The sequence below is a fragment of the Melanerpes formicivorus genome, unplaced genomic scaffold (assembly GCF_026170545.1).
Source record: "Melanerpes formicivorus ecotype bairdi unplaced genomic scaffold, bMelFor1.0.p_v2 SCAF_46, whole genome shotgun sequence".
NCBI lineage: Eukaryota > Metazoa > Chordata > Aves > Piciformes > Picidae > Melanerpes > Melanerpes formicivorus.
The window spans coordinates 3,814,827-3,952,206 of NW_027142398.1; the positions used below are offsets into that span (position 1 = coordinate 3,814,827).

General features: G+C 58.0%; 1 protein-coding gene across 27 annotated transcripts; it reads right to left on the minus strand.

Annotated features, from left to right (window-relative positions):
- Window positions 1–1,122: 1,122 nt before the first annotated feature.
- NFASC (neurofascin) lies at window positions 1,123–119,927 on the minus strand. 27 transcript variants are annotated; one of them, XM_068159670.1, is made up of 32 exons: window positions 119,847–119,927; window positions 73,924–74,097; window positions 71,770–71,787; window positions 70,718–70,823; window positions 70,356–70,552; window positions 68,704–68,826; window positions 68,407–68,577; window positions 64,998–65,048; window positions 60,279–60,390; window positions 59,483–59,667; window positions 57,775–57,906; window positions 56,714–56,857; window positions 55,272–55,383; window positions 55,004–55,170; window positions 53,174–53,321; window positions 51,895–52,019; window positions 50,948–50,983; window positions 48,073–48,174; window positions 47,766–47,963; window positions 46,028–46,098; window positions 44,191–44,413; window positions 42,547–42,662; window positions 40,658–40,862; window positions 36,820–36,942; window positions 35,974–36,147; window positions 33,109–33,144; window positions 24,072–24,305; window positions 20,840–20,956; window positions 18,429–18,584; window positions 12,750–12,881; window positions 11,878–11,947; window positions 1,123–5,050 (listed from the first exon to the last, which is right to left on the minus strand). In XM_068159670.1, exons 2-32 carry the CDS (start codon window positions 74,012–74,014, stop codon window positions 4,819–4,821), a joined length of 4,107 nt encoding a protein of 1,368 aa, XP_068015771.1. In that variant the 5' UTR covers window positions 74,015–74,097; window positions 119,847–119,927; the 3' UTR covers window positions 1,123–4,818. The 27 variants fall into 27 exon arrangements, with proteins under 27 accessions (XP_068015771.1, XP_068015773.1, XP_068015770.1 ...); XM_068159672.1 differs by lacking the exon at window positions 119,847–119,927 and adding an exon at window positions 119,203–119,447 and having other exon boundaries at window positions 33,130–33,144; XM_068159669.1 differs by lacking the exon at window positions 119,847–119,927 and adding an exon at window positions 119,203–119,447.
- Between the last annotated feature and the right edge of the window lie 17,453 nt (window positions 119,928–137,380).

Here is a 137,380-nt window from a genome sequence, read left to right on the forward strand (position 1 = left end):
GGGCTCCAAACAGCAAAAGGCTGAGCATCCAGGAGGGGCAGGATGAGTCCTGGGCTTGGCTGCAGCCAGCAGGGGCTGGATCCTTCTGCAGAGGGCACAGGCAGGGTCCTGCCCTTGGGGGCTGGATCCTTCTGCAGAGGGCACAGGCAGGGTCCTGCCCTTGGGGGCTGGATCCTTCTGCAGAGGGCACAGGCAGGGTCCTGCCCTTGGGGGCTGGATCCTTCTGCAGAGGGCACAGGCAGGGTCCTGCCCTTGGGGGCTGGATCCTTCTGCAGAGGGCACAGGCAGTGTCCTGCCCTTGGGGGCTGGATCCCTCTCCAGGACATGGATGAGGTTTTGGCTCAGACTCTTTTAGACACAGGCTCAAATTAGCAAGTTGGGACTTGGACCCAAAGTGCTTTTTCCAGCTTCTGGGAGTGCCTGGGTTTGGCTCTGGGTCTCCTTTCCCTTGGTATTTATTTCTCCCTTGTGTTGGTCTCTAATTTAAACCTTTAATCAAGGTCTACCTCCTGGAAAAGGTGAAGGTGTGCCCTGCTGCAGAGAGCCTGTGCAGATCCCAGTGGGAATGGTCACCCCCTCAGATGGAGACCAAGCAGGGCTCCTGCCCTCTGAGCAGAGGGTGACTGATCTGGGGCCCTTCTGAGCAGCTCCTGATGCTGGGGGTTATGCTGCAGGCAGTGGGAGATGAGGTGAGGAGGAGGAGGGTGCTCTGCCCCCTCCAGGGAGGGACAGCTGGGGATGGAGAAGCAAAGCAGCTCCTGCAGGGTGACCCTGGGGACAGGCAGACACAACCTCCAGCCCCTCAACAGGCAGAGAAGGGTGGGCAAGAGCCCACAGCACCCCTCCCCTCACCTCCATCCATCTCCTGGGGCTCAGGGGATGCTTGCCCAGCAGAAGCATGGCCGTGGGGCCCATGGGGGTGAAGCCACTCTGGGGGTGGCAGGAGGTGACCCCTTCAGGGCCGTGGTGGCTCTGGTGGTCAGAGCTGTGGTGGCTTTGCTCCCCATATCCAAGCAGCTACTCAGCCTTTACTAAAGGGAGTAAAACTGCTGAGCTCAGGAGGAGGTTTGGACCTGGAGAGGACTCCCTTTGGGCTCCAACACTCCCAGGAAGGTTGCCAAGAAAGGTTGCCATTTTTAATAGAGCTTTATCATTTGTGAGTCATTTTTACACCCAGTTAATACAAGGCTACAAGGAACTTACACCAAGCCAGCTGCCCACTGGGCCCCCTGCAGACATCTCCTTCCTCTTCTGGTTGCTTCAAGTAACCTGGTGGTAGGACTCTAAATGTTGCTAGAAGACTTTTATGGGGGGGGAGGAGGGCTGTGGGGCAAGGACAGACCTGGCTGGGTTGAGGCCAGCTCCTTCCCTCCCTGCTTGCACACACTGCAGAGCTCCAGGGTGAAGATATTTTCCCCTTTCCAGGTGGATGCTGAGAGGTTTGCTCAGTGAACTGCTGCTTAATGACAGGGGAGAGACTACAGCAGGGGAGATCTGGATGGGACAGCTGGAAGAAGCTCTTTGCTATGAGGGTGGTGGAGCACTGGGACAGGGAGGTGGTGGAGGCCTCATCCCTGGAGACATTCAAGGTCAGGCTTGATGGGGCTGTGAGCAGCCTGATCTGGTTGGAGATGTCCCTGCTCACTGCAGGGGCTTGGGCTGGGTGAGCTTTCAAGGTCCCTTCCCAACCTGATGCATTCAATGAGTCTATGAAGGCAGCCTCTGACGTGGGTGGCACACAGGCTGCCCTGCTCCCACCTCTGCCTGCCCAGCTGCCTCGGGCTTTGGGGGTGCTGTGTGGCAGCCAAGGGCCTTGTGGTCCCCATCAGTGGTGGGGGCACAAAGCAGAGAGGATCTGGTGTGCTGGGGGCGAGTGAAGGTGCCCAGCTCTGGTGGCAGAGGCACAGCAGAGGCTGTTGCTGCTTCCTCTCCTCACTTCCACCACTGCTTGGGCAAACTAAGCAAGCTCAGTGTTGGAAGGGCAGCTGGAGGCTTGGGAAGTGATTATCCCTGAAGGGGCTGGGAGATGCCCTCCATAAAGCAGCTCAGTGGAGGGTGGCAGCAGCAGAAACAGGCTTGTGGCATGAATGTGTTTGCTGTGATGGTCCCAGAGCTCCTGCTCTGGGGGGGTGGCATGGGTGGAGGACCTCAGCAGGTGGATTCCTGTGTGGTGGAGAGGGAACATCCCTGCACTGCCCTGGGGCCCCAGCAGCTCCCCCAGCTCTAGGGTGGGGCTCACCCCATTAACAGCAGCCCAGAGCTTGGCTCATGTGGTGCACAGAGCTCCTTTGCCCGTGACCCCTCCATGAGGAGGAACTCCTCTAATGTGAGGGTGATGGAGCCCTGGGACAGGCTGCCCAGAGAGATGGTGGAGTCTCCATCTCTGGAGACCTTCAAAACCTGCCTGGCCATGTTTCTGTGTGGCCTTCTTCAGGTGAGCCTGCCTTGGCAGGGGGCTTGGACTCCATGCTCTCCAGAGGTCCCTTCCAACCCCTCGCATTCTGTGTTTGCCTCCAGCTCTGTCCCATTTTCCTCTGTGTGACGCAGCAGGGGGTGCTGAGCAGGTGCTGAGCAGGCCCAGGCTCACCTCCCAAGCACAGGAGAGCTGTGCCATTAGCAGCTTGACAGAATGTGGCCGAGTCCACCTGAGCAATCCCTGTTAGTCGAAGCGTTCCGGTTAGCAACTCCTCTTCGCAGCCAGCCCCGCTTGGAAAGCTGACAGGGAGACTGCATTTAGTCCTACTGCCTTTGTTCTGCTGAACAAAACCATCCTCCTCAGAGTGGAACAGAAAAGGGAAAAGGATAAGGAATGGAAAGAAAAGAAAGGGGGAAAAGAAGAGAATCCATCCCAACGGCGGCGGAAGGGTCCGGAGCCATCCCGAGCCTCTCAGCGAAGGTACCTTTGGTTTCAAAAGTGCAGGAAGTGGGAGAGTACAACATGGCCTTGGCCACTAAGTATGGTCTGTTAGACATCTCTACCTTCTACAGTGATCCATGCTGGCTCTCCCCTGGGAGAGCCACCCAAGCATCCTACTCCTACTGGTCTGGGTGGGTCGGAAGAGACCGCGGCGGCGGTCGGGGCGCGGAAGCGGTGGGAGGAGGAGAGGAGGAGGAGGAGGTGGGGAGAGGGGGGAGGAATAACATCAGTTTGTTAAACTTCACGGGAAGTTCCAAGCTGTGTAAGGCATGTGAAGGAGCACTCCTAGCTGAGATGCTGTGTTCCAGCCTGGGAAGGGGGTGGGCTGAAGTCGCTGTGTCCTGATATGTGGAGGAGGAGAGCGCAGGGAGCCCCACGGCGCGGGAGGTCGCTGGCGGAAGGGTCTTGCTCAGGCTGGCTGATGGAGAAGGGCTGGAGGGGCAGTGGGAGATGTGTGTGTGTGGGGGGAAAGGCCACTGTCAGAAATGAGGAGGGGAGGTCAGTGGGGAATGCTGTCCAGCTGGCCCATCCCTGCTGCCTGGGGGAGGTGTGGACCTCGGGTCCTGTGCTCCCGCCGTGTGCCTTCCCCCTCAGCTCCTGAGGGATGTGTGCCCCTGAAGCACCCAGGCTGCTGCTGGGACCCTTCCACCCCACCCCAGTGGGTGCCTCTCATCCTCACCTGGTGGCTTTGATTTATTGATTAGGTTTTCCCCCCACCCAGGTCCCCCTCATCCTACATGACCACTGCTCCTGCTTCCACCCCCCCTCTGCTACATAAGATTCAGAGTTGCCTTTCTGAGAGAGCAGGCATGGGCTGGGGGCAGGTCCTCCCCAGCCTCTAACAAAGCCAAGACTGAGCCAAAAGGCTCTGCCTGCAGTTAGCCAGGCAAGCAGTGCTGCTCTCGTGGGCTTGGAGGGTGAGTGGCACCAGGCTGTGTCCTTCCTTAGACCCCACAAACTCTTCTGCAGCCTCTTGAGGATGCTCCAGAGGCCTCTCCGGGTGGTGTGGACTTTGACGTGGTACCAAGGGAGGTGGTGGGGACCTGCTCTTCCCTGCATAGGTGCTGCTTGGCTTGTGGGGGAAGGCTGTTGAGGTGCTGGCTGGCTTGGGAGAGGCTATGGGCAAGGTGCTGCCGTGAGGATGGACCTCCCAGTGCCGTGGTGTCGCTACCCAAAGATCCACCGCTCCCCTCCTTCCGAGCGCTCAGGCTGCTCTCCCCAGCCCTCTTCTCTTCCCCAAGCTCATTCTGTTCCTTCCTTCCTTCCTTCCCCTCCTCCCCCTCTCATCTGAAACCCTCCAGGAAAGATCAAAGAAGAATTTTTGTTTTAACTCCCTCCCAAAAGAACAAAGAAGATCCTGGGGGGGAGCCTGGGGGAGCCTGGATGGCCAAGCCCGAGGCGTGGCTTAGAGCCGGGCTGGGCGCCGGGGCCGGCCCAGAAGTTGGGGTGCAGCTGAAGCCCTCCCAAGCCTCCTGCCAAACCCTTTGGGGGCTCAGCCCAGATCTCAGCTCCAGCTCCAACCCCCCCGGGTGCTCAGCAAGTCCTCGCTGCCGGCTTGCTTGCTATGAGGACAGGACGACAGCAGCAGCCTCTTGCTCTGCCTCGGATTGGGTTCTAGTCAGTAACTTTTTGTTCTTTTTGCCCTTTCTGGGGTTTTTTTTTGCCTTTTTTTTGTTTGGTTTTTTGCCTTTTCTATTATTTCGTGTGTGTGTGTCTCGCTCGTTTCGGTTTTGTCGCTGTTTGTCACCGTCGGTTGCTCTCATCCAGACGCTCGGAGGTAGCGGCTGCAGCGGCGGCTGTGGAACCTCCTCCTCCTTCTGCTCCTCCTCCTCCTCCTCCCTCCCCCCAACCCCCGACCACTCCAAACACCTCAGGCTGGTGGTGGTTTCAGTGCATTTGAGCTATGCCAGCGAGTAGATAGCATTGACTGGGGAGGTGGCCTCTGAGCTCTCGTTGCCTTCTGTCTCCTCCTTGTCCTTCTTCACCGTGTACTGGCCAATGAAGGAGCCGTCCTCGTTGAACTGCCCTTCCCCTCCCTCTCCGTAGTCCACCAAGCTGTCGTCGCTCTCCTGCTGCTTTATTGTGCCGTCCAGGGAGGTCTGGCTGTTGGGCAGGGGTTTGTTGTCTTCATCACTGGGTAGCAGAAGGCAGACAGAGGCAGGGTAAGGGTTGAGAAAGGGGCTCACGACCTCCACCCAAGGTCTGGATATTCACAAGCAAATCCAGTGGGCAACCAGAGCTCTCCCCCTGCCCTGCCAGCCTGGGGATGCTCCTGGCTCAGGGGCAGCAAGTGCCTGACTGGTACCTGAAGGTGGGCAGGCAGCCCCCATGGAGGAGGCCCACAGCTGCCTGTGGTTTTGCTGCAAGCCCAACCTTCATCATGTTTCCATTATTTCATTTACCTTCTCTTTTTGGAACTCAATTTTGGGTTGGATTTGTTGGTTTTTTAACCAACATCAGCCAGGATGCTTCGATCAGCCCAGCTGGATCCACCTTGTAAATATCCTTCCCTTGGCATTGCTTAGAGCCTTTCATTCTCTTAGGCCCTTTGGCCAACCTTGGTGTGAGCTGGTTTAAGGTGAGGTTTGCTCCCCAGCTTTCCTTGCGGGCCCCCAGCTTGGCTGTTTAGGTAGCTGCATGCAGTGAGGAACACTTCCAAAGCACTCCAAGGGGAGTGGGAGGGGGTGGGGGTGGGGGGAAGAGGGCATGGAGAAGATGCCAAGTTCTGTGCAGCTCCCAAAACTCCTGGGGATCGTTTTCTTTACCTCTTCCAGGCTGATTTCTGACCACCTGAGCTTCTTGGCTCAGGTCTTTATCCCTTTCCCCATTATTTCTTTTGCACTGGAAAGATTGAGGCAGGTCACTTGAAAAATAAATAGGCTGACCCAAAGGGGGTAAAAAAAAACCCAAAACAACCAAAAGGAAACCAAAAACAGCCTTGGAAGGAAGCTTTTAGCAACACCAACCCAAAACTAAAAGCAGGGCAAAGCTGTTTGCTCTCTGGAGGGCAAGGGCTGCTATCTCCAGATAACATTGGTGTGGAGGATGAAAGTGGATTGTTCTGCAGGGGAAAAAAGCCCAACCCAATTAGTTTTCCTCTCAATTAATCCTTAATTCATGTTTGAGCTGAGGCCCAGCAAGCAAATTCTGTGCTGTTCCTAAAGGCATCAAGCCTGGACCTTAAATGTTTCTCCTCCCACCTCCATTGCTGTCATCATCTTGGCAGGGGGGGTTTAGCTTGGGACCTTCTCAGGCTCACTCCCCAGCAGGACACAACACTCTGCTCCCTCAGCTTTATTGAGAGCAGTAAAAACAATACTGAGCTTGGATCACAGCCCTCCAAAGTGGGTGTCCAGCAAGGTGTTTGCCTTTGGAGCAAAGAGCAAAACAGCTCTTGATGGTTGGTGTCCATCGGTGTGGATGAGCCAAGGTGTTTGCCCCCCGCCAAGAAATGACCTTTGCTTGGACCAGGGAGCAAACCAGCCCTTGCTGATTGGTGTCCACCAAGGTGTTTGCCTTTGGAGCAAAGAGCAAAACAGCTCTTGATGGTTGGTGTCCACCAAGGTGCTAGCCTTTGGAGCAAAGAGCAAAACAGCTCTTGATGGTTGGTGTCCATCAGTGTGGACAAGCCAAGGTGTTTGCCCCCCGCCAAGAAATGACCTCTGCTTGGACCAGGGAGCAAACCAAACCCTTAATGATTGGTGTCCAGCAAGGTGTTTGCCTTTGGAGCAAAGAGCAAAAGAGGTCTTGCTGGTTGGTGTCCATCAGTGTGGACAAGCCAAGGTGTTTGCCCCCCACCAAGAAATGACCTTTGCTTGGACCAAGGAGCAAACCAAGCCCTTGATGGTTGGTGTCCAGCAAAGTGTTTGTCTTTGAACCAAAGAGCAAAAGAGGTCTTGATGGTTGGTGTCCAGCAAAGTGTTTGTCTTTGGACCAAAGAGCAAAACAGCTCTTGCTGGTTGGTGTCCATCAGTGTGGACAAGCCAAGGTGTTTGCCCCCCACCAAGAAATGACCTCTGCTTGGACCAAGGAGCAAACCAAGCCCTTGCTGGTTGGTGTCCAGCAAGGTGTTTGCCTGCCACAAAGGCATGAGCTCTGTCTGGGCCAAGGAGCACAGTGCTCTCCAGCTGGGGAAGGCTTTGAATCCCCCTCAAGTCACTTCATGAACAGAGCAGCTCCACAGTGGGAGAGGAATTTGGAGTCCCCCAGCACAGCATGCAGCTTCCTGAGGGCTTTCCCTGTCTCAGGGTTTGGTGGTGGAAGTTAACTTGGCATCACACGACTTGTTAGCTTTGAAAGCAGCTTCTTTTGGGGGTGAGGGGGAAGAGAGTTCAGCCTGCAAGCAGGACTTGCTGGTTAGAACACCCAGTAAATGCCAAGGAGAGAGTGGCAAAACCCAGACCTCTGGATTTGTTTCCTTTCCCAAGGTTTGGGCTTTGGTTAAAGCTCAATCCAGAGCCAGATTTGTCCCTAACAGGGGAGGTTTTGCAGCACCAAACCCCCCAGCAGTGCCTTGTTTTTCCCTTCCCCCCCAAGCCTGCCCCTTGGTTTTACCTCTCTCCAGTACCCTTTATGCTGTTAGTGCATTAGGAGGGTGAAGCAGCTACTCATCAGCATCTTGATGCTCTCTAACCCTGTTAAGATGGATTTCTGGGGGCTTTGCTGATGTGTGCATTAGAGAACCACAGCACCCAGATGAAAATCACTTGGGAGGCATTGTCCTGAGTGGCATAAATCATTGAGAAGGAGGGGAGGAGGTTGGAGCCAGAGGGAGGTTTGCTTTTTGTCTTTTCAGGACTGAGACAAAGAGTGGGCAGAGGGTTCAGGATCTCTTGGGTTTTGCTCATGGCCTTCACCACCATCCCAAGAGTGTCCAGCAGCAGGGGGCTGAGCACATCTGGGGCATCCCAGAACTGTTGGGGTTGGAAGAGACCTTTGAGATCCCAGCTCCAACCTTGGGTTGGCCCCCACTGTATTGGGAGGGATCAGCTGCTTGAGCACAGGGCAGGGGGGAGCTTGGTCGATGTTCTAGGTGGGGGTGTGCCTCCAACCCCCAGAGCATTCCCAAGCAAGATACAGCTGGCTGGCTGTGGGGGAGCTGGGGGGAACCCCTGCTGCCAGCAGGAGTTAGAGAGGGATCTGCTTTAATGTGTTAGGTGGAGGCAGGTAGGTGGGAGCAGGGAGGGGAAGGAAGGTGGTGTAGTTTCAGCTCAAAAGAAATCAGTTCTCTAGGGGGAAGGGAAATAAATCAAAGAGACCCCAAAACAGAGAGCTAAACGTGCCGGACTTCTGGCAGCACAGGGTCCTACCTTTCAAGAGACCTTCATGGTCCATGTGGATAGACCAGGTGAAAAGGAGGAGAAGGAATGGGAATAAAAACAGAGAGAAGCAGGGGGGAAAAAAGAAAAGGGGGGGGAAAAAAAAGAGCCTGATCAGAGAGAGGTATGAGGAGGTCTGCATTTAACAGGGGCAGTGCTAGAAACCAAAAGGGAAGGTCTGCATTCCTCGTGGAGCTAATTGATTGCCTCGTTATACCAAATGGAGCCAGGCTAATGGTGCAGGGCTGGGGCAGCCTCCTCGGCTTCCCCCTCCCCAGAAGCTGGCAGAGGATGGGGCAGGTGGGCTGGGGGCTGGCAGCCCTCAGGCTGCTCCCCGAGAAGGGCTCCTGGTGGAAGCAGCTGCAGGGGGCTGGGCGCTGCCGTGCAGCAGGGCAAGGGCCCCGTGAGCAGGTCGCTGGCTTCCCCTCCAGCCTTCTGCTGGCTTTCCATGGCAGTCGTGCACCAGGACCTGTTGGCAAGCCTACAGCTCCCCAGGCTGCTTCCCCAGCCCTCTCCTCCCCTCGCTGGGCTCAGAGGATGGCTCTGTGTCCTCTGCTCTCCACTGTCTGCTGAGACAGACCCCTTGAGGCAAGCTGCCTGAGCCTGCAGTGTGCCTGCGGTGTGCGACCTGTGCCACAGGACACTACCTCCACCCTGAACCTGCCGCCCAGAAGCTAACCCCACTCAACTTCCCCTTCCCAGCGGGCCAGGGATTCCAGCAGGCTTCCCCCCACAAGGTGCAGCTTAAACATTTGGTATAATGAGGCACAGCCACTGGCACAGAACATGGTCCAAGGATAATGGTCTCCTGCTTTGCAAATAAGCTTCCCAGCTTAGCCTCTGCTCAGGCAAACCATTATTCTGTTAGTGGAACAGAGAGAGGTGACAGGAGCTCTTCATTAGAGGCTGGCAGAGATTGGAGAGTGGCATGCACAGGGCACTGAGGACGTGAGAGCTGATGGGAGCACATCAGACACGCGACGCGGAGGGGCGAGCGGTGGGGAACTCGCGTCAGCTCCCTGCCTGGCCTCGCTGGCAGCACTAATTGCTCTCCCCCTCCTTCAGCCCTAAACATCACAATCAGTCTGAATCTCAATCAGCCAGCAGCCTTTGGGGATCAATCCTTCAGCTTCACCTTCCTCTCTGCCTCCTGGAGGGAAGCCTCCTATTACTCCTCCCAGGGAACCTGTTGCTCCTGAGGGAGTTTGTAGGTTGTCAGGGGAATGGTTCTGTTGTTGAGGATTGGTTAGGGATATCTTTTTCCTCCCCCCTCCCTCCCATCTGGGGTCCATGGGTGAGTGACTGTAAATGGAGGAGCATCTTGGAGCTTGCTTGCTGCCCTCCTACTGAGCTCTGCTTTGTAGCTGCAGATGGGTGTTGGGAATGGGGGGGTGCCAATAAAAGGTTGAGCTTCAGCTAAGCAGAAGCTGCTGTGGGGTGGGGGTGAAGGATTTGCCCCACTCCTGCCCATTGCCTGGAGGGCAAAGCCCCTTGGATGGTGCCTGGGCAATAGGGGCAGCATTGCTGACTGGCACAATGCTGCCAAGCCATGCCAAGGGCTTGGTCTTCCTTCTGTGCAAGGCAAGGGGTCCCTGGCAATGTGATTGTCTTGGGAGAGATGGGGATCTTGAGGAGGTCTTGACTGCAACCACCTCAAGGGGCTCTTGAGAAGCAGCTCTTGGGAATCAGTGAGTACTGCCAGAAGCTTGGCTGTGGAGACCTTGGCTGAGGGCTTGGAGATGGAGCCAAGCCTGTGGGGCTGTGTGTGGGCAGCTCCTGGGGGATGAGAGACAAAGCTGGGAACTAGGAGGATTCCTGTCCTGACTCAGAGCATGCCAGGGACTTGGTCAAAGCAGGGACATGAGCTGTGCAGGCTGCAGCTCTGGCTCAGGTCTGTACAAGGAGCCCTGGCTGCGCTTGGGCAGAGATGTGCTTGATCCAAAGTCTGCAACAGGACCTTGCTGAGCTCCCTCCTTCTCTGCTGTTCTGTTCCCAGGCCAGGAGCCTGAAGGGAACATCCTCAGCCTGCAGTCTGTGTGTGGACTTCCTGTGATCGCCCTGATTTGGCTTCTCAGCCCCAGGGGTGAGAGCCAGCTCTTGCAGGGAGGTGAGGGAGGTGGTGTTGGAGGCAGTGGAGAAGGGTGACCTCCTCCCACAGCACTCTGCTTCTCCTGGCTCCTGCTGGGCTCTTTGTTTGTGTGTTGTGGCATGCCACCAGGAGGCTGAGGAGCTTTGGGCTAGCAACAAGCTTTTGGGGAGAGAGAGCTGCTCCTGAACTAGAGTTGCCACCCTGCTAACCACATCAAGGTGATGGTCTCCAGGCCTGGAGTTGTTCTGCTCCCATTTATCAGCTGTGTGCTGGCAGATTTACTCCTATTGCTCCCTCTGAAGTCCTTGGTGGCACTGTGTGTGTCTCTTGTCACATCCCTTACTGAATCAGAACTAAACTTCTCCTGATCTTTGTTACCTCCATTCCTGGGGCTGGCTGCAGTGGGAAGGAGCTGAGGTTTAATTAACCTCTGGTTCTGAAGCCAGGATCAAAAGTTCCTGCTCAGCTGGATCAGGCTTTGGCTCCAGCTCAGCTGGAAAGGTGGATTTGACTTCTTTGAAAGAGTGTTGGTGCTCAGAGGGTGAGCTTGGGCGTGCTGCAATTGCTCCTTGTCACCTGTCAAGTGTGGGCACGGCAATGGGAGCTGACACCGGCTCCTGCTCCTCGGGGGCAACCGCTGGCAGCTGCAGAGCTGTGGCTGCTGCATCGCACGTGAGCAGGCTGGGGACGCTGCCTGTCCCTTCCTGAAACAGCCTGGGACTCTTCCTGGAGTGAGAATGGGGGCTGCTGCTCTCCACCAGGAGGTGTGGAGGGAGCTGAGGGCAGGTGGGGGCTAACCCAAGGGCTTTTAAGCAGGACCTGACTCGGCTAGGCTCTGCTGCAGGCCTGGGAGGCTGTTTGGTAAGGTTTGCCTGGGGACCTCACAGAATCCCAGCATGGTGGAGCTAGGAAGGGAGCTCTGGAGATCATCCTGCCCAAGCAGGGCACCCACAGCAGCTTGCCCAGGAGCACAGTGGCTGGGGGGGGTTGGAAGCTCTGCAGAGAAGGAGACTCCACAACCTCTCCGGGCAGCCTGCCCCAGGGCTCTGATGCCTTCACAGGAAGGACTTTTTCCTTATGAAAAGCCTTTTCCTAACAGAAAAGCTTGGCTGGAATGCAGGCAGATCCCCACAGCAGCAGCTCTGCATGCTCTTGGGGCTGATCCAGACATAGCTTTGGGCACTTCTCCCCTGGATCTCCCTCCCAGCTAGGAGAGAAGCTGAGCTCCGGGGGGATACCCCTGGAAGAGGCTGCTTCAAGGAGTCTAAGGTTGATCTGCGCCTGGTGAGAGCTGAGGCCAGTCCCTAGCCCTGGGCTGATCCTCCAGAGAAAGGAGGAGAGCTCAGCAGCATCCTCCCAGGCTCTCAGGCAGGAAAGGTTTCCTTTGGTGAGGGAACTTGCAGAGGGCAGGGGGGAGAAACCGTTCGGGAGGCTGTGCCGTGCCTCGGATGCACGGAGGGGGGTAGCAGGGAGGGGGCTGTGATGGGGGGGGAGGGGGAGGCTGATGGGGAGCCCTGGAGGCTTGGGTGGGCAGACATGCCGATGGAAGCTACCTGTAGTCGAAGGAGCCATCTTCCACGTTCTTGTCCTCGGGGTTTAGATGCTCATCCTTGTTGTCTCGTACTGCAAACAAGCACAGCCCCAAGGCTCCGCCTTACAAAGCCGCACTGAAGACAAAAGCTTTGCAAGGCAGCAAGGGCAGCTGGTGTGGAGGCTTTGTGACACCCCCTGCAGGGTGAAGTGGAGCTTCCCTTTGGCTTGGGAGGACACATGCACCCGGGAGGCCTCACAGAAGGCTCCCAAAGGTGGTAGGAAAGGCTCCCAAAGGTGGCAGTCCAGCTAGTGAGAGAGGAGGCATCGAGGGAGGAACCTTCATAGGTTCATAGAACAGTTTGGGTTGGAAGGAACCTCAAAGCTCATCCAGTTCCAACCTCCCTGCCATGGGCAGGGACACCTCCCACCAGCCCTGATCAATCAAGGCCTCATCCAGCCTGGCTTTGGGGAGGAGGCATCCCTGACCTCCCTGGGCAACCTGTTGCAGTGCCTCAGTGCCCTCCCTGGAAAGAATTCTCCTTTCAGCCTTCTCTTTGCTTTGCACAAGGAAATTAATGAGATTTCTTGGTTGGGTTTTTTTTTGGCCTGGAAAGAGCCTTTTCCAGACGAGGAGAAGCAAATTTGGACGGTAGAAGTTGGGAGTGTCCAGCTCCACAGCCTGCAGGGCACAGAGCCCTCCTCACCCGACCCTTGAATTAAAGTGAAAAGCCTCCCGCTGAGAAATGTGGTCCCAAAACGGAGGGAGAAAGAAAGGCAAAGCCCTTGGGAAGCTCAAGCACCTCCCTGAGGACAACCGAATGTGATTAGCCCCCACCCCCTCCCCGGAAGCTTGGGGCTCCTCTGAAGCACCGGCACCGACGATTGCTCTCACCTGGGTACTTCCCACCTCGGCTCCTCTTAATGAAGCAAACGATCAGCAGGATGAGGACCAGGAGAGCGATGGCACACATCAGCCCGATGAACCAGCCCTGAGTGGCGATGTCCACCTGGTTCTTGGTGTAAGCTGGGAGGAAAATTGGGGAGGGGGAAACACACACAAAAAAGAAATCATCCTGTAAGGGACAGACCACAGGCAAAGAGGGAAAGAGAGGAATTCAGGCACAGTCCTCCGGCTTAGAGAGTGTTCTTTAGTGCTGTGTTGGTGTGGGGGGGGTTGACCAAGTTCTCCCAGAGCCTAGCACAGGGATCTGTGGCTTTTCTCTCTTTCCTCTTGTGGCTGGGAGGTCAACTCCGCGGTTTAAGCAGGAGCTGCAAACAGCAAAGGGCCACAAGGTAAAGGAAAACCTCCCAGGGAGAAGGGAGAGCTGCAAATAAGGGCAAAAGCAGCTGGGGGACAGATTTACCTTTCACTGACTGCCCTGCAAGGGACAAGGTCCCAAAGAACTCTGCCCAGGTGGCTCCAGCCCCTGCTGTCCTGTGTCCCAGGGAGACTGGGGAGCTCCTCAGGGGCTCATTGAGCTGGGGGAAACCTGACTCCTGGGGGATAACCTTGCCCAAGCTGCAGAGAGGATGGGCAGCAGCTCTGCTGCCACCCTCCCAGGGGCTTCTGCTGCCTTTGGGTGGCCACAGCAGCCTCCAGGGTTGAGAGAAGGGACTTGGGGAAGCCCACCAAGGCTTAGCCAACGCACAAGCGGGGACAGAGGGTTGGGAAGAGCTCTTTGAGGAATGCCAGCTGGGTCCTAGATAGCTGAGATGGCACTGGAAAGGCTTTTCTCCTAGGGCAAGCTGTTCATTCCAGCACCCACACAAGGCTGTGATCAACACTGAGCAAGGAATTGTCCTGGTCCCCAGCCAGCTCCCGCTGCCTGTGTCCTCCCTCACGTCCTCTAACTCCTTGTTTGCTGCTCCCATCCAGGGTCAGACCAAGACAAATCCACATCCTATAAATAGCATCTAGCTGCCATTTTCTGGCTCTCATTGACAGGCTCTTGGTACTCAGCAAGGCAGAGCCAGAGGAGAAAATAACCTTCAGCAAGGCAGGGAAGGGGGGTGGGGGGCTAAATTTAACCAGCCTGCAGTGCAAACACAGAGGTGGCTCCTGGCAGGAGCCTGGCAGATGTGAGCTGACTGGGATTGCACTGGGGTTTAGCAGGGATTTGCCTGGCAGGGGCAGGGCAGCACCAGGAACATCTCTCTTTGGTTTGGTGGTGCCCAGGGGACCAACCCCAAGTTGGTTCTTCCAAAGGAAGCCCTGGAAGCTGCCCCTCTCTACCTGCCTCAGAATGAGAGGCTCTTGGACAAAAAGGGTGGAAAGAGGTTGAATTGGTAAATGTGGTAGTCTCAGGCTGTGCCTTTTCCTGACCCACAGCACTCTGGGGCTCTGAGAATCTACTGTGTCCATCAGCATGGAAGAGAAGAGATGCTGAGGGGCCTGGAATGTCTCTGTGATGAGGAAAGGCTGAAGGGCTTGGGGTTTCTTGGCCTGGAGAAGGCTGAGGGAGGATCTGATCAATGCTGATCAATACTTCAAAAGGTAGGTGGCAGGAGGATGGGGCCAGGCTGTGTTCAGTGGTGCCCAGGGAGAGGACAAGGGGCAATGGGCACAAGCTTGAAGACAGAAAGTTCCATCTGAACACGAGGAGGAACTTCTTTAAGGGTGGTAGAGCCCTGGAGCAGGCTGCCCAGAGAGGCTGTGGAGTCTCTGCAGAGCTTCCAACCCCCCCTGGCCACTGTGCTGCTGGGCAAGCTGCTGTGGGAGCCCTGCTGGAGCAGGGGGCTTGGCCTGGATGATCTCCAGAGGTCCCTCCCAACCCTTATCACTCTGTGAGGTGCTTGCTTTAGGATGAAGCCTAAGCCATGCTGTCAGTAGGTAATTGCAACCAAACCACGAGAAGGAAGCTCAGATGAAAGAGGAGGACAAGAAAAAAGCAGCAGCTGCTGAACAGCTCCTGGGGGACCCTGAATGCTCTGAGTCTGAGCAGCACTGAGGAAACTGCAAGCAGCTTCCTGGTGGTGCCTTGGGTCCCTTTGGATGCTTTTCCCTCTAATGCTGCCACATTTAGTATTTACCTTCAGTACAACCTCAGCTCTGGGGTCCTGCAAGATGCACTTCTTATAATGGGGAGGCTGAGATTAAACCTGAGAGGAGCTGAGAATTCAATTAGCTGAGTGCTGGGGGAGGAAAGGGGGAGAAAGCTTTCCTGGAAGGCTCTGAAACGGGAAAAGGTTGTGTGAGCTGCAGAAATCAGTGCTGAGGGAGGGGGGGAAAGGGGCTCTTCAGAGTGTAAAATGCCAGAGCAGCCTGAAAGCAGTGCTAAGGGGGTCTTGAAAGTATAAAATGCCAGAGCAGCCTCAGAGGTGGGTTGGTGCCCACCACACTGGCAGTGGTGAGTCCAGAAATTAATCCTAAGGGGGTCTCCAAAGTACCAAATGCCAGAGCAGCCTGAAGGGTGGGTTGGTGCCCACCATAGTGACAGTGGTGATGGGGTGGAGGTCCTCCATCAATGAGTGCTAAGGGGGTCTTGAAAGTATAAGGTGCCAGAGCAGCCTGAAACCAGTTCTAAGTCTTCAATGTCCCAAATGCCAGAGCAGCCTCAGAGGTAGGTTGGTGCCCACCACACAGGCAGTGGTGAGTCCAGAAATAAGTCCTAGGGGGGTCTCCAAAGTACCAAATGCCAGAGCAGCCTGAAATCAGTGCTAAGGGATGCACAGGAGGTCTTGAAAGCAGAAAGCACCAGAGCAGCCTGAAGGGTGGGTTGGTGCCCACCATAGTGACAGTGGTGATGGGGTGGAGGTCCTCCAGCAATGAGTGCTAAGGGGGTCTTGAAAGTATAAGGTGCCAGAGCAGCCTGAAACCAGTTCTAAGGTCTTCAATGTCCCAAATGCCAGAGCAGCCTCAGAGGTGGGTTGGTGCCCACCACATTGGCAGTGGTGAGTCCAGAAATGAGCCCTAAGGGGGTCTTGAAAGTACCAAATGCCAGAGTAGTCTGAAATCAGTGTTAAGGGATGTACAGGGGGTCTTGAAAGCAGAAAGCACCAGAGCAGCCTGAAATCAGTGCTAAGGGGGTCTTCAATGTCCCAAATGCCAGAGCAGCCTCAGAGGTGGTTTGGTGCCCACCACATTGGCAGTGGTGAGTCCAGGAATGAGCCCTAGGGGGTCTTCAATGTCCCAAATGCCAGAGCAGCCTCAGAGGTAGGTTGGTGGCCACCATATTGGCAGTGGTGATGGGGTGGAGACCCTTCAGCAATGAGTCCTAAGGGGGTCTTGAAAGTATAAAGCACCAGAGCAGCCTGAAAGCAGTGCTAAGGGGGTCTTGAAAGTGTAAAATGCCAGAGCAGCCTCAGAGGTGGGTTGGGGCCCACCACATTGGCAGTGGTGAGTCCAGGAATGAGCCCTAAGGAGGTCTCCAAAGTACCAAATGCCAGAGCAGCCTGAAATCAGTGTTAAGGGATGTACAGGGGGTCTTGAAAGCAGCAAGCACCAGAGCAGCCTGAAGGGTGGGTTGGTGCCCACCATAGTGACAGTGGTGATGGAGTGGAGGTCCTCCTCCTTAGCATCAATGAGTGCTAAGGGGGTCTTGAAAGTATAAGGTGCCAGAGCAGCCTGAAACCAGTTCTAAGGTCTTCAGTGACCCAAATGCCAGAGCAGCCTCAGAGGTGGGTTGGTGCCTACCACATTGGCAGTGGTGAGTCCAGGAATGAGCCCTAGGGGGGTCTCAAAAGTATAAAATGCCAGAGCAGCCTGAGGGGTGGCTTCGTGCTCACCACTACTAGTGGTGATAGGGTGGAGATCCTGCAGGAATCAGTCCTGAAGGGGAAACCTTCAAAGTACTAAGCCACCAGAGCAGCCTGAAAGGGGAGGTGGATGCCCACCTCAGGCTTGAGCTGAGTCAGGGAGGGAGGGAGGGAGGAATTTGAGCACCAAGGGACCAGGAGATCTTGCAGCAGGAGGGTGGCACTGCCAAGGCAGAGGGGTAACCCTTTCCCCCTATCCCCCCAAGGGATAAAAGGCAACTCCCTGATGACAAAATCAGAGTGGCAGCAATCTGGTGGCTGGAGTAAAGGAGTGAGTGTCAGTGCAGCATGGAGGAGGAGATTGGAGGCGGTGGCTGTCAGGGAGGATGCTTTGATTCCCTTTAGTGCAAGGCAAGGGGAGATGGTGGCAGGCAGCTGGGTCACTGAGCAGCTGCTGAGCTGAAATGCAGCTGCAAGAGGCTGCTTAAAACTAATTACAGCCTTGTGGCAGGGGGGGAAAGAAAGAATAAGGTTCCCTGTGGTCAGAGATGGTCTGGCAGGAGCAGAGCTGACCCTGTGCCACCCACAGGGCTGCTTCAAGCAGACTGTTGGGTCTGCAGAGGCTCCCTGGCTCCAGCCCTGCCTGCTCCTCCTCCTCCCTCTGGCTCCTAAAGGTTGGGAAGTTTGTTGTTGTGTTGAAATTCAGGAGCCCTCTCTTTCTGTGGAGCTGCTGGTTGGAGTTTCCAGGTGTCAGTGCTGGGAGGAGCTCTGTTGGGTGGTGGAGCTGCCAGTTAAGGGGAGGCAGAGGAGGAGGGCAGTGCCCTGCAGGGATTTGTGCAGCCTCCAACTGAAGAAACCTTCCCAAACAGCAACCCCCCCCCCCCCCAAAACAACCCAACCCCTAACCAACCACCCTGGGCTGGGATTTCTTTTGTCCAAAGCATTTCTGGTGGCAGATGATTGTCAGCAGGGGCCAGAGGCTTGTGTCAGCAGGATCCAGCCAGGGATGCTGATAGCTCTCTGCATCCCACAGCGCCAGGGCTCAGGTCCCCAGCTGGCCTCTGCCACAGGGCCAGCAGAAGTGGTCCCATCCTTTAGTCTCAATCAGGAGGAATCCCTCAGCTGCAGCAAATAGATCTGCCCAGGCTGCCAGCATCCAGCTGGCAAGGATTTTGTGCTTTCCCCACCCCCCTCTCCTCTTTCTAATGACTCCCTGCCCCCCCTCTCCCTCCAGATCCCAAAGTGATTGAAAAGCAGGCAAGAAGAGACGGGTCCAGGTGGGGAAACAGTTAACCAGAGAGCCGAGCTGCGTGGTGTGGGGGAGCTGTGGGGATTGCTGAGCCAGGGGAGAGCCCAGGCAGTGAACTGGGGCTGCACCACTGCAGCTGGAGCTCTTCCAGAGGGAGCCTGGGCTGCAAAATCAGCTCAGGCCCTCCTCTGATTCTATGCCACACCTGACTCTGGCCAAGGTCTTCTCCAAGCCCCACATTCCCCATCGCATTCCTGCCCCTCACCAGCAGGAGCATCTCCCCCTCTTGCCCCACTGGCATAACCAGGGGCTGAAGCAACCACCCTGCCCTCCAGCAGCACCACAGCAAACACACCGGGGCAGGGCTTCAGGCAGAGCCACGGGACACCACCAGCAGGTTCTCCACCTTCCCTTCAAAGGCATCTTCCATCCCCTCCTACAACGTGGAGGTGAGGCAGGGGGGGGATGGCAGAAGGGAGCTGCCAGGAGGCGCCGGGGGTAGGATGAGGACGGTTCCATGCAGCCGTGGCCGAAGCCACCTCCCCTCCACCACCCGGATGGCATCGGTGGGGATGGATGTGACATGCTGGGGAAGGGCAGCCCCTGGTGGGGCTGGAGCTGTCTCACCTGAGCTGGTGGTAAAGGTGATGTACGAGTGCTCGCTGGGGCTAGACCATATGGGGAACACCCACAGCTTGTACATCATCCCCGGCGTCAGATCCGCCAGCTGCACAGAGGAAGGGGTCTGGGCTTTGACAGGGATTGATCTCTCTGTCTTGTTACCTGAGAAACAGAAACCGCACATCAAACCCAGCCCAGGGCTCGGGGGGTGGCTCCCACAGCTTTCCCTGCTGCCACCCTGCCTGCTGCTGGCCCTAGGCACCGAGCAGAGAGACCACAGCCTGGCGGCCCAGGAGCGGCTTGGTGGGCAGGGGAAGAGAGGTCAGGCACTGGAAGAGGCTACCCAGGGAGGTGGTGGAGCCACCACCCCTGGAGGTGCCCAAGAAGTGCGCTTGGGGATGTGGTTTAGTGGCCATGGTGGGCTGGTGGTTGGAGTTGGTGGTCTCAGAGAGCTTTGCCAGCCAGAACAGCTCTGTGTGGTTATTGCTTGCTGAGGACAGGAGGAGATGGTTGGAGCTGATGGCCTGAGAGGCCTTTTCCAACCAAAAGGATTCTGCAGCTCTATGAAAAGCAGAGATGCAGGAACACAGGGAGGGCTTTGGCTGCATCCCTGCTTGCCATGCCAGGAGAAGTGCTCACAGCTCTCCAGATCTCTGCCTGCTCTTAAGACCTGCTAGAAAGGTTCTTTATCTGCCCAGCCTCGGGTCTGAGCAGTTGGGTGTTGGCCACAAGAGGTCTGAGCTTTGCCTGGTGCTGCTCAGCCGGATGAAGGTGCTTCAGGAGCCAGCTCTCGTGCTTGTGGTGCTATGGGACTCGGTGGAGGAGCCAATTCTTGTGCTGGGGAGCACCAGTTTTGCTGGTGGGCTAAAGAGGCTCTGAAGGAGCTGGGTGTTGCATGAAGAGTGCTGTGAGGCTGCTTGCCCCAGCCAGCAGCTGGGTTCTGTTGGGGTGAGAGGGGTTCAGCCCTTAAATCAAGGAGGGAAGCTCCTGGGCTGCTCTATCCAAGGCTGCCCTGGTCTCTGCACTGTGCTGGGAAGCATTTGCTGATGAGCTTAATGCTGAGCATTAAATCATTGAGTTGTAAGGAAGGCTCCAGTGGGGGCTTTGATTTGTGGCTCTGGGGGTGCTCAGCTCCCAGCTCAGCAGTGCTGTGGGGAAGGAGAAAAGTCATTTGGAGGCCAAAATTGTGCTGCTTGCTTCAATCACCTCCAGGAAGGGAGGAGGGCCATGGACTGAGGGGGAAGGGTTGAAAGCTGGAGATTTCCTCCCTCTCAGCTGGATCCTGATAATGGGGATCCTGAGGTGCTGCTGATAAGGGGATCCCGAGGTGCTGCTGATCAGGGGATCCCGAGGTGCTGCTGATAAGGGGATCCCGAGGTGTTGGTGATCAGGGGATCCCAAGGTGCTGCCGATGCAGCAAGCACAGCACTTGGGCTTTGTGCTTCCCATTGATGGGGGCAGGGGGGGAAACCCCCCCCCCCAGGGCTGGCAGTGGGTGTTCTGGGAGCTGGGATGCTTGGAAAGCTGCTGCATTACCCTGAGTTGTGGGAAGCAGTTGACAAGGGGAAGGCTGAGCAGAGCCCAGCCCTGCAGGCTGCGGAGCGAGCCCAGGCAGCAGCTCCGCGCTGGAGATTGCGTCGAGGAGAGAGCAAGGTCATCGCTTCAGTGATGTCCTAAACCACCAGGAGGGGCTTGCTGGCAGAGACTGTGCCTAGCTGGTCTGCTTGAAATGCCAGCTGGAGACTTTGCTGGCAGGGATTGGACCTAGCTGGTTTGTTGCTCAAGGCCAGCTGAAGATTAGCAGCCCAGAAGGCTGGGAAATAGTCAGAGGCAAGCAGTAGCCCTCACTGCCTGGCCATAAAGAGACAGAAAACCACCACAACCAAAAGCAACCAACATGTAAAGCTCTTTCTAAGCCAATCTTAAGCCCAGAGGTAGTGGCTTTGAGTTCCCATGCTGAGCCTTGCAGCTTTAAGAGACAAGGCTATCCGATACGAGAGGAGGTTTGGGGTCACAGAGGATTCTGCCAACTCCAGGCTCAAGGAGCCACCTTCAGAGGTGTTCCAAACTGCTCTCCACTTTCTGTAATTGCATTTGGCTTCCCTTTCACGCCTCCCCTCCCCCCTCCTTTCACACACATGTAGGTATTTCAGGCTTGTTCCACACACAGCCCAGCTGGAGGAGCGGCTCCCAGCCCAGTCACAAACACCTCCCGGAGCCGAGGGTGGCAGCCACTTGTCAATCACCAGGGGTAGCTCCCACCAGCCCTGCCCACAGCCTGCTCTCCCAGCCTGCTGGTGGCACCACGCCACACACACCCAGGAGGGCTTCAGGCTAGCAGGTTGCCACCCTGGGAGCTGGCAGGACCTCTAATGGCATCACCACCCTGTAGAGTCCCCACGCGATCTGATGCTTACTGGTGATATACTTAACCACAAAGTCAGTTCCTGCTGAGTAATTGTGGCTCCAGGTGATGTTTGCCCAGTTACTATTAGCCATAGCTCTTATGTCCCATATGGATGATCCATTGGTGGCTGGTGGACAGGTTAGAAGAGGAGTTAGTATTTTTGGCTGACACACCAAGGAGACCTCAGCTAGCATCTGGTGTTGGGGAGGGAGGAGGAGGAGGAGGAGAGGGAAGGGAAATGATGTTAATGGTTTGAGCTTAACCTAAAGTGTGGCTAAGGATGAACTTCTTCCTTTCAAGAGCCTTCATTTCAACCTTTTTTGGGGGAGGAGGGGGAAAGTCCATGGGTGGAGAAGAGGAGGCTGAGGGCAGACCTTGTGTCTGGCAATAGGACAAGGGGGAATGGTTGGAAGCTGATGGAGAGCAGGGTTAGAGTGGAGCTGAGGAAGAAGTTCTTCAGTGGGAGGGGGGTGAGGCTCTGGCACAGGGAGGCTGTGGCTGCCTCCATCCTGGGGGTGCTCAAGGCCAGATTGGATGAGGTTGAGCAGCTGAGTCTAGCTGAGAGCTGTCCCTGCCCGTGGCAGAGAGATTGCAGCAGATGATCTCTCAGGTCCCTCCCAGCCTGAGCCACTCTGTGGTCCTCTACAACTACCTGAACAGAGGTTGCAGTGTGATGTGGGTTGCTCTCTTCTCCCCAGTATCAACTGATAGGGCAAGAGGAAAGGCCTCAAGTTGCAGCAGGGAAGGTTTGGGCTGGAGATTAGGAACAATTTCTTTGCTGCAAGAGTGGTCAGGGATTGGAAGAGGCTGCCCAGGGGGGTGGTGGAGTCCCCAGCCCTGGAGGCATTCAACCATTGCGTGGCCATGGCACCTGGGGCCAGGGTTTAGTGGCCCTGGAGGTGTTGGCTTGCTGCTTGGATTGGATGATTCTGTGCTCAGCCCTATGGTTCCAAGCCTGGGAGCAGAAGCTCTCTGGGTGCTGCTGTTCAAGTCCAGCTGCACTCAGCTTCTCTTTGGGGTCTGAAGGCTTCTGTGGCGAATCCCTGAAGGATTTCAGGCAGCAGGGAACTCTCCTGACTAAGCCAGTGCCCAAGGGAGCACGGGAGACACGTGCCTGAGCGCACAGGGACTCGGTGGCACAACGGAGAAGGGAAGAGTGGGAGGGAAAACCCTCACCCTGCTGGGGCTGCAGCCAGCCAGGGGGGCAATGAAGTCACTCGAGGCTGATTTTGAAGCTAAGGGTTCTCGACGTGGCTCTGGAGAGCAGAACAACTTCATTCCTAGTGGAGCAGAGCTAATCCTCTACCCTGGGGTGTGCTAAGTGCCACCAGAGCAGCTACTCCTCGGGTTCAGCCTTCTGCTGAGGGTGGCTGACCTCAGGGTGCAGCTCAGGTTTGGGGCTGATTCAATGCAGACGGAGGACTGCGCTCCTCTGGATGGCTTTTGGGGAGCTGGAAGGACCTGAAGCTGTGGGGCTGGGGACATGACCTAGAATCCCTGCTCCAAACACAAGCTGTGCTGCCAAGCCATTGCCCTGTCTGCCTGCATTAGGGCTCAGCCTCTTCCCCCATGTCCCCAGGGGGCTTGGGGACACGCCTGGCTCCTCTCCTGGCTCCTCTTCTGCTCTGCAGCACCACAGCCCTCACCCCTGCCTTGCCTCTTGTCAATCAGCAGCCCTTCCCCACCTACTCACTTCTAGCAGCCCTTGCTTCACCTCTGAGACCTTGTGGTCAGGGCTGGAGCTGCAGCCCTGCTCCCTGCAGCACCTTTGAAGCTGCTTTGCTGGGCATGCAGCTCTCTGGGTGCTCCCCAGGGGCTGGGTGACCCCCAAGGGCCCTTCCAACCCAACCTGTTCTATGGATCTGGGGCTTGCACAGCAGGGCTGGGCTGGGCTGGGCTCTGTGTGTGCTGCCTGCCACTGGCAGGGACACAGATTCATGTTTCCCAGCTCAGGTCTGCATCTTTCATCAGTGCAGAGCAGGAACAGTGCTGCTGGTTTAGGGCAGAGCATCATGGGGAGGCAGCCCCCTCCCCCCCTACCTGCCCCAGGATCTCTTTTTGGTGGGGTTTGGAACCATCTTTAGCTGATCTTGTGCCAGAAGTAGGAGGGAAGGAAGGGGTTGGAACAGCTTGGATCCAGCCCCTGGGGTTAGGTGGGATCCAGCCCCTGGGGTGGGGTTAGGTGGGATCCAGCCCCTGGGGTGGGGTTAGGTGGGATCCAGCCCCTGGGGTTGGTTAGGTGGGATCCAGTCCCTGGGCTTAGGTGGGATCCAGCCCCTGGGGTGGGGTTAGGTGGGATCCAGCCCCTGGGGTTGGTTAGGAGGGATCCAGCCCCTGGGCTTAGGTGGGATCCAGCCCCTGGGCTTAGGTGGGATCCAGCCCCTGGGCTTAGGTGGATGCCACCTTTGATATTTCTCATTGCTACTACTCTTCATTGTGACTCCTCTTTCCTTTCTGCCTCCATGAGCAGCTCCACAGCTCCTGCAGCTCCTGCACTGGCCTTTTTGGGGTGCATCCTGGCCAGCCAAGCAACTGAACTCCTCAGGCTGCCCTCCCTTTTGCACTTGGCTTGGTTTATCTCTCACTACCCTGACTACAACTCCCCCTAACTCTGGATTGACTGCAGAGAGCCTGAAGAGCAGCAGCTGAAGGACAAGACACATCCCTCTGGTGGAGAAAGTGCCTCCACCCAGCCAGGAGTCTGAGCCTCCTGCTCCACAGGTGTGTGCTGACCTGAGCAGTGCCTGGCACAAGGCTGTGGGTGGCATCTCAAAGCCCTTCCCAGCTCTCCTGTGGGCAAAGAGCAGCAGCACAAACCCAGAGACCGGGATAGGTGCTGGCAGGGCTCTGGGCTAGCAGCTGAGGTGCTGAATGTGAAGGGACATCCCCTCCAAGGGCCAGAGGACCTCTTGTTCATGGCAAGAAGACACCAGGCAACACTTCTGAGAGCTTCTGCCAGGGCCTTCCAACCTCCTTTCCCAAGCACCAATGCTCCCCTCGAGCATCACAACCCCCCTGGGCAGGGCTGCCTTAGCCCTCAGGCTGGAGAGCAGGAGGGGGGCACAGAGCTGCCCAGACCTCCAGCAGCCACCTCCAGCTCCTCCCAAAGCCCTTCCCCGGGGTGTGGGATGCCTCCAGCTTTGCTTGGGCCCATTCTCAGCCCTCTCTCTTGGGGGAGGTGTTGGGGGGAGGTCCCAGTAGGGTTGGGGGGGGGGGGTTAGAGGTAAAGGAAAGCTCAGTACCCAACTCCTGCTTTGTGGTGGCTGCTGGAGCCCTCTCGGTGGCTGCTGTGGTGCTGGCGACGGTGGTGGCAGCTGGAGTGGTGGTGGTGGTGGTGGTGGTGGTAGTTGTGGTGGCAGGAGGAGGAGGAGGAGGAGGAGTAGTGTCAGTAGTTGTGGTGGTTGTGTCGGTGGTGGTAGTTGGGGTGGTTGTAGTACTGGTTAGAGCGACTGTAGTTGGAGGTGGCTCAGTTGCAGCTGGGAGAGGGAGAGACTGGCTTCTTAGATGAGCTGATGGCTCCTAGGGGGGGTTGCCCTCCCCAGCCCCCAGGCACAGGCACAGGAGGGAGAGCTGAGCAGGGTGGCACAGGGGTGAGGAGCACCGGGGGGGGAGGCAGCGGACGGCACCGGGAAACGCGAGGCTGAGACAACTTCCCCTGCCCCATCCCCCTGGGAGCACAGCCCCAGCCCCAGCCAAGGGCAGGGAGCAATGCTGGGGGCAAAGAGGGCTGGCAAGCAGGGGGCTGCCCCTGGCACACTGCTCCCATGCACCCACTGCATGCACCCAGGGCTGCAGGGCTGAGCGATCTGCTTCTCTTCTGCCTTTGTCTGCTCTTGCTGCCCCCAAGCCCTGGGAGGGCAGGGCAGGAGGAAAGTGAGGGAGGTTTGGGGGGGGTGTCCAGGGTCCTCAAACCATCCTTCCCACCCTGTGCAGAGAGCACTCAGTGCTCCCTGAAAGGAGAAGCAGGACCTGGAATCATCCCACTTGCCATGGGCCCAGCAGCCTCAGCTCTAAGGTTGGAGAGCAGGAGAAATTTCTGTCCTCCAAGAGGGGTCAGGGAGGGGCAGAGGCTGCCCAGGGAGTGGCAGAGGCTGCCCAGGGAGGGGGTGGAGTCCCCATCCCTGGAGGTGCCCAAGAAAGGTGTGGCCATGGCACCTGGGGCCCTGGTTTGGTGGCCATGGTGGGGCTGGGCTGCTGCTTGGACTCAATGACCTTAGAGGTCTCTTCCCACCGAACCAATTCTGTGACTCTCTGAGGTCTGAGCTGCCAGCTCAGCCTGCAGCCTCTTGGCTGTTTCCTTCCTGCTTTGTCTCTGCCCCAACACCACAGCTGGGTGCTGGAGCAGCTTCAGCATGGGCTTGAGCAGGGGGTGAGGGATGGATGAGCCTTTGCCACCGCTGCCCCTCCCCATTTCCATTCAAATGAGGAGAAAGGGCCTGGCTCCCCCCAGGCTCTCCAGGGGGAAAGGCTGAGCAATTTGTCTCCTCAGCAGCCCCAATCCATCCCTTGCCCTGTGCTGTGCTTCCAGAGCCAAGAGGTAAATGTGCACTTCACACACAGCCCCCCCAGCAGGGCTGAGAGGGTCCTGAGCCCCCCCACAGGGCAAAGGGCTTGGCTCTGAGGAGCTGCCAGCAGCAAATGCAGCTGGAAGCAGCTAAGGGAAAGCAGCAGATTTGCTCTGTGCTGCTGGCACTCAGCTGGGTTTGCTTTCCTCTGACTCTAGATCAAGGGATAGCCAAATCCCCTCCCTGCCAGGCAAAGGAAGCCAGCTCTGTAAAACCTCACCCACAAAACAGCAGGGCTTGAGGAAAGCCCTTGAGAAGGTGTCCCAGAAGCAAGCCAGGGCTTTGCTTCCCACCCAAGGGCTGCCCAGCCCCCTAACCCCTCAGCCCTGCCCCTCAGAGATCCAAAAGCAGAGAAGAGCAGTAGGTCACTCAGCTGTAAGAGAACCACAGTTACCAGCACAGCCCCAAGACCCCAGCCCAAGGGGTGCCTGGGCAGCAGCAGCTCCCCTCCAGCACGGCACCAGCACAGCATCACAGCCAACCTCATGCAGCAGTGCAGCCACCCCAAGACAGCAACCACCCCCCCCACGCAGCCCCCAGCCCCCCCACGGCGGGGTGAGGGGCTGGGGGGGCCAGCAGGGATGCTGGTGACAGGGAGGGGACCCCAACCCAGGCAGGAAAGGGCACAGCTTTGTCCTCAGAGGCTTTGCTGGGTGGTGAAGCCCTCTCCAACCTGACCCAGTCCCTGCCAGGGGGGGGTTGGAGGGGGGAGGGGAGGGGGAGTCCCTGATCAAGGCCTTTGCTGGGACAAAAGCTTTTGTTGGGTCGAGAAGGATTACCACCCTCTCTGCTGCTTCAGAGAGGGGGTGTGGAAGGGTAAGAGATGAGTGGCACCAGGTTAATGTCCCCATTAAGCAGATGGAGCTGCAGCTCCTCACTCCAGGCAGAGAGCTCCACAGCCACTTGCTATCAGCTAATGCAGCCTCTGCCTCTCCCCTGGGGATCCCTGGCTCCCCTTTAAGGAAACCAAATAGGATCCCAGAAGCCTCAAAGTCACTTTCAGAAAGGCAGGAGCTGGGGGGAAGCAACCCCACAGCTCCCAGGCCTGTTAGGAGTCCCTGCAGGGTGCTGCTCCCACACAGCACCTTGGAGCACTGCCTGCACCACCTAGCACTGCTCTGGTGGCTTTAGCAGGAGGAGGGATTGGGCCTCAGTGCTCCTCTAGACCCTAGATGGGAAGAGATGAGCTGGGCTAAGTCAGAGCTTGTGCAGGATATCAGCTCTGTGTATTGCATGCAGGCAGAGGGGGAGGCTGCAGTGCCAGGACCCTCCTGGATGCTGCCCTGAGCATGGCTCTGAGCTCTGCAGCTCAGCTCTGGCTGGCAGGGATGCCAGGCAGGATTTGCCCAGCCAGCACCAGCACTCTAGTGGAAGTGATCCCCAAGAGCAGGGCATCACTTTGCATCAGGAGGATGTGGGATCACTCCTGAGCAGGTCCCTGGGTGAGAGCAAGGAGAAGGGAGGTAAAAATGATCCTGGTGGTGAGGAGAGAGTGTTGGCAACAGGGGTAAAATTGATCCTGGGAGGGAGGAGGACACTGGGGCTAAGAAAAGGATCCTGACAGGACTAAGAGCAGGTTAAAAAATGGGAGCCAGTGACTCTGGAAAGCAATAGTTCAGAGAGGGGAGGAGGGGGAAGAGCATCCACAGGCTGCAGGATGGGAGCAGGCAGTGGGAAGGCAGAGCTGCAGCCACGGAGGGGATTTAGCCCTAAGCTGTCCTGGGATTCAAAGCTACAGCCTCATTTGTGTTTAAACATGAGATAGAGGCAGGAGAAAAGCTCAGCTGGGAGATTTGGGGGAGAGAAGATAAGGGGCAGGTTCCAGGCTTTGAAATCCATCCCTAATGAGAGCAGATTTCAGGCAGGGGGAGGAGGCAAAGGAGGCTTTGCCAGAGATCAGAGCACTTCAGCATCCTCAAAGGCAAGGGGGACCCCACCACGGGCTGGGGGAGCAGCCTGGGCCTGGGGGTCCCCTGCTTGCTGCCCACCCTGTCAGGGCTAATGAAGGAGAGACAGATCCCTGCTCCTGGCAGCAAAAGAAAAGGGGAGGATGAGTGGGGGGCTGGAGGGGCCAGGCTGGCACTTTGAGCCTCTACAAGTCACACACACACCCCCCTACAAACCTGGCTGCAATAATTCATCAGCTGGAAGCTTTCTGAGCTCTGGAGAGCAGCTGGGTTTAGTTCCCTGCTTCCAGTTGCCTCAATGTTTAGGTACAGGACCTAAGCCTCTGATGTGTGATGGGGAAGGGGAAAATAATTCCACTTATTCCCCCTCTGAAAGCAGGAGAGAGGGCAGAGGAGGAGCTGCCTCTTCCCCAGCACCCTAAATGTTTCCAGCAGGATTTACTTCCCTGCTTCCAGGGCTCTGCCAACAGTTGCCTCAGTTTTTAGGTACAGGACCAAGCCTCTGATGTTTGTGGGATGGGGAAGGGGGAAATAATTCCTCTTCCTCTCCTCTCTGAAAGCAGGAGACAGGGCAGAGAAGGAGCTGCTGCTTCCTCAGTCCTCTAAACCCACATGGTTGCTTCCAGGGCTCTGTCAAGAGTTGCCTCAGTTTTTAGGTACAGGACCAAGCCTCTGATGTTTGTGTGATGGGGAAGGGGCAAAAAATTCCTCCTCCTTTCTGAAAGCAGGAGAGAGGGCAGAAGAGGAGCTGCCTCTTCCCCAGCACCCCAAATGTTTCCAGCAAGATTTACTTCCCTGCTTCCAGGGCTCTGCCAACAGTTGCCCTCAATGTTTAGGTACAGCACCAAGCCTCTGATGTTTGTGTGATGGGGAAGGGGAAAAAATTCCTCTTCCTCCCCTCTCTGAAAGCAGGAGAGAGGGCAGAGGAGGAGCTGCCTCTTCCCCAGCACCCTAACTGTTTCCAGCAGGCTCTAACTGCTCCCAGCCCAAGCAGGAGAGCCCGGAGTGAAAGGCAGCAGCAGCAGTTCCCCAGTCTGTTGCCCCCGGCCCCACTCTTCCGGGAAGGAGCTAAATGAGCATTCAGCTCATTAGCAGTCCCCCTCCTTGCCAGGCAGCGATTGCTCTGGCTGTCTGCAGGATGCATTATCCTTGCAGGTAATGGAGAGCAAAGGGGCACGGCGGGGAGGAGATAAGGCTGGGCTAATGGAACGGGGATGTGGCCGCCGCAATTAATAGGCTCTGAGTAACGAGCGAGAGGCTTGCAGCAGGCTCCGCTGCGCCCTTGGTGGCAGCCTGGCTCCTGTGAACCATCAAACGGAGCCCAACTCTTCCCCTCCCCCAAAAAAAAGCCCTGTGCGAGGCTCAAATGAGGGCATGAAAGGAATCCTGAGAGGGAGAAGCAGGAAAGCAAGGAAAATAAGAGGAGCTTCTTGAGCTTGGGGCTGGAGCCCTGCGCTGAGCTGAGCAGGGAGCCAGGGAATCCTTGCAGGGCTGTTGGGGCTTTGGGTGAAATCCAGGAAACCAAACACAGCCCTGCTGCTCCTGAATCGTTTAGAGGTGCCTTTCATGGAGCAACAGCTTCCCCCTCGGGGGTGTGTGGCCACCAAAACGATTAGGGCTGGGGGGAAACGTGAGGAGGGTTGGGTTTTTTTTGCATGGCTTGGGATGATCAACCAAATTCCATCTTCAGAGAGTTAGTTCCTCTGATTACTGTTACTGTTATTAATTATCATCATCATTGTCATCATTTTTGGTTGTTGTTTCCCTTTCTGGGCCTCTCTGTGACCAGGGAAGGAAATGGTAAAACCTTTTCCCCCAAAGGCAAAGAGAGAAAGCTGAGAGCTGTAAGGGAGAGAAAGGAAGGGATTGAGCAGCCTCTGAAAGGGGGGGAGGGGGGGTGTGGGTCAGCAGCTCTCTGGTTCTGCTGCTTGCCCCTTTCTCAAATGAACAATGGGATCCTTCTCCTCCCCTCTCTAATGAGGGAGAGACAGGAAGGCAGCAGAGAAAAGTCCTTTCCCCCTCTCACTATTTTTTCCCCCCTTCAAGTCTAAGACCAATCCTCTGATGAATTTCTTCCCTACACAGAGGTAGCCTAAGCCCCAGCTTGGCTTCCCCACTCACAGCACAAAGGAGATGTCCTCCCTTTTCCAGAGCACCTCTCCCTTTGTGCAGGCTTAGGAAAGGTAAAGCCTCTCCTGAGGGGAAGTTCCTGCACTTCACTTTGATTTCATCAAGCTGGTCCAGTCCCTCAGCCACCCACAAACCAGCTCTGACCCTGCCTCTGTCAGGTTAGCCCTGAGGGGGAGGGGAAAGGAAAAAACCCACCACAGAAGCAGAAAAAGGACCTTTTCATTCTGCCTCAGTGCCAGCAGCCCCTGGCCAAGAGCCTCTTCCTGCCACTTCACACAACTTTGGCTGTGAAGCCACAAAACTCCACCAGAATCTGGGGCAGGGAGCGGAGCTGGATCTGCTGAGCCAGGTCAAGCAGGGTTGCACTTGGGCCCTGCACTTGTTAGGAGGAGAAACAGCTCTCAGCACAGCCCCAGCTCCTGCACCCAGCCCCTGGCCTGAGGTGAGCTGGCAGCCAGCTCAAGAGCAAGACAAAGGAGGATCCCTGCTGGAGCTCAGGCACTGGAACAGGCTGCTCAGAGAGGTGGTGGAGTCCCCAGCCCTGGAGGGGTGCAGAAGATGTGTGGCCAAGGCCCTTGGGGGCAGGGCTTAGTGGCCATGGTGGTGCTGGGTGGATGGTTGGGCTGGATGACCTTAGAGGCCTTTTCCAGCTGAAGTGATTCTATGACTCTGCCTTGCTCCACCTTCCACTGCTCTGCTGTCAACTCAGCTTCCTCACCAGGCCAGGAGCCACCTAACAACCTACTGCTCCATCTCTCAGACTTCTTCCAGCTCTGGCATCACCTTGACCTTCTCTCTTTCTCCTAGCAGAAGGTAATAAGGAGGTGGGGGAGCAGTGGGCTCTGGTTTGGTAGAATTGTCCTTTAAGTGGCAAATAATTCATCTGGCTTCCTGCAGAGTGAGAAATTGTGACTGCAAGGATGCTGGAAGCAGAAAGGAGGCTGGAGTCAGGTGGGGGTTGGTCTCTTCTCCCTAGTAAGAAGTGAGAGGACAAGGCTGGGCTCTTCTCCCAGGCAAGCAGCGCCAGAACAAGAGGACACAGTCTCAAGCTGTGCCAGGAGAGATTCAGGCTGGATGTTAGGAAGAAATTCTTCACAGAGTGATTGACCATTGGGATGTGCTGCCCAGGGAGGTGGTGGAGTCACCATCCCTGGAGGTGTTTAGGAAGAGCCTGGATGAGGCACTGGGTGCCATGGTTTAGTTGATCAGATGGTGCTGGGGGAGAGGTTGGACTGGATGATCTCAAAGGTCTTTTCCAACCTGGTTAATTCTATCCTAATTCTAAGAGATGGCCTCCAGCTGAAGCAGGAGAGGTTCAGGTTGGACATTAGAAGAAACTTCTGCCCTGAAAGGATTCTCAAAGCCTGGCACAGGCTGCCCAGGCTGCTCCTCAGGGCTCCCTGGAGGTGTTTCAAAGAGGCAGAGGTGCGGTGCTGAGGGCCATGACTTAGCCCCAGCCTTGGGAGAGCTGGAGAGTGGTTGGACTCAGTGATCTTTCCCAACCAAAACTATTCTGTGATCACAGTGTGCCCTCAAACTTCAGCAATATCCACCTCAAGTGGGAAAGCACTTCAGGAGGCGACCCTGACCCACAAGGAAAAGCTAAACCTTGGCTGAAGCATGAGGCAGAGCAGCACAACAACCCTGCTGGCCTCAGAGGACAGAGATCCTCTCAGCCTCAAGCTTTCCACCCATTTGCCAGGCTCTCCCCAACCCAAAGCAGACCAGTCTGCTACCTTCCTTTTCATTTGTTTAGGAAGAGAAAGAATACAGCAGGGGGGAGGTGGAAAAAAAAGATTGGGATGGATTTAGAAAGGGGAGAAAAAGAAGGAAGCAAACCAACACTGGCTGGGGAGACATCAGTGCAACACAAGGGAAGGAAGAGAAACGTCCATGAGGTAGGGAAGCAAAATAAAACCCTTCCAACAGGTGCAGAGAGCAGATCCTGCACTTGGATAAAGCCTTTCCTAAGGAGCTGTTCCTCCCTGGGAAGCCCCAGCAGCCCTGCCCAGCAAAGGCAAAGCACAGCCTGCTCCCTGTGCCCCCTTGGCACAGGGCAGGGGAGTCCAGGGGCACCAGGCCAGAAGCTTCCCCACAGAGGGTGGGAAAGTCGATCACAGAATCTATTTGGGCTGAGGGTTTGGGCTGGCAGCAGCTCCCTTCAGAGCTTGCTGGGGGGGGGGGTTGAAACTCCCCCCACTTGCTCATGGGGCTGGCCCTGCTGCTGGAAGGTTGGCTGGAAGGTGGGGAAGGGGTTGGGATGGGTGGGGAAGGGTGGGGAAGGGGTTAGGGATGGGGTGGGAATGGGCTTGGGGATGGATGGGGAAGGGATGGAGATGGGTGGGGAAGGGGTGGGGATGGGGTAGGGATGGGGAAGGGATGGGGAAGGGATGGGGAAGGGATGGGGAAGGGATGGGGAAGGGATGGGGAAGGGATGGGGAAGGGATGGAGATGGGTGGGGAAGGGATGGAGATGGGTGGGGAAGGGATGGAGATGGGTGGGGAAGGGATGGAGATGGGTGGGGAAGGGATGGAGATGGGATGGAGATGGGGAAGGGATGGGGATGGGTGGGGAAGGGGTAAGGATGAGGTGGGGAAGGGGTAGGGATGAGGTGGGGAAGGGGTGGGGAAGGGGTGGGTATGGGTGGGAAAGGGTTGGGGATGGGGTGGGGGAAGTCACAGCTGCAGCTTTTGGAGGAGGTGGGTGGCCCCCTGGGCAACCTGAAGTGCTGCTCTGGACTCTGCAAGGCTGAGAGTGGGGATCTGGGGCAGGGGTTCCTCGAAAGCAGGTAAAGATGCTGCTCCCCCCCCACCCCCTGGGCACAACTCTCTGCTTCAACCCTGCTGTGGAGATTTGCAAGTCGAGGGCAAAGCCAGCAGTAGCCTCACATGCAGACATGCACAGCTGGGGCACAAACGTGGTCCTTAACCCTTTCAATGGGCACCTAGGAGCAAAAGGATTCTCCTGACCCAAAGCCCTGGGGGTGGGAGGGGGGTGTGTGTGTGTGTGTGAGGTTGTGGTGCCCAGAGCTGCATGGCCAAAGCAGAGAGCTGCTCCAGCAGCAACAGCAAACCAACCCAAGGCTCCTGGGTGGCAAAATGCAGCTTAAAAGCCACTGGGCAGAGGGGGGGTCTAGGGTGGGCACCACCAAGTTAGGGCTGGCTGGGAGATAGCCTGAGTTTTGCAGGGCAGAGGTTAAAAAGGGAGAGGACTGGGGAGTAAAAAACCTCTCTCCCAAACCTCTCTCTCTCATGGGGGTGAGAAAGGCAAAAAAGGGAGAGGGGGGGAAAAGCCCCAAAGTGCTCAGTGATGACCACGTTTTGAAGTGGCTCTGAGCAGGCTCCTGCTTAAAGGAACCTCTTGGGGCAACCTGAGTCTGGCTTTTGATGCTCCTGGAGTCTGAGGGAGCTGTGGTGGTTGGTGGCTCTCACTGTCATTAGGAGGCTGTGAAGCCTTTCCCAGAGAGGTTTTGATCTTTGCAGCCCCCCCGCTGTGGAGGGGGGCTCCTCCTCCTCCTTCTGCCTTTGGGGGGAGGGGAGGGGGCTTCGTTTCGGCCTCATGTGGCTTCCTGTGCCCAATTTAGACTCCTGCCACTTGCTGCTCCCATTGAAAGGGTTAATGGAGTGCATGCTTAGAGCGAGCAGAGCTGGAGGGAGCCTTTGCCCCATGCCTGTTACCTCCTCCGGCTGGCACGGTACCTGGGGTTGGAGTGGCTTCAGAGGGCAGCACCAGGGAGAGAGAGGGGGGTACGAGGAGAGCAGAGAAGAGAAAGGAAGAGAGAGAGAGAGGGAGAGAAAAGAACAGAGGAATATATAAAACAACCAGAACACACCAACGAGAGACTGGGGACCACTTGCACACAGTCACCAGAGACCAGAGAGAGAGGAAACCAAAGCCTTAGCTCCAGCCCAGCTCCCTCCTGTGCATCAGAGCCTCTTGCACGGGGTGGAGAGAGCAGGGAAGTCACTTTGGGGATGGAGATCTCCAGTTAAACAAGCAGGGAGGTCCCTGTGAGGATGGAGATCCCCCTGGGGATGGAGATCCCCAGTTAAACAAGCAGGGAGGTCCCTGTGAGGATGGAGATCCCCCTGGGGATGGAGATCCCCAGTTAAACAAGCAGGGAGGTCCCCCTGGGGATGGAGATCCCCAGCTAAACAAGCAGGGAGGTCCCTGTGAGGATGGACATCTCCAGTTAAACACACTCCAGAGATGCCAACAATGTTGATTGAATGAAGTGCTCAAGCAGGGGCTTGAGTCTGATCCCAGCAAGGACTGGTTTGGATGCTCTGAATTTCTCCTCAGCCTTCCCAGCCCAGCTCTCATCCTGCCCTGGGAGGGTTGGAGCCCACAGAGACACCACCACAGAGAGGCCTTTTGTGTCAGCTCCTCAGGTGAAGGAGTCTGGCAAGCAGAGATCCCCCCCTGGGTGCATTAATGCCTTCAGCTTCCTTCTTTTGTGGGGTTGGATTCCCAACTCATCTTCCCTGTAGCTTCCCAGCAGGTCCTTTCCCACCCCAGTGGGCAGCAGGAGCTGCTCTGGGGGCCTGGCACCAGCAGAACTCACCTGTGCCAGGCTGTACCTCAGGGCCTGCTGCTCTGAGGGCCAACTTTGCCACACTTCTGTAACCTCAGCCTGTGAGCTGCTTGGGTCCCACAGCTTTCTGACCACTCTTCACAGCTTTGCCAACACTTTGTCCTTCTGCTAAGTGGCAGCAGCTTGGCCCTTTGGTGGGAGCATCCTCCACCCCTCAACGACCTTACCTTGCCCTGCTGCTCTGTGCTGGACCTGCTCCTGCCCGGTGCACATCAGTTAGGCAACACAACAGCAGCAGCTGCTCCTGGCTGGCATTTAGCTGCACTCTGCTCACAGTGGCCATGCCCAGGAACAAACCCAGCTGAGCACATGGACAGCAGACTCTTGACCACCAGCCCCAACCCCAACCCTGAGCACTTTGCTCAGCACATCTCCTGCCTGACATTTCCCCTCTCAGCTTTGCCAGGGTGTAACTCAGCTGACTGGGGGCTTTTGCTTTGGACCCCATTGCATGGGCAGCTCCATCTCCCACCCTCTCCTCTCAATTAGCAAAGCTGGACCCCACCTAAGAGGTGTCAGGAAGCATTTCATTTCCTCTGGGTCGTCAGCAGGAATTGCTTTGTCTACTCAAAGCCATTAGCTGGGGAGGGGGAGAGGGGGGAGGGGGAGGGAAGGAGACAAAACCCCCAATTAAATCCCAGCCCTAACCAAATCAGAGTCCTTTAGCAAACGCTAAGGGAAGGAAAGAGGCAGCTTTTGTCTGCCGGAGTTCCCTCGGGGCTCCTGCACTTTCACTCAGTTTGATGAATGTCCCACAATGAACATTTTATCCTATTATGAGCCTGGGAGCTGGAGCTTCACTTTGGAGGTCAGGCCAGCTGCTGAGGGGGGGCGGCAGGGAGGTGGCATCACAGCCCCTGCCCCGGGTTCGGTGCCTGGAGGATGCCCTGTGAAAAACCACCCAGCCCTGCTCCTCCTTTAGCTCACACAGAGCCTGCAGGGGACAGAGCTTCACCTTCAGCGAGGGGAGGGCAAGAGGCCCTCCTGCTGCAGGGCAGGTGGCCACTGATGGCTTCAGGGGCAGCGAGGGGGTTCCCTGCACCACAGGGCTGTTGCCTTAGGAGCCTGGCTGATGAAGTACTCAGTCTCCCTACCTATCCTCCCTTCCTTCCTTCCCTCCCTCTATTATCTATCTATCTATCTATCTATCTATCTATCTATCTATCTATCCATCTCGTCCTCTATTACCCTTCTATCCATCTGTCCTTCCATCCATCCATCCATCCATCCATCCATCCATCTCCCCATCTCTCCCCAGCCTTCTCTCTCTCTCCCTCTCCATCCTTCTCTCCCTCTCCATCCTTCTCTTCCTCTCCCTCTCCATCCTTCTCTTCCTCTCCCTCTCCATCCTTCTCGCCCTCTCCATCCTTCTCTCCCTCTCTCTCCATCCTTCTCTCTCTCCCTCTCTCTCTCCATCCTTCTCCCTCTCCCTCTCTCTCTCCATCCTTCTCTCTCTCCCTCTCTCTCCATCCTTCTCTCTCTCCCTCTCTCTCCATCCTTCTCTCTCTCCCTCTCCCTCTCTCTCCATCCTTCTCTCTCTCCCTCTCCCTCTCTCTCCATCCTTCTCTCTCTCCCTCTCCCTCTCTCTCCATCCTTCTCTCTCTCCCTCTCTCTCCATCCTTCTCTCTTTCTCTCTCTCCCTCTCTATGCACCCTTCTCTCTCTCCCTCTCTATAAATCCTTCCCTCTCTCCCTCTGTCTTTCCATCCATCCATCCATCTATCCATCCATCCATCTATCCATCCATCCAACTCTCCTTTCATCCCTCCATCCTTCCTCCCTCTCTCCATGCAGCAGATAGCAGCCAAGCACCAGCCAGAGGCTGGCGCCGCTTGCTCTGTGAACCACCTGATTCTCCAACCTGCCTTTCTTCTGTGGCTGATCCCTGCCCTGTACCAGCAGCTCCCCCAGGGCCTCAGCAGAGGCAGGAGCCCTTGCTGCTCACATACCTTCGTTCAGCAGGGCTGGAGACTCCTCCACTATGGTTTCTCCTTCTCCCACCTGGGTCCGGGCACGCAGGAAGAAGCGGTAGCGCGAGATGGGGTCTGTCCTCTGCAGGGTGAACCTTGTCTGATTGGGAGAGAGGTTCTCTACCAGGGTTCTGCCCGTTTTGGATCCATTAACTGGGGAGGAAAGGCAGGTTGTGGTGGCTTCAGCCTTGTTTCAGAAGCAATTTGTGTCCTCTACCTCCTCACCTTGCCCCCAGGACCAGCCTGCGGTCGCCATGGGGCCACAGGGGCTCAGGGCTAGAGCTGCTCCTAAATCCACTTCACTGAGGGGTGGCTGGGGGCATATGAGCCCATGGATCCCACGGGATCTGCCAGCAGGGGCATTCAGGATTGTGAAAGTGGGCAAGGAAGGGCAGAGCACAGGTGCCAGGCTCTCAGAGAAGGTCACACAAGCCCCAGGCAATGTGCTGAGCTCTGCGGAGCGTGCTGCACTGCTACACAGCCAGGAGCTCGGGTTTGAGAGCGCACCTGAGCTCCTCAGACCGTGCTAAATCACAGCTCAAACTCATTCCCCTTCAGTGGCCAAGCCTGGGCAACTGCTGAGCACCCAACCACCCTCCCTGCTTAACTGGAGCTGCCAGGCACCACTCCAGGATCAACCCCAGCGTGCCTCATCTGGTGGTGAAAGCCTCCAGCTCCTCACAGAGAGCTTCCAGTGCTGGGTGACAAAGTAATTAGCAGCAAGGGGGGGGGGGGGGAACCTACACACTTAATGACTTAATTATCATCACTAAGAGGAGAAGGTGACTAATTGTTATCAGTGAGAAGAGAAAGTGTGGCACGTACAGGCTTGGTATCTAAGGTTGTATCCTGTGAGGACTCCGTTGGGATGCTCTGGGTGATCCCACTCCAGATTGATGCTTTCCAGGTTGGGTTGTCGGATTCTTAAATACCTGGGGGAGCTGGGCACTTGGGAGGAGGATGGGGCCAAGGAGGAGAGGGCAAGGAGAGGAGGGGAGGAAGAAAGAAACAGAAACAAAACCAAAAAGACACAAGATAAAGCCCAGCTGCCCACACCCGGTGTGCAGCACAGGCTGGGGGCACACTCGAGGCACTGAGGTCCACCCAGAGAGAACAGAGAGAGAAATAACACACAGAGAGCACACAGCTGACACACACACAGAGCTCACAGAGAGACTGAACAAGACTCTGTGCCACAAACCTTGCACCAGCCCCAGGGCTGGCAGCAGCAGCAGCAGCTCTGCCATGCAGCCAGCCCCCTGCCCACGCTTGTGCTGCCTGGCTGGGTCCCACCGGCCTCACCCACAAGAGATGTGGCAGCCAGGGAGCTGTGACACGCTGCAGGGCCTGGTTCTGTGTGGTGTGCACAGGCTCCACTGGGCTGCTTTCCAGCTCCCCACTCAGACCACTGCTCACAGCTCAGCTAGGGAGCTGCTGGAGCTGTGAAAAACAGCAGAGTGGCTTCCGTTCAGGCACAGCATCTTCGGCTCCTCAGCAGCTCGAGATGGCTAAGGGGCAGCTGCTGCATGCCTGGAGGGCTCCTCGCCCTGAGCAGTGGCTGCTTAGTCAGAGGGAGTACAGGAAGGAGAACTACCCTCAACATGTTGGCACCCTGGTTGCACAGAGCCATCTCAAAGGTATTGGTACCCCAGGTGCCCACAGCCACCCCAAATGCCAATGGGAAATGCATTGGAGTCACCCCAAGTGCACAGAGCTCTCCCAAATGCAAATAGCTACCTCATGTTGATATGGCTAATCCAAATAGCTGTCCCAAAGCTATTGGTACCCCCCAAATGCCCCACAGATACCCCAAATGCCAATGGGAAATGCATTGGAGTCACCCCAAGTGCACAGAGATCCCCCAAATACAAATAGCTACCCCAAAGGTATTGGTACCCCCAGATGCCCACAGCTGCCCCAAATGTATAGACCCCCAAATGCCTACAAGAAATGCATTGGAGTCATCCCAAGTGCACAGAGCTCCCCAGATGCAAGTAGCTACCCCAAAGGTATTGGTACCCCAGATGCCCACAGCTGCCCCAAATGCCAATGGGAAATGCATTGGAGTCACCCCAAAAAGCATAGAGTTCCCCAAAAGGCAGAGCTACCTCATGTTGATATGGCTAATCCAAATAGCTGCCCCAAAGCTATTGGTACCCCCCAGATGCCCACAGCTACCCCAAATGCCTATGGGAAATGCATTGGAGTCACCCCAAGTGCATAGAGCTCCCCCAAATGCAAATAGCTACCCCAAAGGTATTGGTACCCCAGATGCCCACAGCCACCCCAAATGCCAATGGGAAATGCATTGGAGTCACCCCAAGTGCACAGAGCTCCCCCAAATGCAGAGCTACCTCATGTTGATATGGCTAATCCAAATAGCTGCCCCAAAGCTATTGGTACCCCCAAATGCCCCACAGCTACCCCAAATGCCAATGGGAAATGCATGGAAGTCACCCCAAGTGCACAGAGCTCCCCCAAACACTACCTTAAATGCACACAGCTCATCCAAATGCAAATAGCTGCCCCAAAAGTATTGGTACCCCAGATGCCCACAGCCACCCCAAATGCATAGATCCCCAAATGCCAATGGGAAATGCATTGAAGTCACCCCAAGTGCACAGAGCTCCCCCAAATACAGAGCTACCTTATGTTGGTATAGCTAATCCAAATGCAAATAGCTGCCCCAAAGCTGTTGGTACCCCAAATGCCCCACAGCCACCCCAAATGTATAGGTGCCCCCAATGCCTATAGCTGCTCCAAATGTATAGGAACCCCAAGTGCCTACAGTCACCCCCAATGCTCCATGCCTTTAGCACACAGGCAGCAGCAAAATCCCCCCTCCCAACACACACACACACACACCTTGCAGCCCCAGCCCCCTGGAGCAGAGCTTAGCTACAGCTGAGCAACTGAAAATCCTGAGGGAGTGGTGAGAGCATCCAAGGGAATGATCAGGAGGAAGGAGAGAGGCCTGAGGGGTGCTGGGTTTGTTCAGCAGGAAGAGGAAGGGGAAGCTACCCCCTCTCCCCTCCCCCCAGAGTGTTGTGCTGGGAGAGGATTTGCTTCCAGCCTCTTCTCTTTTCTCCTCTTGCCTGTTCCCAAGGCACTGTACCAAAGCCATCTGTGCCCTAGGGAGGTTCGTTGCCAGCCCCTGAAAAGTGCAGCTCCAACAGAAAGGAGAAGTTCTTGGTGTGTCTATAAATAGCTCCTGTGGCAGCAAGGAAATGAGAATCTCAGGTTCATCCTTGACACCAGCTCCTGGAACAAGAAGGAGGAGGAGGAGGAGGAGGAGGTGCTCTTGCCTGAAGAACCTGACAGGGCTGCTGGTGACATCCTTCCAGAACAGGAGCACTTGGATCCCCCCAGAGGCCTTTCCTGCCTCTTGCTGAGCACAGGGAATGTTCTTGCTCCCATTCCACTGACCCCACAGCATGGAGACGTTTGCAGGGCAAGCAGCAAAGGAAGGACACTGGAACAGAGGTGTGGTGGAGCCCCCAGCCCTGGAGGCATTCAAGGTTAAACTTGCTGGGGCCCTGAGCAACCTGATCTGGTTGGAGATGTCTCTGCTGGCTGCAAGGGGCGGGTGGACAAGATGAGCTTTGAGGGTTCCTTCCAGCCTGGGGCACACCTGTGACATGGTGCTGAGCCTCTGGTGGCTTTGCTTCTGTTACTTTTGATCTTTAAGGCCTCTTCCAACCCAAAGCACTCTGTGGTTCTCCTGCTCAGCCTAAGAGCTACTCACTGAGGTGCTCAAAGCACCTGGAGGAGATTTTTAGATGAGACAGAGCCAGGACTTCAGGTGGAGCTGCAGAGATGTCACCTAGGCCCCTGGTGACGAAGGCAGGCAGCAGTGCCTTGTGACAGTGATCCCTTGGCACATCTCCCCAGCAGCATCGTGGCTCTGCCGCAGAGCAGTGCAGCTCCTGGGCTGCCCTGCAGAGCTGAGCCACCCAAACCCCTCCAGCACCTGGAACAGCTCCTGGGCTGCTCTGCAGAGCTGAGCCACCCAAACCCCTCCAGCACCTGGAACAGCTCCTGGGCTGCTCTGCAGAGCTGAGCCACCCAAACCCCTCCAGCACCTGGAACAGCTCCTGGGCTGCTCTGCAGAGCTGAGCCACCCAAGCCTCTCCAGCACCTGAAACAGCTCCTGGGCTGCTCTGCAGAGTAGAACCACTCAAACCTCTCTCACCACAGGATACAGGGCCTGGTCTGGTCCACAGAACTGAGCCACCCAAACCTCTCACATGCCTGGAACAGCTTCTGGGCTGCTCTGCAGAGCTGAACCACTTAAACCTCTCCTGCCACATGGAACAGCTCCTGGCCTGCTCTGCAGAGTAGAACCACTCAAACCTCTCTCACCACAGGATACAGGTCCTGGTCTGGTCCACAGAACTGAGCCACCCAAACCCCTCACACCACCTGGAACAGCTTCTGGTCTGCTCTGCAGAGTTGAACCACTTAAACCTCTCCTACCACATGGAACAGCTCCTGGCCTGCTCTGCAGAACTGAGAACCCAAACCTCTCCCATCACAGGGTACAGCTCCTGGCCTGCTCTGCAGAGCTGAGCCACTCAAACCTCTCCTACCACCACGGGGCTGAGGGCTGAGTGCCTGCACGACGCAGCAGCACCACCACCCCGCCTCCCCAGCAGGAACCTACCTCCTTCTGGTGTGGGGAACTCTTTCACTTCACTTCGGGGCCCATCTCCTCTCCCGTTGGTTACAACCATCTCAAGCTTGTAGTTGCTGTAAGGAAACAGCCGGGACACTATGCCCCGGTTTCGGTCTCCAGGAAAGCTCACATGCTGCCGTTTCTTGGAGACCCACAGGTTCTTCAGCAAACTACTGTCCCTCCAGAAATAGGCCTTCAAGAAACATGCATGGCAAATGAAGCTTTTTTTTTTGGCCCCTTTTTTTCCCCCCCCCCCATCCCCCCCCCGCCCCCGTCGGAGTGCAATGGGGTCGGAGCGGTTGGGGGTTGGGTCGTTAAGGAAGGGCAGCAAAACAAAGAGCAGCTCCGGGCTGCGGCAGAGGTTGGGTGAGTGGGTTGGTTTGTTTGCTTTAAAAGGCGTTAATGAAGCTCCACACCGGCCCCCAGCCGGCGAGGCAGGGCGGTGGTGTTACCCGAGGAAGAGGCTGAGGGGTGGCGTTAAGTAGGTGCTAAGTGGAGGTCAAAGAGCGAAACCGATTAAGCTCAGGTTACAAAGAGCCAGCCCCGGCGGCTGCCGGGCACTGAGTGCAGCTAGAGTTAGAATTAACCGGGTTGGAAAAGACCTTTGAGATCATCGAGTCCAACCTATCATCCAACACCATCTAATCAGCTCAACCATGGCACCAAGCAGCCCATCCAGGCTCTTCCCAAACACCTCCAGGGCTGGGGACTCCACCACCTCCCTGGGCAGCACATCCCAGTGGCCAATCTCTCTTTCTATGAAGAACTTCCTCCTAGCATCCAGCCTAAACCTCCCCTGGCACAGCTTGAGACTGTGTCCTCTTGTTCTGGCGCTGCTTGCCTGGGAGAAGAGCCCAACCCCCACCTGGCTACAGCCTCCCTTCAGGGAGTTGTAGAGGGGCAATAAGATCTCCCCTGAGATCCTCCTCTGGTTCTCCCTTTCTACCCAGAATGAAGCCTGGGAAAGGTGGGAAACATCCAGGCACAAAGCCTCCCCCTTCAAAGCCCTGAGTGGAAATCTCATTTCGTGCAGAAATGAGCTTCATTCAAGAAAAGAGAGCAGAGAATGACAGAGGAGAGAGAAGGGGAGGGGGGGAAAATCCCCTCCAAACCTCCTACAAGCAGTACCCAGGGAGCTCTCTGTGTGCCCAGAGGATTATTGGCTTTGAAATGTTATCAGAGGTGGCAGGACACAGGCTTTTGGGAAGGTTTTCAACGCTGGCAGGAGGAGCTTTGGTGCAGGTTTGTGCTTGTGTTGGACAGAACCTGTCCAAACAGCAGCTCTTTTGTCCAGAAGTGTTAGTGTTGTACCTTAGGAGCAAAGGAACTCAGAGGATCCACTGCTGGCTTTAGTTGCTGGTTAGTACAAACTATCAGGCTTAGGCTTGGCTGTTGGTTACAAGTCGTTGTAGGTACTTTGGGGATGACACAAAAGCTATCAGAGGTCGTTTCCCACCCCCTGGAGCCAGCCAGCCCCATGGGGCTGGGCAGCTCTAGGGTCAGCAGGCAACTCACTGCATGGGCAGGGGCGCCCCAAGCCCTTCTCTGGGTGCACAAGGACAGCCCCAGCTGCTGTGCCTCAGCACCCCAGAGCCTGTAAGGGAGGCACCAAGCCTTGGGAGAGCAACAAGAAATGTCCCCAGCCCCATCCAGGCATCACAAAGAGCAACCCAAAGCTCTTTGAGCCTTGAGCTCGAACACTTTCTGGTGCTGCTCCAAGAGCAGAGCTCAGCCCCTGCGGTCTGCAGAAGGCTCACGACAGCCTGAGGAGGGTTTTCTGTCATCCCCATCGCAGGCAGCTCCATTGCTGGGGCCACCCTGGCTTGTGAGAGGGTTAGCTGGATTAATAGTGCCCAGGGGGCTTGGGTTTGGCTCACTCTGTACTCCTTGAGCTGGCCCTGGATGGTGTCCAGGTGCACTCGTGTCCAGGTCAGAGCAATGGCAGTGCTGTTTAACACTCTGATCCTAACATCCGTGGGTGCAGCCTTGGGATCTGAGCAGCCAGGGATAAAGCAGAGTCTGTTAGGTACCCGCTGGCACCCTGGAGGTCAGACAGACGGACGGACGGACGGACAGCCCTCCGCCCGCTGCCGTCCCGGTTTCCCCCCTCGCAGCCTCGCTGGGCTGCTGCAGCCCTGCGCGCCGGCTCTGCCACCTGCTGTCTGCCGGCAAGGTTTGCACGGGGATGAGCAACTCCTTTTCCCCACCCAGCTCCTCCTCTCCATCCTGAATTCGACTCCTGAGGAGCTCCGGTCTGGGTAGCACAAGGCAGCAGCCACAGGCCAAGCCTCAGCTCCCTGGCTGCCCTCACCTGGGGCCAGCAGACCCTACAGCCGTGCAAACACACTGAAGAGCATCACTTACCTGCAGCCCCCTCACTTTCTCCCTGCTCTCTGCATGCTTTAGAGGTTGACTATTGGGGTTTTGCTTAGCAATTCTTCCACAGGAAGAGGCTCAGAGTCTTGGGTGACACAGGCACAGAAAATGATACCAGAATCCCAGCACGCTGGGGTGGGAAGGGACCTCTGGAGCTCACCCAGTCCAACCCCACCCTGCTCCAGCAGGGCAGCCACAGCAGCTTGCCCAGGAGCACAATGGCCAGGAATGGTTGGAAGCTCTGCACAGAAGGAGACTCCACAGCCTCTCTGGGCAGCCTGCTCCAGGCCTCCAGCAGCCTCACACCAAACAAGTTCCTCCCTCTGTTCAAATGGAACCTCCTAGGTTCCAGTTTGTGCCCACTGCCCCTTGTGCTGTCCCTGGGCACCACTGAGAAGAGTCCAGTCCCAGCCTCCTGCCCCCAACCCTTTAGCTCTTGGTAAGCAATGAGCAGATCCCCTCTGGGGCTGCTCTTCTCCAGGCTCTCAGCCTTTGCTCCTCCCAGAGCTGCTCCAGGCCCCTCAGCAGCTCTGTAGCCTCCCCTGGACTCTCCCCAGCAGCTCCCTGTCCCTCTTGACCTGGGGAGCCCAGAACTGGACACAGCACTGCAGCTGTGGCCTCACCATGGCAGAGCAGAGGAGAAAGAGAACCTCCCAAGCAGAGCCTCCCACACAAGCTGGCCACTGCTCTTGTGTGACCAGGTGGAAAGTGTGGAGACCAGCAAAGAGGAGCCCAGACTGAGGCTTAGTTGGTTGGGGCTTTGTCAGAGAGGCAGAAGGATCCAGTTCAGGATGAGCCAAGGCCCTTTGGGCCACTCATCTGAGCAGAACCTGGTGCTCTGCAGCTGCCAGGGGCAACAGATTGAATGGAGTCTCACTGGAGTCCAGCCAGAGCTCATCTGAAGTGAATCCTGGCTGTGGTCCACACCCAAGGTGTTACTGACCAGGGCATGACCTGGGTCATGCAGCAGAGCCCAGAGCAGCAGCTAAGGGCCAAGCCTCTTTCCTTCTGCCCCTGCAGCTGGATTTTTGTGCCAGACCCAGCGGTGCCAGGAGCACCATGAGCCTGGGCACGGCTGCCAAGGCAAGCCTCTGGCCTCGGGTGGGATCCTGCCCTGAAGCACCCCCTGCTGAGGCAGTACTCACAGTCTTCCCCTGAGTAGCCAATGTAGGTCTCAGGCTCTGGAGCTCTCCCAAAGTCGTTCTCTGCCTGCACTTTGATCTCGTAGGGGACGTAGATTGGGGTGTTCCAGACCACGTGCCTTGGGCTCTTCACTGTCTCGTTGTACCAGCTGCCCCGGGGGTCCCTTCTCCTCCACCTCACAATGTACCTGAGGTTGGGCCCATAAGCTTGAGTTGCATTCAGAGGCTTCATGGACCACAAGGGGGGGGAAGAAAAAAAGCAAGTGAGAAGGAGAAAGGAAAAAAACCAACCCCCAAGCTCCCCCAAACCAACTCCAGTTCTCTGCCATGGAGCTCCCAAAGCTGTTTAGCAGCCTGGCTCTGGCTTCATTCTCCACCAGCAAATCTCAAAGCAGGTCAATGCTTTTGTTCCCAGAGAGAGAGAGAGAGAGACAGACCTTAGCCCTTGCCTCCCAGACCCAAGGCAGGACCAGGAGCTACATCTTTACATCCCAGTCCCTACTCCCAGGGCAGTTTCTAGCCTCCTAGCAGACCTTGGCTGGTTGCTGGATGACACCTGCTGGTCCGTGAAGGGAAGCAAAAGCAGGTCTGCAAGCTGCTGAAGGATTGGACTTGGAGCATCCTCCCTAACCTGGCTCTGTGATCCAGCTGCTTTGCTTTGGCTTAGGTAGCTGCAAGCTGCTGTTGCTGTCACAAACCACCTCCTAGACACTAGCAGCAACCTCTCCCGGGGCTGCATCTTCTGCTTCTCATCTCCTTTATGATCTTTAAGGTTCTGTGGGGTTGTTCAGCCCAGAGAAGGCTCCAGGGAGACCTTACAGCTGCCTTCCAGTACCTGAAGGGGGCTACAGGAGAGCCAGGGAGGAGCTTTTGACAAGGGCTGGGAGTGACAGGACAAGGGGGGAATGGATTTGAGCTGGAAGAAGGGAGATTGAGGCTGGAGATTAGAAGGGAATTCTTCCCAGCGAGGGTGGGGAGACACTGGAACAGGATGCCCAAGGAGGTCATGGATGCCCCCTGCCTGGAGGTGTTCAAGGCCAGGCTGGATGAGGCCTTGAGCAACAGAGCCTAGTGGAAGGTGTCCCTGCCAATGCCAGGGGGTTGGAGCTGGATGGTCTTCAAGGTCCCTTCCAATCCAAACCATTCTATGGATCTATGACCTAAATTAAGGTTCTATGACCCTTAGGCTCTGTGGTCATCAAAGCTCTGTGGCCATCAAGGCTGTGTGGCCATCAAGGCTGTGTGGCCATCAAGGCTGTAGTATCCTGTGTGGTGCATCACACATTGCTACAGACTCTGAGCCCTCTAAATCTCAACATCCATGTTCACAATCACAGGGGCTGGAAGGGAGATCATCCAGTCCAAGCCCCCTGCCAGAACAGGACTACACAATCTAGCCCAGGTCACACAGGAACACATCCAGTTGGGTCCTGAAAGCCTCCAGAGGAGACTCCACAACCTCTCTGGACAGCCTGCTGCAGGGCTCTGTGATCCTCACAGTGCAGAAGCTCCTCCTGGTGTTGAGGTGGAACCTCCTGTGCTGCATCTTACATCCATTGCTCCTTGTCCTCTCCCAGGGAGCAAGAGAGCAGAGCCTGTCCCTGTCCCCTCCCTCCTGACCCCCAGCCCTCAGATAAACATTGATCCAATCCCCTCTCACTCTTCTCTTTCCCAGGCTGAACAGCCCCAGGTCCCTCAGCCTCTCCCCCCCGGGCAGCGCCGCAGCCCCTCCAGCATCCCTGCAGCCCTCCCTCCAACCCTCTCCAGCAGCTCCCTGTCCCCCCTGAGCTGGGTGCCAGCTCAGTGCTGAGCTGCTGGCCGGCTCTGAAGCAGGACTCACCGTCCAGGTGATCTCCATGTTGTTTTTCTGGGTCCCTGCCCCTTGAACTCCTGTTGGGTTGATTTCAGGACCTGAAATTCACAGTGAAAAGAGGAGGGGGGGGGGGGGAATAAAAGGAATAATAAAAGAAGAGGCAGACACAAGGGCAGCTCAGAGGGTTGACAAGTGACCATTTGAGTGGGTTAGAAAACCTCCTTTCCACTGTGCCAGCCCAAGAGAAGAAGTTAATGGCCTGATTTTTCCAGCAGTCCTCATTCAGGTTAATGGAACAGGAGCCCTCAAAAACCAGGGCAAATTATTTAGGAGACTCGGTTTTTTCCTGCTCCCCCCCACCCCTCCTTCTTTCCATCCCAAAATGTCCTAAATCTTTGAAAGGCAACCATTGTGCTGGACCCTTTTGAAAGCTGAAAGGAGAGGAGCAATGTCCGAAGCCAACACTAGATGCCAGCAGATATCTCCGAGGGAGCTGCGATGGGGAAAGGAAGAAAAGGAGGAGGGGGAAAGGAGGAGGGGGGAAGGGGGGGGGGGGAACCCTCCAACAACCAACTGAGCTCCTTGGGAATTCCTCACAGGAGTTGCCCCAAGCGTTCTACAACCTACAAAGCGCTGGGAACACGACCCTGAGGCTTGGGGGGTGAACTGGAGAGCCCTGAGGCTTGGGGGGTGAGCTGGAGCCCTGAGGCTTGGGGGGTGAGCTGAAGCCCTGAGGCTGGGGGGGTGAGCTGGAGCCCCGAAGCCTGGGGGGTGAGCTGGAGCCCTGAGGCTTGGGGGGGTGAGCTGGAGCCCCGAGGCTTGGGGGATGAGCTGGAGAGCCCTGAGGCTTGGGGGGGTGAGCTGGAGCCCTGAGGCCTGGGGAGTGAGATGGAGCCCTGAGGCTTGGGGGTGAGCTGGAGCCCTGAGGCTGGGGGGGTGAGCTGGAGCCCTGAGGCTTGGGGGGTGAGCTGGAGCCCCGAAGCTTTGGGGGTGAGCTGGAGCCCTGAGGCTTGGGGGGTGAGCTGGAGCCCTGAGGCTGGGTGATGAGCTGGAGCCCATTTTCCTCCTCCATCGATCTGGGCTCCTGGCCAGCTCCAGCAGTGGGCAAATGAATTAGCAATCTGGCAACACAATGCCTTCTGCTCCTGGCCAGTCTGCACTTGAGTCTCTCTTTTTCCTCCTTCCCCTCCCCCCCCAGGCTTCTGAGCTTCCTGTGGCCAGGAAGGATGAGAGAGTTGCTTCTGAATGCTGCCCAGTAAGGTGAACCCAGGGCTCTCCCTCCACTGCTGCTGCTGGGGTGACCTTTGCAGAAAGCCTTTCTGCTGGGGTCTCACTGCTCTGCAGAACATCACTCATGGACTTATCACACCCCAGGACAGGACTGCGTGGACCAGGTCATCCCTACACCCTGGGTCAACCTGGCTCTGTGACCACACAGGGGTATGGTTGGGAACTAGAGCAGGGTGGAGATGGAGGTTGGACATGAGGAAGGAGTTCTTCCCTAGGAGGGTGGTGAGGTGCTGGAATGGGTTCCCCGGGGAGGCTGTGGAGGCCTCATCCCTGGAAATGTTTAAGCCCAGGCTGGATGAGGCTTTGAGCAACTTGGGATGGTGGCAGGGGGGATTGGGACTGGGTGACCTTTGGGGTGCCTTCCAAGCTCAAGCCTTGCAGTGATTCATGCAGCAGGAGGAGAGAGCCCTGCCCGGGGAGCGGTGGCCAGGACCCGGGGCCCCGCGGTGAGAGGGAGCGGGCGGAGGGTACTCACGGGCCCCGTTGGTCTGGTACCGCTCCGAGGGCACGCTGGGCAGGCTGCTGCCCACATCATTCACTGCTATCACCCGAAACTGGTAGTTGACATAAGGAGAGAGGCTCAGGACGGCCGAGTTGACGTTCCCAGGGTATCTGGAGTGGTTGTGCCACATGCCGGGCTGGAACCGGTCCTCCTCGAACTGCACGATGTAGTCTGGGGCAGAGGATGGAGAGAGAGAGAGAGAGAGGTGAGCTCCAGGGCTGAGCTGCCAGGCTGAGCATGCAGGGGCCAGCAGGAGGGAGGTGGGGCAGAGGGGGCTGACCTGTGATGGGGCTGTTGTTGTCATCCCCAGGGATCCAGGTCAGCCTCACGCTCCTCTCGGCCAGGTCTGTCAGCTCCAGGTCTCGAGGCCGGTCAGGGCGCTCTGTTGGCCCAGCAACGACACCAATGAGCTTGGGCTGGTCCCAGGAGCTGCAAGCCCCAGTTCCCAGCACAGTTCCTTAGCCCAGCCTCACGGGAGGACACCAGCTCTCCGGCATGGTTCAGCTCCTGGTGGAGCAGGGCAAGGTTTTAATGCAGGTGTGCTCAGGTCCCGACTGTGCCTTGCCTTGGAACCCTCCCTGCTGCCTGCCCAGCTGCTGCTGGCTGCTGGGGAAAGCAGCCCAGAGCGGCTTAGGAGGGAAATATTTGCTCTTCCCACAACCTACAGGCAGCTGTTTATAAAACAGATGCAAACAAACCGACTGGAAAGGACGTGAAGGGAAAGCAGAGGCCTGTGGGAGCACACCTCTGGCTTCTCCCACGGGTCACAGCCCACCTGGCGGCACAGAACCAGCTCAGGCACCTCCTGTGAGCAGCAGCTGAGGGAACTGGGGTGGCTTACTCGGGAGAAAAGGAGGCTGAGACCTTCTGACCCTCTACAACTCCCTGAAAGGAGGCTGGAGACAGCTGGGGGTTGGCCTCTTCTCCCAAGGAACAAGCGATAGGAGAGAGGAAATGGCCTCAAGCTGCAGCAGGGGAGGTTTAGGTTGGACACAGTCTCAAGCTGTGCCAGGGGAAGTGTAGGCTCTAGGTGAGGGGAAAGTTCTTCATAGAAAGAGTAATTGGCCATTAGAATGTGCTGCCCAGGGAGGTGGTGGAGTCCCTGGAGGTGCTCAAGAGGGGACTTGGAGCCATGAGGTGTTGGGTGGCAGGTTGGACTTGATGATCTCTGAGGTCTTTTCCAACCTTATTGATTCTATGACATTAGAAGAAACTTCTTCACTGAAGGGCTTCTTAAACAGGATGCCCAGGGAGGTGGTTGGTTGAATCCCCATCCCTGGAGGTGTTTCAAAGCCACAGAGATGTGGTGCTGAGGGCCATGGGTTAGCAGCAGCCTCGGCAGAGGCAGAGGATGGTTGGACTGGGTGAGCTTGAAGGTCTTTTCCAACCCAAGCTGTGTGATGACTCTGCACTAGCAGCAAGGAAATCTTCCTAGGGAAAGGTCAAAAGCTTCAGTGTTATTTCCCACCCCCCACACCTCTGCTGTGAGGACAGGCTGAGGGAGTTGGGGTTGTGCAGTCTGGAGAAGAAAAGGCTCCCAGCAGACCTCATTGTGGCCTTCCAGGATCTGCAGGGGGCTCCAAGAAAGCTGCGGAGGGACTTTTGAGGGTGTCAGGGAGGGATAGGACTGGGGGGGATGGAGCAGAACTAGAAGTGGGGACATTCAGATTGGCTGTGAGGAAGAAGGGTGGTGAGAGCCTGGCACAGGCTGCCCAGGGAGGTGGTGGAAGCCTCCTGCCTGGAGGTGTTTGCAGCCAGGCTGGATGTGGCTGTGAGCAACCTGCTGTAGTGTGAGGTGTCCCTGGCCGTGGCAGGGGGTTGGAGCTGGCTGAGCCTTGAGCTCCCTTCCAGCCCTGCCAGCTCTGTGATTCTATGGGGAAAAAGAAAAGGGGGAAGGGGGGTGGGGGGGGTGGAAAGAAAGGGGGGAAAGGGGAGGAAAAGAAAAGGGGAAAAGGAGGGGAAAAGACAGGGGGAAAAGGAGGGGAAAAGACAGGGGGAAAAGGAGGGGAAAAGACAGGGGGAAAAGGAGGGAAAGAAAAGGGGAAAAGGAGGGAAAGAAAAGGGGAAAAGGAGGGAAAGAAAAGGGGGAAAGGAGGGAAAGAAAAGGGGAAAAGGAGGGAAAGAAAAGGGGAAAAGGAGGGAAAGAAAAGGGGAAAAGGAGGGAAAGAAAAGGGGAAAAGGAGGGAAAGAAAAGGGGAAAAGGAGGGAAAGAAAAGGGGAAAAGGAGGGAAAGAAAAGGGGAAAAGGAGGGAAAGAAAAGGGGAAAAGGAGGGAAAGAAAAGGGGAAAAGGAGGGAAAGAAAAGGGGAAAAGGAGGGAAAGAAAAGGGGAAAAGGAGGGAAAGAAAAGGGGAAAAGGAGGGAAAGAAAAGGGGAAAAGGAGGGAAAGAAAAGGGGAAAAGGAGGGAAAGAAAAGGGGAAAAGGAGGGAAAGAAAAGGGGAAAAGGAGGGAAAGAAAAGGGGAAAAGGAGGGAAAGAAAAGGGGAAAAGGAGGGAAAGAAAAGGGGAAAAGGAGGGAAAGAAAAGGGGAAAAGGAGAGGGAAAGAAAAGGGGAAAAGGAGAGGGAAAGAAAAGGGGAAAAGGAGAGGAAAAGAAAAGGGGAAAAGGAGAGGAAAAGAAAAGGGGAAAAGGGGGGAAAATAAAGGGGGAAATAAAAGGGGAAAATGGGGGAAAGAAAGGGGAAAAGGGAGGGGAAAAGGAGGGGAAATGAGAGGGGAAAAAGAGGGATAAAGAAAGGGGGGAAAAAAGGAGGGAAAAAGAAAGGGGGAAAAAAGGAGGGAGAAAGAAAGGGGGGAAAAAGGAGGGAGAAAGAAAGGGGGGAAAAAGGAGGGAGAAAGAAAGGGGGGAAAAAGGAGGGAGAAAGAAAGGGGGGGAAAAGGAGGGAGAAAGAAAGGGGGAAAAAAGGAGGGAGAAAGAAAGGGAAAAAGGAGGGAGAAAGAAAGGGAAAAAGGAGGGAGAAAGAAAGGGAAAAAGGAGGGAGAAAGAAAGGGGGGAAAAAGGGAAAGCAAAAAAGGAAAAAAGAGGGGGAAAAGGGAAAAAAGAGGGGGGAAAGGGAAAAAAGGGAAAAAATGGAAAGGGGGGGGAAGGACAAAAAAAGGGGGGGAAAAAAAGGGAAATACAGCCAAGAACAGAACCCAAACGAATTAGTGCTGATTACCTTTGGGTAAGTCTCTCAAACGGTTAGCAGGGACAGCTGCAAGGTAAGAGATGGGTTGTTATCAGGGTGGGTTGTTATCAGGGTTAGTGGAGTCATTAAGCCTGGCTGGCCGCAGCAGCACCTGGCAGGCATCGAGTTACAGCCAGGGCTACAGCCTGCTGAGGATCTGCTCCTGCCTGGGGCCCAGAGCTGCTTCTTCCCTCCCCTCGAGGCCTCCAGGCGTGTGCTGCACACCTTCAGCCATCCTAACACGCAGCCGAGGGGAGCCAGCAGCCTGCTAGAGAGTTAATGAGCCATTAGGGGGAGAGGAAGGGAAGAATCAATCAAGCTCGGTCAAGTCATTAGGGAGACAGCATTGAGGCTGCACTCTGGGCTTTGCAGGGGGCTGTGGGGCTGTGCCAGCAAGCGCTGGCAGGTTGGGGCTCTCCCACCAAGGCAGATCTGAGCTGGCCAAGAGCAGGGATTGATAAATCTTGGGGAGGTTAGGGAGGGAATGGGCTTGGGTTTGTCACTCCCTGTCCTGAAAGGGGACACCCTGCAAGGTTAGGAGAGGCTCCTCCAGCCCTGGCTTTCCAGCACCCTGACATTCACTGAAATCCCCTTGCAAATTTCAGGCTGTCCTCCCAGAGCTTCCAGGCTCACATTGGGATATTTTTAGCTGTGTGTAATAACTCCTCTCCTTGGTTTGTTTTCCCCCCCCTCCTCCCTTGTCTCCAATGGAAGTTTTCTTGGGCTCCAGTTCAATGTCTGAGGCTGAGAGGAGGCAGCTTGTCCTTGCCGAGTCCTGCAGCCGCGGCACAATTGCTCTGCCAGCATCTCCCTCAGCATCTCTGCTTCAGAGGGCAACGAGCACAGCTCACCCTTCCTGCCTGACCTTCCAAGCCAGGCTGGGGGGTGAAAAAGGAAGCTCTCAGCTGTGAGGCAGGGGTGGTGCAGGGCAGCTTTACCTAGCACAGTGAGATAGGCTTTGGCCGAGTCCTTGTCCAGCTCCGTGCTCGCCACGCAGGTGTAATCCCCTTGGTCCTTTTCAGCCACCCCAAATATTGTCAGGCCATCATCTTCCTTCTTCATCCTTAAAAGGGGGGGATGAAGAAGATCATCACACAGCTGTGCCTGAGCACACAGCTGTGCCTAAGCACATCAGGCAGTAGGGTTGAGGGCTAAATACACCCAGAGAAAGGCACTGAGAAATGTCCAGGCACAGGAGAACACTGAAGACAGACACTGAGAAAGCTCCTGAGGAAAGGCTTCTAAAGGAGGACTTTGAGGGGGCTGGAACAGGTCCAGAGGAGGGCAACACAGCTGGGGAAGGGTCTGGAGAACAGGGCTGGGGAGGAGCAGCTGAGGGTGTTCAGCCTGGAGGGGGCTGAGGAAAGATCTCATTGCTCTCTACAGACCCCTGAAAGGAGGCTGGAGCCAGGTGAGGGTTGGGCTCTTCTCCCTAGACTCAGGGGATAGGAGAGGAAATGGCCTCAAATTGTGCCAGGGGAAGGTCAGGTTGGAGATGAGGAAAAATTTCTCTGCTGCAAGAGTGGTCAGGGACTGGCAGAGGCTGCCCAGGGAGGTGGTGGAGTCCCCATGCCCGGGAGGTGTTCAAGAGGAGTGTGGCCATGGCACTTTGGGCCGTGGTCTGGTGGCCATGCTGGGGTTGGGTTGCTGCTTAGAGGCCTTTTACCAGCAGAACAAAATACATCCATGATTCTATCAGAGCCCAAAGAAACCAGGGGTACAGCTCTGGCCTGGAGACTCTCTCCTTAGCTGAGGACATGCTGAGCTATTCTTGGAACCCTCATTTCCTATGAAATGAGTGAATGTGCTCTGCTGTGTGCCTGCAATAATCACCCTTGCAGGGAAACAGCCTGACCTCTGCCTGGCTCCTGTCCTGTGATCAGATCTCACTCCATGAGGAGGGAGTCAGCCAGGGGAAGGAAATTACAGCAGATAAACATTCATTTGGAGGCAGCTTCTTATTACCAGAGTGGGCTTATCAAGATGTCCCAAACCATCTGTAAATAAAACCTGCAGTCCAAGGCTGGGTGTCCTGAGAACTCCACCTGAGCTGCTTGGCAGGGGCTGCTGGAAGGAGCTAGGGACACCGGGAAGCACCAACAGCGTCAAACGGGGCCGGGATGGGAGCGCGATGCTTAGCCACAATGATCCCCTGGCAGCTCCTGAAACCTTCCTGGGAGGGATGGAAAGAGCCAGGAGAGCTCATCCCACACAGACCTGTTCCCAATGTAGAGGGGGGCCTCATCCTTCAGCCAGGTGACCGTGAGCTTCAGCGTGGGGTCGTGCCTCACCCGGCAGTGGAGGCGAGGCATGGAGCCCCTCTTCACCACCTGATCCTCTGGGCCCCTCACGATCCTGGTGGGGTCTGCACAAAGACAGCAGAGGAAGTGTTGGCCACTAAAACTTGGCTCTAGCCAGACCCCACCTCAAATCCTGCCTCCAGTTCTGCTGTCCCCAGCAGGAGAAGGACACAATGCTGCTGGAGAGAGTGCAGAGGAGGCCACAGAGATGCTCCAAGGGCTGCAGCAGCTCTGCTGTGAGCACAGCCTGAGGGAGCTGGGGCTGTGCAGCCTGCAGAGGAGAAGGCTCCAGGGGGACCTCAGAGCTGCCTGCCAGCACCTGAAGGGGGCTACAGGAAGGCTGCAGAGAGACTCTTCCTGAGGGTGTCTGAGCCAGGCCAAGGGGGAATGGTTTGAAGCTGAGGCAGAGCAGGGTGAGAGTGGAGCTGAGGAAGAAGTTCTGCAGTCAAGGGTGGTGAGGCTCTGGCACAGGCTGCCCAGGGAGGCTGTGGCTGCCTCCTGCCTGGGGGTGCTCAAGGCCAGGCTGGGTGAGATTTTAGCTGAGAGGAGTCCCTGCCCATGGTGGGGAGGTTGGAGGAGATGAGCTCTGAGGTCCCTTCCAACCTGAGAGCCACTGTAGGACTCTGTGAATCTGATGGGTCACAGCTCAGGAGCTCAATGAAGAGCAACCTTACTGGGGCAGGACTCCCACAGGTGCCACTGTCTGTCCAGCCTGCTGTAGGAAACTGCCTCTGATACTGAAGCTCTCAAATCAATTAATTTAACAAGCCATTAATTCCTGCTGACCCCTGAAAAAACTCTCCCCAGCCTCCTGTGTCAGCAACCAGTTCTGCTGACCCAGGAGAGCCCCACAGGAGGCTTGACTTGGAAGATGTTTTATTGCATTCAGTTAACCCTGAGGGGCACTTTGTGCTCCTTTCTGCATTGCTAATGGCACCTCACAGCCCAACCTCCCCTCCCAAAGCCTCCCTGCACCCTCACTGCATCCACAGCCTTGGCCTTTTCCCAGCATTGAAAGGGAATTTCTGTCATGGCCAGGGAGGAGGTGGAGTCCCCATCCCTGGAGCTGCTCCATGTGTGGCCATAGCACCTGGGGACATGGTTCAGTGGCCATGGTGGTGGTGGGATGATGGTTGGACTTGATGTGAGAGGTTTTATCCAACTTTGATGGTTCTGTGATTCCCTGCCCAGGACAGACATTCCCTGGGCAGGACACACATTCCCTGGGCAGAAGACACATTCCCCTGGACAGGACACACAATTCCCTGTTCAGTCTGGAGAAGAGAAGGCTCCCAGGTGACCTCATTGTGGCCTTCCAGGATCTGCAGGGGGCTACAGGAAGGCTGGGGAGGGACTGCTCAGGATCTCAGGCAGTGATAGGACTAGGGGGAATGGAATGAAGCTGGAGGTGGGGAGATTCAGGCTGGAGGTGAGGAGGAAGTTCTTCCCCATGAGAGTGGTGAAGCCCTGGAATGGGTTGTCCAGGGAGGTGGTTGGGGCCCTGGACCAGGCTGGCTGAGGCTGTGGCCAGGCTGACCTAGTGTGGGGTGTCCCTGCCCATGGCAGGGGGGCTGGAACTGGCTGATCCTTGTGCTCCCTTCCAACCCTGACTGATTCTATGATGCTATGACACAGCTCCTGTGCTGCAGGCAGGCTGCTGGAACCCACAGCCAACCCTCCCTCAACCTCCTTATTTCTGCCCAGCTCCACAAGATCCCTGAGACCCAGAGCCCTCTGTGGGCCCTACCTTTGACCTCCAGGCGAACCTGGGCCTCTGCCTTGCCCAGGATGTTGGTGGCCACACAGGTGTAGATGCCCTGGTCCTCCTTCCTGGCCATGCTCATCTCCAGGCTGCCGTTCTCGTGGGCTCTGTAGTTGCCTCCGTCCAGAGTGTTCCCCTGGCCGTTCTTAAACCTCACAACACCACCAAGTGCTATGGTAAGGGGATGGAAGAGCTGCAAAGCTCTCCCTCCCCACCCTCCTGGCCCGCCACAGGACCTGCTTGCAGCTCTTACCATCTCAAGGTGGGGATGGGAGAGCCAAAGAAGGGGCAGTCCAGGAGGGTCCTGTTGTTCTGGATCACCTTGATCAGCTGATTGCGGGGGGCCAGGATCCGTGGGGGCACATCTGCAGGCAGCACACCCCACAGGCAGTGAGACAGGGTGCAGACCACCGCTCCCCTGCCAGGCTTCTCACCCACCCTCCCTTCCCTTTCATCAACTCTCCCTTGGAAAGCTCTTTCTGCTCCCAGGGAGGTGGTGGAACAGCCTGGAGGTGCTCACAACAAGCGTGGCCGTGGCACCAGGGGCTGTGGCTCGGTGGCCATGGTGGGGCTGGGTTGAGGGTTGGCCCTGATGATCCCAGAGGGCTTTCCCAACCTTAGTGATCCTGTGATTCCATAGAATCATGGAAGAGACCTCAGAGATCATCTGCTCCAAGCTCCCCACCATGGGCAGGGGCAGCTCTCAGCATGACTCAGCTGCTCAAGGCCTCATCCAGCCAGGGAGGAGGCAGCCACAACCTCAACTAAGCCATGGCACCAGGCTCTTCCTAAACACCTCCAGGGATGGAGACTCCACCACCTCCCTGGGCAGCACATCCCAAGGGCCAATCTCTCTTGCTGTGCAGAATTTCTTCCTAGCATCCAGCCTAAACCTCCCCTGGCACAGCTTGAGACTGTGTCCTCTTGTTCTGGTGTTGGTTGCCTGGGAGAAGAGATCAACCCCCACCTGGCTACAACCCCCACCTGGATGCATTCCTGCGTGGACTACCCTGGCTGACCCTTCTTTGGCAGGGGGATGATCTCTGGAGGTCCCTTCCAAGCTCTGAGGTACTCTGGCAGTGTGCTAAAGCTTGACTGGAGGATGCCCTGAGAGGAGAGGCTGAGGGAGCTGGGAGAAAATCAGTCTGTGGGGTTTGCTTTCATCTGGATTTGAGTCCTGTGGCCAGTTCTGGGCAGCTGACAGAGAAGGACATTGAGACTCCTGAATGTGTCCAGAGAAGGGCAATGAGGCTGGGGAGGGGTCTGGGGCACAGCCCTGGGAGGAGAGGCTGAGGGAGCTGGGGTTGCTTAGCCTGGAGAAGAGGAGGCTCAGGGGAGACCTTCTTGCTCTCTGCAACTCCCTGCAGGGAGGTTGGAGCCAGGTGGGGGTTGGTCTCTTCTCCCAGGCAAGCAGCAGCAGAACAAGAGGACACAGTCTCAAGCTGTGCCAGGGGAAGTTTAGGCTGGAAGTGAGGAGAAAGTTCTTCCCAGAGAGAGTTGTTGGCCACTGGGATGTGCTGCCCAGGGAGGTGGTGGAGTCCCCAGCCCTGGAGGTGTTCCAGAGGGGATCGGATGTGGCACTTGGAGCCACGGTTTTGTTAGCCAGGAGGTGTTGGGTGGCAGCTTGGACTTGATGCTCTCTGAGGTCTTTGCCAAGCTGGTTTATTCTGTGCTGTCCCTGCCAGAGGCTCTCACCCAGGACGCTGACGAAGGCGTTGGCCAGGAGGTAGCCGTGCTCGTTGGAGGCGTTGCACTGGTACACAGCGCTGCTGCCGATCTGCGTGTCCCGGAACACGATGGTGTCCCCAGCCACCTCCCTGCTGGGGTTGGGGGGAGAAGCTTCAAACAGAGAGGGAGGGAGAGAGAGTACTCATTAGATCTGCAATGAAAATCCCCCAGCCTCTCACTGCTCACCTCCCTGCCTCAGCCCAGGCGGCAGTGGACGCTGGGATGCAGCCAGCTTGCGTGCGAGGCTCTCCTGCCCCTCCGCTCTGCCCTGCTCCACAGCTGCAGTACTGGGTCCAGTTCTGGGCTCCCCAGTGCAAAAGCCACAGGGAACTACTGGAGAGAGCCCAGGGGAGGCTGCAAAGATGCTGAGGGGCCTGGAGCAGCTCTGGGAGGAGAGGCTGAGCCCTAGGGGGGTGTTGAGCCTGGAGAAGAGCAGCCCCAGAGGGGAGCTGAGCAATGCTCAGCAAGAGCTGGAAGTGGGGAGCAAGAGCTGGAAGTGGGGGGCAAGAGGATAGGGCCAGACTCTGCTCAGTGGTGCTCAGGGACAGGACAAGGGGCAATGGGCACAAACTGGCACCCAGGAGGTTCCATCTGAAGTTGTTTGGTGTGAGGCTGCTGAAGCCCTGCAGCAGGCTGCCCAGAGAGGTTGTGGAGTCTCTCTGCAGAGCTTCCAACCCCCCCCAGCCATTGTGCTCCTGGGCAAGCTGCTGTGGGTGCCCTGCTGCAGCAGGGGGCTTGGACATCCTCCTCACTCTCCAGCTCTCCTGCCTTTAGCTGGAAAAAGCTCTCCTTGTCCCCACAGATGAGGATGATCCCCAGAGGTCCCTTCCAACCCTCACCATGCTGGGACTCTGAGGCTCAATTAACCCTGCCCCAGAGCTGCAGGGGGTTCATGTGCTGTGATGCTGTGCCTCACACCTCCCCCTCAGCCAGGTGTCAGGCACCCCAGCAGCAGCTCTGGCTCTGCTGCTCAGCCTTCAGACCCTTGGCTAGATGCTTTACACAGGAGGTGCAAGACTCTTACTCACCTTCTATGGGCTCACCATTCACCAGCCACTGGATGGAAGGCTTGGGGTTCCCATTGGCTCGACACACCAGCCTGCCATCCTCCCCAGGGGCCAGAATGAGGTTTTGGGGCTCATCCAACCAGTATGGAGCAGCTTTAAAGACACAGCAATACACCAGTCACAAACACAGCAGCCTGAGCTCATCCAGCCCCTCTCCACAGCTCCCTCCTGAGCTAGGGCAAGGAAAACATTGAGGGGCTGGACTAGATGACCTTTAAAGGTCCCTTCCAACCCAAACCATGCTAGGGAACACCATCCTGCTCTAGTGTGGGTTGTCCCTGCCCATGGCAGAGGGGTTGGAACTGGATGATCTTGAGGGCCCTTCCAACCCTAACAATTCTGTATGATTCTATGATCCTGCAGAGCTACAGCTCAGGGTCTGAAGGGGACCCACAGGAAGGCTGGGGAGGGGCTCATGGAGTGGCAGGATGAGGGAAAATGGTTTGAAACCAGAGCAGGAGAGATTTAGCTTGGACACCAGGAGGAAGCTCTGCACAGGGAGGGTGGTGAGACACTGAGACAGGCAGCCCAGGGATGGGGTTGAGGTTCCACCCCTGGAGACATTCAAGAGCAGACTGGATGTGGCCCTGGGCAGTTGGAGATGTCCCTGCTGACTGCAGGGGGGTTGGACAAGATGACCTTCAAGGGTCACTCCCAACCAAATGCAGCCTCAATCCTCTCAATCAAACCAAATCCTCTCAACCAAACCAAATGAATCCTCTCAGGTGGCCTTCCCTGGGGGGCAGCAAGGGTGGAAAGCCCTCTTCCCCTCATCTTTGGCCACACAAAGCCACAACCATGCCCCCCAGTGAAGCTCTGCTGAGGTCACCTCACGCTGCTTCTAGCTCAGTTTGGACACCAAGGAAGTCTGGCTGGATACAGCCCAGAGGCAGAGCTTGGTGCCCCAGGGCAGAGCATCCACTCCATGGGCATGCCATGAAAGGGGAGATTCAGGTTGGCTGTGAGGAAGAAGTTGTTCCCCAGGAGGGTGGTGAGAGCCTGGCACAGGCTGCCCAGGGAGGTGGTGGAAGCCTCAGCCCTGGAGCACAGCCAGCAGGGCCAGGGAGGGGATTCTGCTCTGCTGAGACCACAGCTGGAGCACTGCATCCAGTTCTCGAGCTTCTGTTCCAGGAAGGATCTGGAGGTGCTGGAAGGTGTCCAGAGCAGGGCCATGAGAATGAGCAGAGGGCTGGAGCTGCTCTGCTGTGAGGACAGACTGAGGGAGTTGGGGTTGTGCAGGCTGGAGAGGAGAAGGCTCTGAGGAGACCTCATTGTGGCCTTCCAGGATCTGAAGGGGGCTCCAAGAAAGCTGGGGAGGGACTCTGTAGGGTGTCAGGGAGGGATAGGACTGGGGGGAGGGGGATGGAACAAAACTAGAAGTGGGGAGATTCAGATTGGCTGTGAGGAAGAAGTTGTTCCCCAGGAGGGTGGTGAGAGCCTGGCACAGGCTGCCCAGGGAGGTGGTGGAAGCCTCCTGCCTGGAGGTGTTTGCAGCCAGGCTGGAGGTGGCTGTGAGCAACCTGCTGTGGGGTGAGGTGTCCCAGGCCGTGGCAGGGGGGTTGGAGCTGGCTGAGCCTCGAGCTCCCTTCCAAGGCTGAGAGCTGTGTGGTTGTGTGCCCTGGGCTGCTGGCTGGGAAGGTAGAAGAGAGGCAAGGCCAAGGTGACGTACCCTTCACTCTCACCGAGATCGTGTGCCGGATGCTGCCCATCTTGTTGGAGGCCAGGCAGAAGTATTCCCCAGAGTCCTCCTCCGAGACGTTGGAGATGCGAAGAGCCTTGTTGAAGTTCTCCAGCTTGGTTTTGCCTGCTGGCAGCTCTCCTCCCTTCTTGTACCACATGATGTCTGGCGCTGGGCTAAGGAGAAGGGGAGGAGCTCAGAGCTGGGGGTTTGCAAGACCGAGCTAAAATGCCTCCTAAAGGAGGAGGGGGGGAGGAGGGGGAGTGATGGTCCTGGCACTTGGAACCACTCAGAACCATGGAGGAGGATTGATCCAACTGCTGGGCCTCCCTCCTTCCTCCCACAGCCCCTAAAACCAGGGCCCTGAGCGTCACCAGGTGATGGAGGAGCAGGCTCCATCTCCACCCTCGTGCCTGGGGATGCAGACTGCAGGCCTGGCACCACCCCTGGGAGTGTGGCCACAAGCCCAGGGATGCTTTGGCCAACACATGCACCACAAAGCTCCCCCCCCAAGAGGAGCACCCAGGAGGCTCACAAACAGCTCTAAGGACAAAGCAGTGGAGGATCATCCTTAGGCAGCAGGAATCTGCTGGGAGCAGGGCTGCAAAACTCAGCCCTCCTGTTTGCCCCAGGCTCTGGGGCTCCAGGCAGGTGATGCTGGGCGATTAACAGCCCTTAAGAGGAGGGGAAGGATCCCTTTGCCTAGGCAGAGCTGCTTCCCCTGGCGACTCAGCACCCTGGGGGCCGCCCCCTCCCCATCTCCAGCAGCTGGGGGGGTGGTACATACACTCCTGAGGCGATGCACTCCAGCAGGAGGTCCACCCCTCTGAGCACCATCTGGCTGCTGGAGGTCCCGTAGGGAAACATGAAGCTGGGAGTTGTCTCTGAGATGCCTCGGGCTGAAATCAGCAGGAGAGAAAACAAGAACAAAAGGAAAAGTGCTTTTAAAGTCTCCTTTGCTGCAGCAGCAGAGGCAGGGCCAGAGGTCCACCTTGGGGGGTTGGGGGTTGGGGGTTTTTTTTTGGGGGGGGGGTAAGGGAGAAGCTGTCAAATTCCTGAGCAGCAGCTTGGGCTGCTGACCTCACCCAGGGATGGACCTGGAAAGTAGAGAAGGGCTCCAGGCAGTTTGTGTTGGAAGTAGAGAGGTTGTTTGGCAGACAGGGAGGGAAAGAAGCAGCACAAGGGCAGAGGGAGCTGAGCCAGGGGGATGGTGCCTGGTGCCACAGCAGCAGCTCCCACCAGGGCAGCACCTTCCCTGCCCAGCCCTGCCCCTGGCACGAAGAGCTGGGCTGAGATCAGGTGAGACATGGAAATATTGATGGACAGAACATGCAGTGAAGGGACAAATGGGCACAGGGAGGGTTTGCTTGGACAGCTGAGCTGCTTTGCCACAGAGACCTCCAAAGCATGGAGCATCCAAGAGCTGCTTGGGGCTTTGGGCAGCACCAAGGAGGTTTCCCACCCTGCCTGGGAGGAGAGAGCCCTTTGGAGAGGAACAACTCAGCCACCAAAAATGACAAAGATGAGGACTGGACAGGACAGCTCAAGAGGAGAATCCAGGGGGAGACACAGGACAGCTCTCTCTAGACACACACAGCAGCAAAGGTCTCTTTGCAGAGGGGGGGGTGAGAGAACTATTAGTGGGATAAATTCCATTGACAAGTGGAACTCCACAAACCAGAGCTGAATCAGTGAGGACAAACCAGGATGAGATGGGCTTGAAAGCAGCAGTAGCAGGGATGGAGGTTATGAGATCAGGGAAGGGCACAGAACGGGGCCAGGGCTGGCACAGGGACACCACAAGTGCTGGAGCCATGGAGGGAAGCCACCCTGGTGGGGGCTGGGGGTGCAGACCAAGCCCCCAGAGCTTTGCTTGCTCAGCAGGAGCAGGAGGCAGAGGCTTGTGGAGATGCCCATGTCTCGTTGGGAAGCCTCCACCTGAGCTCTGGCAGGGCAAAAGGGGCTGGGAAGAGGGATGGGAAGGAGTTCAAGGGCTGTGCATGGAGCTGCCTTCAGCCCTCAGCAGGGAAAGCCTGGGGAAGCTCTCTCCCCAGGGGGAAAGACCCCAGCCCCAGGAGGTGCCCCAGGAGTTACCCCAGCCCCAGGAGGTGCCCCAGGAGGTGCCCCAGCCCCTTGAAACAACTCCACACCTGTAGCATGGTCACCCCACCACCCCCCCAGACCCCACCCCCCACATGCTGGGCACAGGTTAGTCAATTACTTGATTAATTGATTACCAGGGCAGGCAAATCCTGACCTCACCCTGAAGGCTCAGTCCTCCACAGGCTGCTTGCCCACCTCTGGAGAGGACCCAGCCCCTGCTTGCTGAGAGCCCCCAGCCCATGCTGGGGCTCTGCTGGGGGGGCTGGCAGAGCCATTGGTTGGGTTTAAAGCCAATATTGATCAGCAGCTCCCCCAGCTCTGGCCAGGCTCAGGAGCACCTCTCTTCTCCTGGGATTAGGAGGTGGGGTGGGAGACTGGTTTGGAAGCCACCACTGGCTTTTCTTAGCCCCTGCTGGCTAACAGCAGGCTGCAGATCCCTCCCTCACTGAACCCTTTTGCTCAGGGGGGGTAAGAAGGAGAGAGAAGCAGCAGTGCAAGCCAGATTTTACCAGCCACAGGTTAATGATGACAATTAAAACATAAGGGAGAGGGATTAGTGACCTTCCCACTTGGTTCCCAACCCAACAGCAACACTGCAGAGCTGAGAACCTTTTGGCTGCTGTTGGCTTTGCCTTAGCACAGCACTCCTGAGGAAACAGTTTGCTATTTATACCAGGGAGGGGAAAGAGAAAACTCTCTCGAGGCAGAGGTGCTGCTCCAGCAGCTCCAGCTGGAAGCTGTGAGCCCTCCAAGTGTCTTACTCATCCCAGACAGAGCTGGGAAGATAAATCCCATGGCTATTTATTCCCTGCTCAGAAACAGCCTCTGCTTCCAAGGTGCTGGTGTCCCAGCCCCCATGGAACTGGAGCTGTTCAGCTGTGACCAAGGTCAGCCAGGAGCCAACCACCCCTCCAGCCCAGGCCTGAGCTGCTGGCATTCAAACTCCCTGGAGGGCAGCAATGGGAGCAGGGATAACCACACACATCCCCTCCTGCACAGCCTTAAAACATCTTCCCAGGGCTGCCAAAGGAAAAACAAGGGAAAGAAATAGGGAGGTGGGGGGTGGAATAAAACCCAACCAAGCCAACCCAAGCCAGAAAGCCAGACCTCCACTCCTGGCTCAAAACCAAGGTGAGAAACTTCTGCTCTCAAGAGACCAGATGAAGCCTTCCAGACCCATTGAGGTCATTTCCCCTTCACAGCTCCAGACAGCTGGCAAGGAGGCTTTGCAGGGAGGAGACCATGGGATGATGGAGTAGTTTGGGCTGGAAAACCCCTCCAAGGTCAGCAAGGCCAAGCATCAACCCAGCCCCACCATGGCCACCAAACCATGGCCACAGAGGCTTGTGAAGCCCTCCAGGGGTGGTGACTCCACCACCTCCCTGGGCAGCCTGACTCAAACCCTCAGCACTCTTGCAGGGAAGCTCCAGCACTTCTCTGCAGCTGGGGAGGAGAAGAGGTTTTGATTCACCAGTTCAGGAAGGAATTGCTGCCTTGGAGCTTAGATTTGCACAAGAGGGAAGGGTTGCATCCAGTGGCCCCCACAAAGTGTTCCAGGGTGGTGTTAAATGCAAAGAGCCCTTCCAGTGCCAGCAGCAGCTTTATCCTGAGCCCCTCTCAGCAGGGATCTGGAGTAAGCTGTGCAGCCAAGATCTCATTTTCCCAGCCAAGTGACTCCAGCTTCCCTTTCCCCTGACCAAAGGCATGCAGCAGGGGATCCAGAAGCCCAAGACCACCACAGAGACCTTCCTGCTGGACCCAGAGAGGGCTGTGAGCACCAAAGTGGTGCCCAGAGAGCGTGAAGCATCCTCCTGGAGATGCAAACATCCTTTGTGCTGCTGAGGTGCAGGATAACTGTACAGGAGAGCTCACCCCTGGGCTTCTCTTTGGTCCCTGGCCCTGAGAGGGAGGCATCTGCCCTTGCTCACCTCCCAGTGCCACAGGATGCAGCTGATGCCATTCCCAACCAAAGTTCCTTTGCAGGAGATCCCTCTCCCAACCTCTCCTGCACATCCTGTCAGACTACTCCCAGCCCATGTGCTGCCATCAGCCCTTCCTCCAAGGCTTCTTCCTCTGCTGAGCCTTCTCCAGCACCCTCAGAACCCTCCTGCTCCTGGCTGATGGTGAGATGCCAACATCCCAGTGCCCCCAGCAGGGAAGGGATGCCCAGGCTGCCTGCTGGCACGGGGAGGGCTCTGGCCAGGGACACTGAACCCAGTGCCCTTGCCTGGCACAGCCTCCTGTTCTCAAGCTCCAACTCTCCTGCTCTTAGCTGACAGAAGTCCTCCTTGTCCCCAGAAGCCCCCATGGAGGAAGGAAACGTGCCCTGGCTCCTGTGAGGCACAAACCAACCTGTGGCACTGGCTGGGGGAGGATGAGACAATGGCTGAGCAGCATTTTCTGCAGGGCACAGCTGGGGACCAGTACAGGGCATGGCTGGGGCTGTCCCCATCTTGCTGACCCAGCCCTGGTCCCACAGGCAGCAAGAAAGGCAGAGAGCAAATCCTGCCTGGCCATGGGGCAGTGAGGCTGAGTCACATCCCTCAGCACCACAACCCTCTGTCTTTGCAACAGCTCCAGGCATGGGCATTCAACCACCTCCCAGGGCAGCCTGCTGCAGTGTTTGAGAACCCTTGCAGCAAAGAAGTTTCTTCTCATGTCCAACCTAAAGCTCCCCTGGGGCAACCTGAGGCCATTTCCTTTCCTCCTGTCAACCCCCACCCGGCTCCAGCCTCCTCTCAGGGAGCTGCAGAGAGCAATGAGGTCTCCTCTCAGCCTCCTTTCCTCCAGCTCCCTCAGCTGCTCCTCCCCAGCCCTGTTCTCCAGACCCTTCCCCAGCTTTGAGACCTGCTCCATCCCCTCAGTGTCCCTTCTTGGAGTGAGGAGCCCAGAGTGAGCCCAGTCCTCAAGCTGTGGCCTCACCAGCACCAAGCACAGGGGAACAGTCCCTGCCCTGCTCCTGCTGGCCACACCATTGCTGATCCAAGCCAGGCTGCTGGTGGCCTTCTTGGCCACCTGGGCACCCCCTGGCTCCTCTTCAGCCAGCTGTTTCTGCAGACAGAGAGAAGGAGGAGGAGGAAGAGAGTCCTTAGACCACGAGCCTTTGGTGAGGAGCCAGCTGGGCTCCCAGCCCTGCAGCCTGGATCCTATTGACCCAAACACCTCTCTGCATCCCTACTTGATCAGCTCAACCGTTTTAAGCCCCCGGGGGGGGCTCCGTGGCGGCTGTTTGGCTCATCCTGTCCCACCCAGAGTCGAGGCCATGAACCCACAAAGGGGGGAGGGGGACGAGAAGAGGGGGTGGGGGCAGAGGAGCTGCCCAGTTAGCAGAGGAGATCAGTTGGGTTAGGCAGCAGGGGGTTAAGTGGGGAAGGAAGGGCTCCAGGCGCCGGGCTTGACTCACCACTGTACATGGCAGTGTGATTTCGTAAGGACGTTTCGTTATGGGGCTTCTCTGCAATAAACAAAAGACCATGAGCAGATCCAGGGCCACAAAGCAGGCAAAGGGGGGGCGGGGAGGGGGGGGAGGAGGAGGACGACACAGAAAACAAAATAACCTCCTGAAACACAAAAGCAACGAGGACGGGGGACAGCAGGGCTACAAAAGCACTCTGAGCACAGCTGCCTTCCGGGACAAAGAGCACAAAGGGAGAGGGGCGAGAGGGCTGGAGTCCTCCTACGTGATGGGAGGACAGCACAAAGGTCTGAGGAGAGCGTCAGAAATGTTTCCTTGGAGGGGTTTGTCTCGATGGTGGAAGGGCAGGAGGATCTCTGGGGGAAAAGCAGTTCCATCCGGAGGAGAGAAAAGCTCTTCTCTCTGTTTCATAACCAGGAGGGACAAATGGAGCCAGGGAATTGCTTGCCTTGGAAAAGACCTCCAGGATCATCCCAGTCCAAGCAGCAACCCAACCCCACCGTGGCCACCAAACCCTGGCCCCAAGTGCCACAGCCACAGGTTCCTTGAACCCCCTCCAGGGATGGGGACTCCACCACCTCCCTGGGCAGCCTCCTCCAGGCCCTGACCACTCTTGCAGCAAAGAAACTCTTCCTCATCTCCAACCTGACCTTCCCCTGGCACAATTTCAGGGCCATTTCTTCTCCTTCTGTCACCTGACACGGGGAGAAGAGCCCAACCCCCACCTCACCCCAACCTCCTTCCAGGAGCTGTAGAGAGCAAGGAGGCTCTGGCTCCTTTTAGCCAAAGGTGAAGCAGAGAGGCTGGCCACAGCCAGGCAGCAGCAGCAGCAGCGATGCAGAGAGGGATGACAAAGGTGAGCAAATAAAGATAGTCATCATAATGAGGCTCTAGAAGCATAATTGGCTGTAAACCCCCCTGCTAATTACACGGTAATTAAAGCTGATTGTGATAGGTGCGAACCACCAGCTCCTCAGCACCAGCCTGCTCTTGGTTACTGACAACCACCCCCCCCACTCATCCCCTCTGCTAGAAAGAGAAGGGGAATGGCCTCCAGGAGCCCTGGAGGAGGGGGGGATGCTCCATGCTGCCCTCCCCAGCTCACTGCCTGACCCCAAATACTCTCTCGGTGTCTGAGGACACCTGGCTCCCGCCGGGAGGTGGCAAAGAATGGCTCAGGTTGGGAGGGACTCCAGAGGCCATCTGCTCCAACCTGGGCAGGGTCACCTCTCAACCAGCTTTGGTTACCCAAGGCCTCACCCAGCCTGGGCTTGAGCACCCCCAGGCAGCAGGCAGCCACAGCCCCCCCTGGGCAAACCCCTTCCAGAGCCTCACCACCTGCACAGCTTCTTCCTCAGCTCCACTCTAACCCTGCTCTGCCTCAGCTTCAAACCCTTCCCCCTTGGCCTGGCTCCAGACACCCTCAGGAAAAGTCCTTCTGCAGCCTTCCTGGAGGATGCTTTCAGCTGCTGGCAGGCAGCTCTGAGGTCCCCCTGGAGCCTTCTCTTCTCCATGCTGAACACCCCCAGCTCCCTCAGCCTGTGCTCACAGCAGAGGTGCTGCAGCCCGATGCCCAGCTGCTGTCCCCTACCCAACAGGAGATGCAGGAAGCTGAGTTTGCTACCACAGAGTTGCTGCTCTGAGCCTCAGGTCCTCAGCCACACACCAGATCTCTGTGCCCTGGGGCCAAGAGAGCCCAGCAGGCACCCAAGGGCTACCAGAACACCACAGAAGCTCTCTGCAGGGGTGCATCACCCCCTCCAAGCCATCACATCTGTCCCCTCTTGCACCCAGGCCATGGCAGTCCCATGCAGCTGGGGAAGGTCTGTCAGGACAGCCAGGGCTGATGGCTTCAGGCTGAGATGGTTGAACATCCTGAGCCACATCCAAGCTGCTCTCCTCTGAGCACTGCAGGCATGAAGAGTGTTCTGTGTCCTCACAGGGGAGCACTCAGAGCCTGGGCTCTTCAACCAGGAAGGGGCTCTGGGGGCTCATGGGGTGGTGTTTGCCTCTGATGAGCACAGCAGATGCTGCCCAGGAAAGCTTCCAGAGAGGGCCCAGGATGGTGGGGAAGCCCAGGAGCAAGAGGCTGTGGTGGCTGCAAGCTGCCTGCAGCAGGAAGGGACTGCGAGCTACCTGCTGCAGGAGGGGCTGCAGCTACCCGCAGCGGGAGGGGGCTGCAGCTACCCACAGCAGGAGGAGGCTGCAGCTACCCACAGCAGGAGGGGCTGCAGCTACCCGCAGCGGGAGGGGGCTGCAGCTACCCACAGCAGGAGGAGGCTGCAGCTACCCACAGCAGGAGGGGCTGCCGCTGCCTGCAGCGGGAGGGGGCTCAAGCCACCTGCAGTGGGAGGGGGCTCAAGCCACCTGCAGCAGGAGGGGCTGCAGCTGCCTGCAGCAGGAGGGGCTGCAGCTGCCTGCAGCAGGAGGGGGCTGCAGCTGCCCGCAGCAGGAGGGGGCTGCAGCTGCCCGCAGCAGGAGGGGCTGAAGCTGCCCGCAGCAGGAGGGGCTGCAGCTGCCCGCAGCAGGAGGAGGCTGCAGCTACCCGCAGCGGGAGGGGCTGCAGCTACCCGCAGCGGGAGGGGCTGCAAGCTGCCTGCAGCGGGAGGGAGCTGCAGCTGCCTGCAGCGGGAGGGAGCTGCAGCTGCCTGCAGCAGGAGGGAGCTGCAGCTGCCTGCAGCAGGAGGGAGCTGCAGCTGCCTGCAGCAGGAGGGAGCTGCAGCTGCCTGCAGCAGGAGGGAGCTGCAGCTGCCTGCAGCAGGAGGGAGCTGCAGCTGCCTGCAGAGAAATCCTCCAGGATTTCTCCCTTGTTTTCTCTAGAGCTTGACAATCTCCGAGCCACTGAGTCAGCTGGATGGGGAAAGAGCCACCCAGGAGCTCCTCCTCCCCCCCAGGAGGATGCTCTGCCCCGTGGTGGCACCGAGGCTGTTGGCCATCCCAAGCATGTGCCACGTGGACATGCTCAGACCCCAACAGCTCAGGCCCTCCATGTCCCAGAGAGAAGCTAGACAGCAGGCTGGACACCCCCAGCTCCCTCAGCCTGGCCTCACAGCAGAGCTGCTCCAGCCCCTGGATCGTCTTTGTGGCCTTCTCATGCTGGGGACACCAGACCTGGAGGCAGGATTTGAGGTGGGGTCTCAGAGTGAAGGGGCAGAATGCCCTCTCCATGCTGCTGGAGGCAAAGCAGCCACCTCTCCCTGCCAGGGTGGCCATCCAAGGACCACCATTCCTCACCCAAACCGGTCCTTGTGCTGCCCTAAGCACCACGAAGGGAAGCATCCCCTTCTCCCTGGGTGGTCTCGGTGCTGTCAAGGGCAGAAAGAAGATGTCTGGGAGGAAAACCCTGCCCAGGAGAGGCCAGGGGAGACCCCTCCTGAGTGCCCACCGTGACACTTACTGGTTTTCACCTTGAGGGTGTAGGGGTTCTTCTGCTGGATGGTGTGGGTGAAGTGGAAGCGTGCATTGCAGCTGTAGTCGGTCTGAGCGTCCTGCAGGATGACATTGGAGAAGTAGAGGTCCCCATTCTGGCCCTGGGACACACGTTTGTCCTGCTGGATGGGCTCCATGGCTGCAGAGGAGGTCAGACACCCACAGCAGGTCAGACCCTCCCAGGCCACACCTGGCTGCCTCCAAGCTCTGGGCTAGCAGCACCAAGCCCAAACACAGGGAGCTGGAGGAGGTTCCCCTGACTCACAGCTGCTCATCCAGAAGATGACAGGAGGGGGCAGGCCAGGGGGTGGGTTGCACTGGAGGCTGAGAGGAGCACCTTCATCCACCTCAATCACATCCACCTTCTCCTTGGGCCACAGGGGAGACTCTGCCACGAGAAGGAAAGGCACCACGTGAGGGAGGGAGAGGGGGAGGGAGGGTGCTGAGCCCTTCCCGGTGGACCTGGCCTGGTTTCAATGCAGCAGCCTCAAAGCAAACTTCATTTCTATGTGTGCAAGGCTCCCCTACACCCAGGTGGAGAGTTCCCCCCATAGCTACACCCACAACCACCAGGCCTTCCCCTTGGTCCTGTGGCTGGGTACATCCCAACACACAGAGCAGGTCATAGAATGGTTTGGGCTGGAAGGCTCCTTCGAGATCAGCCAGTTCCAAGCCCCCTGCCATGGGCAGGGACACCTCCCACCAGCCCAGGCTGCTCAAGACCCTGTCAAACCTGGCCTTGAACACCTCCAGGGAGGAGACTTCCTGGGCAACCTCTTCCACTGTCTCCCCACCCTCACTGCAAAGAATTTCTTCCTCACCTCCAGTCTCAATCTCCCCTCTCCCACTTTAAACCCACTCCCCTCTGCCCTATCACCTGAAATCCTCCTAAAGAAGTCCCTCCCCACCTTCTGTAGTTGAGTTCCTTTGCACACAGTCCCTCTGCAGCCTTCTTGCAGCCCCCTTCAGCTAGCAGAAGGCAGCTCTAAGGTCTCCTTCTCCAGGGCTGAGCGCCCCCAGCTCCCTCCACCGCTAGCAAGACCTCACTGAGCGCAGTCAGTTCCTCAGCCTGGGGGCTGCTGGGGACTGCTGCTACCGACTGGACAGATGGGCAGAGCCCAACAGGATGGCATTCAACAAGTCCAAGTGCCAGGGGCTGCACTTTGGCTATGGCAATCCCATGCAGAGCTACAGGCTGGGGTCAGAGTGGCTGAGAGCTGCCAAACAGAGAGGGACCTGGGGGTGCTGATCGACAGCCACCTGAATATGAGCCAGCAGTGTGCCCAGGTGGCCAGGAGGGCCAATAGCATCCTGGCCTGCATTAGGAATTGTGTGGCCAGCAGGAGCAGGGAGGTCATAGTACCCCTGGACTCTGCTCTGGTTAGGCCGCACCTTGAGTACTGTGTCCAGTTCTGGGCTCCTCAGTTTAAGAAGGACATTGAGAGACTTGAGTGTGTCCAGAGAAGGGCAACAAGGCTGGGGAGAGGCCTTGAGCACAGCCCTGTGAGGAGAGGCTGAGGGAGCTGGGATTGTTTAGCCTGGAGAAGAGGAGGCTCAGGGGAGACCTCATTGCCCTCTACAACTACGTGAGGGGTGGTTGTAGCCAGGAAGGGGTTGGCCTCTTCTCCCAGGCAACCAGCACCAGAACAAGAGGACACAGCCTCAAGCTGTGCCAGGGGAGGTTCAGACTCGAGGTGAGGAGGAAGTTCTTCACCAAGCGAGTCATTCGGCATTGGAATGTGCTGCCCAGGGAGGTGGTTGAGTCATCGACCCTGGAGGCGTTCAAGGGGAGATTGGACGTGGCACTTGGTGCCATGTTCTAGGCATGGGGTCTGTGTTGATAGGTTGGACTCCATGATCCTCGAGGTCCTTTCCAACCTAAGTGATACTGTGATACTGTGATAGTGTGATACTCACTGGAGACCTGGAGGTGGATCTTGCTGGAGAGGGCGGTGCCGTAGTCGTTGCGGGCGAAGCATTGGTACTCCCCCTCGTAGTCGTCCGGCCGCCCCCCGCTGTGGAAGTCGATGACCAAGGTCCCCGACCGCCGCCGCATCGACACCCTGGGGTCCTTGGCCACGTTGAAGAACTTCCCATTCCGTGTCCAGGAGAAGCTGCGAGCGTGGGGGGGGAGAGGTTGGGTTTGTAGCCGCGGACCGGACCGCACCGCCCCGGCCGGAGCCTTACCTGCGCCGTGCTGGAGCTAAGGGCAGCTCCGCCGCAGCCAGCCCGAAGGAGCAGCACGGCTCCAGGGCAAGGAGGGCTGGGGATGCACTTACGTGGGAACTGGGTTCCCTTTGGCTTCACATTCGATGAAGATGTCATCCCTCGGGTCGACGATGTAGTCCTTCACGGACTGCTTGGTGATTGTGGGGGGCTGAGGCACTGCAAAGCAAAGGGAAAGCCGTGGGGAGGGTGGTGGGAGGAGGGGGAATCCCCTCTCTGCCCTCCTGCAGCAGATCCCGGTGGGATTCCAGCTTCTTCCCCAGGCTGGTTGTGCAGTTTGTGGTTTAAAGCCCTTCAACACCTGAGGAAGGCAGTGTGAGCAGCTGGGGGGGTTGCTGCTCAAGCAGTTCTGGGGGGGTGCTGCTCCAGCAGATGTGGGGGGTTGGGGGGGTGCTGCTCATCACCCCTTGGACCACAGGCAGTGCTCAGACTCCCTTTTGGAGCCAGGCAGCCCTTTCCCCACCCAGCAGCTTGGTCTCAGTAAGAGATGCCACACTTCCATCTCCCTGCTGCTGCAGGTGGGTGGAATGAGTTGGGTCAAAAGCCATCCTGGCTGTGTAGCACCAGGAGACAGGTTGTGGCTGGGACAAGGAGAAAGAGCTGCTGTGAGAGCTTTGCAAGGCACTGCCAGTGCCAGGAAGGGGCTCAAACCCTGCCAGCTTTACCCCAAAGGAGCACAGCTGTGGTGCTGAGGACAGAGCCAGCCCTGCTGCCTGCCTGCCAGCCAGCCCGTGGAGCTGAGCTTGGCACAGAGGCCATGCCAGGCCTGCTCCCCACCCTGAGATGTGGCCTGAGCAGTTACAAACCCCTGCAGAACCAGCATTTGCATCCCAAGGAGACAGCCTGTGTCACTAGAGCCCTTCCAGGGAAAGCAGCACAGCCTCCTCCCAGGCTGCTCCAGCACCTCCTGTACCTCCCTCAGCCATGCAGGAGTGGTTTGTCCTGCCTCTGGCCAGCCCTGGCACTGGAGGGGGTGATGCACCGACCCACACCGTGTGCCAAGGACCACCACCTCCAGCTCCCCCCCATGCTGGCAGAGCCCCCAGCTGAGGATGGAGCCCTGGTGCCCTGTTTGGGCCATGCAGAGGGTGAGGAGCACACTTACATTCACTCTGAATGTTTGCTGTGATTCCCAAAGTGCAAGCATGATGAGGGAAAGAGAAAAGGTTAATTGAGGAGCAAACCAATCCACCTCCACCCAGGCATGCAGAGCCCCCACGGGCCCTGCAGACACCACACACAAACCCTGGCACAAGGCAACCTCTCCTCTGAGCTGCCTCCTGACTGCACACAGGGCAGAAGCTGCTGCTCTGGGGGTCCTGCCAGCTGCCTCTGCAGCAGAAGGGTTTAGGCCCCCCACAAAAGGGAGCAGAGGCTGCCTGGAAGGGCTTTGGTGTGGTGCTGGTGGCCCCCATGGTCCAGGGGGTCACCTGCAGCAGTTAGCAACCTTCCCTTCTTCCCCATGGCCAACCTTACTCTGAGCCCCAGCTGGGCCAGAGGTTAATATGTGCCTGAGAAAGCCCTGAGTGGCTTTTTAAGTGGTGCTCAGACTCAGAGGAGAGCTGAGGAGCTGCTGCAGGCTGCTTGAGCCTTTCTCCAGCAGCTGTCAGCATTTCTCTTCCTTTTCCAAGGCCAGGTCACCCTCAAGGAGCAAAACTGCTTCTCCCCTGCTGCAGGGCTCCAGCAGCAGGCAGCTGTGTGCTGAGCCCTTCCCTTCTCCCCCACCTGCAACCCCACACAACTTCTGGGCTGTTAGAGGTTGCCAACAGAGCATCAGACCCGAAGGAACCACCCAGCTGTGTGCACCAGGGGGAAAATACCCCCACAGCTGGGAGCAGGAGTGCCCCAGGGGGGTGAGGGGGAGGCAGATGTTAGCATCCACAGCTGGGGAAGGAGCTGGGTTTAGACCAGGCATGAGGAAGAAATTCATCCCCACGAGGCTGCTGAGCCACTGGAACAGAGGAATTGTGGAGGCTCCAAGGCTGGAAGGGTTCCAAGTCAGGCTGGATGAGGCTCTGAGGTCTCCCTGCCTTGTCTGCCCTGGAACCAGATCATCTTTGGGACCCCTTTATTCCTGCCCCCTCCCTCAGTGGTTCCCAGCAACAGGACAAGAGGTAATGAGCACAAAGTTGAGCACAGGAAGTTGCATGAGGAGGAACTTCTTCCCTGTGAGGGTGGTGGAGCCCTGGGGCAGGCTGCCCAAGGAGGCTGTGGATCTTTTGCATCCACAAAGCCACCTGGCCACCAGGCTGTGCAGCCTGCTCTCTGTGCCCCTGCTCTGGCAGGGGGCTTGGACTGGATGCTCTCCCCAGGTCCTTTCCACCCTGGGGTGCTGTGATCTTTAAGGTCCCTTCCAACCCAAACCCACTCTGTGCTTCTAAGCTGTGAAATGGAGCAGAGCAGGGACTGCAGCCCTGCCCCAGCTCCCAGTGCTTTCAAGACCCACAGATATTGATTCCCCTCCGTGAATCAGAGCTTTCCCACCCATCCTCCTCACTCCTTTCCAAGATCTATCCTGAATCCACTGCCTCCATCTTTTGTTTCCCTCCTCCCCATGCTGCTGCTCAGAGTCAGGGCTGAGCTGAGGTGCCACAGCTCCAGCCAGCACAGCCCAGAGGGGAGAGGTTTCTGCCCATCAAGAGCTTGGCCTGGCCCTTCACAGCCTGGGTGGAGAGCCCAGCAGAGAGCTGGAGCTTTGGCTGCTCTGCTGTGGAGGATCTCTGTGCCCTGCCCTGTCAGGAGAGATTCCCTGCAGCAACAGACTGATCATTATTAATAGCTGCTCCAGGAGGAAGCTGGGACACAGAGACATTATGAAACTGGTTTCCAGAGCAGTGGCTGAGCAGCTCTCAGTGTGACCTCCCTCCCTCCCTCCCTGCTCTCAAAGTGCATTCAAACAAGTGCTGCATTTCCCATGTGCTGGGCTGCTGCTGCAGCAGGTTGCTCAGAGCCCCAAACCCACCTGAGCTGCAGTGGGGGGCAGCTCCCTCCCCTCTGGGCAGCCTGGGCCAGGCTCTCACCACCCTCAGTGTCAAACATTTCTCCCTGCTCTCCACTCTGAGTCTCCCTCTTTTAGTTTCAAACCATCCCCCCCCTTCCCCCTTGTCCTGCCCCAGCAGGCCCTGCTCCAATGCCTGTCCCCAGCTTCCTTTCAGGCCACCAGAAGGTTTCCCTGGAGCCTTCTCTTCTCCAGGCTGAACAGCTCCAACTCCCTCAGCCTGGCCTCCCAGCAGAGGGGTCCCAGCCCCCCAGTACTTACAATCCAGAGGGACTTCAATGGTGCTGATGAGGTGAAGGCAGAGAGCAAAGGCTATGGCTGCACAGGGGAGCTGGGCTCTGTGCATGACCATTGTGGATGCCCAGGGCAGCAGCAGGACCTCAGTCACGTCCCTCCAGGTGAGCAGAGCAGCAGCACATGCAGGTGGATCCTCAGCTGCAAGACACAACACAAAGCAGTGGTCACTGAGCCCCCCCCAGCCCTGCTGAGGACTGCACAGCCTTCATTTTCCACCCCCTCCCCTTTTGTGTTGCTGTTAATAAACCCAGAGGTTAAGCACAGGTTCAAAGGAGAGCAAAAAGGACAGGGAGGAGGAAATGGCCTCAGGTTGCACCACAGGAGCCTTGAGTTGGACATGAGGAACAATTTCCTTCCCAAAAGGGTTGTCAAGCCCTGGGCCCCCTCTGGGGCTGCTCTTCTCCAGGCTCTCAGCCTTTGCTCCTCACAGAGCTGCTCCAAGCCTCTCAGCAGCTCTGTAGCCTTCCCTGGACCCTCCCCAGCAGTTCTCTGTCCCTCTTGAACTGGGGAGCACAGAACTGGACACAACACTGCAGCTGCAGCCTCACCAGGGCAGAGCAGAGGGGAAGGAGACCCTCCCTAACTCTCCTCCTCATGCCCCCCAGAACCACTGAGACACCTAACTCCACTTCCCCATTGCTCTTATGGGGAGCAAGATGAGCTTCATGCTTCCTCCACCCAGCCCTCCCCTTGCCCAGCTTTGGGGGGGATGAAGCTCTGCAGGTCCTCACTTTGGGGCTGAAGCCCAAAGGAGCTCAGCAGCTCCACCAGATGACAGGGAGCAGGTTGGGGAGGGGCTGGGAGGGCAGAGCTGCTTTGACCTTTGGGTTGGTTGCATGCAGTTTCTTTTGTGCTGGTTCTGAGGCTTTTCCAGTCCAGCTGTTCCACCAGAAACAGCTGAAGGACACAATAATTACAGGCCTGGGCCAGTAATTAAAGTCATGTCCAGGACTCCTGCAGCCCTGTGATCAGGTCATGCTGAACAAAGCTTTCCCAATTGCTCCTTTGGCTTTCTGTCTAAGGGAGGACCTCAGCTTGATCTGTAGCCTGCCTTCCTTCCTTATTCCAAGGGCTTTGTCTCTCCACTTGCAGCTTCAGATGAGTAATGGATCAGCTGCTTCGATGCCTTCCTGTTCCCAAGCACAAGCCTGGCTTGGGAACCCAATCAGCCTCATGCTGCAGGCAGAGATTTAAGGCAGGCTGAAGGTTTGTGGTGCCCTTGCTCTGCTCACACACTGATGCTTCCCAGCCCCATCACAAAAAGCCCTCTAAATCCTCCTCCCTTCGCAGCTGTGGGCTGGGAGGGGAGGTGCCAGACAGAGCACATGGCTCTGTGTGCTGCTGGCAGCCTGGGAAGCACAGAAGCTCTTGGGGCTCTTTACTGTGAAACACTTGGCCCTGACCTGAGGGAGAAGGATCTTGGCACAGGTGCTTGCCTGGGGGGTATTGGCACACACACTTTGTGCCAGAGCAGGGCACCCACAGCAGCTTGCCCAGGATCACAGTGGCCTAGGGGGGGTTGGAATTGCTCTAGAGAATAGGAATGGAGCTGGAGGTGAGGAGATTCAGGCTGGAGGTGAGGAGGAGGTTCTCCACCATGAAAGTGGTGAAGCCCTGGAATGGGCTGTCCAGGGAGGTGGTTGAGGCCCCAGCCCTGGAGGTGTTTAAGGCCAGGCTGGATGAGGCTCTGGCCAGGCTGATCTAGTGTGGGGTGTCCCTGCCCATGGCAGGGGGGTTGGAACTGGCTGATCCTTGTGCTCCCTTCCAACCCTGACTGATTCTATGATACCATGAACCTCCCTCTCTGGGCAGCCTGCTCCAGGGCTCCGGCACCCTCCCACTGAAGCATTTTCTCCTCCTGTTGAGATGGAACCTCCTGGGTGCCAGTTTGTGCCCATTTCCCCTTGCCCTGTCCCTGGGCACCACTGGCAAGGGTCTGGCAGCCTGCTGCAGGCCAGCATGCCAGGCCCTGGGGCTGTAGCAAAGGCTGCTGTGCACAGCAGGGAGAGGGAAAGTTGCAGAGATCCTTTCTGAGCTGCAAAAGGAAGCAGCAAGGACCTTGTGGCTCCGGCCTGAAACCATGAGCTGAGCTGTAGGGGAAGGAGCCCAGGAGCTTCCAGTGCTGCTGGACCAGCCAGGGAGAAGTCTCTATGGCCTCATGTCCATGCTGAGCAGCACCCAGCAGGAGCAAGTAGTAAAAGCCAGGACAGAGGAGACAGAAAATGCTTCCCTGCCCCTGGAAGGGCCAAGGCTGGGCTCCTGCAGGGCCTCTCTGTCCCGGGGCAGATGTGGGTGCAGCTCAGCCAGCCCCAGGAACAATCCAGGGCTGTGCCTGGCTGTGTAGGTGGGTCTGGGACAGGCAGTGCTGGGAGGAACACAGCTCACATTGTCAGGGCTGCTCCTAGCCCAGGGCCATCTCTCCAGCACAGGGCTGGAGCTGCCTTGGGGACACAGAGTCACAGCACCGTGGCATGGCTTGGAGCTTGCAAGCTCACCCAGCCCAACCTCCCTGCAGCCAGCAGGGACAGCCCCAGCTGGAGCAGGCTGCTCAGAGCCTGACCTGCAGTGGGGCCAGGGATGGGGCAGCTCCCAGCTCTCTGGGCAGCCTGGGCCAGGCTCTCCCCACCCTCAGCAGGAAGAATTTCTTCCCTCTTGGAGTGAGAGGCCCAGACCTGGAGCCAGGACTCAAGGTGTGGCCTCTCCAGTGCCGAGTCCAGGAGGACAATCCCTGCCCTGGTGCTGGACACACATCCAAGGCAGGATGCTGGTGGCCTTCTCAGCCACCTGGGCACATGCTGGGCCATGCTGAGCCAGCTGTTGACCAGCACCTCCAGGTCTCTCTCTGCTGGGCAGCTTTCCAGCCACTCTCTCCCACTCCCATCCTACCCTGGGGGAGGTCTGAGCACCCTGAGCCTTGGGGGCACAACTCTCACTGGGGCTGGGCTGAGCTTCATTGCCTTCTCCCCAGCTCCCTGCAGCCAGCAGGGACATCCCCAAGTGGAGCAGGCTGCTCAGAGCCCCAAACAGCCTGACCTGGAGTGGTTCCAGGCGTGGGGCAGCTCCCAGCTCTCCAGGCACACCAGAGAGGCTCTCACCAAGTGGTTCCTAGCACCATAGTATCATAGAATCAGCCAGGGCTGGAAGGGAGCACAAGGATCAGCCAGTTCCAACCCCCCTGCCATGGGCAGGGACACCCCACACTAGATCAGCCTGGCCAGAGCCTCAGCCACCTCCCTGGACAACCCATCCCAGGGCTTCACCACTCTCATGGGGAAGAACTTCCTCCTCCCCTCCAGCCTGAATCTCCCCACCTCCAGCTTCATTCCATTCCCCCTTAGCTCCTGGCTCCAGCACCAACCCCCCCCAGTGCCTCTGGACAAGGCCCTGCTGGAAGCAGATCTTTCAGAGCTGCAGAGTGGAGCAGGACTCTGACTCCTGTCTCAGGCACTGCTGGAGCTCAGCAGCCTCCCAGCTGCTCTGGGTGGGAGCCTCCCTCCCACCCCCTGCCAGGCTGCACTGAGCCTGGGGTGCACAAATATCACTAGGGCTGGGCTGAACTTCCTTTCCTTCTCCACCAGACCTCCTGGAGTGATGATGGAAGCCAATCCCTCCCCTGGAGCCCTGCTGCCACGCAGTGACCGTGGGGCACCGAGGCAGGTGGTGCAGGGGGGGGTGGACAGAGGGCTGCAGAGCAGAGCCAGATGCAGCAAGGGCAAACTCCCCACACCCCCCCAAAAAAAAAAGAGAGGAATTGCTGCTTGGAGTTAAGCAAAATTAAATCATCCCACAATGAAGGATTGTTTTTAATCAGCTCATTAGGTCCAGCAGGATGCTTTCAGCAGCAATTAGGCATTTAGCCTTATTTATGGCTGTGCAAGGAGCAGTAAAACTCCAGCAGCTACTGCTCCTGAGAAGATTCCTACAACACCAATTAATGTGCTTCAGACACTTAATTAATGCTGATGGAGCAGCACAGAGCAACCTTTCCACCGACAGAGATTCCCTTTTAGCTTCCTGTGATGCTAAGTGTGGAGGCTCTCACCTCCAGCCCTGCCTCCAGCTCTGGTGTCCCCCACAACAAGGAGGACTCAGAGAGGTTGGAGTCCAGAGGAGGCCACAAAGCAAGGACAGGCTGAGGGTGTTCAGCCTGGAGAAGACTCTGGGGAGGCCTCAGAGCTGCCTTCCAGTACCTGAAGGGATGCTACAGGAAGGCTGGAGAGGGACTTTCCATGAGGGGGTCACGAAGGAGGAAAGAAATGATCCTGAAGATGGAAGGGAATTGCCCCAAAGGAGGCAAGAAACGATCAAGGAGGCCAAAGATGATCATCTGGCCAGCTCCAGCCCTAGGGAGGGATTGTGCCCTTCCCTGGGGAGGGCAGAGCTTCCCCTTTCCTCTGTTTTGGAGGAGAGAGAAGCTCTTTGTGTCTGTTCCTGAGGCTGGGTCCAGCTTTCACAATTGTTCTGTGGAACAAACTGGCAGAGCAAGCAAACAGCAGCAAATTCATTTGCATCTCCTCTTCTCCCCCTTGAAAGATAAGCAGCCCCATCCCTCCAGCAGCTAACACTCCAGACCTAGGTGCCCTCTGGTCAGGGGCAAGGGGGAAAGGCAGGCTGGTGATGGGGAACAGGCCCCAGGCTAAGACCTTCATGGCCCAGTGCCTGTGAATTGTTTTGGTTGGAAAAGACCTCCAAGGGCATCAAATCCAACCATCAGCCTATGACCACCATGGCCACTGGACCATGTCAGGCCATTTCCTCTCCTTCTATCAGCTGACACTACAGAGAAGAGACCAACCTCAGCCCAGCCTCCTTCCAGGGAGCTGTAGAGAGCAAAGAGGTCTCCCCTCAGCCTCCTCTTCTCCAGCCTCAACCCCCCCAGCTCCCCCAGCTTCTCCTCCCCAGCCCTGCTCTCCAGACCCTTCCCCAGCTTTGTCACCCTTCTAATCATATTCCATACCTGCTCTGACCCCAAAGGAGCTTCCAGGCCCAGCTCTGCCACTGTCCTCTGAACAAAAGGACCTCTGCCTGCAGCAGCAGAGCTTTGCAGAGAGCTGCTTTCACCCCCATCCCTGCCAGCCCCTCCATAACAAGCCCAGGCAGCCCCACTTGTTTGGGATACCTCCCTGTACCCTCCTCCTGCTGTGTTTCCAGCACAGCTTCAAGGAGCACATCTCCAAGGAGCACAGGCAGAGGCCATTTCTCACAGCCCCTTCCCTCCTTGTCTCACTCCTCCCTGGGGTGTTTGCCATATGCTGCATTCTCCTTTCACTGCCTGGAACTCTCCTGCCTCACACGTGGGTGAGGCTCCGAGCCCGAGCCCTGCAGGCTGGCTGTGTGTTAAAGGGACTCAAGAAACAAACAAGCATTGAGAGGAAGACAGCAGCAGGGACAAGGTTGGCTTCCCAAAGTCACCCACCAGCACATGCCAGGAGGACCCAGCAGCATCCCTCAGCTCCACACAGGGATGTGTGTGGGAAGTGGGAAGGAATCCATCAGCCCTCTGCACCTCAGAGCTGCTGCTGGGCACCAGGGAGGTTTGCACTTCAGCTCCTCTAAGAGCTACCAGCCACAGCTCCCCCCACCTGCACACAGCCCCAGCATGCTGGGGTGGGAAGGGAGCTCTGGAGCTCAGCCAGTCCAGGCCCACCCTGCTCCAGCAGGGCACCCCCAGCAGCCTGCCCAGCAGCACAGTGCCCAGGAGGGGTTGGAAGCTCTCCACAGCCTCTCTGGGCAGCCTGCTCCAGGCCTCCAGCAGCCTCACACCAAAGTTTCTCCTCCTGTTCAGATTGAACCTCCTGGGTGCCAGTTTGTGCCCACTGCCCCTTGTCCTGTCCCTGAGCACCACTGAGCGGAGCCTGGCCCCAGCCTTTTGCCCTCCACCCTTCAGCTCTTGCTGAGCATTGCTCAGCTCCCCTCTGGGGCTGCTCTTCTGCAGACTCCACAGCCCCAGGCTCTCAGCCTTTCCTCCTGCAGCATTCTCCAGTTGGGACCAGCTGCCTCCAGGCTCCAATTTGGGGACTATTCAGGGAATGCAGGATGAGAAGGTTCATTGCTCTGTCTGCTTGCAGAGCCTGGCTGCACTCTGCAGGGTCTGAGTGCAGGCAGTGGTTCTGTTTTCAGGGGGTAGCTCACTCCCTTGGAGAGCTGAGAGCAAAGGCAGCTCCAGGGACAGGCTCTTAATCTATCACAGTCATATCTCAGCACTACATAAATGTGAATTAATTTATCATCCTGTCCTGCTGCTAATGTGGAGAACTCTGTCTCATTATATCAGACAGAGAGACTCCAGTCCAGGGAGGTTAAGTGTTACCCCAAGGTCAGACAAAAGATATGGCAGGAGTGGGAAATGAGCTGAGATCACTGAGTGCTCACTCTAATCAGAAAACATCATTTGACCTCTGCAAAGTGGTCACAGCCAGGGGGGAAAGGGGAAGAAAAGAAAATGAGGGGGAGAGAGGAGAGGGGGAAGAGAGGAGAGGGAGAGAGGAGAGGGAGAGAGGAGAGGGGGAGAGAGGAGAGGGGGAGAGAGGAGAGGGGGAGAGAGGAGAGGGGGAGAGAGGAGAGGGGGAGAGAGGAGAGGGGGAGAGAGGAGAGGGGGAGAGAGGAGAGGGGGAGAGAGGAGAGGGGGAGAGAGGAGAGGGGGAGAGAGGAGAGGGGGAGAGAGGGGCGAGAGGGAAGAGGGAGAGAGGGGCGAGAGGGAAGAGGGAGAGAGGAGAGGGGGGAAGAGAGAAGAGAGAGGAGAGGGGGGAAGAGAGAAGAGAGAGGAGAGGGGGGAAGAGAGAAGAGAGAGGAGAGGGGGGAAGAGAGAAGAGAGAGGAGAGGGGGGAAGAGAGAAGAGAGAGGAGAGGGGGGAAGAGAGAAGAGAGAGGAGAGGGGGGAAGAGAGGAGAGAAGGGGAAAGAGAGGAGAGAAGGGGGAAGAGAGGAGAGAAGGGGGAAGAGAGGAGAGAAGGGGGAAGAGAGAGGAGGGTGAGAGGAGGGTGAGAGGAGGGTGGGAAAGAGAGAAAAGAAAAAGAAGAAAAAAAGAGAGAAAAGGGAGGAAAGGAGGGGAAAGGGGGAAGAAAAGGAAGAAAACGAGAAAAGGAGGGAAAAAAACATGATGAAAGGGAAGGAAAGCAAGGAGCAGAGCAGGAAGCTTCCCGGGGAGGCCGGCGCCGCGCTCCGGCAGCCAGCGCTCCGGCAGCCAGCGCTCCGCAGCCGCCTGTGCCGCGGCCCCGCCGCAGCTGAGCCGCAGGCCGCTGGGGACCGGCAGCGCCGGGCTCACACCAGCCTCGCTCATCAGCTTCCCACCCTCCCGCCGAGCCGCTTCGGGGCCTGGGTGGGTTTTTTTTTCCCCCTGCCTCTTTTCCTTTCATCAGGAAGAGTGAGGGGGGAATAAAACCCAACCAAACCCGAACCGAAAGCCCCCACCACAGCTGCCGGGAGCTCTCCGGGGTAGGAAACAGAGGCTCCAGAGCATCGTTTTCTGCAGGGGCTGCACCTTGGCTGTGCTGTGACACCGAAGGGGCCACGGGGTGGGACACAGCCAGGATGAAAAAAGTGAATCATTTCTGTTTGTTATCTCGGGGCCAGGGGTGGGGGTGGGGGGAATAATAATCAATGATTTAACAGCTCTCCTGCTGCTGCAATAGGGACAGAAAGGCCATGGGCTGCGTGAGGATGTTGTTTTAAGAGGGAGAAGGGAGGGAAATATGGATTTAAAAGGGGGAGGGGGAAGATGGAAGTGGGGAAGTTCCTCTGTGAGAAGGTTGAAGGCTCAGTTTTAGGTCACATTGGTGGCCCCCAGGTTAGTGCTTCACAGGACCCTACCTGAGAGCAATTCAGCCAGCAGTGGGGCTGGGCCAGGAGCTTCCCAATCACCAATCCCACAGCAAAGTAGGATCCCAGCAGCCAAAGCCCTGAAGTGGTTGTTTCACAGATTCAGAGAATGGTTTAGGTTGGAAGGGACCTTAAAGATCATCCAGTTCCAACCCCACTGCCATGGGCAGGGATGCCTCCCACTAGACCAAGTTGCTCAAGTCCTCATCCAGCCTGGCCTTGAACACCTCTGCCTGGGAAGGACACTGTGGGCATCTTGATGGAGCTGCCCCCACGCTCAGACCAACCCCAGAAGCATGAGGAGAGCAGAGCTGGGCTGGAGGTGAGGAAGAAATTCTTCCCAGTGAGGGAGGGGAGACTCTGGCCCAGGCTGCCCAGGCAGGTTGTGGATTTCCCCTCCCTGGAGGTGTTCCAGGCCAGGCTGGATGAGGCTTTGAGCAACCTGGGCTGGTGGGAGGTGTCCCTGTTCATGGCAGGGGGGGGTTGGATCTGGATGACCTTCAAGGTCCTTTCTAATCCAAACCATTCCATGGATCTATGGAGAGCAGCACTGCCAACCCCCCACCCCCAGCAGCCCAGGAGGGGCCAGCACCAGGTGGTACCTGCAGGGTCCTGGTCCCCTCCCCTCCCAGCAAAGCTCCTTTCCAAGGCCATCACCCATCCCACGCTGCTCAGGGGGAGCACAGCAGAGCTCAGAGCAAGGGGGGGGATGCTGCTCAGCCTGTGAGTGGTTAATGCCTGCCCCCATTGTGTCCCTCAGCTACCCCTGCCAGGAGCTGCAGCATCTGGCCCCTGGTGATTAGCCAACTGCTAATCATGCAGAGCAAGAGCTATAAACAGCAACTGCAGGACAGCTCTGCAAAAGCTGCCTCTGCCCTCCTGGCTCCTGTGAGAGGCTGCTCTGCTTCCCTCTGGGAGCACAGCCCCAACAAGGACCTCACAGAGCTGGGGCTGGCAGCAAGCTGAGGTGATGGATCAGCACCCAAAGGAAAGCAAGAGCTGAGTGTGCCCAGAGAAGGACAAGGAAGATGGTGAAGGTTCTAGACCATGAGCCAGTGAAGAGCAGCTGGGGGACCTGGGGGGGGTTTAGTCTGGAGTAAAGGAGGCTGAGAGGAGACCTTCTGGCTCCCTCCAGCTCCCTGGAAGGAGGTTGGAGTAAGGGGAGGGTCAAGCAATAGGACCAGAGGAAATGGCCTCAGGTTGTACCAGGGGAGGGTTCCCAAGCCCTGCCCAGGGCAGTGGTTGGATCTCCATCCCCAGAGGGGTTTCAAAGCCACAGAGCTGTGGTGCTGAGGGCCAGGGTTCAGCCCCAGCCTTGGCAGAGCTAGGGAAGGGTTGGACTGGAGCTTAAAGAGCTTCTCCAATCCAAACAGTTCCATGCTCAGCAGAGTGGTTGTGGTGATCAACAGAGCCCTGGGAGAAGCCCCCTGCAAGGTTCCAGGAGCTTGGAGAGCTGCCCTGCCCCTTCCCAGCCTCTGCCCTTCCCACACCAAGGGCTCTCCCAGAGCCCACAGCATCTCTCACACCCTCAAGAGCTAACTCAGTGGTGACCTCTTCAACTGTGCCACCAAAGCTGCCTCCAGTGCCAGGCAGGGCAAGCTGCCCCCAGGGCCACCATGCCACAGATGCACACAGCCTGACACTGCAAGAAGGGTTTCCCCTGGGCACAGAGGGAGGAGATTGATGGAGCAGAAGGCTCTGACCCACAGCATGAGGACACCCAGGGGTTAAAAGGTCCTCGGCTGCCCCTGCACCACTTTGGGAGCTGAATGAATTGGAGTGGTTGTGTTTCTGGCTCACATTACTGAGCTCCTGCATCACCTGTGGCCACTGAAGAGCCTCAGAAAAGGTCATGAACCTTCCATTACCCTTTAGCTCCCTCCCAGGGACCCCCCAGTTCCCTGATGAGTCCTTTAAGTGGGAGGAAAACCTTGCTCTCAGCCCCAGCAGGGCTCATTCTGCAGCCTGGAGTGGTCCCCAGCAGCCCCAAGAGCTGTGCTCAATGCCTCAGGTTTGATGGGCAGGCAGGAGTGGCACTGCCTCCAAGGGGCTCAGGGGCAAGGAAGGGAGCAGTGAGGAAGACTCCCTGAGCAAACACCAGAGAAGAGGGAGCTGGGAGAGCCCTGCTCCTGCCTGCACCTCTGCCAACACCTTTCAGTCCCTGGATTCTTCCTTTCCAGCCCAGCCCCCAGCCTTTTCCTCAGGCAGGTGGAAGGGAACACAGCTGCCTTGGCCCAGACCTCCCTGGGGTTTTGTTCAGCTGAGCACTTCCTCCCTCAGGGACATGCAGCTGCTGCAGAGGCATGGCCAGAAGGCAGGTCCCAAGGCTTGGGTTGCAAAGGACCTTCAAGATCATCCAGTTCCAACCCCCTGCCACGGGCAGGGACAGCTCCCACCAGCCCAGGCTGCTCAGAGCCTCACCCAGCCTGGCCCTGAACACCTCCAGGGAGGAGGCAGCCACAGCCTCCCTGGGCAGCCTGTGCCACCCTCACTGGAAAGAATTCCTCCCTGGGTTTTAGGGGTGGAAGGTTGAAGCCCCTGCTCTGGGGCAGCTGCCCTGGGGCTGTGCAGGCAGCAGGAGCAGGCTGGGGCAGAGCTGTGCTCTCTCAAAGCCTGTTGGCAGCAGTGGGTGATGCTCAGGCTGCAGTTACTCAAGTGCTGAAGTGGGAATTGCAGCATTCAAAGGGGAAGGAGGATTGGAGCACAGAGAGCTTTCATTGCCACAGCGTGGGCTGAGCCCAGAAGACCACCAGAGCTAGGCAGGAGGAGCAAGCCTCCAAGAGCAGGAGGAGCAAATGGCCCTGAGAGCTGTGCTCAGCTGCAAGGAGCTGCTGGGCAGCACCACGAGGCAAGGCCCTTCTGTGCCTCCACAGAGGGCTGAGGGAACAAAGCAGGACTGTGCAGCCACCCCCCCACGCAGGAATGCACCTTCTGAGGAGCTGGAAATGCCACATTCCCAGTGGGGGAGGGGCTGGCCAGGCCTGCTCGGGGTGCTGAGCTCCGTGGGGACCCTCCTGCTGCAGCCCCACACTGCTGCTCCAGCTTGCTCTCAGGAGCAAGGTCCTCAGCACAGGGCTGGGGAGGCTCTGGCCCAGGCTGCCCAGGGAGCCTGCGGCTGCCTCCTGCCTGGGGGTGCTCAGGGCCAGGCTGGATGAGGCCCTGAGCAGCTGAGGCTAGCTGGGAGGTGTCCCTGCCCATGGTGGGGAGCTTGGAGGGGATGAGCTCTGAGATCCCTTCCAGCCTGAGCCACACTCAGCTTCAGAGTCTTCCCCATCCTTTTGGCTGCTTCTGGCAATGCTCTCACCCCCAATCCATCCAAGCATCACACCCTCAGCCACCTCCACCTCCAGCACAGGTCCTCAGCCCCCAGCTCCCCTGGGTGTGTAACAGGATCAAGCAGAGGGGTGTCAGCAACACGGCAGGGACATGCCTGCCGCTGATTAACGCTGCAAGTGAGCTGTAGTTACCGACAGCAGCTCCTCCCCAGGGCCTGGCACAGGGCCCCCGGGCTGCTGTATCACCTTACAGCTGCTCACCACGGGCAGGCAGCTGCCAGGCAGCCTCTCCTCCCTCCCTCCCCCCCTCCATCCATCACCCTCAGACCAGGCTCTCCAGCACCACAGCCTTGCACTGGGGCTCATCCCAAACCCAGACTCTGCCAGGGAGAGTCAATGCAGGTGATGAAGCTTCAGTGCCAAGGTTGCCAGGGAGGCTGTGGCTGCCCCCTCCCTGGAGGTGCTCAAGGCCAGGCTGGATGAGACCTTGAGCAAGCTGTGCTGGTGGGAGGGGTCCCTGCCTGTGGCAGGGGGCTTGGAGCTGGGTGAGCTTTAAGGTCCCTTCCAAGCCAACCCATTTCTGTGAGGCTCTGCTCTTCCCAGGCAGCCTCTGGGAGCACATTTGGTGCCCACATTGTGCCTCTGACATTTAATTCCCCCCCACCCCCAGGCACTCCAGCAGCAGTGACAGGGCACAGCAGCAGCAAACCTGACATTTCATCCCTGAGCCACCTGATGCACAACCTTTGGATGAGGCTGCAGCAGAGCTCTGCCTCACCTCCAGCCTGAACCTCCCCTGGCACAGCTTGAGACTGTGTCCTCTTGTTCTGCTGCTGCTTGCCTGGGAGAAGAGACCAACCCCCACCTGGCTCCAACCTCCCTTCAGGGAGTTGCAGAGAGCAAGAAGGTCTCCCCTGAGCCTCCTCTTCTGCAGGCTAAGCAACCCCAGCTCCCTCAGCCTCTCCTCCCAGGGCTGTGCCCCAGACCCCTCCCCAGCTTTGTTGCCCTTCTCTGGACACCTTCCAGCATCTTTCCTGACCTGAGGAGCCCAGAGCTGGACACAGGACTCCAGGTGTGGCCTCAGCAGTGCTGAGCACAGGGCAGGATGAGCTCCCTGCTCCTGCTGGCCACACTCTTCCTGCTGCAGGCCAGGATGCCCTTGGCCTTCTTGTCCCCCTGGGCACACTGCAGGCTCATGTTCAGCCTACCATCCACCACTACCCCCAGGTCCCTCTCTGCCTGGCTGCTCTCAGCCACTCTGCCCCCAGCCTGTAGCACTGCCTGGGGTTGCTGTGGCCAATGTGCAGCCCCTGGCACTTGGATGTGTTCAGTCTCCTGCCCTTGGCCTCTGCCCATCTGCCCAGCCTGGCCAGGTCCCTCTGCAGAGCTCTCCTACCCTCTAACAGCTCAACTCCTGCCCCCAGCTTGCTGTCATCTGCAAGCTCACTGCTGATGGACTCAATGCCCTCATCCAGATCATTGATAAAGATACTAAAGGGCATGGGGCCCAGCACTGAGCCCTGGGGGCCACCACTTAAACCCAAGCCAGCCCCACAGCCCTGGGGCTCAGCTCAAACCCCCCGGGCTGGGCACCTTCCCTCCCCTTTTCTTCCCTCCAGCCCCACCAGCAGCATTTTAAAGGAGTCTCTCTCCCCCCAGCAGCAGTTGGTGAGCCCAAGTGGATGGTCTCCATCTCCATCACACACATTTCCCATCCCCCCCCCTTCCTTCCCCCATCCTTTTGGTGCCTCCCTGCTCACTGCCTGCCCCTCAGAGATGGAAATTTGACAGCCTTTGATGGCAGCCAGGAGGTTTCAGCCTGGTGTGAAATCACACATCATTGCTTACCCTGAGCCCAGGGCTGGGAGGGAACCCCCACCCTCTGGGTGCTGCTCTGCAAAAGCCTTTCAGGTTACTCTGCATTAGATTCTCACCCTTTGCATCAGCACCACGCAGGCTGCCAGCACAGCCACTCCATCTGCCTGCTGAGCCCCAGCCAGAGCAGCCATCACTTCATTGGGAGCAGAAGCATTTGGCTCCTGCATAATGAAGTTGGCACAAGCCCAGCTTTTAACCTTCAGGATGGAGGGGAAGAGGCAGGAGGGAGGTTTACTAGAGCTGGGCAGGGCAGCCTCCCCTTCCCCAGGGAGGGGAACTGCTCCATCCAAGAGCTGCTGGGAGCATGGGGAGGCAAAAGCAAACGGTTCATGTCCTGGCAAGGTGCAGCTGGGCACAGGAAGAGTGAAAGTGTCACTGGTAAATGAGATCCAGCTGCAGGACCAAGCACTGCCCTGTGGTCTCCAGCTCTGCCAGGCCCAGCCCCAGACACAAGCAGGGTTCAGTGGGGAGGGGCAGCCAGAGCCTGGGGGGTGCACCACCTAAGCATTTCCAGCAGCCCACAGGCTGGAAGGTCTGCAAATAAAGCTGCTGGGGGGAGTGGGGCAGAGGCAGCCTGCCCAGCTGGAGCAGAAGCAGGGTGCCAGGGATGGATGTGTTGGGATGCTCTGGCTGGGCAGTGCTGGGCACCAGCCACCCCTGCACTGCCCCTGTGGCTCCTCTGCCAGAGGTGAGCTCAGGGGCTGCTCAGTGGAACCATTGCTCCTTTCCCTGAGGACTGGCAGGGGGGAGGGGGAAAGGCAGTGGAGCATTCTGCTGGGAAAGCAAAGGCAGATTTCAGCTCAAGCTCTGGCAGAGAGACACCAAGAAAACTGCTGATGGAGCTCCTGCTTCCCAGCTCCTTCCCCCTTGCTCCTGGCAGCTACAGCATTCTAATGGCTTTCACAAAGGCATTTGGCATTTCACATTTGCAGCAGCTCCTCAGCAGCTGGGGCTGGGTGGATGTGAGAGGAGAGGAGAGACAGAGGAGGAGTTCAATATTGAAGTTTCCCTTTCCTTTGTTTGTTGTTGGGCTTTCAACTCCATTATTTATCCAGGGAAGTTTGCCTCTGCTTCCAGCCCTGCCCAGTGAGAGGAGAGTTGGATGTGCCAGGGGTTAGGGAAGCTCAGCATGGTTGGAAGGGAGGTCTGGAGGTGTCCAAGCTCCCTGCTCCAGCAGGGCACCCCCAGCAGCACAGTAGCCTTGGGAGGGTGGGGGTTGGAAGCTCTCTACAGAAGCAGACTCCACAACCTCTCTGGGCAGCCTGCTCCAGGCCTCCAGCAGCCTCACAGCAAAGACTTTGCTCCTCCTCCTGTTCAGATGGAACCTCCTGGTTCCATTTTGTGCCCCTTGCTGAGCACCACTACCAGAGCCCAGCCCCAGCCCCTTGCTCCTCACCCTGCTAAGCATTGCTCAGATCCCCTCTGGGGCTGCTCTTCCCCAGGGCTCTCTCAGCCTTGGCTCCTCACAGGGATGCTCCAGGCCCCTCAGCCTGCCCTCAGGCACCAGCACAGCCTGGCACTGGTACCACTGCTCATGGCTGCCAGGCTTGAAGGCCAAGCCTGGTTTCTTCCCCACACATTCCAACCCCACTGAGAGCCAGCAGCAGCCAGGAGCCTGACCCACTTTAGGCATTCCTCCACTCCAGGAGCTGGCTGGGAATGTTGTTAAGAGAGGCAAATGCTTGAGAGAGAGAGAGCTCCACTACAGACTCATCTCTCCCCAGAGAGATTCCCACAGCTCATTTGTGAAACCCCCTCCCAGAGCAGAAGGGAAGAGGCAGCTCCCATTGTTCCTGAAGCTCTACCAAGCAAGGAAAGAGTTCACTTCTGCCTCCCAGCCTTGCTCCCAGTTCCACTCCTGACAGGGCAATGCACTTAAGCAGCAGCAGCAGCTGCTTTGTCTCAAACCTGGAGTGAACAAAGGCAGAGTCAGCCACAAGCCTGAGCACCTCTGGGCTCAACCTGCATCCCCTCAGCTGCATTTTTAGCCCCAATCCAAGCACCAGGCTCCAAGGGCTCTGCTCTAATTTAAGGATGGGATTTTCATAGTATCATAGAATCAGTCAGGGTTGGAAGGGACCACAAGGATCATCCAGCCCCAACCCCCCTGCCATGGGCAGGGACACCCCACACTAGATCAGCCTGGCCACAGCCTCAGCCAGCCTGGGCTTAAACACCCCCAGGGATGGGGCCTCAACCACCTCCCTGGACAACCCATTCCAGGGCTTCACCATTCTCATGGGGAAGAACTTCCTCCTCACCTCCAGCCTCAATCTCCCCACCTCCAGCTTCATTCCATTCCCCCTAGTCCTATCACTCCCTGAGATCCTGAGCAGTCCCTCCCCAGCCTTCCTGTAGCCCCCTGCAGATCCTGGAAGGCCACAATGAGGTCACCTAGGAGCCTTCTCTTCTGCAGACTGAACAGTCCCAACTCCTTCAGTCTGTCCTCATAGGAGAGGTTCTCCAGCCCTCTGATCATCCTTGTGGCCCTTCTCTGCTCCTTTGGAGAGAGGCTCAGAGTGTTTGCCACCATCTGAGAAGGAAATACTTCTGGAGAGGCTTGAGGGAAGCATTGCTGCAACCAATGCAGCTGGAGGAACCAGGTCTGGACTGTCCTGGATATGGGAAGATCAGAGAGTGGGGTGGGTTGGAAGGGGCCTTCAAGACCATCCAGTTCCAACCCCCTGCCATGGGCAGGGACACCTCCCACCAGCCCAGGCTGCTCAAGGCCCTGAATACCTCCTGGGAGGAGGCATCCACAACCTCCCTGGGCAACCCCTCCCCACCCTCACTGGAAATGCCTAAATCCTCTTCTCCTGAGGACCCCACCCGAGGGTTAGCACTTCCCAAATGAACTTGGGAGCTCACAAGCAGCTGGATAAAGCCAGAAATGGGTTTTTCCCCTCTTTGTGACCTTACAATCACAACCAGCTGCTTGTTTTGCTCCTTTGCTCTCTTCAGTCCTCCTTGCCAGGGAGTAAGGAGAAGCATCAGGCATTTTCCAGGGATTGTAGGAGCAGAGAACAGTTTTGGCACTCAGCTGTGTGAGAATCACCGAGAGGATGCAATTGGCTCCAGAAGCAGCATCTCTCTCCTGGGTGGCGACCTCGGGATCCTTCCTGCGGCATCCCAGCAAGCGCCGTGTGACGAGCGGCCGCCGAGCAGCCTGAGCCTCCCCCCCGCTCCGGCATGCACACAGTCCCCGGAGCCTCTGCCTCCCAGCCTTGCTCCGAGCTCAGGCAGCTGGGCAGAACCTGGAGGCAGCTGCAACCCTTTGCACGCCTGGAGAAAGCCTCAGAGCTTGAGGACGGAGGAGCAAAGCCAGGCGGCTGCGGCAGTTTGGAGAGCTGAGAGCCCCCGGGCGAGGGGGAGGCAGATCCTCCCTGCCCAGCGCCGGAGCCAGGGCTCTCCGCCTCTCCTGCCCGCAGGGCTTTGGACAGCTGGGAGTAGAGGATTCAATTAAATCCAATCAGTTCCCTCCCTCCAGGCCAACTAACAGGTTTCCACCACCCAAATCTCAAGGGATGCAAGAGGAGAGAGCTTTGAGTCTGGGGGGAAAGCCGTGGAGGAGCAACGAAGGCTGCGCATCAAACCCTGCCAGCGCTGCTGAGGCTTTAGAGCATCACCGAAGCGCACCTGAGGAGCGGAGCGGGAGGGTGTGGATCCCAGACAGCCTCGCAGGGCTTCAGACCCTTTTCTGGGGGGGTGCTGAGCCTACCATGCCCTCCGCAGCCCCTGGCTCGCATCCCCGGGGCGCGCAGCCCTTGCGCGTAGCTATAGCAACCTGCGCTCATGCGCAGGAGGAGCGGCGAGGCTGGGTGAGGAGGGAGGGGAACTCTCTCCCCAGCTCAAGGCTGGGTGAGGAGGGAGGGGAACTCTCTCCCCAGCTCAAAAATTATTCATGAGAAATTAGAGCGAGCCACAAGAAGCCCTCGGAAGCCTCCAGCCCCCACACCAGCCCTGCCTGCGAGCTCGCCGGCAGACGACCTCCCCCCTCCCCACTCCCCTCGGCCAAGAGGCTCTTAACTTAACATCACGAAGGGTTAACTTATTTTGGTGCTGGTGTTGGCTCTTAATTCAAAGTAAAACCTTCTTGGAGGGAGTCTCTGAGCAGGTGGCAGAGAGGTTGGGGACCCCCACGGCTGCTTTCAGACCCCCACTCTGAGTTCAGCTCCCGCTGCAGCTTGAGGCAGCAGCGAGCTGCTCACATCAGACATTTCTGACCTCACTGGGATGATAGCAGCAGCACTAGTGTTATTTGTTTACTCCTCTCTTCCCCCCCTTCCCCACTCCTCTCTCCCCCCCCTTCCCCACTCCTCTCTCCCCCCCCTTCCCCACTCCTCTCTCCCCCCCCTTCCCCACTCCTCTCTTCCCCCCCTTCCCCACTCCTCTCTTCCCCTCCCCTTCCCCACTCCTCTCTTCCCCTCCCCTTCCCCACTCCTCTCTCCCCCCCCTTCCCCACTCCTCTCTCCCCCCCCTTCCCCACTCCTCTCTCCCCCCCCTTCCCCACTCCTCTCTCCCCCCCCTTCCCCACTCCTCTCTCCCCCCCTTCCCCACTCCTCTCTTCCCCCCCTTCCCCACTCCTCTCTTCCCCTCCCCTTCCCCACTCCTCTCTTCCCCTCCCCTTCCCCACTCCTCTCTTCACCTCCCTCCCCACTCCTCTCTTATTGTTTTTTCACCCTTCTACTACATTTTCACTCCAAACCTGATCCAGCATCAAAAGGTGACTTGGGGCTGCAGACAGAGACAGGCAGGGGACTGTTAGGGGTCAGAAGGGACCTCTGGAGATCATCCAGTCCAAACTCCCTGCCAGAGCAGGCTCACCCAGTGCAGGTGGCACAGGAATGCAGCCAGGCTGCTCTGAAAGCCTCCAGAAAAGGAGACTCCACAACCTCCCTGGGAGCCCTCTCCAGAGCTCCAGCACCCTCACAACAAAGTTTGTCCTCATGTGGAGGTGGAACCTGCTGGGTTCCAGGTTGTGCCCACTGCCCCTCACCCTATCACAGGACAAAAGCAAGCCTGGCCCCAACTTCTTGCCCCAAACTCTTCCCCTCTCAGGCTGCCCTACAGCCCCAGGGCTCTCAGCCTGTCCTCCCCAGACAGATGTTTCAGTCCCTTCATCATCCTCATAGCCTCTGTTGGACTCTCTCCACTATTTCCCTGTCCCTCTCAAACTGGGGAGCCCACAACTGGACACAAGAGTCCAGATGGGGAGAGGGGCAGCCCTGAGTCCCCCCTTTCCCCATCTCTCTGCCCCCAGACACCCACAGAGACACCACAGAGAGCCCTCTGCTCTGCAGCAGCCAAGAGCAGTGCAGGCAGTGAGGGCCAGAGCAATCCCTTGGGTGCTGCACTGCACGAACTGACATGGAAAAGGAAGCAGCCAGGCAGGGCAGATAAGAAGTGGATTCAATTAAGGGACCATGTTCTGCCACAACAACATGATAGCCTGGAAACCAGAAACCTCCTTGCCCTCATCCCCCAGCAGAGCCCAGTGAGCATTTCCCACTGGGAATCTCAGCTGTAGCTCAGGGACTGCTTCTCCCCTGCCCTCTGGGGTGGGCAGAGGCTTTGTTCAAGCCATGGGCAGGAGGAACCAGCACTGACCACATCCCCCCTGCCCCCTTGGGACTCTATTTCGCACCCAGCAGGCTCAGTTCATCGAATCACAGAAGGGGTTGGGTTGGAAAGGACCTCAAAGCTCATCCAGCTCCAACCCTTTGCCATGCCCAGGGACACCTCCCACCAGCCCAGGCTGCTCAGGGCCTCATCCAGCCTGGCCTTGAGCACCTCTGGGGGGGGTGTCAGCCACAGCCTCCCTGGGCAACCTGTCCCAGTGTCTCCCCAGCCTCACTGGGAAGAATTTCCTCCTCCTCTCCAGTCTCAGTCCCTCCTCTCCCAGCTCAAAGCCATTGTCCCTCACCCTGGCACTCCCAGCCCTTGCCAGAAGTCCCTCCCCAGCTCTCCTGCAGCCCCTTCAGGTACTGGAAGGCTGCTCTGAGGTCTCCCTGGAGCCTTCTCTTCTCCAGGCTGAACAACCCCAACCCTCTCAGCCTGTCCCCCTCCAGCAGTTCCAAATCCTTCTGATGCTGAGGGGGGGAAGGGATCACCAGCACTGGAGGCCATTTCATGCTGCTTCTTTTCTGTACAGCTTGGTGCAAATCCTTCCTGCAGAGCAAGAGGCATGGAAACAGATCTGCCAGGCTCTGAGTGCAATCAGCTTGTCACATCCACCCCCAGACACTCCCCTTGGGGATGTGAGGCCCTCCTGCTGGGCCATTGCTGGGCTACAAGCAAGCCTGACACGGCTCACGCCCCTTCCACCAGCTGGCTGCTAGAGATTCCACAGTGACTAACGGTTCTGGGGGCATCTCCACCACCACAGCCCAGCATGGAGCCCAGTGGGGCACAAGTTGGACCTGCCTGGGGTTGTACCACACGGTTATGGGCATGGGAGGGCAGATGCCAGGGCAGCAGGAGGAGGAAGACAAAAGGCAGCAGCAAGTCTGAGCTCATCCAGAGACTTTGGGTCGTGCTTTCCCAAATCCCCAGCCTAGGAGGAGAGGAAATGGCCTCAGGGTGCTCCACAGGGGAGGTTTAGGTTGGATGTTAGGAGAAACTTCTTCCCTTGAAAGGGTTCTCCAAGCCTGGCCCAGGCTGCCCAGGGAGGGGGTGGGATCCCCAGCCCTGGAGGTGGAATCAATAAGGTTGGAAAAGGCCTCAGAGATCAGCAAGTCCAAGCTGTCACCCAACACCTCCTGACAACCAAACCATGGCTCCAAGGGCCACATCCAATCCCCTCTTGAACCCCTCCAGGGATGGGGACTCCACCACCTCCCTGGGCAGCACATCCCAAAGGCTAACAGCTCTCTCTGGGAAGAACTTTCTCTTCACCTCCAGCCTAAACCTCCCCTGGCACAGACTGAGACTGTGTCCTCTTGTTCTGCTGCTGCTTGCCTGGGAGAAGAGACCAACCCCCACCTGGCTACAACCTCCCTTCAGGGAGTTGCAGAGAGCAATGAGGTCTCCCCTGAGCCTCCTCTTCTCCAGGCTAAGCAACCCCAGCTCCCTCAGCCTCTCCTCCCAGGGCTGTGCTCCAGACCCCTCCCCAGCTTTCTTGCCCTTCTCTGGACACCTTCCAGCATCTCAACCTCTTTCCTGACCTGAGGAGCCCAGAACTGGACACAGGACTCAAGGTGTGGCCTGAGCAGTGCTGAGCACAGGGGCAGAAGGACTTCCCTGCTCCTGCTGGCCTGGGAGAAGAGCCCAACCCCCACCTGGCTCCAACCTCCCTTCAGGGAGCTGTAGGGAGCAAGAAGGTCTCCCCTGAGCCTCCTCTTCCCCATTTCAAAGCTGCAGAGCTGTGGTGCTGAGGGCCAGGATTTAGCCCAAGCCTTGGCAGAGTCAGAGAGAGGTTGGAGTGGATGAGCTCAAAGGGCTCTGCCAACCAAAACCATTCTGTGGTTTCCTGATTCATGGGCAGGAGAGAGGCTGAGCCTTGAGCTGGATCCAAAGGAGAGCAGCCTGCAGGAGCTGTGGGCCCGTGGAAGAGAGTCCTCCCCCAGCAGATGTCTGATGGAGCACACTCAGGGACACTGAAGCACAGTTGCTGCTGTCAGGGCTGCTCAGGCTTGGTTTCCCAGTCAACCTTTTGAGAGGTTTTCATTTTAATCAGCTCAAATGACAGCAGCAGACAGGCAGGGCCAGCATGTGGAGCCTGGCACAGCACCTCCAGGGCAAGGCAGCTGCAGTGCCACCCAAACCACCTGAGCAGGTGGCCCTGGAGCAGCTCAGAGAGCAGCTTGGCTGCCCACAGCCCTGGGGGGAAAGGCTGAGAGTGTGCTGGGAAGCACTGGGAGCAGCAGAGCTGTTCCTCTGCTTGCACCACAGGGCTCCCAAGCCTGGCTGGAGGAGAGCAGGGAGGCAGCTCTCCAGCTCACCTCCTCAGCCACACAGAATTGTCCTGGTGGGAAGAGACCTCTGAGATCACTGAGTCCAACCTGCAGTCTGAGGCCACTGTGGTCCCTGAAGCATGGCCCCAAGTGCCACAGCCACACATTTCTTCAACCCCTCCAGGGCTGGGGACTCCACCACCTCCCTGGGCAGCCTCTGCCAATCCCTGACCACTCTGCCTGCGCTTTTCCTACTGTCCAACCCTCCCAAGCAGGAAGGCAGCCCACTGGGCTGCACCCTCCCCCATGCTCTGAGCTCTCCAGGGCCTCCAGAGCCAAACCCTCTCTGTGCAAGCAGGGTGTGAGCAAGGCAGAGCAGACAAAGCCTTCCATTAAATAGTAATGAAAATGGCCAGCAGAGTTTGCAGGAGGAAGATGACACTAATCAGCTCCCCAGGGAGATCAGCTCCATCATCCTCATCTCCACATGCCCAGAGGTTGGAGCCTGCTCTAATGCTCCTGCCACCTTCTTGGGGGTGCAGACCCCCACCCTGGGCCCTGGCTGATGTCTGCCCTGCTGGGAGGTGGGGAGGCATCTCCAGGTGCTCTGGAATAAGCCTTCCTGTGGGCAGCTTGGATCTACTGAACCCACAGCCCAGCATGGGGGAGCAGGAGGCTACAATCAGCTTACACCCAGACTGCTGCAGAGCCACCAACTCCTCTTGCAAGGAAAAGCTTAGTGGGAGCCCAGGAAGTCAGGAGAGCACTTTTACATCCTGCCCCAACGCTCCCTGGCTGAGAAGAGAAGCATCTGCATGAAAAGAGAAGCAGCTTCATTAAACCACAAGGTGGGAATCCTTCTGAGGAGCTGATCCCATCCCAGCCTTCTGCAGCAGTCCCAAGGGCAGGAAGGAAGGGGTTGGATGCAGACCTCATCCCTGCCTGGCTGGGAAGGGAATGGAAAGCAAGGAAGGCAGAAGGCAGACTGTGACCAGAGAGATCAAACCCAGGCAGCTTGGCCCAAGGCAGCAGCCAGCCAAGGCGAAACCAGGCAGTCCAGGAGCAAAGGAGGGTCCAGGAGCAGGCTGATCCCAGCAGGACAGACACACAGGGCTGGAGCTGCTGGCAGGGCACAGCCCCCAAGTGTCTCAGCCCCATATGCCCTTGGGAAGCCCTCAAGCAGGACAGAGCTCCCTGCCCAGCCTACAGCCTCAGCATCCTGAGGTGCTTCCAGAGAATCCTCTCCACCACCACCTCCCCACGAGTGCCTGCCTTTGCCTTTGCCTTTCCCATGTAATCACAGAATCACTAAGGCTGGAAAAGGCCTCTGAGATCATCCAGTCCAACATCAGCCCAAGCCCAGCGTGGTCACCAAACCCTGGCCCTGAGTGCCATGGCCACAGGGGTGTTGAAGACCCCCAGTGCTGGGGACTCCACCACCTGCCTGGGCAGCCTCTGCCAGTCCCTGACCACTCTTGCAGCAATGAAATTGTTCCTCACCTCCAACCCAACCCCAAACTTCTTTCCCTCACCTCCAACCCAACCCTAACCTTCTTTCCCTCACCTCCAACCCAGCCCCAAACTTCTTTCCCTCACCTCCAACCCAACCCCAAACTTCTTTCCCTCACCTCCAACCCAACCCCAAACTTCTTTCCCTCACCTCCAACCCAGCCCCAAACTTCTTTCCCTCACCTCCAACCCAACCCCAAACTTCTTTCCCTCACCTCCAACCCAGCCCCAAACTTCTTTCCCTCACCTCCAACCCAACCCCAAACTTCTTTCCCTCACCTCCAACCCAGCCCCAAACTTCTTTCCCTCGCCTCCAACCCAACCCCAAACTTCTTTCCCTCACCTCCAACCCAACCCTAATCTTCTTTCCCTCATCCCCAACCCTCCCCTGCTGCAGCTTGAGGCCATTTCCTCTCACTCTATCACCTGATCCTAGGCAGAAGATCCCAACCCCCACCTGGCTCCAGCCAGGGAGCTGTAGAGAGGATTGAGGCCTCCCCTCAGCCTCCTTTTCTGCAGGCTGAGCAATCCAATCCCACTTCCCTCACCCATTCCTCCCAGTCTTCCTCTTGGACCTTGCAGATCCTCAGCAGGGAAAGTGGAGTCTGGGGGGAGGGGGCACATCAGGGCTGGGGCTGCAGGATAAGAGGAAAGGCTTTAATTAAATCCTTCTCCTGCAGATCTGGGACCTGAGCAAGCAGAGAGTTGCTCTGCAGAAGATGAAGCTCCCTGAGCCTCCTCACCCCCACTGCCTGTGACCTCAAACCCACGACACTGCCTCAGCTTCCAGAGCTGTAAAGTGGAGCTGCTGCTGTTGGGGAGGGCAGAAACTGTGCTGAAATGCTGGTGGAAGGCTTGGAGATGCTTCCCTTCGAGGCTCCAGCGTCCTGTGAGACCTCTGCTCTGCCTCCTCGGCAGCCCTGCTGCATGTGTGGGTCTGGCTGAGCAGCAGCGGCAGGGCAGGAACAAAAGGAAGCTGCAGCTGGGAACAAAACCCTCTCGTACTGGCAGTGCTGGTGCCCAGGACACGGGGCCAGGCCCTGGCTGGCACTTGAACCCACTGCCTGCTGGCTCAGGGACTGGCAAGGGACAGAGTGGGTAGTGTCCTGCATCACAGCTCCTGCATTATTCATGAAGGAAAACCCAGCAGGAGCAGGGGGGAGAAAGTCAGAGTTGTCCCCAGCAGCGGTGGGGTCTCCTGCCCTCGCTGCCCCCAGGGGGTGGGTGGGCTGCAGGTAACAGCCTGCTGGCGGGGGGGGGCAGGGGCAGGATGGGGAGAGGGTCTTGGGCAGCAGCTCAGTGGTTTCTGTGAGCCCATGCCGGGGCTGGGGGATGCTGGTGGAGCCGGGGGGATGCTGGTGGAGCCGTGGGGATGCTGGGGGAGCCGTGGGGATGCTGGTGGAGCTGGGGGGATGCTGGTGGAGCCGTGGGGATGCTGGTGGAGCTGGGGGCATGCTGGTGGAGCCGTGAGGCTCCCAGCTCAGCAAAGGGCTCGGTGCACCCTCCCCAGTGCATGGAGACACTTTGTGGCTGGGATAGAGGAGGGGGGCAGCCCTGACCTCAGCTCTGGAGGGGGAAAACTGTGCCTTAAATGTCTTTAAAAGGGAGAAAACCACGTGTAGGATGAGAGGGAAGTGCCTCAAATGGCACCAGGGGAGGTTTAGATTGGACACCAGGAGAAGTCTCTTGACTGCAAGAGTGGTCAGGCAGTGGAACTGGCTGCACTTGGTGGCCTCAGAGGTCTGCTCCAGCTGCAACAATTCCATGGTTCTGGAAGTCTGAGCCACTCCAACTCAAGGCAAAGAAGCTGAGGAGGAGGAGGAGGCTGGCCCAGCTTGGAGAGGAGAAGCCCTGACCTTCCCCCAGCTGGGGGAGAGAACAGCCTGGCAGTGCCCTCTGAGCTGCCAGCCCCTGATCTGGCAGTGCCCTCTGAGCTGCCAGCCCCTGGTCTGGTAGTGCCCTCTGAGCTGCCAGCCCCTGATCTGGCAGTGCCCTCTGAGCTGCCAGCCCCTGGTCTGGCAGTGCCCTCTGAGCTGCCAGCCCCTGGTCTGGCAATGCCTTCTGAGCTGCCAGCCCCTGGTCTGGCAGTGCCCTCTGAGCTGCCAGCCCCTGGTCTGGCAATGCAGGAGGCACAAAGCAAGCTGCAGCCCCCAGCCCCAAGCACCTCCTAGACCCTGCCTGCTCCCAGACTGTCCTTCAGGCTCTGTGCTCAGTGTGCCCCACCTCAGGCTGCTGTGTGCTGGGGAGTTTGTGCTCCCCCCCCAGCACGCTGCCTCCATCCTCTGCCCCCACAAGGGTCCAGCGACCCAGGGGCTCAAATGCAGCGGAGCACAAGGCAAGAGAGCAAAGCAGCTGCCTCCTCCCCAGCCTGCTTCTGCTGAATCACCTACTGCATTGCTGGCAGGGCTGGTGGGACCTGCCCTGAGCCTTGCCAAGCCCACACCCGAGATGCAGCACCCAGCAGCTGTGGCTTTAACTCCTGGAGCATCACAGCCCAGCAAAGGCCCTGGGAGCCAAGCAGAGGATTGCCAGCCCCCTGCAGAGCCTGAGCTGTCCAGCCCTGCCTGTAATTGACTTCCTCTTGAACATGTAAATGCTTCTCTGCCAACCAAACTGGAGCTGCCAGGGCAGAAGCAGAGTCATGGAATGGTAGGGGTGGGAAGGGACCTCTGGAGATCGAGTGCCACCCCCAAGCTAAAGCAGGATCACCCAGGGCAGGACACAGGGATGGGTCCAGAGGGATCTTAAGAGTCTCCAGAGGAGACTCCACAACCTCTCTGGGCAGCCTGCTCCAGGCCTCCAGCAGCCTCACACCAAAGAAGCTTCTCCTCCTGCTCAGATGGAACCTCCTGGGTTCCAGTTTGTGCTCACTGTCCTATCACCAGGCACCACTGACAAGAACCCAGCCCCATTTTCTTGCCCCCCAGCCTTTAGCTCTTGCTGAGCATTGCTCAGCTCCCCTCTGGGGCTGCCCTGCTCCAGGCTCTCAGCCCCAGGGCTCTCAGCCTTTGCTCCTCCCAGAGCTGCTCCAAGCCCCTCAGCAGCTTTGCAGCCTCCCCTGGACTCTCTCCAGCAATTCCCTGTCTCTCTTGACCTGGGGAGCCCTGAACTGGACACAATACTCCAGATGTGGCCTTGCTAGGGTAGGGTAGAGGGAGAGAAGAGTGAGGGCAGGAGGGTGCAGAGGTGCCCTGAGTGACTCCCAGCTTGGGCAGAGGAGGCTCTGCTCCTTCCCAGGCGTCTGCAGCGTGGGCTGAGCAGCCAGACCTGAGCAGGTTTTCCTCACCCTGGCCCCCAGGGTGCAGACAAGATGACTCAGAGCACCGAGGAGGGCAAGGCAGGGTGAAGAAGAGGGCAAGGAAGAGGGCAGAGGCTGGAGGGAGAAGGGGTGAGGATGCCACAAGGAGCTGTCTGCAGCTCTGCAAGGAGAGCCAAAGGCTGCAGCAAACCCTGTGCCAAGTGGGCATCAGGTCCCACACTGACCCTGAGTCCCTGCTGCAGGGCACTGCTCCTCCTCCTCCTCCTCCTCACACCAGTATGGATACCTCAGCACCCCCCTGCAGCATCACCCAGGGCCTGTAGCTGCTTGCAGGAAGGGAGAGCTCCCTGGCACAGCACAGCTCCTGGCAGGGCTCAGGGCACCCCTGGAGCTCTCTGAAGCAAGCAGGAGGGGGCAGGCAGGACAGTGTGGGCAAGGAGAAAGGGAGATGAGTGGGAGGGGAGGACAGAAGGTTGCTCTGCTGCCAGAGCTGCTTCACTGATGCAGAGAGAGCTTAGCCCAGAGCTGCTCCAGGGCCCCACGGCCCCCAGCCTGCTCCCCTCCAGACGACTCAACCCTTCCTGATCCACCTGAAGGGGTCCTGCAGCCCGGCTCTCAGCAGCTCAGACCCTCCTCAGGCTCACTCACCCTCCTGCTACCTCCTGTGCTCCCCTCTGCTCCCAGCAGCTCTTCAAGAGCCCCCCACAGCACAGGGCTGGGAGGGGAGTGCCTTACAGCATGGGCAGAGGCTGCAGCTACATCCCAGTGCCACTGCTAATTAGGAACCAGCCAGGGGAAGGAGAGGAGGGAGGGGAGAGGAGGGAGGGAGAGAGACAGAGAAGAATCTTTGTCAGGTTAATTGTCTGAAGTCAGTAAATGAAACAGGGGTGGATGATTTCCCAGGAGGATCCCACCCAAACTGAAAGGAGAGAATAAAGGAAGGAGCTCCCCAGCACAGGGCAGCAGCAGATTACAACTAATCAGCCAGGAGCAGAAGTGATAAACCCAAGGAAAAGACAAAGGGGGAAAAAAACCCAACCCAAAGCTTCCCTTTGCAGCTTCAAAGGAGGAAGGCACCAAATCTGAGCCCCAGCTCCATCAGCATCTCATTAAAATGCCACTTCCCTGCCCCTGATTAAAATGGCTGAGAGGAGAGAAGGCTTTTGTGGTCTGGGCTCTCCTCCAGGGAGGAGCTGCTTTGGTGCACCTTGGTCTGAGCCCCCAGGGACAGGGTGGGTGACAGCCTCTGGAGCAAGCACTTCAGTGCTCTTGCTTGCCCAGGTGCCTCCCTCCCAGCTCAGAGGGACATGGGCAGAGCCCCAGGGCAGGAGGTTGAACACAGCCAAGTGCCAGGGGCTGCACTTTGGCCACAGCAACCCCAGGCAGTGCTGCAGGCTGGGGGCAGAGTGGCTGAGAGCAGCCAGGCAGAGAGGGACCTGGGGGTGCTGGTTGATGGCAGGCTGAACATGAGGCAGCAGTGTGCCCAGGCAGCCAAGAGGGCCAAGGGCATCCTGGCCTGCAGCAGGAACAGTGTGGCCAGCAGGGGCAGGGAGCTCATCCTGCCCTGTGCTCAGCACTGCTCAGGCCAGACCTTGAGTCCTGTGTCCAGTTCTGGGCTCCTCAGGTTAGGAAGGAGGTTGAGCTGCTGGAAGGTGTCCAGAGAAGGGCAACAAATCTGGGGAGGGGTCTGGAGCACAGCCCTGGGAGGAGAGGCTGAGGGAGCTGGGGTTGCTTAGCCTGGAGAAGAGGAGACTCAGGGGAGACCTTCTTGCTCTCTCCAACTCCCTGAAGGGAGGTTGTAGACAGGCAGAGGTTGGTCTCTTCTCCCAGGCAGCCAGCACCAGAACAAGAGGACACAGTCTCAAGCTGTGCCAGAGGAGGTTCAGGCTGGATGTTAGGTAGAAATTCTCCCCAGCAAGAGAGGTTTGCCCTTGGGATGTGCTGGCCAGGGAGGTGGTGGAGTCCCCATCCCTGGAGGTGTTCAGGAAGAGCCTGGATGAGGCCCTTGGTGCCATGGTTGAGTTGATCAGATGGTGCTGGGTGCTAGGTTGGACTTGGTGATCTCAGAGGTCTCTTCCAACCTGGTTAGTTCTGTTCTGTTCTATTCCATCTCCCTTGCTTGCTGGCTCCTGGCTCCCCAGGGTTTGGTGTCAGTGCTCACTGGGGGTTGGGTGCCACAGGGTATGCTCTGATCTTCACCAAGAGCACACCATTCCACTCCCCCCACCCCCTCCCCAGGGCTCCCTAACTTCCCCTTTAGTACCAATTACTGTTTATAAAGCCTTAAGCCTCAAACAAGTGAGCAGAAGGTGATTTGTGACAGCTGATTTAACCACAATGCTCCTCACAGCAGCTCAGAATCCCAGCCTGGTGGGGGTTGGAAGGGACCTCTGGAGATCACCCAACCCCCCTGCTCCAGCAGGGCACCCCCAGCAGCCTGCCCAGGAGCACAATGCCCAGAGGGGGTTGGAAGCTCTGCAGAGAAGGAGACTCCACAACCTCTCTGGGCAGCCTGCTGCAGGGCTCAGCACCCTCACACCAAACAAGCTTCTCCTCCTGTTGAGATGAAACCTCCTGGGTTCCAGTTTGTGCCCTCTGCCCCTTGTGCTGTCCCTGGGCACCACTGACAAGTGTCTGGCCTCAGCCTCTTGCCCCCAGGCTTTTATCTTGCTGAGCATTGCTCAGCTCCCCTCTGGGGCTGCTCTGCTCCAGGCTCTCAGCCCCAGGGCTTTGCTCCTCACAGAGCTGCTCCAGGCTCCTCAGCATCTCTGTAGCCTCCCCTGGACTCTCCCCAGCAGTTCTCTGTTTGTCTTGAACTGGAGAGCCCTGAACTGGACCAAATACTCCAGGTGTGGCCTGACCAGGGCAGAGCAGAGGGTCAGGAGAACCTCCCCTGCCCTGCTGGCCACACTCTTCTCCACACACCCCAGGACTCCATTGCCCTTCTTGGGCACAGGGTCTCATTGCAACAGTTGTTGCCTAGTGGTTGCCTCAGGCTCCACAGCCCCCCACAAATCCTTCCTTCCCCCCCAGATAACCTGGTCTCCCCCACACAGCTGGTTGCAGTCCAGCTCTGCTGCCTGTGTTTCTCATCAAGCCCAAGTAGCTGCTCAGATAATTGCAGAGCCAGCCCTGCTGATCCAGATTAGAGAGCTTGGGCAGTGCCCCAGGGGCAGGGCAGGAGCTCTGCCAGGTCTCAAGCCCCCAGAAAATTAGAGTGAGGCTGGAAGGGAGAAGGAGGAGAGGCCCCCACGGGAGAGGGGCAGGAGAGGCCCCCACGGGAGAGGGGCAATGAGAGCAGCACCCAGCCTTGGGGATTTGAAACCATGAACCACATTCCTACAGCTGATTAACTTGCACTGCTCTGAGGCAATGCCCTGCTGCTGCCTGGTGAGCTCAAACAGGATCCAGCTCCTTGGAGAATGAACATGAAAGAGATGTGCTCAGGCCACATCTGCCCTGGTGAGGCCACACTGGAGTCCTGGTCCAGTTCTGAGCTCCCCAGTTCAAGAGGAACAGGGAACTGCTGGAGGGAGCTCAGTGGAGGCTGCAGAGCTGCTGAGGGGCCTGGGGCAGCTCTGTGAGGAGGGAAGGCTGAGAGCCCCTGGGGCTGTTCCCCCCCACATTCCACACTGCCATTGCAGAGCTGATCCTCCTGCAGGGGTGTCAGGCTGAGCAGTGCCCACAGCCCCAAAGCCCTGAATTTCTAGGTCTGGCCTTGTCCCTGAGCCCAGCCTGGTGAGGCCACAGCACCTTCATCTCCCCACACCAGAGCAGAGCAGGTCTGGCTCTGCCTGCACCTCCCTGCAGTGGCATCTCCTGGTGGTGCCCTGAGCCCAGAGGCTGAGCCAGCAGACCTTTGCTGCCCATCCTTCATCCTGACCTTTACAACACTCCCACAGGACAAGCTGCTGCACTTCAGCACCATCACCCTGACAGCACAAAGCCAGCTGGAGAGATCTCCTCTCTGCACAGCTCCAGACAGCAGCAGGACGCTGCCAGCACTGCAGGCTGAAACATTTCCCATCCCAGTGGCTGCTGTCTGCTGGCTGATGGACAGCCCAGACAGTGTGCTGCAGAGGTGAGGAGGAGGAGGAGAGGCAAAGCCTGGCAGGAGGTGATGGCCTCAGTCATGTCACAGGGAGCAGTGGCAGGTGGTCAGAAGCAGGGCTGGGTGCCAGCAAACCCACCCCACACCAAAGAACAGCTCAGCCCTGCCTGGAGATGAATGAAGTCAGTGGGGATTGGCTCAGGCCAATCTCTGCTGCTTGAAGGTGGGGACAGCACAAGCTGCAAGCCTGGAGGACAGGGAACAATCAGCAGGAATAAAAGCTCCCCAGGGAAGATGAGCCACGGGCTGCTTCCAGGACCCTTCCAATCCCACTGATTGCTTCCAGGCTTGCACCGAGCAGGAGGAGTCCACTGGAGCTGGTTCTCCCCCAGAGGAGCCTGAAGCAACTCTTGGTCCAGGGCTAAGGAGCTGCTGGGGAGGGGAGGAGTTAGTTGGTGGGGTGGAGGTCCCCAGGTCAGCAGTGATGGCAGGGCTGAAGTGCTGCTCGCTCCTGAGCTCCTCTTGCAGCTTGGCTTTGCTGCTTCATCGGGGACTGCACACACCCAGGGCAGCAGCAGCAGGAGGGGAAAGCTCCAGCGCAGCACAAAGCTGCGCACTGAAGGCGCTCTCCTCGTCCCCTCCGCTGGCAGCGAGCAGAGGGCTGCCTCCTGCTCGCTCAGCTTTGCAAACCTCCTGCACAGCCGCACGGAAAGAGCTGCACCATCCTGCAAAGACCACAGCGGGCTCACCGCGGCTCCTCTCCTGCTTCTGTCCCCGAGGAAGCTGCAGCAGAGGAGAGGCAGTTGGCTGCTGCCAGCGTTTGTGCCTGGTGTGCCTTCGGAGGGCTGCTCTCCCCCTTCCCCGTCCCTCCTTATAGGAGCTGGCAGGATCCCAGGCAAGCTGCCGCCCCTGCGGACAGCAGGACACGCCGCTGCCGTGAGGGACCGCTCCTCCTCCTCCTCCCCCTCCTGGGGGCATGCAGACTGCCGTGACTCGGAGCGAGAGGGAGGCATGGGGAGGGAAATGCAGTGCGAGGTCCAGGAATCTGCACCCACGGCTAAAGGCAAACCTCCTCTCCTGCCTCAGCTCCCCCCCGGCAGGGAGATGCCTTTTATCTGCCTTGATTAGCGCTGGAGGCTGCGTTCTAACAGCCCTCCAGAAGTCCCAACTGACACCCCAGTGCAGCTTGAACCTGCTCCTGAGGCATCACTGCTCTGCTACCAGGACCTCAGTGCAGCTTGAACCTGCTCCTGAGGCATCACTGCTCTGCTACCAGGACCTCAGTGCAGCTTGAACCTGCTCCTGAAGCATCACTGCTCTGCTACCAGCATCTCAGTGCAGCTTGAACCTGCTCCTGAGGCATCACTACTCTGCTACCAGGATCTCAGTGCAGCTTGAACCTGCTCCTGAGGCATCACTGCTCTGCTACCAGGATCTCAGTGCAGCTTGAACCTGCTCCTGAAGCATCACTACTCTGCTACCAGGATCTCAGTGCAGCTTGAACCTGCTCCTGAGGCATCACTGCTCTGCTACCAGGACCTCAGTGCAGCTTGAACCTGCCCCTGCGGCATCACTGCTCTGCTACCAGGACCTCAGTGCAGCTTGAACCTGCTCCTGAGGCATCACTGCTCTGCTACCAGGACCTCAGTGCAGCTTGAACCTGCTCCTGAAGCATCACTGCTCTGCTACCAGCATCTCAGTGCAGCTTGAACCTGCTCCTGAGGCATCACTACTCTGCTACCAGGATCTCAGTGCAGCTTGAACCTGCTCCTGAAGCATCACTACTCTGCTACCAGGATCTCAGTGCAGCTTGAACCTGCTCCTGAGGCATCACTGCTCTGCTACCAGGACTTCAGTGCAGCTTGAACCTGCTCCTGAGGCATCACTGCTCTGCTACTAAGATCCCAGCTGCAGCTCTATTCTCAGTTCAACCAGCTCAGAACCTCCTCACAAAGCCACTGACCCTATTCCACATACACACCCCCCAGCTCCCATCCAGATGCTCAGCTGCAAGGCAGGACCCTCTGGGTCCTTTGCAGCCACGAGGCCCCCAGGAATGGGCTTCCAGCCACCAGCCACAATCCAGATGTGCACAGAGATGCCAAGGATGTGATCAGAGCAGCAGGACGTAGCCTACTCCCTTGTAGCAGGAGGGGTTGGGTCCATGCTGCTGCATACCTCCCTCCCTCCACAGGAGCTTCAGATGCCAGCACAGGGCTGTAATTAGCCAGGAGCACACACTGGTGGCAACCCAGCTCCAGAAGCCTTTTTTCCTTTGCCCTCTGGAGCCCAGCACTGAAGGCAGCTCAGGATCCGTCACAGATTGCAAGCCAGAAATAGAGAGCCGGTGGCACACATCGCTCCGAGCAGCGTGGGGTCCCTCGGCACCAGCACAATTAGGAGCTGAGTCAGGTGTCAGATTCACTTGCTGGAGACCCAGGGCTCTGTTCTCTCCCCGGCACATCCCCCTCCACAGCCTCTCCCAGGCCAGGCTCCCAGAGAAAGGCTCTGCTGCATCCCGGGCCGGACCCGACCCCTCGCACCAAGCCCGAGCGGCATCTGGCCGATGCTGCCCACCCCATAATTGCTCTGCAGGGCTCCATCTGCTTCCCCACATCCCAGCAGCTGCTCAGAATCAATACCAGGAGCGTGGCCAGAGCAGCTCAACAAACCCCCTTTCAGCAGACAATGGGCAGCAGCAGGCAGAAGCTGCAGAGAAGCTCTTTCTGTCTTTCTTTCTCTCCCTCTTTCTTTTCCCTCCTGGAGTCCCTGCTGCCTGCCTCTGCTCCTTGGCTCTCTGCAAGAGCTCCTTTTTTTGGTCAGCATCATAGCAAGCAGAGAACAGATTTAGGCCTCAAAGATCATCCAATTCCAACCCCCCTGCCATGGGCAGAGAGGCCTCCCCCTAGCCCAGGTTGCTCACCCAGCCTGGGATTAAGCTCTTCCAGGGCTGAGGCATCCCCAGCTCCTCTGGGCAGCTTGTTCCAGTGCCTCACCAGCCTCACAGTAAAGAACTTCCTCCTAAGGCCCAATCTACCTCTCCCCTGCTCTACTTTCAAACCATTGCCTCTTGTCCTACCGCCACAGGCTCTGATAAAAAGTCCCTCTCCAGCTCTCCTGCTCTCAGGTCTCCCCAGAGCCTTCTCTTCCCCAATTCCTTCCTCCTGTCCTCGTAGGAGAGGTGCTCCAGGCCTCTGATCATCTTTGTGGCCTGCTCTGGACCCTTTCCAATAGGAGAGGATGAGGATTGATTGCAAAGTGATTGGCACACTGAGGAGCAGTGCCCAGAGAGGAGCTGATCCTGGGGGGTTTAAGAGGAGCTGGAGGTTTTCCTGCTCCCCTGCTGGTTGATCCACCTCAAGCAGCCTGAACCCGGAGCCAGCTCTCCTACACCCACAGCCACATATGGGGCAGGGAGGGCAGCACTTATCCCCTACAAATCACCCCCCAGAGCGATTACAGACATCAAAGCAAAGCACTTTGCAGCCTGCAAGCCTCAAGCAGGTGTCCTTAGCGCCGCCGCTGCTCTCTGCCCCCCGCGGGCGGTCCAGAGCCAGCCTTAAGTCAGGTCACAGCACCTCTGCCTCAGCACGGCAAGGATTAGACACAGAAAAGTTCATTAATGTCACTTCCCGGCTTGTCACAGGCCGAGGCAGACAGAGGGGGAGGTGTGGGGGGTGCCACTGGGGTGTCTCACTGGTCAGCAGCGAGGCCACCCTCCTGCGGCTGTGCTGAGTGGAAGTGACACAGTGCTGCTGGCTGGAGCTGCCTCCCTGCCGGTGCTGTCTGCTCCACGCAGCAGGGTGATGCTGATCTCTGCCCATGAGAGCACCAAGCAGGGCAGGGTGGCTTCAACAGCCTCCCACAGCACACAGTCACAGTGCAGATCTGGTTGGAAGGGACCTCCAAGCTCAGCCAGCCCAGCCTTCGACCCAGCACCGAGAGGTCAACACTAAGCCATGTCCCTGAGCCCCACACAGTGCTTGAACACCCCCGGGGGGGTGACTCCAGCACTGCCCCGGGCAGAGCATTCCAGGGTTTGAGAACCCCTTCAGCAGCCACCTGCTGCACTGCTAGCTGGGCTCCCTGCTCCCAGAAGGGCCAGGAGCTGCTGGAGAGGGTACAGCAAAGATGCTGAGGGGTCTGGGACATCTCCTTTGTGAAGACAGGCTGAAGGACCTGGGGCTTCCCAGCCTGCAGAAGACCAATGCTGATCAATACTTCAAGGCTGGCTGGCAGGAGGATGGGGCCAGGCTTTGGTCAGTGGTGCCCAGGGACAAGGGGCAATGAGCACAAACTTGAACACAGGAAGTTCCATCTGAACAGGAGGAGGAACTTCTTTAACTGAAGGCTGCTGGAGCCCTGGAGCAGGCTGCCCAGAGGGGTGGTGGAATCTCCTTCTCTGGAGTCATTCCAAAGCCACCTGGCTGCCATGCTCTGCAGCTCGCTCTGGCAGTGGGGTTGGGCTTGATGATCTCCAGAGGTGCCTTCCACTGCCTACCATTCTCTATTTCCTACAGCATCTCCACAGCTGGAACCCAGAAACACAGCTGAGCCAGCTCACTGGCGTGGGGAGGCTCTTGAGGGGCTCCTCACCCTGGCTGGAGGAGGGATGGGGGAGCTTAGATGTCCTCATGCTGCTTGCCCATCTCCTGCCTGCAGTCACACTTCAGCCTTCTCCACAGAGGAATATCCTGCACCTGCAGACCAAGACCTCAGACAAAACTTCAGAGCTTCTCCTTCCCTTCTTCCCCACTCACTGTGCTGGGAGAAGTTTCCTCCAAAGGCTTCCTGCCTGCCAGCTTCAATCCTGGTACCCAGCAAGGCTCAAAGCAGCTCAGAGCTCTCCTTCACCTTAGCTGGAGGCAGCTGCAGGAGCCTGTGCTGCTGCTCAGAGGGCCAGCAGCGGAGCTCAGAGCTGTTCAGCCATCTCCCAGCGCTGTGGCACAGTTTTCTTCCCACCCAAGGTGTCTCTGGCTGTCCACACGCTGCCAGCTCCCACCCTGGCACTGGCACAGGGAAGCCTACCTCACAAAGCACACCTGAGGGCAGTCCCCATGGAGCCATCTCCATGGGTGCCAGCAGCCAGGCTGTGGAGCCCAGGGCAGCTGGCAGCCTTCTCCCACTGTGCTATCAGCGACTGCAGCAAGGGGAAGGTGCCTGCAAAGCCTTTCTCAGGCAGCTGATGGAGTGCAAGCCCCTTGCAGCCTGCAGGACAGACTCCTCTTTTTTCCTCCCCTCCTCAAGGCTTTCCTCCTTTGATTGCTTTTAGTCTAACCCCCTGGCTTGAGATCACTCTCTGACAAGTGAGACCACATCTGAGGTGAGGCAAATGAGGAGCTGGGCTAGCTGGGATTTCTGAGGGCAGGGGGAGGAGAAGATCTTTCCCTGGTGCCAGGAGAGGGAAATGCCATTTAAACCCAGACACTGCTCTGGCAAAGCCCAGACTGAAGGGAGGCTAAACAGGAGCTGACAAGCTGACATTTGGCGATGCAATTAGCTGCCTTGTAGAGCCTCATTGTTAATTACATGTTTGCTCAGGCCAAGGGACAATACTCTCCTGTAAAATCCAGTCTCAGGCTTTGCCTGGTCCCTTCAACAGGGAGCTCCTGTCCTTCCCTCCCAACCCCAACCCTGCCCCACAGGGCTATGGGGAGTTTGGTTCCCACTGGAGGACTGTGCTGTCAGTGTTCTCTAACTGCCATCATCAACCTGCTCCTGGGGAAGCATCTAGAAGCATCAAGTGGATTCCCAGGTGCTTGGGAACAAGTGGATGCCACAGAGAGAGCTGAGACTCAGTGGATTAAATCCCCAGAGAAGTGCCAATTCCTGTCCCAAAGTGCCAGTCCTGGTCACCCTGCTGAGCTGAAGCAAGCTCTCTCTCCAGCACTCAATGCAAGCAGTGCAGCCAGAGAGGTGTTTATCCTTCTACAAGTCCCTAACTCCTCTCTTGATGGTGATCAAGTTGTCTTCTAAGTGCAGCAGCTTGCATCGTGGGCCAGGGCCGTGCTAGGGCCACAACCATCACTCCCATTGGGTTGTCTTGCAAAGCAAGTAAGGGGCAGCAGGAAGCACTGCAGCTGAGCAAACAGCGATCTCCAGGGTGGAAAGCCTGCCAGGGACATGTGGAAAGCACAGGCTGGCCAACCAGCTCAGGCCCTGGCACTCAGGAGCCAGGCCCTGGCACTCAGGAGCCAGGCCCTGGCACTCAGGAGCCAGGCCCTGGCACTCAGGAGCCAGGCCCTGGCACTCAGGAGCCAGGCCCACCTCCAACTGCAAACCTCTCCATAAAGGTTGATCTGTTTTGGAGAGCAAGGATAAAGTGACAAGGCAGGCAAGGCTGCTGGAGCCCATGAAGTTAGTGGCCATTGGGATGTGCTGCCCAGGGAGGTGGTGGAGTCCCCATCCCTGGAGGTGTTCAAGAGGGGATTGGATGTGGCACTTGGTGCCATGGTTTAGTTAGCCAGGAGGTGTTGGCTGATAGGTTGGACTTGATGATCTCTGAGGTCTTTTCCAACCTTATTGATGCTCTGATGCTATGAAACACAACATCAGACAGAACCCTGCTCTGCTGGGCTCGAGCCAGATTGGCCTCACAGCTGTCACCATGGCCAGGAGCAGCCAGAGGAAGTCAACCCCGAACCGCACGGCCAGGGACCCAGCTGCTGCTGTGGCTGGGAAAGGAATCCCTGTGGGCCCTGGCATCTGGATGCCAGAGCTGTCAAGAAGAGCTGGCAGGCTGTGACACAGGACACAGCATTGTGAAGGACACCTCTGCTGGATGGATATTGACCTGCTGAGGAGCGCAGCCCAGGCAGGCTGCACAAACTAACCCAGCCCAGAGCTTCGGCCACCCCTGGCCACGAGGCAGGGGGCACTGAGCTGTGACACAAAGCTCAGACTCGAGGTGCTCCATGTCAGAACCCAGCTTTTCTGGAGGGAGAGGGAGAAGGCAAAGGGATCCTCAGCTGAAGCTGATTTGCTGTGGTTCTCAAGGGCCTGTCCTCAGTGCACACTCCTGAGCAGAGCTTCACTGCAGAGCACATTGGATCCCCACCCGGCCACACTCCTGAAGCAGCACAGAGCTGGCAGGGCTGGAAGGGAGCTCAAGGCTCAGCCAGTCCCAACCCCCTGCCATGGCCAGGGACACCTCACACCACAGCAGGTTGCTCACAGCCACCTCCAGCCTGGCTGCAAACACCTCCAGGCAGGAGGCTTCCACCACCTCCCTGGGCAACCTGTGCCAGGCTCTCACCACCCTCCTGGGGAACAACTTCTTCCTCACAGCCAATCTGAATCTCCCCACTTCTAGTTCTGCTCCATTCCCCCCAGTCCTATCCCTCCCTGACAGCCTCAGAAGTCCCTCCCCAGCTTTCTTGTAGCCCCCTGCAGGTACTGGAAGGCCACAATGAGGTCTCCTCCATGGTTTAGTCATGAGGTCTGTGGTGACAGGTTGGACTTGATGATCTTTGAGGTCTCTTCCAACCTTGGTGATTCTGTGATGGGAGAAGTGAAAAAACAGCCAGGATCTCACTCCCCAGCCATGCTTAGTATCCTAGTATCAGTCAGGGTTGGAAGGGACCCCAAGGATCATCCAGTTTCAACCCCCCTGCCATGGGCAGGGACACCCCACACTAGATCAGCCTGGCCAGAGCCTCATCCAGCCTGGGCTTAAACACCTCCAGGGCTGGGGCCTCAACCACCTCCCTGGCCAACCCATGCCAGGGCTTCACCACTCTCATGGGGAAGAACTGCTCTAAGGGCTGCAACCCAGCTCCAGCCAGCCTGCTGGAGACAAGTGCCAAGGCATGGTGTGAGGCATGCCAGAGGTGTCATGAAGGGAGGGCTGGGCTGAGGGGAGCTGCAGGGGTCCCATGCATGCTGTCACACGTGCATGGCTACAAAGCCTCAGTTCTCTCCTTCCCTCCTCCCTCCCACTTGCCTGCACACATCTGTGAACACGTCAGAGGGGCTTGAACAGACACCAATGAGCTTGCAACAAGCCAGGCTTTGTTGCTGGGTCTGGTAGGAAGCTGAAAGCAAGATTTCACGAGTCCTGACACCATTTAAGTGACAGCAAGAAAGAGAGGCTCTTTCTGTGCCCCTAACTCGAGCAGGGCACAGCTCAGCTCACAGATGTGTCTTTATCAAGTGCAGAGCCACGCTGGGCTCTTGGGCATGCTAGGAGCTCTCTCAGCTATCACAAGCAGGGCTCTGTAACTGAGCAGGAGGTGGCTGGTGGTACCATACCCTGCTGTGGGACTCCTCAGAGCCTGTGGAGCAAGATGCAGGCTGGCCCCAAGCTCCAATCATCTAAACAGCTTGCAGAAGAGGAGTGACACTTGCCACCACTCACACACCACGGCACAGGCAGCTCCCCATGAACAGAGCAGACTGTGGGAAGCTTCTGGGAGCAAGAGGCAGGGCTGGGCTTCACCTTTTCACTTTGCTGGCTGAGGAGGAGGTGTTGTCATTTCATGGAATCAGCCACAGAATGGTCAGGGCTGGAAGGGAGCTCAAGGCTCAGCCAGCTCCAACCCCCCTGCCATGGGCAGGGACACCTCACACCACAGCAGGTTGCTCACAGCCACCTCCAGCCTGGCTGCAAACACCTCCAGGCAGGAGGCTTCCACCACCTCCCTGGGCAGCCTGTGCCAGGCTCTCACCACCCTCCTGGGGAACAACTTCTTCCTCACATCCAATCTCAATCTCCCCATTTCTAGTTCTGCTCCATCCCCCCCAGTCCTATCCCTCCCTGACACCCTCAAAAGTCCCTCCCCAGCTTTCTTGGAGCCCCCTGCAGGTACTGGAAGGCCACAATTAGGTCTCCTCCATGGTTTAGTCATGAGGTCTGTGGTGACAGGTTGGAATCAATGACCTTTGAGGTCTCTTCCAACCTTGGTGATTCTGTGATGGGAGAAGTGAAAAAGCAGCCAGGATCTCACTCCCCAGCCATGCTTAGTATCATAGAATCAGTCAGGGTTGGAAGGGACCACAAGGATCATCCAGTTCCAGCTTCTTCTCCTGAGGAAGAACTTCTTCCTCACATCCAGTCCATTTCTTTCCCTCCCTCCTGCCCCCAGGCTGTGTGAATAGCCAATAACAGCTGCTGTGAACAGCCAATAAAAGATGTGGTGAACGTCCACTAAAAGCTGCCTGGCAGCAACCTGAGGCTGAGCAATCAACCTCCAGACAGGAGAGAAGGCTCTCAAAGAGAGGCAGGGAGGGAGCAGATTTGTTCTGCCTCTTGCTAGGGAAAACCCTGAAGGTAATAGGATCACAAAACAATTCTGTTTGGAAGGGACCACAGCAGGTCACTCGGCCCAGCCATCAGCTGAAAGCAGGATCAGCTGGAAGGTCAGACCAGGCTGTCCAGGGCTTTATCCAGGCAGGTCTCTAAAGCACCTATCCAACGAGGATGGAGACCATCCAGCTTCTCTGGGTCACCTATCTGCTTGGCAACAGTGCTGGAAGAGGAGTGGGAGAGCATCCTGCCTCTCTGGGGCCTCTCTGGGTCACCTATCTGCTTGGCAGCCATGCTCTAAGAGGAGTGGGAGAGCATCCTGCCTCTCTGGGGCCTCTCTGGGTCACCTGTCTGCTTGGCAACAGTGCTGAAAGAGGAGTGAGAGACCATCCTGCCTCTCTGGGTCACCTATCTGCTTGGCAGCCATGCTCTAAGAGGAGTGGGAGAGCATCCTGCCTCTCTGGGGCCTCTCTGGGTCACCTATCTGCTTGGCATCCATGCTGGAAGAGGAGTGAGAGACCATCCTGCCTCTCTGGGTCACCTATCTGCTTCACAACCATGCTGGAAGAGGAGTGGAAGAGCATCCTGCCTCTCTGGGTCACCTATCTGCTTGGCAGCCATGCTGGAAGAGGAGTGGGGATAGATTTCCCCTCACTTGCAGCCTCCTGTTTCACCCCATGTCTGCTATACCTTCTCCCTCCCAAAGTCAGGAGGAGCAGCAGGAGGATCCACAGCGCGGGATCCACGGGGCGGGGGTCCCGGTTCAGCACCCTGGAGAGCGGCCGGGGCGCCCGGGCAAGAGGGGACCGGGCAAGAGGGGACCCGGCAAGAGGGGACCGGGCAAGAGGGGCCCGGGCAAGAGGGGACCCGGCAAGAGGGGACCCGGCAAGAGGGGACCCGGCAAGAGGGGACCCGGCAAGAGGGGACCCGGCAAGAGGGACCTCTCCCTTGTAGCAGGGGATAGGAGGAGAGGATAAGGCCTGAAATTGCCAGGGGGTGGATATGAGCAGCAGGTCAGTGCCTGCGGTGCTCACCTCGGGTTTAGAGGTTCTGCGATTTCTTTCACCCTGGAGCTTCCCGAGGGTAACGGAGTCCCCCGGGAACAGCAAACATTTCCTAGCAGGAAGCGACTCCACCACGTTCCCTGCAGATTCAGGGAGAGTCCTTCCTCCCTCACAGCTCCCGCTGCAGTTGCCAGCCTTGCCCATCTGTGCCAGGGCATTTCAGGGGGAGCAGGATACGCAGGCTGACAGTGAGACAGTGTCACACTTGCTGTGACCTCGGAGGTCTGCAGGAACCCAGCAGTCTCCCTGCTGGGAGGCAGCAAAATCTGCTCCCAAGGAGGCACAAAGCAGTAGAAGGAGACCTGCCAGGAATTCCAATGAGCCTCCAGGTTCACCTTGCACCAAGCCTCTGGGGTGTGCTCCCTTCAGCCATCTGTGAGGCTCAGCAATGGCTTCCCAAGAGGGGAGAGCAGCCTCCAGGACAGCCCACGCCAGGTATTTGTCAGCTCTACCTACGTCATGCTGTGACCATCAGGTGATTTGCTGCCTAGGACAGGGGCCAGCAGTGCCCACTGAGGCAGGGCTGGCAGGAGGCGAGTCCACCCTGGCCTGCCCAGGCTCTATGAGGTTATTAAAGCCTCTCAGATCCCACTCAAGTGACTGGGAGCTGCCCATCACCGCTTGAGGTTGACCCTTGCCTGCACAAGGCAGCCTCTTCCCAGTGCTGACACTTCCCTGCCAGCCTCAGGCACGAGCAGACTTCACTTTAGGCTTGGGTGAGTAGCAGAGGCAAAGTGACACCAGAAGCAGCTTTCCAGGTGCTGCTTGTTGAAGACTGTGACCGTTTGAGGCTGTGCCTTTAAGAAAGAGACAGTGCTGGGACACCATGGCTCAAACCTTCCACAAAGGCAAATCTCCAGTCCCTGTCCCCAGGGCCTGCACCCTGTCCTCTGCCCAGCTCTGCCTGCAGCCAGGGCACGGCGCTCTGCTCTCCTGTGCCCTTGGGCTGCTCTGAGCTGCATTCCTCCAGTGAGGGTAACAGGACCCAGGCATCATCAGGGACAGAATCACAGAAGTATTGAGGCTGGAGGAGACCTCTGGGACCATCAAGTGCAGCCTAGGAGCTAACACCACCCCACTGACATCCAAGCTTCCCTCCAGGGACAGCAACTGCACCACCTCCCCGGGCAGTCCATTCCAGGGGGAGATCCTAAAGGACTCTGAGAGGAGGGGAGCTAAAGGGACAGAGCAGGGGAGCTAAAGAGGCAGAGCAGAGCCTTGCCCCTCCCAGAGCATCCTTAGGAACTTCTACCTGGTTCAGCCAAGCAAACCCATCTCTATTTGCTCAGCTGTTAATCCTTCCCCTCCTATCTCATTAACTGGGAATGGTGATCCCTGTAAGCAGGGCTGAGGTTTAAATCCTCCTCTGTTTTAATCCATAATAACACAGCATGGTTTCATTCAGCTCTGGATTTAAACAGGAAGGGAGGGGGGAAAAGGGGGGGTGGGAAAGGAGGAGGGTTATTTAGCATAACAACAACTTGAAGCAAGTTCATTCAGAGCTGGATCTCTGAGATTATGCAACAATTATCCTGGAGAGCAAAGGTAAAAGGATGAAGGGATGGCCTGCTTCAGTGGGAGGAAAGGCAAAGAGAGAGAGCAGAAGTCAGCCAGCATTTAAGATCAGGGAAATGGCTTTTGAAAGCAGCTACCCCCAGGGCAGGCAGACGAGCTAGACCTCTCTGACAAGATTTGCCAGAGCCTCTCCAACACTGTAATTGAACACAGGCTTGGCTTGGAGCTGCCCTCCTGCCTTTAAGATAGGAGGCAACACCGGGAGAAGGGCAAACTAAACCCAAGGAGCAACAGAGATGCCAAGGGGAAGCAGCAGAGGGTAGGTCTCTAAGTCTCCAAGGGGAAGCAGCAGAGGGTAGGTCTCTAAGTCTCCAAGGGGAAGCAGCAAAGGGTAGGTCTCTAAGTCTCCAAGGGGAAGCAGCAGAGGGTAGGTCTCTAAGTCTCCTCCCAGGTTTGGCATTCAGAATGGTGGAATCAGTAAGGTTGGAAAAGACCTCAGAGATCAAGTCCAACCTCTCACCCAACACCTCCTGACTAACTAAACCATGGCTCCAAGTGCCACGTCCAATCCCCTCTTCAACACCCCCAGGGATGGGGACTCCACCACCTCCCTGGGCAGCACATCCCAGTGGCCAATCTCTCTTGCTGGGAAGAACTTTCTCCTCACCCCCAGCCTAAACCTCCTCTGGCACAGCTTGAGACTGTGTCCTCTTGTTCTGGTGCTGGGTGCCTGGGAGAAGAGACCAACCCCCACCTGGCTACAACCTCCCTTCAGGGAGTTGGAGAGAGCAAGAAGGTCTCCCCTGAGCCTCCTCTTCTGCAGGCTAAGCAACCCCAGCTCCCTCAGCCTCTCCTCCCAGGGCTGTGCCCCAGACCCCTCCCCAGCTTTCCTGCCCTTCCCTGGACACCTTCCAGCAGCTCAACCTCCTTCCTAAACTGAGGAGCCCAGAACTGGCCACAGGACTCAAATCCAGGTGAAAACAAACCCCACAGACTGATTTTCTCTGCGTGGCTCAGAGACATTCAGTGCCAGCAGCTGGGGTGGGTTCAATCCTCATCACTCAGCTGCAGTTTTCTTTCACCTGAAGAAGCTTCACGACTGTGCAGAAGCCTCACCTCTCCCTGAGGTCCTGTCACAGCATAAATGAAGCAGCCCTGCCTTTAGCACTCAAGGTTCATCTGTGTAGAAGGTTAAGTGCTGATGAGATTTGAGAGCCTGATGCTGCACAGACAACTAAGTCAAACCCCCCCAGCAAAGCCAAAGCACACACAGAGGCTGCTTCAGGAAGGAGGAGGAAGAAACCCAGCAGCTGCTGCTGAAGGCTCAGAGATAACATCAGAGCTGCAGAAGTGTCCTGGGAAACCTGGCTGATTAAGTTCCACAGATTCCCTCCATCTGCATTGCAAACCTTTCACTTCTGGGCTCCTCCTCGCCAGAGCACACCGAGAACAAGACAGAGCCAACCCCTTCTGGAGCTCTGGGTGACCCTGCAGAAGCCTCTTCCTCTGCCCAGGAAGGCTCCACTTCTAGCAACACTGATGGCTATCCAGGGAGTTTGTTAGAGACACCCCACAGCTGCCTCATTCCTGCTAAGCAGGGTTAAAGAGCTGATGGGAAAGGGTAGAGGTTCCAAGCCTGGCAAGGTTCTTGGTCCCCATGAATGCTTCCCTCAGCCACCCTTCCTCCAAGGACACCAGGTCACCCCTCTGGGCCCCAGACAGAGTGCTGGAAGCAGAAATCCCTTTCAGTGGGAAGCTGAACTGCTTGGAAAGCCATTCCTGCACCATTTCCCACCAGCCTGGCCCAAGCACCAACAAAGGTCCCTTTGCCTCCTGTCCCTTTTCCCTTCCCTCCTGACCGCCGGCGACGCCAGCGGCTGCCGGGGGCTGCCTTTGCAGCTTCCCACTTCTGCTGCAGCCCAGTCCCCAGCACAATACTGACCCTTAACCATTCACACCTGAGCTCAGCACCTTCCCTGCTCACCACACATGGGCTGGAGCACCCAGCAGCTGGCCCAAGACCCTCTGAATGTCCTCCTTTGAGACCCAAGACCCTCTGAATGTCCTCCTTGGAGACCTGCACACAGGGCAGTGGACTCCTCCTGTGCAGCCAGCAGGAGCACAGATCTGAAGACCACCTCATTGCTCACATTTGATGATCTTAAAGTTCTTTCCCCCCCCCCTTCCCCAGCTTAAACAACTCTCTGATTAAAGACATTTGACCACCTCTGCTGCCTGTGCACTGCAGAAAGCCTTTGTGGTGGCACTTTGCCAGCAGCAGCAGCAGCAGCATCGATTTTATACCCAAGACCCACGAAGACAATTAGATCACAGCTCAGCAAATAATTCATCCTGAATTAAAACCCTCTGAGAGCAGCTTGGGATGTTTTCCATTTCATCATTAGCTGTGAGCAGGAGATGATTGGATTGAGTGGCTTGGTTTAAAGACAAATCAGATCCCCAAAGCCCCAGCCCCAAGGCAGCACCACTCAGGACACAGCACCGCTCAGGACGCAGCAGGAGCCCCCGAAGGCGCTGGTGGAGCTTTGGTCGTTCCAACAGCCAAGCACTACCTGAGCTGAAGCAAGACAAAGGCAGTCCCCAGGTCTCAGCCACAGTAACCAAAGTCCACTTTCAAATTTAACAACTTGAGCCCTTCCCTTGGTCAGCTGAGAAGACCTCCATGCATTATTTATGTGGTGCTTGCATTACAGCTACACACAGGGAGAGAGACACACACAAAAAAAGAGAGGAGTCAGCGAGGGCTCAGCCTTGGAGCTGTTAAACAGGGAGAACGTGAGGCTGAATTTGAGCAGCTTCATCTTTCAGGCTGGGCCACGCAGGGAAGTTTAGTGAGGACAAAGCACTCCTGCTGCCCATCAGATTTGCTGCCTGCCAGAGGGGAGATGCCTCCCAGGAGCGCAGGTGACAAAGAAGGGGTCAGCAGCTCAGGAGGAGCCACTGGAGTCCTGCTTTTGTCCTCAGCATCTGCCAGCAGCACCCCGGAAACCCTGGCAGCCCACAGTATCCATCTTAAACCAGCCAGGCCTCTGCTCTGTCTTGCAGGATTCCAGGGGGGTTTGGCAACACACACGTCCCCCCCTTCCTCCACCACCACTACCATCACCCCCCCTGCGCTGCCTCTCGCTCAGAGAGCAGACAGAAGCATCCCTGCTTGACTTTCAGAAGTGTTCCAGAGCCCACACGCTACTCCAAGGAGCTGACCTTGACAAAGAATCTCAAAGACAGCATTCAGCAGGAAACAGAGAAGCCTCCCCCAGCAGCCAGCCCCACAAACCTTCCCCACTTGGAGCAGGGAGAGCATTTGCCAGAGGAATCCTCCCCCCAGCCCCTCCGTAAGCCCTCTGCGTCCCCACAGCACCCTGCCCAGAGGCCTCACCACCGTGCCAGAGCGCACCTTCCCCGCTCCCTGTCCTCCAAGGAGCAACTAAGGCCACAGAAGAAGATCCTGCTCTGTGCTGCAGCCGAGCAGCAGCTCTGTGCCAGGCCTGCAGGACTCCCACCCCGGCCCCGGCCCCGCGCGGGGGGCAGCGTTGCCTTCATCCCCTGCAGCCCATTTCGGAGCATCTGCTGGAGCCGGGGAAGAGCTGAACCATCCGTGCGGCTGGGAGGACAAATGATTCAGCACTTTCCCCACCTCCAGAAGCCTGATCGATAGCAGGGAGCTGCTCTGCAGGCACAGCCCGAGCAGGCAGGTTCCAAACGCGGCCGCCACTAACCGCTGCTCCCCGGCGAGGTCCAGGTCCAGCTCCAGCCGACGCCGCATCGCCTCCCGGGGTGGTTCCCGAAGAGGCCTCACCCGGGAGGCCAGCGGATGGATTTCGCCAGCCCAGGGCGGCTCGGAAGGAGAGCACGGATTCACCCCCAAAACACGCGAGGGAAGAAGCAGGACGCAGCCCCCAGGCAGAGCAAGCTCCCCGGGAGCTGGTGAGGAGCAAACGCTGCCCTGCCGCACGAAGGTCTCTCCGGGGGCTGCGCTCCCCTTACGCTGCCCTTCCCGCTCCCACCCTCCCGGGCTGACACATCAGGATTTTATCACACGCGTGGACACGATGCCGTGACGTAAGAGCAAAAATCCCATCACATGCCCCAGCCTGGTACCCAGCTCCCCCTGCATACGGCTCCTCCCGGGGAGGCAAAAACTGGGCACGGTGATGGGGGGAGAGAGGAGAAAAGAGGCAGCCCCGCAGGCAATGGGGTCCCAAACCCACCAAGGGGGTGCGTGGCCAGTTCCTGTCGTCCGTGTGTCCCCCCCCCAGGTATCCCCAGCTGTGGCTTAGGGTTGTCGCGGCCAGACCCCACCCGAGCACCCAGCCCCGGTCGCGGCCCCGGTGCCGTTGTGCCCCCTGCCAGCCCTGCTTACCTGATCCGGGAGCTCCGGGGCTCTCTGCAGCCGGGACTCGCCGAGCCGCACTGCGCGCTCCCGGGCGCGGCCGCGCCGCACTGCGCGCTCCCGAGAGGGAGGGAGGGAGGAAGAGAGGAAGGGATGGAAGGATGGAAGGAGGGAGGGATGGAGAGTGCGCCCCGGGAGGAGGCAGAGAGGAAGGGCTGGAGGGGGAGAATGGGGAGGGCAAGACAAGGGGAGGAGCTCATTAGCGGTGCCGTTAATTAGCAGCTGCCACCGCCCTGCCCTGGAGCTGCCCTCCCAGCTGAGCAGCCTCTGAAAGTAAAAGCCCAAACTTGGGGGGAGGAAACACAACCCAGGAGAGTCCCAGCAGCTGAAACTCATCTCGAGAGTTTCTCCACCGAGTCAGGACAGGTCTGGTCCTGATTGCCTCCCTGGGAGTCACCCAGGGGAAGGGAATATTAAATACCCCAGCTCTGGGTGACCCTGCCTGAGCAGGGGGGTGGTGGGCTGGATGATTTCCAGAGGTCCCTTACAACCCTTCCAGATCTGAGCTGACAAACTCAATGTCCTGCTCAAAACTGCCTGATGGGCTCCACCTGAGCAGGAGGAGAAAATTCTTTGGTGTGAGGGCTGCTGGAGCCCTGGAGCAGGCTGCCCAGAGAGAGGTTGTGGAGTCTCCTCCTCCAGAGAGCTTCCAACCTCCCCCCTGGGTCATTCTGATCCTGGGCAAGCTGCTGTGGGTGGCCTGCAGGAGCAGGAGGGTTGGAGCTGCAGGGTGATCTTTCCCAGGCAGGATTGCTGCTGAAGAGGAGCAGAAGCATCCCAGCTTGGCTCTGGGAAAGATGTCAGCTGCTGGCTCTCTGCAGTCAGCCTCTGTCCCCTGCCAAGTGACCCAGCAGAGGCTTCTGCTCGCATGGCAGCCCAGACATCTCCACAGCCACTGGGTTATCAGAGGTGTCACTTTAATTAAAGCCTCTCCCATCTAGGAGAGGCTCACAGCAAGGTTGGCTGCTTCCCCTCACCCTGCATTTTAGTGCACTCCCACCACTCTGCTACCAGAGACACTTCCTCTAGGAGCCACACACTGCCCCAAGGTGTCCCCCAGAGAACAGACACCAAAGGTGCTGGAGTCCCTTTAGGGGCTTCTCACCAAACAGCCCTGAGCTCCCTGGCTTAGCCCAAAAGAGGAGGCTGGGAGGAGACTTCATTGCTCTCCTCAGCTACCTGAAAGGAGGTTGGAGTGAGGGTGGTGTTGGCCTCTTCTCCCAAGTAACTAAAGACAGGACAAGCGAAAATGGCCTCAAGCTCCACCAAGGGAGGTTTAGGTTGGGCAATAAGAAGAATTCCTTTGCTGAAAGAGTGGTCAGGGATGGGAAGAGGCTGCCCAGGGAGGTGGTGGAGTCCCCACCCCTGGGGGTGTTCAAGAAATGAGTAGCTGTGGCACTTGGGGAGGTGGTCATGGAGGTGCTGGACAGAAGGTTGGACCTGGTGGTCTTAGAGGCCTTTTCCAACTGCAGTGGTTCTGTGCCCCCATCCATTTGCAGCCCCATGAAAGGCAGTGAAGAGTCCATGTGTCAGAATTTCAGTGTGCCCTGCAGGGTCTGCTGGAGCACCAGGGGAAGGTCCTTTCCTCAGAGGACCTGGAACAGAAGCTGCAGGCTGTGGTTTTTCCTGGGGTGCTGGAGATGGAGCGAGACAAACCCAGCCCCAGCCAGCAGGTGCTGCAGGAGAGCCAAGGCCCAGCTGCTGTAAATGGAGATCAATCAATTAGCAACAGCTGAGAGTGCAGAGCCCAGGGCTGAGAGAGCTGCATCCAACCAGCCCCAGATGCCAGGTGCTGGGGAAAGCAGAGGCAAAAGCAAAGCCTCAGAGCCCCTAAAGCTGGGAAACATCTCCCAGTCCAGCTTTTAACCCAGCCCTGAGAAGTTCACCACCAAACCATGGCCTCAGCACCACATCCCTGAGGTTTTTGAGCACTTCCAGGGATGGAGCCTCCAGCACTCCCCTGGGAAGGCTGTGCCAGGGCTTAGCCACCCCTGCAGTGAAGAAAGTTTCCCTAATGTCCAACCTAAAGCTCCCCTGGCACAGCCTGGGGCCATTTCCTCTCACCCTCTCACTTGTTACTAGGCAGAAGAGACCAACCCCCACCTGGCTCGCTGTCAAGGAGGTCTCCCCTCAGCCTCCTCTTCCCCAGGCTGAACCCCTCCAGGCCCCTCAGCTGCTCCTCACCAGCTGGCTGCTGACCAGCACCCCCCCCCCCCCACCCCCAGGCAGAGACAAGCATGGAGGAAGGAGGGCTCAGAGCAGCAAAGCAGAAGGAAATCAGGTGGGGACCTTTGAGTGTGAATGCCACCAAGGCACAGACTCACCTCCCTTGCCCTGGAGCTGCTCAGCACCTTCAGCAGCATTGAACTGCCCCAGGCTTTGCCACTCCTGCGGGATCCTGCTGCACAGCTGGGCAGGAGGAAGGACACTGGAGAGCTGCTGCCACAGCCCTGAGTGCTCCTCCAGGATGCTGACTGCTGTCACGCCAGGGGGATCCAAGGGCACTTTGTGCTTTGGGAGCTGCTCTGCACCTTGCAGATTCACTTCTTGTCCTTGCAAGGGTCTGGCCCTTCTCTCCTCTGCGTGGTTCAGCTGGCTGCTGAGCATCCTGCTGGGAGGGAAGTGGAAAGATCTCTCCCTTTGTGCTTTGGGAAGTCTCTTTTTTTCCTGCAGGGAATCCCATCTGGAGGAGGAGGAGGACACTGCCTGCCTTCAGGAATCCCATCTGGAGGAGGACACCAATCCTGATTCTCAGCACTCAGTGTGGATCTGTTTGTGCTAGGAATAAAAACTTGCTCACTCTCTTCTTTGTGGCTGTGGAAGGAGTGGTGAGCAGAACTCTGCTGCTGGGAGGCTGCTCAGGCAGGTCCAGGGGGGGGGAACAAACCTGAGCTGTTAGCTCCTCACCTGAGGCTCTGTCTAGGGATAACCAAACCCTGCTTGCAAGATCCGTTTGGGGCAGTTAGCCATCAAAATGAGCACGAAGCTCAGCCCAGGTGCTTGGTGTTTCCCAGCAAGGGCATGGTTGGACCAGGAGGAGATCCCACACCAGCAGAGAGAGCCATATGTGCCATGGCTCTTGAGCCAGAGCTGCCTGCAGGGCAGAGCCCACCCACAGGGGGTGAGGAGCTTCCTCCTGCCATGGCTCTGCTGTGCTCCCTGAACCCCTGCCAGACCCACTCAGGATACTTGCCCTCACCCAAGGGCCCCCTCCTCTGCCTTCTCCCTAGAGCCCCACTGCAATCAGAGGAGTGTGGTTAGCCAGGGAATGTGCAAAGAGAGATGAGCTGAGCTGAGCTGAGCTGAGCTGAGCTCCTCTCCTCCAACCAACCTCCTGGAGCAGAGTGTTGATTAGCCTTGGAGCATCTGCACTTGGAAAGATGGATTCATGGGTGCCCTGCCGTGACACCCCATCCCCTCAGCAAGAGCTGGTGATGGATGCACATCCCAGGCACTCTCTTTTAATGGAGAAGCAGCTTTGCTTGGCCCCTAGGACATCAATCATTCGGCCTGTGCCTCCCTGGGACACAAAGCCCTTCCCCACCACAGCTCCAGGAGCACTGGCAGAGGTGTCTTGCCCCACTAAAGCACCTGCAGGTCCACTCAGTGTGGCTGCAGAGGGCTTCAAACCCAGCCTGGCACCGAAATTAGTCAGCCTGTGGTGTGCTAAAGCACTGCAGGCACACAACACAGCTTCCACCCAGGGCAGGTCACACAGCAATGCAGCCAGAAGGGTCTTGAGAGCCTCCAAAGGAGGAGACTCCACAACCTCTCTGGGCAGCCTGCCCCAGGGCTCCAGCAGCCTCACATCAAAGAAGTTTCTCCTCCTGTTGAGGTGGAGCTGCCTGGGTTCCAGTTTGTGTCCCCTGCCCCTTGTCCAGCCACAGGACACTGCTGAGAAGAGCCTGGCCTCCTCTGCTGGCCCCACAACCTCTGGAGCCATCAGTAAGATTCCCTCTCAGCCTTCTCTTCTCCAGGCTACACAACCCCAGGGCTCTCAGCCTTTCCTCCCCAGAGAGATGTTTCAGTCCCTTCATCATCCTCATAGCCTCAGCTGGACTCTCTCCACCATTTCTCTGCTCTTCAGCTCATGAGCATCCAGCTCGTGATGGATCCCTGGATCCCCCCAGCTGTCCCAGCCTCCCATCCCGGCAAACCCAGGCCTCTGCAGCCGCAGAAAGATGCCCAACCTGACTTTTTGCCACCAAAGCGCCGCCTGTAAGGCTGAGGTGGGAGGCGGATGCCCAGCCCGGAGCCGCCAGGGGCAGTCAGCCCGGGCAGAGCTCAGCCCGGCGCAGGCCGTTCCCGATCCGGTGCTGCCATCTGCTGCCGCAGCCACGGCGTGCGCAGCATCACAGAGTCCTTGAGGCTGGAAAAGACCTCTAGGAGCATCAAACCCCCAACCATCCACCCGACACCACCCTGCCCGCTGAACCACGTCCCCAAGAGCCACGGCCACAGGTTTCTTGAACCCCTCCAGGGATGGGGACTCCACCTCCTCCCTGGGCAGCCTGTGCCAGGGCCTGACCACTCCTGCAGCAGAGAGATTGTTCCTAATTTCCTAATTAGCACCCACTGCTTGATGATTTCTCTGGGCTGATGCAGGAATCGCTGGTGCAGAGCAGATGGACTCCCGCAGGAGCTGAGCTCTGCCCCTGGGAGGCTAACCTGGGCAGAGCTGCTTGGGAGCTGATCCCCAGCCTGAAGGGAGCACCACAAGCCTGTTCCACCTGCTGCACCACTAGATTGCAGCAGAACACCAATTTCTGGACCTGCTGGGCAGGAGAAGGGAGCAGGCAGAGCTGCAACACCTTGCAAGCACCCAAGCAAAGGTCTAGGTGAGGAGTCCTGCAGGAAGTGAGCTGCAGGCAGGAGCCTCTGAGATGCAGCCAAGCCACAGGAGCACCTTGCCCACTCGCTTGGGCTGGAAGCACCTCCCCCAGGGGCAGCAGCCCCCCAGGCAGCATCGTGCAGCCTCTCAGGCAGCTTGCTCACAGCTTGGCATGGAGGTAAGTGCCACAAGTGAGCCCCAGGGAAGCTGCAGCACTCTGTTCTGCTGAGCTTTTGGGGTGTTCAGCAAGAGGGAGGGTGTCAAGCCAAGCTAAACCATTGCTGAGTGCTGAGCAAGCCCCACAAGCTTTGCTTCTGCTCAGACCTGAGCTCTCCTGTGAAGACAGGCTGAGAGAGCTGGGGCTGTGCAGTCTGGAGAGGAGAAGGCTCCCAGGAGACCTCATTGTGGCCTTCCAGGACCTGCAGGGGGCTACCAGAAAGCTGGGGAGGGACTTTTGGGGGTGTCAGAGGGGGATAGGACTGGGGGGGATGGAGCAGAACTAGAAGTGGGGAGATTGAGATTGGCTGTGAGGAAGAAGTTGCTCCCCAGGAGGGTGGTGAGAGCCTGGCACAGGCTGCCCAGGGAGGTGGTGGAAGCCTCCTGCCTGGAGGTGTTTGCAGCCAGGCTGGAGGTGGCTGTGAGCAACCTGCTGTGGGGTGAGGTGTCCCTGCCCATGGCAGGGGGTTGGAGCTGGCTGAGCCTTGAGCTCCCTTCCTGCCCTGCCAGCTCTGATTCTGTGATTTGAAGCCAAACCCTGTGTGTGCCCCAGCCACTCACCAGGCCTCCCTCCCTCCTCCCTTGCTTTTCACAGACTGCAGCAGGCTGGAAGGGAGCCTCAAAGGTCATCTTGTCCACCCCCCCTGCAGGCAGCAGGGAGACCTCCAGCTGGAGCAGGCTGCCCAGGGCCACATCCACTCTGGTGCTGAGTGCCTCCTGGAATTCACTGCTGGTGCTGTGGGGTTTCCCTGCTGTCCCTTGCTGCTGTCTTCTCCAGGCCTTTTCATTCATCTGCCCTTTATGCAAGCCCCTAGTGTCCACCAGCCCCCAGAAGGCTGCTCCAGGGCTGACAAGTGCTGGGAACAGTGCAAGCAGCTGGGCATTTCCCCTCTGACTCTAAAGCCCCAGTGAAGGCATCAAGGCTGAGGCTGCAGGAGGGATCTGAGTGATGGCTCCAAACGCTGAGGAGCCCTTTCCAGCTCCCCAGGGATGGATGCTGCCCTTTGGGCTCATCCTTCAGACACAGAGCTCCTCTCTGTTGCAGTGGAGCTGCTGCCCTCTGGCTGCCTGAGGTCTGGAGCAGCCCAGCCCCAGCCTGCCAGTTGGTAGACAGCAGCTGAGTGATGATTCTGTTCCCCCCCCTCTTGCTAAATTAAAAGCTTTGGCATTTGCAGATCTAAAGCCTCCACCCTGGGAGGTGGGGCTTGGGGGTTGGCTTTGCTCTCTTTTTCCAGCCTGGGTGTTTTAAATAATGATTATTAATTATTCATGATTAATAGGTGCTCTGCACATCCCAATCTCTCCCTGCCAGGCAACCCACTTGCTGTAACTGCAAGAAATCTGCCAGGCCAGCAAGAGGAGGCAAAGCCCCAGGTCCTTCTGGGGGCTCCAGGGGATGGCTGCAAAAGAGCATCAGCTGCAAGGCAACCCTTCACCCAGCACTGCCAAGCCTGGGGCTGAGCCATGGTCCCTCAGCACCACATCCACACAGCCTTTACACCCCCCCAGGGATGGTGACTTCCCCAGGCAGCCTGTCCCAGGCCTTCAGGACCCTCAGGAAGTCACAGCATCACCAAGGCTGGGAGAGACCTCAAAGCTCACCGAGTCCAACCTGGCAGCACAGACCTCCTGACCAGAGCATGGCACCAAGTGCCACCTCCAGTCCCCAGATCATTGCTTATGTCCCTCTGCTCTGCCCCACTGGGTCCAGTTCTGGGCTCCCCAGTTCAAGAGGGGCAGGGAACAGCTGGAGAGAGTCCAACAAAGATGCTGAGGGCTCTGGAGCATCTCTCTGACCAGGAGAGCCTGAGAGCCCTGGGGCTGCTGAGAAGAGCAGCCCCAGAGGGGAGCTGAGCAATGCTCAGCAAGAACTAAAGGGTACAGGGCAAGAGGCTGGGGCTGGGCTCTTGCCAGTGGTGCCCCAGGGGCAGTGGGCACACACTGGAACCCAGAAGGTTCCATCTGAAAAGGAGGAGAAACTTCTCTGATGTGAGAGGGCTGGAGGCCTGGGGCAGGCTGACCCTGACCATGCCCAGGGCTGGGGCTTCCACCACAGCCCTGGCAAACCTCTTCCAGTGTCAAAGCATTACCCCTTGCCCTATCCCCACAGGCCCTTCTGAAGGCCCTCCCCAGCCTTCCTGTGGGTCCCCTTCAGACAGTGAAATGCTGCTCTAAGGTCTCCCTGGAGCCTTCTCCTCTCCAGTCTGAACAGCCCCAACTCTCCCAACCTACCCTCCTAAGAGAGCTGCTCCAGCCCTCTCAGCATCTTTGTGGCCTCCTCTGGACCTGCTCCATCAGAACAGAACAGAATTAACCAGGTTGGAAGAGACCTTTGGGATCATCCAGTCCAACCTAGCACCCAGCACCATCTGATCAACTCAACCCTGGCACCCAGCAGCCCATCCAGGCTCTTCCTGAACACCTCCAGGGATGGGGACTCCACCACCTCCCTGGGCAGCACATCCCAGTGGCTAACAACTCTCTCTGGGAAGAACTTTCTCCTCACCTCCAGCCTAAACCTCCCCTGGCACAGCTTGAGACTGTGTCCTCTTGTTCTGCTGCTGCTTGCCTGGGAGAAGAGCCCAACCCCCACCTGGCCACAACCTCCCTGCAGGGAGTTGCAGAGAGCAAGAAGGTCTCCCCTGAGCCTCCTCTTCTGCAGGCTAAGCAACCCCAGCTCCCTCAGCCTCTCCTCCCAGGGCTGTGCCCCAGACCCCTCCCCAGCTTTATCAGGTTCAAGTCCTTCTTGTGTTGAGGACAACTTTCAAAGAGGTTTGGCAGGCAAGGAGCTAAGAAAGCCAACCCTGAGGGCACAGCACTTGCCTGAAGGCAGCAGAGAGCCTCAAGCAGAGGGCTGGAGCTTGCCCTGAAGCCTGTTTATAGGTTATTGGTTAATTAATCAATAGGCTTGATCCTTTTCAGAGGCTGACAGGAGCCTGCAATCAGCTCTAGCTGGCTTTCTGCTGCCTGCTTCCCCACTTGAATCAGCCACGATGGAGGAGCAGCTGCAGGCTGGGGCCCTCCAGCACCAAATGCCCTGCAGGGGAGAGGTCAGAGCTCCCTGCTGCTTGCTTTGCAGGTGAGCAGCCTCCTCCCCACCCCCCTCCTCCTCCTCCTCCTCCTCTCCTGAAAGGTAATAGAGGTCTTTTGTACCAGGAATTCCCACCTGAAATCCTAGAAGTCACAGAAGTAGGAACTGCATTAGCTACACATCATAAATATTGATGCTGTTGCTAAGGGGAAGGAGGGCTGGGTTCAATGTTAATGGACTGCTGTTGGTATGCTGAAAACACTCCAGGGAGCAGAAGGGACAAAATGCTGCTGTCAAAGAGAGAGCTGAGCCTCTCTCCTGTGGCTCCTGGGCAGGGCTCCTAGGGCTGCAGCTGGGCATCCATCATCTGAGGCATGCTTGGGGGCCCTCCTCCTGCTGCACCACTGAGGCTGGGGTGGGTGGTGGGACCTCGTGAAAGGAGCAGCTGAGGGCTGCAGCTGCCTGCAGGCAGAGGCCACAGCAGAGGTGCAGCTGAGGGCTGCAGCTGCCTGCAGGCAGAGGCCACGGCAGAGGTGCAGCTGAGGGCTGCAGCTGCCTGCAGGCAGAGGCCACGGCAGAGGTGCAGCTGAGGGCTGCAGCTGCCTGCAGGCAGAGGCCACGGCAGAGGTGCAGCTGAGGGCTGCAGCTGCCTGCAGGCAGAGGCCACAGCAGAGGTGCAGCTGAGGGCTGCAGCTGCCTGCAGGCAGAGGCCACAGCAGAGGTGCAGCTGAGGGCTGCAGCTGCCTGCAGGCAGAGGCCACAGCAGAGGTGCAGCTGAGGGCTGCAGCTGCCTGCAGGCAGAGGCCACAGCAGAGGTGCAGGCCATGTGTGCCTGGGCCTCCTGTGGCCACTACCAGCATCTGGGTTTGAATAGAATAAACCAAATCAGGTTGGAAGAGACCTTCAAGATCATCCTGTCCAACCCATCAACCAATCCAACACCACCCAAACAGCTAACCCATGGCACCAAGCACCCCAGCAAGTCTCCTCCTGAACACCTGCAGGCACAGGGACTCCACCACCTCCCCAGGCAGCCCATTCCCATGGGCAATCTCTCTCTCTGTGTAGAACTTCTTCCTAACATCCAACCTGAACCTCCCCTGGCACACCCTGAGACTGTGTCCTCTTGTTCTGGTGCTGCTTGCCTGGGAGAAGAGACCAACCTCTGCCTGGCTACAACCTCCCTGCAGGTAGTTGAAGAGAGCAATAAGGTCTCCCCTGAGTCTCCTCTTCTCCAGGCTAAGCAACCCCAGCTCCCTCAGCCTCTCCTCCCAGGGCTGTGCCCCAGACCCCTCCCCAGCTTTGTTGCCCTTCTCTGGACACCTTCCAGCAGCTCAACCTCCTTCCTAACCTGAGGAGCCCAGAGCTGGACACAGGACTCAAGGTGTGGCCTGAGCAGTGCTGAGCACAGGGCAGGATGAGCTCCCTGCTCCTGCTGGCCACACTGCTCCTGATGCAGGCCAGGATGCCATTGGTCCTCTTGGCTGCCTGGGCACACTGCAGGCTCATGTTCAGCCTACCATCAACCAGCACCCCCAGGTCCCTCTCTGCCTGGCTGCTCTCAGCCACTCTGCCCCCAGCCTGCAGCACTGCCTGGGGTTGCTGTGGCCAAAGTGCAGCCCCTGGCACTTGGCTGTGTTCAGTCTCCTGCCCTTGGCCTCTGCCCCTCTGCCCAGCCTGTTTGGATGCAGCATCCAATTATTTTGGTTGGAAGAGACCTCTAAGGTCATCCAGCCCAACAGCAACCCAACACCTCCATGGCCACCAAGCCCTGGCCCCAGGTGCCATGGCCACAGGTTTCCCTCCAGGGATGGGGACTCCACCACCACCACCTCCCTGGGCAGCCTCTGCCAACCCCTGGCCACTCTTGCAGCAAAGAAATTCTTCCTCAGCTCCAACCTAAGCCTCCCCTGGCACAATTCCAGGCCATTGCCTCTCCTTCCATCACCTGAGACTAGGGAGAAGAGCCCAGCTCCCTCACTGCAACCTCCTTTCAGGGAGTGGCAGTGGGTCCAGTGCAGGATAAGACACTTCCCAGTGACCAGAGGCTTGGCTAAGCATGGAGAGGAAGCAGGGGGGAAAAGGGCAGGAAGCAAGGGGGAGAGGGGCAGGAAGCAGGGGGAGAGGAGCAGGAAGCAGGGGGGAGAGGGGTAGGAAGCAGGGGGGAAGAGGGGCAGGAAGCATGGGGGAGAAGGGCAGGAAGCAGGGGGGGAGAGGGGCAGGAAGCAGGGGGGAGAGGGGTAGGAAGCAGGGGGGAGAGGGGCAGGAAGCAGGGGGGAAGAGGGGCAGGAAGCAAGGGGGGAGAGGGGCAGGAAGCAGGGGGGGAGAGGGGCAGGAAGCAGGGGGGAGAGGGGCAGGAAGCATGGGGGGAGAGGGGCAGGAAGCAGGGGGGAGGGGGCAGGAAGCATGGGGGAAGAGGGGCAGGAAGCAGGGGGGAGAGGGGCAGGAAGCAGGGGGGAGAGGGGCAGGAAGCAGGGGGGAGAGGGCCAGAGCTAAGCACAACCCAGCCACGAGTGGACTGCTGGAGGAGGATGGCTTTGAAGGGAGCCCAAGAGCTCTGCCCTTAGAGCTTCATCCTTGCTCCACACAGCTGCAGGGATGGAGGGGTCCTACCCCCCCCCCCCCCCCCCGCTCAGCACCCCCTGCCCCGCAAAGCTCTGCCTGGCCTGGCCTGGCAGAGGACTGATCCAAAAGGAGGCTTTTAAAGGAGAGAGGCTCCACGGGAGCCAGGCTGACAACCAAGCGCCGGAGGAGCCCCAGCTGCCCTCAGCTGCCCGGCAGGCCGTGGGCAGGGCTGGCAGTGCCCTGCTCCTGCCGCAGCGCCGCTCCTCACACCCCGCTGAGTTATTGCCTCCTGTTTGCCTGCCGCACTCCCGAAGCTGGAGAGCCCTTAATGGATTAGCTACCTGGGAAGACAATGCTGACAATCACTGCCCGGAATTCCCCCTCCCTGCCTCCCTCCCTCCCTCCCTCTCCCCCTGCCCGGGCTCCGTCTTTTTTCCGCTCCTTGCCTTTTGCAGTCCCTGATGGCTCCCAAATCTCGAGCGCAGGAGGTGTTACCCAGGCCCAGCTTCCACAGCTGCTTATTATTCACGACAGAACAAGACCTAGACAGCAAATTGCTTTGTTGATCCTGTGAAGGGAATCGATCCTCGCAGGCTTAGCGCTTCTGACATGTTTATTGTTGGCCGGGCACGGGGAGGGAGGCTCACGGCAGGGTCCTGCTGCTGCTGCCAGGTGCCCTGAGCTTCAGGGAGGACCCCAGGAGGAAGGCTGAGGTGAAGTGATGGCTCCCGAGGCCAGCAGGGCACCGTCCTGGTGGTCTGCTTGCTGGTGGCATAGCTCTGGGGTCCCACCTGCAGGCACTGAGCCCCAGGGGTGTTTAGCCTGCAGAAGAGGAGGCTCAGGGGAGACCTTCTTGCTCTCTGCAACTCCCTGAAGGGAGGTTGGAGCCAGGTGAAGGTTGGTCTCTTCTCCCAGGCACCCAGCACCAGAACAAGAGGACACAGTCTCAAGCTGTGACAGGGGAAGGTTAGGCTGGAGGTGAGGAGAAAGTTCTTCCCAGAGAGAGTTGTTGGCCACTGGGATGTGCTGCCCAGGGAGGTGGTGGAGTCCCCATCCCTGGAGGTGTTTAGGAAGAGCCTGGATGAGGCTCTTGGTGCCATGGTTGAGTTGATCAGATGGTGCTGGGTGATAGGTTGGACTTGGTGATCTTGAAGGTCTTTTCCAACCTGGTTTATCCTATTCTATTCCTATCCCATTCCATTCCTATCCTATTCCATTCCTATCCCATTCCATTCCTATCCTATTCTATTTGCAGGCTGGGGAGGGACTTGTGAGGGTGTCAGGGAGGGATAGGACTGGGGGGGATGGAGCAGAACTAGAAGTGGGGAGATTGAGATTGGCTGTGAGGAAGAAGTTGTTCCCCAGGAGGGTGGTGAGAGCCTGGCACAGGCTGCCCAGGGAGGTGGTGGAAGCCTCCTGCCTGGAGGTGTTTGCAGCCAGGCTGGAGGTGGCTGTGAGCAACCTGCTGTGGTGTGAGGTGTCCCTGCCCATGGCAGGGGCTTGGAGCTGGCTGAGCCTTGAGCTCCCTTCCAGCCCTGCCAGCTCTGTGATTGATGATGCCTGGCAGTGCCCAGCACAGCTCCAAGCTCACTCTGAGCTAATCTCTTGCCCCAGGCACGGTGCCCAGGGCAGCGGTGGAGTCACCATCCCTGGAGGTGTTGAAGAACCAGGCAGACTTGGCACCTCAGGCCGTGGCTTAGTGGGCATGGAGGTGTTCCATTGACAGATGATTTTCAGGGTCTCTTCCAACCTTAACGATTCTGTAAGGAAAACCAAGCGAGAAGCAAACACAACCTGGATGTGGGCTGAGGAGAAAGTGATTACTTGTTAATGGCCCAGCCCCGGCCCAGATTGTCTCAAGCCTGTAATTCAGGCAGTTAAAAACCCACCCACTGGGAGCCTCTGCCACAAACCTGTGAGCAAACCGAGCTCTTCAGAGAGGAGAGGAGATCATAAAGCTGCAGGACACAGCCAGAGCCCTGAGCGAGAGGGCAAAGGCTGAGCCACCCCAGGCAGCAGAAGGCAGCCAGGGCAGGTTGGGTCCCTCCAGCACCTGGAGAAGAGAGGGCTCCAGGGAGACCTTGGAGAAGCCTTCCTGTATCTAAAGGGGGCTACAAGAGAGCTGGGGAGGGGCTTTGGATGAGGGCTTGGAGTGGCAGAATGAGAGAGATTGGATTGAGGCTTGAGGAGAGCAGACTGAGACCAGAGATGAGGAAGAAATTCTTCCCAGTGAGGGTGGGGAGAGACTGGCACAGGGGGGTGTGGATGCTCCCTCCCTGGGGGTGTTTAAGGCCAGGATGGGTGAGGCCTTGAGCAACTTGGGCTGGTGGGAGGTGTCCCTGGCACAGGGCTTGGAGCTGGATGAGCCTTGAGGTCCCTTCCACAGTATCACCAAGGTTGGAAGAGAGCTCAAAGCTCATCGAGTCCAACCTGGCACCAGAGACCTCATGACCAGACCATGGCACCAAGTGCCACATCCAATCCCCTCCTGAACACCTCCAGGGATGGGGACTCCACCACCCCCCTGGGCAGCACATCCCAAGGGCTAACAACTCTCTGGGAAGAACTTTCTCCTCACTTCCAGCTTAAACCTCCCCTGGCACAGACTGAGACTGTGTCCTCTTGTTCTGCTGCTGCTTGCCTGGGAGAAGAGCCCAACCCCCACCTGGCTACAACCTGCCTTCAGGGAGTTGCAGAGAGCAAGAAGGTCTCCCCTGAGCCTCCTCTTCTGCAGGCTAAGCAACCCCAGCTCCCTCAGCCTCTCCTCCCAGGGCTGTGCTCCAGACCCCTCCCCAGCTCTGTTGCCCTTCTCTGGACACCTTCCAGCAGCTCAAACTCTTTCCTGACCTGAGGAGCCCAGAACTGGACACAAGACTCGAGGTGTGGCCTAGCAGCCAAGGTGGGCAGGGACCCACCCAAAGCTCACCAGCATCTCCTCCTCCCAAAATAAGACTCAAGAGGATGCTGGTCCCAGTCCCTGCTGGGAAAGCTGTCATGAGAGAGTGCAGCATCTCCCCTCCCAGCAGCATCCCCCCCTCTCCCAGCAGCATCCCCTCTCTCCCAGCAGCATCCCCCCTCTCCCAGCAGCATCCCCTCTCCCAGCAGCATCCCCTCTCCCAGCAGCATCCCCTCTCCCAGCAGCATCTCCCCTCTCCCAGCAGCATCCCCTCTCCCAGCAGCATCCCCTCTCCCAGCAGCATCCCCTCTCTCCCAGCAGCATCCCCCCTCTCCCAGCAGCATCCCCCCTCTCCCAGCAGCATCCCCCCTCTCCCAGCAGCATCCCCTCTCCCAGCAGCATCCCCCCTCTCCCAGCAGCATCTCCCCTCCAGCAGCATCCCCCCTCTCCCAGCAGCATCCCCTCTCCCAGCAGCATCCTCCCTCTCCCAGCAGCATCCCCTCTCCCAGCAGCATCCTCCCTCTCCCAGCATCTCCCCTCTCCCAGCAGCATCCCCTCTCCCAGCAGCATCCCCCCTCTCCCAGCAGCATCCCCCCTCCAGCAGCATCCCCCTCTCCCAGCAGCATCCCCCCTCTCCCAGCAGCATCCCCTCTCCCAGCAGCATCCTCCCTCTCCCAGCAGCATCCCCTCTCTCCCAGCAGCATCCTCCCTCTCCCAGCAGCATCCCCTCTCCCAGCAGCATCCCCTCTCCCAGCAGCATCCCCTCTCTCCCAGCAGCATCCTCCCTCTCCCAGCAGCATCCCCTCTCCCAGCAGCATCCCCCCTCTCCCAGCAGCATCCCCTCTCCCAGCAGCATCCTCCCTCTCCCAGCAGCATCCCCCCTCTCCCAGCAGCATCCCCTCTCCCAGCAGCATCCCCCCTCTCCCAGCAGTATCCCCCCTCCAGCAGCATCCCCTCTCCCAGCAGCATCCCCCCTCTCCCAGCAGCATCCCCTCTCCCAGCAGCATCCCCTCTCTCCCAGCAGCATCCCCCCTCTCCCAGCAGCATCCCCTCTCCCAGCAGCATCCCCCCTCTCCCAGCAGCATCCCCCAGTCATGACTAAGGCCCTGTGCCAGCAGCCAAAGCACAACCTCCCTGCCTGGGCAGCAAATCCTTTCCTTCTGCTGCTAAATTGGAAAGGAAGGTTAAAAACCAAAGCAAAACAAACCCCAAACCACCCCCAAAACCCAACCCAAGCAAAGCAGCAATGCCCTCCCCTAACCTAACAATCAGTGTCTTGGAGGGGAGGGAGGGAGAGGAGGAACCAACCCAAGCCTGCCTGGAGCCTTGGAGCTAAAAGAACAACTGGTAAATGGCAATGTGGAAGCAGAAAGGCATCAGGCAGCTCCAGTAATTGTTAATTTGGACTCAGATTTAGCTGTTTATGACTCCAAATCTGCTTTGGTTCTGCTTTCCCCGTTTGGAGCAGGCAGATGAGCTCTCAGAGCCCCAAGGAAAAGCACAAACCAAAGCAAAACCCCAACAGAACCCCAAAAGCCTTGCGTGGATGTTGCAACTTTCCAGCCCCAGCAACCACCTGTGGGGTTTTTACTGGGGGTGTGAGGCTGCTCAGAGCATCACAGCCAGCAGTTACAGCTGCCTGCACCAACCCCTCCTGCTTGAACCAACCCCTCCTGCCTGCACCAACCCCTCCTGCTTGAACCAACCCCTCCTGCCTGCACCAACCCCTCCTGCTTGAACCAACCCTTCCTGCCTGCTCCAACCCCTCCTGCTTGAACCAACCCATCCCTGCCTGCACCAACCCCTCCTGCCTGCTCCAACCCCTCCTGCCTGCACCAACCCCTCCTGCCTGCACCAACCCATCCCTGCCTGCACCAACCCCTCCCTGCCTGAACCATCCTCTCCTGCCTGCTCCAACCCCTCCCTGCCTGCACCAACCCCTCCTGCTTGAACCAACCTTTCCCTGCCTGCTCCAACCCCTCCTGCTTGAACCAACCCATCCCTGCCTGCATCAACCCTCCCTGCCTGCACCAACCCCTCCTGCCTGCACCAACCCATCCCTGCCTGCACCAACCCCTCCTGCCTGCACCAACCCTCCCTGCCTGCACCAACCCCTCCCTGCCTGCATCAACCCCTCCTGCCTGCTCCAACCCCTCCCTGCCTGCACCAACCCATCCCTGCCTGCTCCAACCCCTCCTGCCTGCACCAACCCTTCCCTACCTGCACCAACCCCTCCTGCCTGCTCCAACCCCTCCTGCCTGCACCAACCCCTCCCTGCCTGCACCAACCCCTCCCTGCCTGCTCCAACCCCTCCTGCCTGCTCCAACCCCTCCCTGCCTGCACCAACCCATCCCTGCCTGCTCCAACCCCTCCTGCCTGCACCAACCCCTCCTGCCTGCTCCAACCCCTCCTGCCTGCACCAACCCCTCCCTGCCTGCACCAGCACAGCACCCAAGCCCTGGGTGCTCCCCAGGTGGTGCTGGTTGCTGTCTGCCTGTGGCTGAGTGCTGCAGCAGGAGCTGGGGGAGCCTTGGGAGGCTTTCCTGCCACGCAGAGGGTTTTTTTCCTCTCTCTCTCTTTGTTTTTGTCCTGCAAGAAATATTCTGCTTGGGCTGGGAATCGATTCAGGGAAGCCTGACAGACAAATGCTATAAACAAGCTCAAATGAATTTATGACTGTTGTCCCTTCCAGCCTGGTAATCAATGAACTGTCAGGGGGAGAGCTGCAGGAGTGGCAGAGCCCTGGGTTTGGATCAGCAAAAAGTCAAACTTGGCAGCGCCAGGAGCCTGCAGCTGCCTCCGAGCCACGTGCAGGCTGGAGAAGAGTTTGGTGTCCTGACTGCCCCTCGGGCTGGCACTGTCTGCAGCCCACTCCCCCCTGCCTGCAGCTCACCCCCTGCCTGCAACCCACCCCCTGCCTGCAGCCCACCCCCTGCCTGCAGCCCACTCCCCCTGCCTGCAGCTCACCCCCTGCCTGCAGCTCACCCCCTGCCTGCAGCCCACCCCCTGCCTGCAGCTCACTCCCTGTCTGCAGCCCACCCCCTGTCTGCAGCTCACCCCCTGTCTGCAGCCCACCCCCTGCCTGCAGCTCACCCCCTGCCTGCAGCCCACCCCCTGCCTGCAACCTACCCCCTGCCTGCAGCTCACCCCCTGCCTGCAGCCCACCCCCTGCCTGCAGCTCACCCCCTGCCTGCAGCCCACCCCCTGCCTGCAGCCCACCCCCTGCCTGCAGCCCACCCCCCTCTGAGATTGGTGGAATCGCAGCTCGGGTTGGGTACAGGCTGGGGGCAGAGTGGCTGAGAGCTGCCAGACAGAGAGGGACCTGGGGGTGCTGGTTGATGGTAGGCTGAACGTGAGCCTGCAGTGTGCCCAGGGGGCCAAGGGCATCCTGGCCTGCATCAGGAACAGTGTGGCCAGCAGGAGCAGGGAGCTCATCCTGCCCTGTGCTCAGCACTGCTCAGGCCACACCTTGAGTCCTGTGTCCAGTTCTGGGCTCCTCAGGTTAGGAAGGAGGTTGAGCTGCTGGAAGGTGTCCAGAGAAGGGCAACAGAGCTGGGGAGGGGTCTGGGGCACAGCCCTGGGAGGAGAGGCTGAGGGAGCTGGGGTTGCTTAGCCTGCAGAAGAGGAGGCTCAGGGGAGACCTTCTTGCTCTCTCCAACTCCCTGGAGGTGTTCAGGAGGAGTCTGGATGGGCTGCTGGGTGCCAGGGTTGAGTTGCTCAGATGGTGCTGGGTGCTAGGTTGGACTGGATGATCTCAAAGGTCTCTTCCAACCTGGTTAATTCTATTCTCTATCTAGAGGGAGGTGTGGGCAGGTCAAATGCTGTGTGTGTGGTTGGCACCTTGAGGTGTGCCAGTGTTGCCTCCTTGTGCTGGCCCAAGGGAGCCTGGGAGCAAGCCAGGCAGAGCCTGGGGATGCTTTTGCTCCTGCTCAGCTCTCATTGCTGCCCACAGCTAACTGCAGAAA

What these genes read in the sequence shown, in the direction of transcription:
- NFASC (XM_068159670.1), bottom strand. Translation starts at nt 74,014, where the DNA reads ATGGTCATGCACAGAGCCCAGCTCCCCTGTGCAGCCATAGCCTTTGCT. An exon ending in CATCTTCTGGATGAGCAGCT is followed by an intron (nt 68,578 to 68,703) that starts GTGAGTCAGGGG and finishes CCTCCTCTGCAG; the next exon opens with CCATGGAGCCCATCCAGCAG. An exon ending in GCCAGCTCAAGGAGTACAGA is followed by an intron (nt 40,863 to 42,546) that starts GTGAGCCAAACC and finishes TGTTTCTTGAAG; the next exon opens with GCCTATTTCTGGAGGGACAG.